Source organism: Cetorhinus maximus, chromosome 10 (genome assembly GCF_964194155.1).
Source record: "Cetorhinus maximus chromosome 10, sCetMax3.hap1.1, whole genome shotgun sequence".
NCBI lineage: Eukaryota > Metazoa > Chordata > Chondrichthyes > Lamniformes > Cetorhinidae > Cetorhinus > Cetorhinus maximus.
In genome coordinates, this window is record NC_135888.1 from 111609789 (window position 1) to 111753237 (window position 143449).

The 143449-nt window shown below is 45.3% G+C and overlaps 1 protein-coding gene across 1 annotated transcript; it reads right to left on the reverse strand.

Moving 5' to 3' along the window:
• Positions 1-26863: 26863 nt before the first annotated feature.
• On the reverse strand, positions 26864-121440 carry LOC144685285 (organic cation/carnitine transporter 2-like). Its single transcript, XM_078549705.1, has 10 exons — positions 120862-121440; positions 100026-100129; positions 78977-79131; positions 65231-65402; positions 58296-58422; positions 48925-49025; positions 39583-39797; positions 36145-36327; positions 32346-32481; positions 26864-27533 (listed from the first exon to the last, which is right to left on the reverse strand). Exons 1-10 carry the CDS (start codon positions 121249-121251, stop codon positions 27434-27436), a joined length of 1683 nt encoding a protein of 560 aa, XP_078405831.1. The 5' UTR covers positions 121252-121440; the 3' UTR covers positions 26864-27433.
• Between the last annotated feature and the right edge of the window lie 22009 nt (positions 121441-143449).

Below are 143449 nucleotides of genomic sequence, written 5' to 3' on the forward strand. Positions count from 1 at the left end.
TAAGACAGCCTGCTGACTCTGCTGTCCTGTTGGCCTCGATGACCTTGGCGGTGTCCTCTGGCCCGTGGAGCCTGTGCTGGCCCCGCCTGGGAGGGAACGGCCAGTTCCACTGCTGGCATCTCCCCAGTCGTCACAGCCTCACTGGATGCAACAGTCACTGGCAGAGGGGCGAAGGAGCTGCTGCCCTCATCATGAGTGCCCTGAGAGGGGCTTACAGAGACAATAGGCTTCGGGCCTCCCTGCTCACCGTGGATGGATGGGCACCGAGCTGGGAAACTTGATGCCCAGACCATCTCCCACACTGGCACTGACCATCTGAGATCAATGCCGATATGAGGGCTTGCTGGTCCGAGCACATCCTCAGGAAGCCCTGATGTGTCTCCTGGAGGAGCCCCTCCTATAGAGTCTCCACTCTCTCCAAGGAGGACGCATGGCGCTCGGACATGAGGCTCATTGCTTCGGCGATAGACTCCTCCACGTAGACTCCTCCACCACGGACATCAAGCCAAGTATAGCTTCATGTATTTCCCCCAGATGCTCCCGCACACCTGGATGCATTTCCTGCCCCTGCTGTGTCGTGGACGACTCCAAAGGCACATCAGCAGGCACTGACTGAGCATGTGCGTGGTCCCCTGCAGTCCTCCGACTGTTGGCGCTATTGGCACTCTCTGTCTCTGCCAGCTCCTCCAGCGACGTGAAGTTCCCTCACTGCTGTGCCCTGGGACACTAGCCAATGTTCTAATTCCCACCGAGATGCTAGTATCTACGTTGGTGCCTGCCTGGCAGAGATGGTGTGATGATGGTGAGACTTCAGGGCCCTCAAGCGTGAGAGGGGGCCTCTGCTGCTCCTCCTCCCAGCCCTGCTCCGCTGATGCTGAAAGGAAGAACAAGGACATTGGATCAGTTAATGTGGAGACAGTCAATGTGTATCCCTGTCCCCTGGATCATTATGTGCTCATCCTTCCATAAGCAATGGTCAAGCCATGTTGCAAACTTCAATCATAGAACATTTAGCACTGCCATGGCTGTTGGGAGAACAATGGTGACCTCACTGTTGGGCAAACATACCTGCCTGAGGCACCCCAGCCTCACCGACACCGGTGGACCTGGGTGCATAGCGCCTCTCCAAATCTAGGGCCTCCTGCTCAAAGCGGCTGAGAATCGCTAACTGTGCTGGCCCTCCGCCAGTCCTCAGCCGCTCGGTGGCATCATGGGCATTCCTCTCCTGAAAAGGAGAGAAGAGCATTGATTAGTGCTACTTGTACCTGGATTCTCTTCATGGCCAGAGTGCGACATTGCAGGGCTCCAGTGCCTCCTCACCCCGCTGCTGCCAAACACTCTCACAAAGACACTAGGCCTGTCCGCCCTCCCCCACCCCTTTGGCCAAATGCTGCCTACATCACATTAGGCACTACACGGTCTAACCTTCCATAGCAAGGGGGTGCAAGCACGTGGAGCACAGAGGGCAGCAGATGGATCGGTGCCACACCACCTTGAAGCTCCCTACCCAGTATGTCATCACCCTGACTGTGAGATGTCCTGGAGTTCCAGCACTGCGCCCAGGTGCAGCTCCTCCAGGTTGCCCCCAAAACAATAATGTGGGTCTCAGTGTACCATATACTGCGGGGGCAGAACCCATCTCTTCACCACCCTCTCAGGGTGACCTCAGCATGGGCAATATCTGCTGGCCAACCCAGCGAAGGACACATGCCGTCAATGATTCAATGCAGTCACTACACTCAGACTTGGGGAGTGGGGTGGGGGGCCACCAGGGGGGGAAAGCCTACCTGCTGGGTTAAATGACCAATGCCAACATGGTGCTCACCCTTCCTGAGCGCAACAGGTTGTTGAAGCGCTGGTGACACTGGACCCATGTGTGCCGCACCACGTCGCGGGAGCTCACCACCTCTGCCATCACCTCCCAGGCACGTTTCTGCATGTGGGGGGGGGCCTCCTCCTCCTGTCCTGGGGTATTAGTACCTCCTGCCGTGCTGCCACCTTCTTGAGGAGGGCAGCAAGGCAATCATTGGAAAAACGAGGGGCACAGTGCCCTACCCTCCTGCCTGGCCTGCTCACCAGCAGCGCTCTGGGAAGCCCATCCACTGGCCATGATTCACAGCCTTGGAAAGGCTGCAGCAACTTTTTAAAACAGGCAGCCGGGTCGCCATTGGACCCGGCAATCATTGCAGACCCACTGCCGCCCACCCACTCCCACTGTCCTCAGGAGCTGTGATTCACTCTGGGTGGGCATTAATTGGCCCACCCACGTAAAATGGTGGTGCAGACCCAATCGCAGGCGGTGATTGGATCTGCGCCCGCCCTCACCGACTCCCACTCCACCCCCCCTGCCAGCCAGAAAATTCAGCCCCATGTCTCTGCTGGAATATCTTCCTGAAAACTGGTAAAGTAAGCTAAGATGTTAAACTTCTGCTTCCTGTATACTTTGCTCAAGATTTTTTATCCTAAGTTAATGGCTTATTGTACTGTTAGGAACAATTACCAGAAACTACTAACCCTCTTAAATCTATGTAATTAAAATATGATTCAATAACAATATGTTCCTCTGTGAAGTGCAGCAAGTTTGGAGGTGGGCATTTAATTGAACGGGAAGGTACAGGTGGGGACCCCACCAACTTCTTGCCTCTGAACAATTAATTCCTGGGCAGGAAGGCTTATGGACGGCCTACCCATCTGAACACTAATTGAGGCCTTGAAATGGGCAATTAATGCCCACTTAAGAACCTCATCCTACTGCCGCTGATATTCAACCAACGGCAAGTAGGAGAGTTGCAACATGACCCATCCAGAGCACTGACCATAAGTCTTCAAGAAATTTAATACAATGGTCAAATTTTTTGGGTTAGGGTGAGGTTTAAGCCTGGGTAGGGGATTAATCCTCCAAAATTCTGGCTTGTCAAAAATCCAACATGACCTCATGTGGCTTTTATCAGGGTGTGTTCTGGTGCCTTTAACCCAGGTTGCCTCAGCTGCGTGTAAATCACCAGTCCAACATGTGAAAGCATGGCAGGGAACCACTGATCAATGAAACTGGCAGGCTGGAAAGCCTTTAAATACTAAAACTGTGTGGCTATCGCCCTGCCTATGTGAAAGACCTTTGCACACAGGACTTGTTCTGACAGCGCCTTTCACTGCTTTACTGGTAATTTCAAAAATTTTGGAAGTCATTTCACTTATCAGAGGCCTTGCCCAATTTGATCTGCGCTTCCCTGCTGTCAGCCTTCACTGCTTCATGGGAGCAGCTTATGCAGCTATACAATGGCCCTCTGATGAAGGACAGGAGGAGCAGCCAGACTCACACTAATTGCAACAGCAGAAGCAAGAGAAACAGCAATGCCAGCAGCACTAGTAGAATCAGGAGAAGCACCAACAGTAGTTGCCTTCTCTGTAACCATTTGCTAGTCCACAGGAAAGAGGGGATAGATACAAAAAGCTCCAGATCGAAGGAGATGACACACCCAGCTCAGGGTATACAGGTAGAGGATTATTTCCATGGACCTGATGAAGTGCCTCAGGAAGCTCAATGTATGTGATAGGCTGTTCTTGACATCTGCAGCCTCTGAGAACAAGGCAGCCTTTCAAGGGATCCATGAGGATACATGTTGCCAGTGGCCTTCACCAGCAGCCCTGAATTTCTCTGCCCCCCCCGCCTGTACCCATTACCCCCAACCCACCTTGTACCCACTGCTTCTGGGCATCTGCTGGTAACATGCGGAATTTTCCAATCAGCTGAGCACAAGTGAATTTCCCAGATGATTGATGCCATGTTTGTCAGCACTGCCACTTATCTGCACTTTGACTCTGCTAAGGCCAGTTAAACACAGAGAGTTTTCACATTTTCTGCAGTGGCTATGATCCCACCTCTATTTGTGCAGTCACAGTAACAGTATTCAATAAAGAGGGCAGCAAAGATACTTTTGCACTTATGGGTTCAACATAAATAATCTGGGCGATTGCCCAGAGTATGAGCAGCTAGGGGCTAAATTAAAAAGCAGAACAACAATGTTAATAATCTATGGGTTACTATCTGAGCCATGAGCAATTTGACATAGGGTAAATAAGACCAGAGACTTGACTGTGTGGCTCAAAGATTGTTGAGGGAGAAATGGGCTTCAATTCACAGGACATGGACCACCAGTACTGGGGAAAGAGAGAGCTATACATAAGAACATACAAACACACAAATTAGGAGCAGGAATAGGCCACTTGGCCCCTCGAGCCTGCTCTGCCATTCAATAAGATCATGGCTGATATGATTGTGACCTCAACCCCACATTCTTGCCTACCCTCGATAACCTTTCACACCCTTGTTAATCAAGAATCTATCTAGAAATTATTACCTTTGAGGTTCTGCTTCTTAATTTGGTGCCTAGCTCCTCATACTGACTTATGCAGAGCCTCCTTCCTCATCCTGCCTATGTCATTGTTACTGACATGGACCATGACCACTGGATCCTTTCCCTCCCACTGCAAGTTCCTCTCCAGACCTGGGCAGATGTCCCAATACCTGGCACCAGGCAGGTAACACAGCTGTCCGGACTCTCACTCTTTGTTGCAGAGAACAGTGTCAATCCCCCTCACTATACTGTCCCCTACTAACACTACATTCCTTTTTGCTCCCCCACCTTAATATCTTCCTGTACCATGGTACCATGGTCAGTTTGGTCATCCACCCCCCAGTCCCTACACGTCCGAACAAGCTGAGAGAACCTCAAACCTAGGATGTCTTCACCTGAACTGAGGTGGGACCAGTGTTCTGGTGAATCTTATAACTAGGGCAATAGAGAGTGCTTTAAAATAAACAGTGAAGGGAGATTTAGAAAGTAAACCAAGAAAGGAGAAGGCAGTAGTGCAGGGTCGTGATATGGGGAATGATAACCAGACTGTGACAGGACCGAACAGAGTGTATAAACGTAGGAATGCACCAGCAAACAGGATCAGAGACAGGAAAAATGGTTAAACAAAAGGCAATTTATTTATCTGAATGCGCCAATATTTGTAACAAAATAGATAAATTTATATTACAAATAGAAATACGTGGGTACAATATGATAACAATTACAGAAACAAGATTGTAAGGTGATCAAGGCTGGGAAGAAATATTCAAGAGGATTTGACATTTAGGAAAGATAGGAAGAAAGGAAGAGGAAATGGGGTAACTCTGTTAATAATGGATGAGGTTAGTACAGTCTTGAAAAATGATTGTTTTTCCAGAAGGTAAAGACGTAGAATCAGTTTGGGTGAAAGTAAGAAATAGCAAGGCAAAGAAGTCACAGGTGAGAATAGTTTATAGGCCCCCTGACAGTCACTACATTGTATAACAGAGTGTAAATCAAGAAATAATGGGGACTTGTAAGAAAGAAACTGCAATAGATGTGGGAAATTTTAATCTTCATTTTGATTGGATGAGTCACATTTGCAAGGGTATTCTTGAGGATGAGTTCATAGAGTGTATTCATGACAGTTTCCTCGAGCATTACATCCTGGAACCAACCAAGAAACAGTATATTTTAGACCTGGTAATGTGTAATGAGGCAGAATTAATTAATGATCTCATAGTACTTTCACCCACCTGCCACTGCCCACCGTATTATGGCAGTGGAGGCAGATTGAGGGCCTTAAGTGAGCAATAATTGGTCACTTAAGGCTCTGAATAACCCCAATTGTGATTAGGCTAGTGGGCATTTTAGCCATCCTCATTATTATGGAGACCAGGTCAGGGGTAGGTGGTGGGCTAGCCAACCAACATATCTTACCTGCCTCCCTGCCTTGTTGTTGTAATTGCTATCACATCATAATTATTTATTTCTATTTGCGCTACTAGTTCACCTGTATTGTTTCCAATGCCATGTGAATTTAGATACAGAGCCTTTAGTTTTGTCCTTTTATTATTTTTGTGGCATCTAGCCTTGCCTACTGATTTACTCTTAAATTTGTACTTTTTCTGCCTTCTTGTCCTGACCTGCTTATTATTTCCCATATTAGTAACTTTCTCTCTTGCCTTGTCTCCATTCTTTGGCTTGCTATATCTTCCCTGCGCTTGCCTGCACTATTCAGTTTAAAACACTCTCTACTTTAGTTATGTGGCTCGCAAGGGCACAAGCTCCAGCACGGTTCAGGTGTCGACCGTCCCAATGGTACTGATCCCAGTAGAGGACTGTAAATGCCAGTCACTAGATTCTTGAAAAGTCTCATTTGATTGGAAACTGCGAATGCAAGATATCTATTCAGAGCAAAAACAAAAATACCTGGAAAAACTCAGCAGGTCTGACAGCATCTGCGGAGAGGAACACAGTTAACATTTCGAGTCTGAATGACTCTTCATCAGAACTAAGGAAAAATAGAAAAGAGGTGAAATATAAGCTGGTTTAAGGGGGGGGGTGGGATAGGCAGAGCTGGATAGAGGGCCAGTGATAGGTGGAGATAGCCAAAAGATGTCATAGATAAAAGGACAAAGAGGTGTTGAAGGTGGTGATATTAGCTAAGAAATGTGCTAATGGTGACATTAAGGGTAGAAAGCAGGACGAACAAGGTACAGATAGCCCTAGTGGGGGTGGGGTGGGGGAAGGGATCGAAATAGGCTAAAAGGTAGAGATAAAACAATGGATGGAAATACATTTAAAAATAATGGAAATAGGTGGGAAAAGAAAAATATATATAAATTATTGGAAAAGGGGGGATCGGAAAGGAGGTGGGGATGGAGGAGAGAGTTCATGATCTAAAGTTGTTGAACTCAATATTCAGTCCGGAAGGCTGTAATGTGCCTAATCGGAAGATGAGATGCTGTTCCTCCAGTTTGCGTTGAGCTTCACTGGAATATTGCAGCCGGCCAAGGACTGACATGTGAGCATGAGATCAGGGTGGTGTGTTAAAATGACAAGAGACAGGTGTGTCTGGGTCATGCTTGCGGACAGACCGAAGGTGTTCCACAAAACGGTCACCCAGTCTGCGTTTGGTCTCTTCAATGTAGAGGAGACCGCAAAGGAGGAGAGGAGCAGTGAATGCAAAGGAGGACAGTAGAGGAGCAGCGAATGCAGTAGACTAAATTGAGGGAAGTGCAAGTGAAATGCTGCTTCACTTGAAAGGAGTGTTTGGGCCCTTGGACGGTGAGGAGGAGGAAAGTAAAGGGTGCTGCACCTTCTGTGATTGCATGGGAAGGTGCCGTGGGAGGGGGTTGAAGTGTAGGGGGTGATTGCTTAATGGTAGCCGTTATGTACAGTCTGTTTTTATCAGCTCTTTGTAGCTGCATCAGCCTTTGATCTAGTGCACTGCCGCTGCCAATGGCCCTTTCTGCCACATACCTTGCAGATTTGATGAAAAGCTGAGCATTTCCGTGGTGTGTGCAAAAGACCATACCTTCCACATGTCTTGCTACGTTTGGATATTCTAGTGAGTGCGTCACAATTGGGGTTGTACTTAAGACCTGCAGGGTGGCATTTTCTTTGCCTGCTGGCATCGGACATGTTTGGTGGCATGAGCAGACAATATGGCGAGAAGGCCAAAAGTCGGTTTTATGGAGTTGTGAAATCAGACTGCGATCATCCGATCGATGGCGGGCCACATTCCCCACCATCAGATGTTGGGAACCCGATTGTAATACACCAGCATATCATTATTAGGCCTGCCCACTGGAAACCTCCCCACATGCTGGATTGCCCACCCATTTCATTAGCAAAACTCGCCAGTGTAGAACACATCTTGACAACTATAATGTGCAGAAGTCAGGCCTTACTGCCAGGGCTTTGCTCATATTGTGGACATCCAAGCAGCAGAAGATGCTGGAGCCAGACACCAACGGCACACTGGGGGGGACCATCCATGGCATGCTGGGTGGATTCTCATGGGCATGGCTCTGCTGCGAAGCAACTCACGGAAGTTGGATAATCACCGTTGATGTTCAAAATGGATGATAGTCAAGGGGGTGGGAAAGGAAGGCCTAGGATCAATTGGGAAAGGAAAAGGTGTCGGTGGGGGGTACGGTTGGGAGGGGAAGATGAAGGTGTTGGGGGAGTGAGGTTGGGAGGGGAGGAATGAAGGTGTTGGGGGGGAGGCTGGCAGCGGGGGGAGGGAGTATGGGGGGCGGGTAACGGGGGAGAAGGTGGCAACTGGGGAGGTCGGTGTAAGAGGTGGGTGGAAGGTGTAAGAGGAGGGAGTGTGGAGAGGGGAGGGTGTCCAGCGGGAGGAAGGACTGCAGAGAGGGGACGGATTCCAGGGGGAGGAAGGATTGCTGAGAGGGGAGAGAGCCAGGGGAGGAAGGAGTGCGGAGGGTGGGGGGAGTAAGGGTGGAGGAAGAAGTAAGGGTGGTGGAAGGAGTGGGGAAGGGGGAAGGTATAAAGCTGGAGGAAGACGTAAGGGTGTCTGAGGGAGTCAGGAAGGGGGAAGGAGTAAGCCTGGAGGAAGGAGTCGGCAGGGGAAGGACTAAGGGTGGTGGATGAAGTAAGAGCGGAGGAAGAGGTCAGGAATGGGGAGAGACTAAGTGGGGATGGAGTCCAGGGGGTGGGAGGACTAAGGTATTGGAAGGGATTCCAGAGGGGGAAGGGATTCCGGAGGGAAACATGTCCGGAGTAGGGAAAGGGACCAGAAGGTGGAAGGGGTTTCTGGGGGGGAAGGGGGTCTGGAGGAGGGGGATGTCCAGGTGAACGTGCAAGGGAGGGGTCTGATGAGTCCATGGCTGCCTCCTGGGGAGCAAACTGAGGGTGGGCGTGGTATGACAGAATGGTGAGAATGACCGAGGGCAGAGTGAGGGTAGGGTGGGAGGGTAAGGGCTCAACGTTAGCGGGAGAAGGGGCGGCAAGGGTGGTTGGTGGGGACTCAGAGGCAGACATGGATGCTGGGGGTGTCTGGAGGATAGGAAATGGGTGACTAGGGGAGGGGAAAAGATGGGGGAGTGCACAAAAAGCTGAATGCCTTGAATATTATGATGTGCCAAGTGCTCTTCCAGGTACTTTTTAAAGGATGTGAGGCAACCCGCCTCCACCACCCTCCCAGGCAGTGCATTCCAGACCATCACCACCCTCTGGGTAAAAAAGTTTTTCCTCACATTCCCCTCTCCACACTCCTTCCCCTTACACCTTCCACCCACCTCTTACACCGACCTCCCCAGTTGCCGTCTTCTCCCCCGTTACCCCCTGCTCTCCCCATACTCCCTCCCACCGCTGCCAGCCTCCCCCCCGACACCTTCATTCCTCCCCTCCCAACCGTACCCCCCCCGCCCCCCGACACCTTTTCCTTTCCCAGTCGATCCTAGGCCTTCCTCTCCCATCCCCTTGACCATCATCCATTCTGAACATCAACGGTGATTATCCAACTTCCGTGAGTTGCTTAGCAGCAGAGCCATGCCCACGAGAATCCACCCAGCATGCCATGGATGGTCCAATATGGATGGGGGTGGGATTTCCGGGAAGGAATGGAATGTTCACCTGGATATCCCAGAAGGAAAAGGGTTGTGGCTGGTAGGTCACGGAGACGAGGTGAAAGGTGGTGCCAGGGTCATGGGGGAAAGGAAATGGGTGACTGGAGGAAAGGAAATGGGTGACTAGGGGAGGGGAAAGGATGGGGCAGTGCACAAAAAGCTGAATCAAGATCACGTTGCCTAAATCGAAAGTGAAATGAGAGTCGTGGTGGGCAAGATCAGGTGCTGCATGAAATGTGATCATTGGGTGGGCGGAGATGCAGCTCAGCTCAGATGGACAACTGAAAGTGAGCCCCAGCAGGCAGCATTGAAAATGCTCAGGACATTGAGATGAGTGTGATACGGGAAGGATCCACATGTGTGTGAGAATGCTTGCATGAAACTCTGAAAGGCCCTGCCACACACACATTTCTCCCTCCAGAATCACTCGTGGGCCTGCGGTGACTGAGGATGAGGTTGAGGAGCTCACAGGCAAAGGCAACTCAAAGGGAAAGGACAACCTCTGAGATTCCTGAGTGGTTGACTCAGGGCTGTCCAACTGCTGCTCCTCCTCCCTTCGGGTACCTTAAGGCCCCGGCCTGACTTGTTGAGGGGAAGGAGCACCTGGAGGGTGTCGAGGTCCCCCATTTCCCTCTCATGTTGGCAATGCAGGAACTCACCCATGGGTCCCGTGATGGAGTTCAGGTCTGCACACATCTCCATGTTCTGCTGGACTAGGGTCTCCATGGCATCTGCCATTCTCCCCATGGAGACGTCCACGCACATATGGGCTCATCAGAGAGCAGGTGGATGCACTACTCCGACTCGCGAGCCGCTCTGTTGAGGGCTCTGCAACAGATCTGTCTGATGTTCCCCCGCCTTCTGCTGTCTCTCCAGGATGAGCTGGAAGACCAAATCCAGAGGCTCGTCATTTGACTCGGACCTCACAGATGCCTCCTCCTTATCAGTCCTCTGAGTGCCGGGCAGCTTGGCTGAATCTGCCTCCTCCTGCTGCGGACATGTGTCCATTTGGTGACCACCAGATTGTGAACCTGAGCCTGCTCTAGATCTAGGTCCCACCGAGGTGTGTGTCTCTGCCCTGGTGGAGGGTGTGGGTAAGCGCTGTGACGGGTCTTCCAGGCTGCTTAATTCTAGCTCTTCAATGGAGGAGGTGTCCTCTTGGCTGGAGGTGAGGACCTGGATGGATTTGAGGGACTGGCTGGCTGAGGGTATTGATCCCTGGGCAGAGCTCCCTGTGAACCAAAGTAGAGATAACTAGTAGCTAAAAGCTACTGCGGATGCTGGAAATCCAAAACAAAACAAAAACAGAATTACCTGGAAAAACTCAGCAAGTCTGGCAGCATCGGCGGAGAAGAAATCAGTCAACGTTTCGAGCCTCCATGGCCCTTCGGCAGAACTGCTAGTTCTGCCGAAGGGCCATGGAGGCTCGAAACGTTGACTGATTTCTTCTCCGCCGATGCTGCCAGACTTGCTGAGTTTTTCCAGGTAATTCTGTTTTTGTTTTGTGTTAGAGATAACTAGTGCATGGCAGCAGAGTCAAAAGAGGAGAGAGAGCATTCACAGTTACGTTGAGAGAGGGATGATGTGGTGCAGGATCCTCAGGCGGGCGTTCGCCGCCGACCTCACTGTCACCATAGGCAGGGTCCACGTCCTCACCAGTCAGCACGATGGCACATTCCTCAAAGTGAGTGAGGAGCCTAATGTGTGCCACTCCACCCCCGGTCTAGGACCTCTCCCTGCTGATGTGAGCCAGCTTCTCCTGCATGAAAACAGATGGAGAGAGTGTGAGCAGGGCACATGGCGCTGCGTGGAATATTTGTGTGACGAGCGACACCATGGACAGGAATGAGAGTGTGAGCTTGAGAGGATATGAGCCTGTTGGAGATGTGAGGGTGTGTGTGAGAGTTAGTGGTGTTGTCCCTTGAGGTGTGAGATCCCTGTGGTTGTGTGATGGGTTTGTGAGTGTGTGAGTTGAGAATGATGAGAAGAGTGGTTACCCTTGCGGAATGGATGAGACCATTTATCCTGTTGTGGCACTGGGCGGTTGTCCTCTTTTGCAGGGCATTGGCACTGACCACCACTGTCACCGCCTGCCATGCTGGATTGGTGATGCCACTACCCGTCCTGCAGCCAGATCAGGGGTAGAAAACATCATGGCGGGCCTCCACAGCATCCAAAAGGCTCTTGAGTGACACATCACTGAACCTGGGGGCTGCAGTCTTTTTGCCTTTCAGGGCCATGTCTTCTTTGCAGTAGTCATGGGCTGGAAGCACTGAGAGGTGTGCATATGGCTGGACTTTAAATATGGCGCCCGGTGTGATGATGCTGTGGCGGATAAATGAGAAACCACCTGCCATGCAAATGGCGTGTTTCCCAGGAATGCATAACTAATGCGGCAGGTTTGGGACGATATGGTGTGAGAAGCTGCCATTGCGGCTGGTGGGTACTACTGCATTTGGTGCAAACCTGGGGTGATTCCGCCCATAATGTTTGCTGACCTGTGAGGATCACTTTGTATTTAGGTCCATCCTTGAGTATCTGTTTGATGCTATATGTTTTGGGCTTGTCTGGCAGAAATTTCTAGAATGCTTCCATGGGAGTGTGATCACCAACACAACAATTCTGTCTGTTAGCTCTGCGTTTGAAAAATCACAGTACCATACCCTTTTCTCTGCATCTCCTGATGAAGTGGTCTATAGATTCTGTTGGCTACTGTCAAAATGATATGAACTCCAATCGATGAATAACCTGATTTTGAACCGGTCTTCCAATGTAGTCCATATATTTTGGGGATGCTTTAACTTTTCTTCTGTTAATCCTAACATGTTCAGCCTGTGTAGGCTTTCATTCCCAATTGCTAGGTGAATTTTTATGCCTTGCTTGTCTGGTTCAGTCACACCTGAATGAGGAAACCATTGCTCTGTGCATTGTTTAAATATTCTGGGTTGAGATAGTAACTCAATCGCATCCCAATTCAAATAGGGGAATTTTGTGAACATTCTGACAATATCCATTTGACTTTCCTTCTTCTGTTGTACCTGGGATCAGTGCCACTTTAGCCACTCTTGCATCTTTTTCCAAAGCTCCACCATTTAAGACGAGTTATGGTGGGAATGCACCACAGAGTAATAACATTTTTGCTTTTTATTAAATTTATTGTTCAGCAACTCCTGAAGCCACCCGTTATAATCACTATCTTCACTGGCCTGATTTGTATGAAGGTTTTTTTTGTTTAACTCCCCCTAACTCGCTATTGATCCGGCCTACACCCTGATCACCTGCCTTTCCTGATTGAACTAACCCGGTGTTGGTCCTCTTGACCCGCTGTCCCACTCACTGAACTGACAGGCTGTAATCTCACTAGGAGGGATCCATCTGCTTAATAACTCTTTTTTGAGCACTAGCTGGGAGCTGTGCCTCCCAAGCATTTTTTCACGGTCACCGTGATGCGTTTTCAACACTGTCCAATGCTGCAACTCAGTTGCAGTCTGACCAAAATGTCAAGGGTCTTCTCATGCCATGTAACACGATCTAAGCTGTTCACCACGTCATACCTGTACTTAATCTTGCTGCCAAGATTAGTCTGATCACCACTGATCACAATGTCATGTTATTATAATGACATAATATCTTGGTCATATTTACTCTACAAGACACAGGGATCAATTGCATGAGAAATTGGGTAAACTCACTGTGGGTTCATTTGTTAAGACTAAGAATATGGATCACATAACTTCCCTTCTAGTGGTGTCATGCTGATGATCCTTAAGGCATATTACAACAGCGAGGTAGATGGATGCAATCATATCCATGTGAAAACTAATACCCTGCTTTTGTTGAAGGTGCAGAGGGGCAGCAGGTAAATGAGAAATAGGAGAGGCCAAGAATCGATCCTTGGGAACATAGAGTTAATTGTGCGGGAACAGGAAGAGAAGAAATTGCAATTGCACACAGTGAATTACTTTATTGATTAAATTTAATTAGCAATAACTATAAATAGTATCAAGAATTAAAGCCATTGTATACTCACCATGGGAATGATTAGCATTTATACTTTTTCCCATTCCTGGTGTCATTCAGAAGTTTATTTTGTTCCCCAAGAACTCAGATTAAATGCTTTTACATTTGTCTGAGAAACTGATGTAAATCTAGAGCTCTGCTTTTAGCCTGTTCACTGCTCCTCTCATTTCTCCAAATGTTGGTCATCATTGAGAAAGCCTGTTCTCATAGATTCATAGAGGTCTACAGCACAGAAAAAGGCCCTTCAGCTCATTGAGTCTGCGCCGGTCAAACAAGTACCGATCTATTCTACTCCCATTTTTCAGCGCTAGGCCTATGGCCTTGTATGCCATGGCATCACAAGTGCACATCCAAATACTTCTTAAATGTTATGAGGGTTTCTGCCTCTACCACCCTTTCAGGCAGTGAGTTCCAGATTCCCACCACCCTCTGGGTGAAAAAATCTTTCCTCATCCCCTCTAATCCTCCTGCCCCTTACGTTAAATCTAGGCCCTCTGGTTATTGACCCCTCCACCAAGGGGAAAAGTTATTTCCTGTCTACCCTATCTATGATCCTCATAATTTTATACACCTCAATCATGTCCCCCCTCAATCTCCACTGCTCCAGGGAAAATAACCCCAGTCTATCCAATCTCTCCTCATAACTAAAACTCTCCAGCCCAGGCAACATCCTGGTAAATCTCCTCTGCACTCTCTCTAGTGCAATCACATCCTTCCTATAATGCGGATTCCAGAACTGCATGCAATAATCTAGCTCTGGCCTAACCAGCGTATTATACAGTTCCAGCATAACCTCCCTGCTCTTATATTCTATGCCTCGGCTAATAAAAGCAAGTATCCCATATACCTTCTTAACCACCTTATCTGTCTGTCCCGCTACCTTAAGGGACCGGTGGACATGTACACCAAGGTCTCTCTGATCCTTGGTACTTGCCAGGGTCTTACCATTCATCGTGTATTCCCATGCCTTGTTTGTCCTGCCTAAGTGCATTACCTCATTAAATTCCAGATTAAATTCCATTTGCCACTGATCAGCCCATCTGACCAGCCCATCTACATCCTCCTGTAATCTAAGGCTATCCTCCTCACCCATCAATTTTCGTGTCAATCACGAACTTACTAATCAACCCTCCTACATTCAAGTCTAAGTCGTTTATATATACCACAAACAACAAGGGACCCAACGTCGATCCCTGTGGAGCCCCACTGGACACAGGCATCCAGTCACAAGAACACCCCTCGACCATCACCCTCTGCTTCCTGCCGCTCAGCCAATTCTGGATCCAATTTGCTAAATTGCCTTGGATCCCATGGGCTCTTACCTTCGTTATCAGTCTCCCATGCGGGACCTTATCAAAAACCTCGCTGAAGTCCAAGTAGACTACGTCAAATGCATTGCCCTCATCTACACACCTGGTTACTTCTTCGAAAAATTCAATTTGGTCAGATAAGGTCTGCTTAACAAAACCATGATGATTGTCCTTGATTCATCCCTGCCTCTCCAAGTGTAATTATTTCTGTCCCTCACAACTGCTTCTAATAGTTTCCCCACGACTGAGGTTAGACTGACTGGCCTGTAGTTCCCTGGTTTATCCCTTCCTCCCTTCTTGAATAATGGTGCCACATTGGCTGTCCACCAGTGCTCTGGCACCACTCCTGTGGCCAGAGAGGTATTGAAAATTTTTTGCCAGTGCCCTTGCTATCTCCTCCCTTGCCTCACTCAACGCCCAGGATACATTTCATCCGGGCCTGAAGATTTATCTACTTTTAAGCCTGCCAGGCCACTTAGAATATCCTCCCTTTCTATGCTAATTTCTTTAATTATATCACAGTCTTTCTGCCTGATTCCCTTACCCATGTCGTCCCTCTCACTTGTGATCACTGACACAAAGTAATCATTTAGAACCCTACCTACGTATTCCGGCTCCACACACAAATTACTACTATGGTCCTTAATGGACCTTACTCTTTCCCTAGTTACCCTCTTACTCTTAATGTACTTGTGAAATATCTTTGGATTTTCCTTTATTTTATTTGCCGATGTTTTATCATGCTCCCTTTTTGCTCTCCTAATTTCCTTTTTAAGTTTTCCCCTACACATTCTATGCTCCTCTGGGGCTTCCCCTGTTTTGAGCCCTCGATATCTGCCATAAGTCTCCCTTTTTCTCTTTATCCAATCCTGTATATCCCTCGAAATCCAGGGTTCCCTGGATTTGTTGGTCCCACCCTTTATCTTTACTGGAATATGTTGGCCCTGTACTCTCCTTATTTCCTTCTTGAATGAGTCCCACTGCTCTGACGCAGACTTACCTAAAAGTAGCTGCTCCCAGTCCACTCTGGCCAAATCATATCTGATCTTATTAAAATTGGCCTTCCCCCAATTTATAACTGTGATTCCTGACCCATCCTTGTCCTTTTACATAACAACCTTGAATCTAACGGAATTATGATCACTATCTGCAAAATGCTCCCCCACTGATACCTCCACCACTTGCCCGGCTTCATTCCCTGAAATTAAGTCTAGGACCGCCCCCTCTCTTGTAGGACCTTCTACGTACTGGCTTAAAAAGCTCTCCTGGATGCATTTTAAGAATTCCGCTCCCTCTAAACCTATCACACTATGACTCACCCAGTTAATGTCGGGGAAGTTGAAATCTCCCACTATTACTACCCTATTATTTTTACACTTCCCTGAAATTTGCCTACATACCTGCTCTGCTATTTCTGTCTGGCTGTTTGGGGGCCTATAGTATCCTCCCAGCAATGTGGCTGCTCCTTTTTTGTTTTTCAGTTCTACCCATATGGCTTCATTTGAGGAGCCTTCTAAGATGTCATCCCTCCTTACTGCTGTAATTGATTCCTTGATCAATATTGCGATACCCCTTTCTCTTTTACCTTCTTCCCTGTCTCACCTGAAGACCCTGTATCCTGGAATATTAAGCTGCCAATCCTGCCCCTCTCTCAACCATGTCTCTGTGACAGCAATGACATCATATCTCCGTGTGTTAATTTGTGCCCTCAACTCATCTGCCTTATTTATCAGACTCCTTGCATTAAAATAAATACCATCCAGCCTTGCCAAACTCCCTTGTGCCTTAACTGGTCTATAATTTCTATGCCTTCCAGACTCACTTGCTCTCTCTTCTAATTTTGGCTGTGCATCTCCCCCTGCTGAACCTCCTCTCATGATCCCATCCCCCTGCCAAGTTAGTTTAAACCTTCCCCAAAGCACTAGCAAGCCTCCCCGCAAGGATGTTGGTCCCGTTCCGGTTCAGGTGCAACCTGTCCACCTTATACAAGTCCCATCGCCCCAAGAAATAGCCCTAATGTCCCAGAAATCTAAAGCCCTCCCTCCTGCACCATCACTCCAGCCACACATTCCTCCGGACTAACCTCCTATTTCTATACTCACTAGCGCATGGCACCGGAAGTAATCCAGAGATTACTACCTTTTGAGGTCCTGTTTTTTAATCTGCTTACTAGCTCCCTAAATTCTGCTTGCAGGACCTCATCCCTCTTTCTACCTATGTCATTGGTGCCGATATGTACCACAATCTCTGCCTGTTTGCCCTCCCCCTTCAGAATGCCCTGTGGCCATTCAGTGACATCCTTGACCCTGGCGCCAGGGAGGCAACATACCATTCTGGACTCACATCTACAGCCGCAGAAATGCCTGTCTGTTCCCCTTACTATAGAGTCTCCTACCACTATTGCTCTTCCCCTCTTTTTCCTCCCCCGCTGCGCAGCTGAGCCACTCACAGTGCTATGAGCATGACTGCACGCCCCAGAGGAACTGTCATTCTCATCATTTTCCAACACAGAAAAATGGTTCTCGAGCAAGATGCACCCTGGGGATTTCCTGACTACCTGCCTGACACCTTTCTTCTGACTGATGGTCACCCATTCCCTCTCCGTCTGCACTTCCCTAAGTTGTGGGGTGATCACGTCTAAGAACTTGCTATCCACGAAACTCTCAGCCTCGCGGATTCACCTCAGTGCCTCCAGCTACCGCTCAAGCTCTGAAACTCGGAGCTCAAGTAGCTGCAGCTGGTGGCACTTCCTGCACACGTGGCCGGTCAGAGCGCAAGGAGCGTCTAGGACTTCCCACATGTTGCAGGTGTTATATAACATGGGACTGAGCTGCCCTGCCATGCCTCTAGTTGAAAAATAAAACCCTTACTTTAAGTTAAATACAGTAAAAAAAAGTTAAATTATTTATGCACTTTAAATAAAATCTAGAGCTCTTACCTTTCCTTAGCTTAATCTATTTTAAACTGGAGAAAATCTGGAGAAAAAACTGGAGAAAAACACTTACCCACTACTCACCAATCAGCTCTCACCTTTGTGCTGACATCACTTTTTGAAGCTGCCTCGCACTTGTGCTGGTTCTGATCTCTCCGCCGCTCTCTCGCACTGTCTTGTGATGTCACTCTTGTTATTTTCAACAAGAACTAACTGCAGGACACCCTTCCCAGCATCGCAGCATTGTGTGGAGTGCAAACCACAGTTGAGAGTAAGGACCCACACATGACCCGATAGGATCTTTGAACTCAAAGGCCAACGTGATTGTGATTTTAAATGACATTGATATTAACCTATGAAGATTAGGGGTTGAGTACTTACAAATTGAAAAGGGAATCCGGTACTGGAAAGGGAGCAGAGCCAGACTACCCGGTATAAAACCTAGTGTGAGCTAGAAGAACAGTGAATAACACATGACAGAGAGTGGACTTCAAAATTGTATGACGTTGTTCTGGGAAGTTCAGAAGAGGAGAGATGCCATCTATCCACAGAGAAGGCCAGGAGACCCTCAATAAAAACTCTCAGTAGGCAGTGGGAGCAGATGGTTGTGGTGGGTAATGTCAGCAATGTATTCCCAAGAATATGGATGCGGTGTTGTTAGATATTCAATGACATGACTGCATGTTCAGGGATTGTAACCACATCTTCAAATGCTATTTCCATCATCAGTCCCACTAGAATCACACAAAATATAGCATAATAACTCTGGACTCATAGCAATGTGCTTGTATTTTAACTGCCCCGTAAAATGGCTCAGCAAGCCACTCAAGTGTATTCAAGGCAGCAGCTCACCACCACCTTCTCAAGGGCAATTCAGGACGGTCAGTCAATGCTGGCCTTTTCACAAATGCCCACATCCCATGAAGGCATAACAAATAGCTCATCTTCCACGTGCTGCAAGCCTCACACTCACAGCACTGACAGCTAATCAACCATGGCTGCCACATCACCAAACACATTACGCCACACCCACTAGCACTTTTCCCTCTCTCTAAGGTGGTGCACTGAAAAGCTTGGTGAATTGGTAGGCCTATTAGAAAGTTTATGATCCCTATTAAACAGAATGGAGGAGTCCAGCAGCAACAATGCACAGGGATTTGTGCAGCTTGGAGCCAATCCTTTTCGATGAGAAGGTGGTGGTCTCTCCATTAGCAAACCTGTGGATCCAACCATGAAGCTGCATTTGATGGCTGATATTTCAGCTTCCATCGCTGGACAAGCAGAAGACATCTAACATCTAACTGCTGCAGTGGAAGTTCAGGCTTCTGTCAAGTGAGCTCAGCTTGTTAGCATGAAAGCTCAGACAGCTGCCATCATAGCTGCTGATACTAGTGTGCAAAGGGGTGTAGGGTGGGACAGCAGCAGTCCAGCAATCTGTCTTCACATGTTTCAATCTTGTTCTTCTTTCATGGGACGTGATGTTGTTGGCAAGGCCAGCTGGTCCCTAATAGCCCTTGAGAAGCTAATGGTGAGTCACCTTCTTGAATCACTGCAGCCTATCTAATATAGAGTATAATAGTGCTGTTAGGAAGGGAGTTCCAGGATTTTCACCTAACAGCAGTGAAGGCATAGCAATATAGTTTTAAGTCAGGTTGGTGTGTGGCTTTGGAGGCAAATTTGCAGTGGTGGTGGTCTCACGTTTCTGCTGCCATTGTCCATCTAGGTGGTAAAGCTCATGGATTTTGAAGATACTGTTGAGGGACCCATGGCAAGTTGCTGCAGTACATCTTGCATATGGTACACATTTCTGCCACTTTGCCTTGGTGGCGGAGGGCGTGAATGCTTAAGGTAGTGATGGTGTGCTGATCAAACAGGTTGCTTTGCCCTGGATGGTGTCGAGCTTCTTGCGTGCTTTTAGAGCCACATTCACCCAGGAAAATGAGTATTCCACCACACTACTGACTTGTGCCTTGTATATGGTGGACAGGTTCTTTGGAATCAGGAGGTGAGTTACTCACTACAGAATTCCCAGTCCCTGACTTGCTTTTGTAGCAACAGTATTTATATGGCTGGCTCAGTAAAATTTCTGGTCAAAGGTAGCCACCAGGAAGATGATGCTGGGAGATTCAGTGATGGTGATACCATTAAATATCAAGGGGAGGTGGTTATATTGTCTCTTGCTAAAGGTGGTTGTTGCCTGGCAGTTGTGAGGCATGAATGTTACTCGCCACTTGTTACCCCAAGCCTGAATGTTGTCCAGATCTTGCCGCAGATGGACATGGGCTTCTTCTGAGAGTTTGTGAGTGGTACTAAACACAGCAATTATCAGCAAACATAATCACTTCTGGCCTTATGATGGGAGAAAGGTCATTGATGAAACAACTGAAGAGTTTGGGTCTAGGGCACTACCCTGAGGAGCACCTGCAGCAATGTTCTGGGACTGATTATTTGACTTTTGCATGAAATTGAGATAGTTTGATTTATAAGGTTGGTTTGGAATGTTTGTTTTGTGGTGCTTTTTATTTTATTTCAACATTGTGGCCAAGAGGGCTCTGTGATGGTCAGTAACATGGGCACGTAAGATGTGTGACTGTTGGTAAATGGGATTGCGTTCACTTAATTATATTATCTCAAATGACATTTGCAGGTTAGTGAGAACAGTTTAATAAAAGAAGTTAGATATCTCATAAAATAAAGGGGTTCCAATTAACTCCAGAAAACACTCATATCTAAATCCAGCAAAGTATAATCCTCCATTACAGCCTTTAGCTCAATAATACTTATCAATCCAACTGTAGATTTAATAATCATACTTCCTCAGAAGAGTATGAGAGGAGGACCCTGGGACAGGCAGTAAGCAGCACATAAAGCAGAGTGTGATAGAAGGACCCTGGGACAGGCAGTCAGCAGCACCTAGAGGATCTAGTCTCTCTAGAGGATTTAGCATCTAGTTTATACTCAAGTAGGAGTAAGGGTAAAATAAAAGCAAGTGTCCATATTTTATTTAGTTAAGATACCTCTGAGGAGCTCAGTCCCATGATTTGCACATGCTGCGTTATGTGGGAAATCCTAGGTGTTCCTAGTGGTGTGGATGACCATGTGTGCAAGAGGTGCCTCCAACTGCAGCAACATGAGCTCCAGGTTTTGGAGCTTGCGTGGCACCTAGGGGCACTACGGTGCATTCACGAGGCTGAGAGGTTCATGGATAGCACGTTTAAGGACATGGTCATCCTACAGCATAAGAAAGTGCAAGCAGAGAAAGGGAATCGGTGACCGCCAGACAGAAGAAGGGAATCTGGCAGATAGTGAGGAAATCCCCCGAGTGCATCTCACTCATAAACTGTTTTTCAGCCTTGGAAAATGGTGAGAGTGATGGTTACTTTGTGGAGGCCAACCAGAGCCAAGGCCATGACACAGTGGGTGGTTCAGCTGCTCAGGGGAGGAGGAAGAAGGTGGAAGGGCAATAGTGGTAGGGGATTTGTTAGTAAGGAGGGTAGACAGGCGCTTCTGTGGCCAGAGACATTACTCCAGGATGGTATGTTGCCTCCCAGGTGCCAGGGTCAAGGATGTCATGGAACGGCTGCAGGGCATTCTGAAGATGGAGAGTGAACAGCCAGAGGTCGTGGTCCATGCTGGGACCAATGACATAGGAAGAAAGAGAATTGAGGTCCTGCAAGCAGACTTTAGGGAGTTAGGTAGGAAATTGAAAAGCAGGACTTCAAAGGTAGTAATCTCCAGATTACTCCCGGTGCCATGCAGTAGTGAGTATAGGAACAGAAGGATAGAGCAGATGAATGCATGACTGGAGAGCTGGTGCAGGAGGGAGGGCTTTAGATTCCTGTGGCATTGGGACCATTTCTGGGGGAGGTGGGACCTGTACAAGTTGGATGGGTTACATCTGAACAGGAACGGGACCAACATCCTCGCAGAGAGGTTTGCTAATGCTGTTGGGGCGCATTTAATCTAAATTCGCAGGGGGATGGGATCGTGAAAAGTAGTTCAGAGGGGGAGAATCTGAGGTGGAATTAGAAGTTAAAACGCTAGTAAGTGAGTCTGGAAGGCAGAGGAAACATAGGTTAGATAAGAAAGAAGTGAGTTTAGCAAGGCTAAATGGAATATTTTTTAATACAAGGGGATTGAGGAATAAAATAGATGAGCTGAGGGCACAGATAGGCATGTGGGAGCATGATATCATAGGGCAGGATTTTCCCCCCATCGGGGACGAAGTTGAATGGCGGGCGAGCACAGGCGCGCTTCCGATCGGCGCCCCTAATTGGGGGCGCGGCGCCATTTTACATGGGCGGGCCAATTAAGGCCCGCCCAGCGCGACGTCCGCACGGAAGCGCTATGCGCTCCCTGTGCGGGTGGGGGGTGGAATCCCAAAATCGAGAGTGCGCTCTTTCGCGCATGCGCATGAAAGAGTGCACTCATCTCCCTGAGGCTAAGTGCTGCCTCAGGGAGATCAGCTGTTCTGTGACAGAAATTAATAATAGAAAAAAAAATTCCTGACATGCCCCCTCATGTGACACTGTCACATGAATTGGTACACGTTCATAATTTTAACAAAAACTTTATTAAAATTTTTTAAAAGCGACATGAAACCTCATCCTGCCCGTGGATGAGGTTTCATGTCTTTTCTAATTCCTGCCGGGGCTCCTGGCCTGCCCGCCAACCATAAGGTTGGACGGGCAGGTCCATTAAGGAGCTAAATGACTCTGGTAATTGCCTCAATTGGCCATTGACAGGTCGGCGGGCGCACAGCTGATTTTGCTGCGCTCCCGCCTACCTGAAAATTTAAATGGGAGTTCCGCCCGACATCACCCCGCGTCATTTTACGTGTCGGCGAGGGGCCCCGCCCCCCACTCGCTGATGGGAAAATCCTGCCCATAGTTATGACAGAGACTTGGCTAAAAGGGCAGGATTGGCAGCTCAACATTCCTGATTATAGGGTATTCAGATGAGATAGAGAGGGGGATAGAAGAGGACAGGGGTCACAATATTGATCAAGGAATTAATTACAGCAGTGAGGTGGGATGATATCCTGGAAGGATCATCAAATGAAGCCACATGGGTAGAAGTAAGAAACACAAAAGGAGCAAACATGCTGTTGGATGTGTACTAGAGGCTCCCAAACGTTCAGAGAGAGATAGAGGATCAAATGTGTAATCAAATTTCAGAGAAGTATAAGAATAATAAGGCAGTAATAGTAGGGGGGATTTTAACTACCCAAATATTAACTGGGATAGTTTTAGTGTGTAAGGTACGGAGGGAAGAAAATTCTTAAGTTGCATCCAGGAGAACTTTTTTAGCCAGTATGTAGAAAGCCCAACAAGGGAGGGGGTAGTTCTGGACCTAATATTCAGAAATGAACCCAGGCAGGTGGAAGGCGTATCAGTAGGGGAGCATTTTGGAAATAGTGACCAAAACTCAGTTAGATTTATGATAGTTATGGAAAAGGATAAAGTTGGGTGGGGAATATAAGTTCTAAACTGGGGAAAGGCTAATTTTACTAAAATGAAATATGATTTGGTCCAAGTGGACTGGAAGCAACTACTTGTAGATAAAACTGTTTCAGGGCAGTGAGAGGCATTCAAGGAAGAAATAGCAAGAGTACAGGGGAAATATGTTCCCGTAAAGACAAAGAAGGGGACCAAGTCCGGAGAACCCTGGATGCCAAGGGACATAAAGGTTAGGATTAAGAAAAAAGAGAAGCTTATGGGAGATAAGCTCAATGCGGCAGAGTTCCGAAAGGAGTATAAAAAGCGCAGGGGGGATCTTAAAAAGGAAATTAGGAAAGCTAAGAGAGTGCATGAGAAAGCATTGATGGGTAGAATAAAGGAAAACCCAAAGGGGTTTTTTAAAATACATAAAGAGGAAGAGAATAACTAGGGAAAGAGTAGGGCCAATTAGTGGTCATAGAGGTAATCTGTGTGTGGGCCCGGAAGATGTGGGTGCGGTCCTCAATGAATACTTTGCGTCGGACTTCACAATGGAAAAGGGTGACGTAGGTATAAACATCACAGTGGAGGACTATGAAATATTAGAGGAAATTAACATAGAGAGAGAGGAGGTACTTGCAGGTTTAGCAGCCTTAAAAGTGGATAAATCCGCAGGTCTGGATGAGATATATCCCAGGCTGTTGAGGGAGGCAAGGGAAGAGATATCAGGGGTCCTGGCAGTAATTATCAAATTCTCTCTGGCTACAGGTGAGGTGCCAGATGACTGGAGAACTGCTAACATTGTCCTATTATTAAAAAATGAAAGGGTAGGCCAGGAAATTCCAGGCCAGTCAGTCTACATTGGTGGCGGGGAAGTTACTAGAAAGAATTCTGAGGGACAGAATATATCTACACTTGGTGAGGCACGGATGAATCAGGGATAGTCAGCATGGATTTGTTAAAAGGGAAGCTTAACAAATGACAAAATTTGATCAAACCTTTTGAGTAAGTAACCAGAAGTGTTGATGAGAGTAATGCATTTGATGTGATCTACATGGACTTTAGCAAGGCTTTTGATAAGGTCCCTCATGGCAGACTGGTCAAAAAAGTAAGAGCCCATGGGATCCAAGGCAAAGTGGCACATTGGATCCAAATTGGCTGAGAGACAGGAAGCAGAGGGTGATGGTAGAGGGATGTTTCTGTGACTGGGAGTCTGTTTCCAGTGGGGTTCCGCAGGGCTTGATGCTGGGGCCCTTGCTGTTTGTGGTGTACGTAAATGATTTGAACTTAAATGTAGTGGGTATGATCAAGAAGTTCGCGGATGACACGAAAATTGGTAGGGTGGCAAATAGTGAGGAGGATAGGCGTAAACTGCAGGAGGATATCAATGGACTGGTTAGGTGGGCAAAGCAGTGGCAAATGGAATTCAACCCAGAAATGTGTGAGGTTATGCTCTCCGGGAGGGCTAACAAGGCAAAAGATTATACTGTGAATGGTAGGACCCTGGAAAGTACTGAAAATCAGAGGGACCTTGGTGTGCATATCCACACATCCCTGAAGGTAACAAGGCTGATAGATAAGGTGGTTAAGCATGCATATGGGATACTTGCCTTTATTAGTCGAGGCATAGAATACAAGAGCAGGGACGTTATGCTGGAACTGTATAAAATGCTGGTTAGGCCACAGCTGGAGTACTGCGTGCAGTTCTGGTCACCACATTATAGGAAGGATGTGATTGCACTGGAGGTGGTGCAGAAGAGATTTACCAGGCTGCTGCCTGAGCTATGAGGGAAGATTGGATAGGCTAGGGTTGTTTTCCTTGGAGCAACGAAGGTTAAGACGGCGCCTAATAGAGATGAATAAGATTATGAGAGGCATAGATAGGATGGATAGGAAGGCACTTTTTCCTTTAGTAGAGGGGTCAATAACCAGGGGGCATAGATTTAAGGTAAGAGGTAGAAGGCGAAGAGGGGAGTTGAGGAGAAGTTTTTTTCACCCTGAGGGTAGTGGGAGTTTGGACCTCACTGCCTGAAAGGGTGGTTGAGTCAGAAACTCTCATAACATTTAAGATGTATTTAGATATTCACTTGCGTTGCCATAGCCTCCAGGGCTATGGGCCAAGCGCTGGAAAATTGGTTTAGTGTAGTCAGATCTTTGTTGACCAGCGTGGACACGATGGGCCGAATGGCCTCATTCTGTGCTGTAAACGTTTGTGAGTCTATGAGAATAATTGTAATCCTGTGATCAACCAGCAAAAGAATCATTTCAGCAAAACAATTAAATAAATAGCATATCTGAACATCATTGACTGCTATCACAATTCACAATCAAACTATAAGGACAGACTTTGGCCTAAATCTTGCTCTAGAGTATGATTTATGTTTAAAGAATATACGATTAGTACTAATTTATAATTGCACCATTTGTAAAATAACCCCTAAGCTTTCACCCAAAATAATAGACAGAATTACAACATTTCTTCCAAACCCCAAATTGTCACCTACATGTCATTAGCCACAAATACAATGGCCCAAATCTTCCGTTCAAGATTGGAACCCCTATTTCCAATCCTGATAAGACAAAAAAATACATACTTACCTTCATGGGTTACAGTGGGTGAGGGGGTAGGGTGGTTAAGGTAAGTGGTTAAGGAGGTAGGGTGGGTAAAGGGTTAGGATGAGTAAGATAAGTGGGTAAGGGGTAGGTTGGGTAAGGGGTAGGATGAGTAAGGTAAGTGAGTAAGGGATAGGGTGGGTAAGGGGCAAGGCGGGTAAGGGGGTAGGATGGGTAAGGTAAATGGGTAGGGTGCTAGGTGGGTAGAGTGATGAGGCCGGGTCAGGTCGGGTTAGGTTCGGGGCTTGAGGTGGAGTAGGATGGTGAGGTCAGGTCAGGTTGGGGTGGGGGAATCTAGGAATGGGGTTGTCAGATGATCGGGTTGCGGGGGAGGGGGTGGGGAGGGTGGGGGTTAGGGGGTGGGAGACCAAAAGATCTGGCCACTATTTCCTGTTATTTATCATTTCAGTCAGACTATCTTTTCATCAGCTCTTACTCCACTTCTCTGGTTTTGTTCTATTTAAAAGATAACTATCTCTCCCAATTTCAGTCCTGATCCCTGTTTAAAACTCTTCTCCCTGTATCTATTTCCCATTTAGTTCCAGCAGTGGGAGTTTGGATTCAAGTCAGTGAATGGGACAGGAGTAAGAATAGCTGACAGTAGCAGCTGAAAGGAAGGCACTGGTTTGTTGCTGCTGTTTGGTTCATGGTCACTGGCAGAATTGTTCCTCCTGGGAGAGAAACCAGAGGGAGATTATGATTCACATGGGGTTAATTTTCCCTTCTGTTGTAGGCACTGAAAACAATGGCAAACAACTGCAGTACTTTGCCAAGCATAATCATGGACCAATCCAATGGAAGTTCATGGTCGCCAATGCCCTCTTAAAGCATGGCACCGGAAGGAGGAGGAGGATCGCAGGCACTAAAAGGATAGAGATGGGCTCACAATGGGGCTGGTAGCCTACTGCTACATTAACAAGAGCGAATAGCCCTGTGATATTTTGAATGGAACTAGGTATTGAAAGCCCAAATCCTCCACCAATTTTTGGTGGCAGGCTCCTTTTAACATGTAAATTGAGACTCCAAGGATTGCAATTTTAGATTGGAACTGGTCAGTGCAGGCGTTGTGCACAGATCCAGCATTTCCATGGGAAATGGGGGCCAATAAGGTCCAGCCAAGGTAAGTCTGCTAATATTTTTGTTGGTTGCAGAGAAGCAGATATACCTCTTTCAGGTTCCTCAAAAGTAATCTTAGCTGGTCACATCCTATGACCTTGCTGGCAGCCAGGGCAGCTTGATATTGGGAAGCCTTAATCCTGGGAATTATATTTGGATGGCCCTTGGTGCCCCCGCATTTCAGTGGCTGGATTTTAATGAGGCTAGCACCTCCGAATTGAAACAGTTTTTCACTGCAGTTATGGATGACTGACCGGGTGGCCAGGGTGCCCCATTGGTCTGTTGTACAAATATCAAAATTGACTTCATAACACACTTTTAGCCCATCTGTGACATAAAGTTTTGTGTTACACAAGAATACACTATTGGTTCCAAATGAAAGTGAGAAAATGTAAGAAACATAAAATGGTGCAGCATCCTGTTGATCTGAATATTTGACAGTGGTCCCTGAGTATCTTGATTGCACTGCTAAGTATAGTTCAACTTTGTAATAATGTTAGTCCATGACATAAACTGGAAATAAACAATTGCTTGTCCATTTCTCCATTGTTGCTGATCTGTGGCCAGGGCTGGGCTAAATTTCTTCCTTTCTACTGACCACCATATTGGTTTCTCCAGTTGTTCCATTTTTATTAAACCGGTAATGATTTCTGTGAGTGCTCCTGTATTTGAACCTGCAATCAGATTTTAAAAATACCATCATAAATAATGTAAATTAGCTCAATTTTTCCTGTCACATTCTGCTCATTTCATCCCAGATTGATTTTATTTGGGTAACCCAAAAAGGTAAAGGGTCAGGTAATATGATAATGGGGGTTTGCTAATGTACCAATGCCTTACTGTGCCACAGATTGCTAAGAATAAATCATGCTGGGATGTCAGGTAAGAAGATAATGTGAACTTTGTAACTGAGATTGGCACCTTTCAATCAAGCTCAGATTGATCTGAAAAATCAATGTCAACTCAGTGGACAGGCTGCACAAGCAAAAACTGTCCACGTTCAACAATAAATGTGCTGGTGGAAATTGTATTAGAATTAAGAGAATAAGAGACATCGAGCTGATATATGAAATCTTCCTTCTTCCTTAACCGAGGTTTTCCACTCACGGTGGTTGACAGGGCCCTCAACTGTGTCGGGCCCATCTCCCGCGCATCCACCCTCACACCTTCCTCTCCTTCCCAGAACCATGATAAGGTCCCCCTTGTCCTCACTTATCACCCCACCAGCCTCCGCGTTCAAAGGATCATCCTCCGCCATTTCCACGAACTCCAGCATGATGCCACTACCAAACATATCTTCCCTTCACCCCCCCTGGTGTCTTTCCGCAGGGGTCGTTCCCTCTGGGACACCCTGGTCCACTCCTCCATCACCCCCTACACCTCAACCCCCTCGCTCGGCACCTTCCCATGCAACTGCAGAAGGTGCAACACCTGCCCCTTTACTTCCCCCCTCCTCACCGTCCAAGGGCCCAAACACTCTTTTCAAGTGAAGCAGCGCTTCACTTGCACTCCCCTCAATTTAGTCTACTGCATTCGCTGCTCCCAATGCGGTCTCCTTTACATTGGAGAGACCAAACGCAGACTGGGTGACTGCCTTGTGGAACACCTTCGGTCTGTCCGCAAACATGACCCAGACCTCCCTGTCACTTGCCATTCCAACACTCCACCCTGCCCTCATGCCCATATGTCCGTCCTTGGCCTGCTGCAGTGTTCCAGTGAAGCTCAACGCAAACTGGAGGAACACCATCTCATCTCCTGATTAGGCACTTTACAGCCTATTACAGACTTAATATTGAGTTCAACAATTTCAGATCATGAACTCTCTCCTCTATCCCCTTTCCGATCCCCCTTTTCCCAATAATTTATAATTTTTCTTTTCCTGCCTTTTTAAAAATTTATTTCGATCTATTGTTTCATCTCCATCTTTTAGCCCATTTCGATCCCTTCTCCCCACCCCACCCGCACTAGGGCCATCTGCCACTAGCTTGCTTCCCTTAATGTCCTCATTAGCACATCCTTTAGATAACATCACCACCATCAACACCCCTTTATCTTTTAGTCTATGACATCTTTGGCAGTCTCTACTTGGCCTCCACCTATCACTGGCCCCCTATCGAGCTCTCCTGTCCCACCCTCCTCTACCAGCTTATATTTCATCTCATTTCCAAATGTCTTAGTTCTGCTGAAGAGTCGTACGGACTTGAAATGTTAACTGTATTCCTCTCCACAGATGCTGTCAGACCTGCTGAGTTTTTCCAGGTATTTTTTTTTTGTTATGCATTAGGCTTACTTTCTTTGTTAGGAATGTTAACAAGTTTTGAAAGAAATATTGCAGGAATTCCAGACAGCACCTCATTCCTGCTATAAAGTACAATGTCCATTGTTTTCAACTAAATCTGCTACAACTTGTGATATTAAAACCTACAAATCAGGAGACCATAAGTTTACTGCCAAATCTGTGTGTTGTTAAGTAATCTGAAACACTGGTGGGAATGCTGCCATTAACCTCAGTGGCCCTAATGGGGTTGCCAACCCTCCAAGAATGTTCTGCAGTCTTCAAGAAATAAACATTAAACTCCTGATCACTGCTGCAAGCAACATGGAATAAAAATAATTGGGACATTACTTTTTCATATTCTTTGAACACTTTCCTCTATTAATTATAAAACAAAGACTTACATCTGTACAGTGCCTTTCAAGACCTCAAGAGACTTAAAACTGTTCTACAGTCAATGAAGTAGAGTCACTGTTTTTTAAATTGATGCAGGAAAGCAGCAGCCAATTTTCATGCAGCATGGTGACAATCACCAGATAATCATTCAAGTCTCCAGGATGTGATTTGAACTCACACCCTCCTGACGATCAGAAATGAGAGTGCTAGAACCTGAACCATAGCTGATACAATGGGCCTGAACTTCCACGGAGTGGCAATCAGACTTGGATTGCCACTCTGCTCCTACTTCCTTTATCATGGAATCTTTTCAAATCCGTCTCCTCCGACCTTCTGAATTAGGCCGAGCGAGAACTGTGCAGTCCAATGCACTCCTGAAGCCTAGAGGCAACACCGGTTGCTGTAAATCAGATCAGTTTTAAGCCAGGGAGAAGGTATGTTTGTCAGATAAGTGGCTAGAATTTGGGGTGGGGGTGGGGCGTCAGCCAGTCGGGGTGGGGTGTTTGGCCGGTCGGCGGGTTCGGAGGGTTCAGCCAGTTTTGGGGGGGGTGGGGGGAGCGGTTGTGGGTGTGTGGGTGGGTGTTTTGGCCAATTGAGCAGAGAGGGTGGGTGTCAGGGGGGTCGGCCAGTCAGCAGTGGTGGGACGGTCAGGCACTCTGGGGGTTGGCGGGGGGTGTAGGCCAGTTGAGGGGTGGGTGGGTTGTTGATCAGTCGGGAGATGGGGGAGCATCAGCCACTCAGGAGGGGAGAGGAGGGGCTGGTTGGGGGGGGGGGGTGGTGGCAGGAGATCTGCCAGTCTCTAGGGGGTGGGGGTGGTGTTGGGCACTGGACACTTGGGGGTGGGGGTACCAGTGGGTGGGCGGGTGTTGGGCACTCCGAGGACAGTGGGGGTGTTTGCACAATTGGTCAATCAAGGGTCGGGGGAGTATCAGCAAGTCGGGGGTGGGGGCTCATGCAGTCGGTGGGGGATCGGGCAGTTGGGGGTTTGGTCAGGTTGGACCGGGCCCTTGGTGGGGGGCGTGTAGTCGGGAGTTGGGGGAAGTCCTGTTGTGGGGGAGAGTCCCATGATAGGGGAGTAGTCGGGGGTAAGGGGAGTACACTGAGGGTTTAGAGGTGTGGAGGGAATCCCATAGGGGGGGTTGGTGTGCATCTATACAATAGTTACCCAGAAGCTAGAAGTGGTTTTAATTCTTCTAACTTTTTCTAGGTAACTATAGATGTAACACAGTTGGAGCCATCTGCAATTTTCAGATGGTCCCCAGTGCAAGGAAGTTTGCACTTTCCAGGCAATTGCTGTGCAACTCTTACCTGGGAACCACTGGGCAGGGTGGGGGTGGGGCTGGTGCTCCCCAGCGTATCTTTTGGAGTATTCCCCAGATGCAATTCGCTAGAGCTTGGAAGTTACGGTCCAATGATAAAAACATTGGAGGTGGGGATAACAGGATGCAGTGATTGGAAGCAGAAGGAGTCATGATGAAACTTCCGGGAATACATCCAACCACAATTGGCACCCCGGTGATCCCTGGAAGGTTGGGGTCCCTGGGTAGTGTGCGTGAAAAGCCAAGGTAACACAGTTGGAGCCATCAGAGATCTCTGCTGAAAAGTGCAGGTGTGGAATTCAAATGAGCCTCAATAGCCAAATATTCCATTACCATTCATTGTCTTGGCCAGTTAGCTCTAAAACTAGTGATGGCATGAAATACAATAGTACTCTAACAGGAGTTACATTGAAGTGGGTCTCATACAGGCTCAGCTCTTATATAGGACCCAACTTCTTATCTTTAGATCCTCTCTTCACCCTGCTCCGGACCACCACCATTCCTGGTGCCACTGCTCCTGAACATTGTAATAGCTAGCACAGCAGAGCTCTGTGAAATTCTCTCTCCAAATGCCTCCAGCTTTCTGTCTATCTCCCTCTATTTAAAATGGACATCTTCAACCAGGCTTTTGGTCAGGTCTTCCAACTCTCTCACAAAGGATATATATTTGCTTCTTTTCTCCCCTATGAAGCACCTTGGGACATTAAAAGCATTCTATAATTGTAAGTTGTTGTTTGCAGCAAAAAATGCGAAAAAAGACTGAATCAAGGGGATGGGTTTTTCCAGGATTGTCAGGACCCCAAATCCTGTTCAATTGTGGATCAGGAACCTGGAAGTGGCCGTGGAGGGATGTCACTCATGATCTCCCCAGAGGAATCCAATTAACAAGCTACCTCCAGAGGTCCCGTCCAATTAAGGACGGTGGGTGGTCCAGCGAGGTGTGAGGCCCAATCAGAGGGCTGCTGCAATGATTGGTCAGCAGCCCCACTGGGAGGGGTGGGCGCTGCTGAGACAGGTTGGGGACTGTGAGGGCAGCTCAAAATTAAGGTGTCCTCGCTGGGCAACAGAGAAGGGCTGCACTGAAGACCCCCGAAGCTGATAGGTACATGACAGAGTGGAAAGACTTTCACATGATCGGACGCGTCCTCAATTGTAACTTTTCACCTATGCGGCCCTGTCATTGGGGCATTGAGCCTCTGGAGAAATCATCACAGATTTCCAACCTGTCACCAGAGGCTGCCTCCAATGAACTGGTGACCTTGCGTGCGGAGGGGGGAGCGTGCTTTACCAGTGTGACTGGCTTGGCAATTCTGCAAAATCATCCCGAATTCTTTCACCAGCCTGAAACTGGAAAAGTTTCCTGGTGGCGGAAATGCATTGGGTGCTGTCCTGACATTGACCCCTCCCCAATTTTCCCAGCACCCCTTCCCCCCCTGCCTCCATTCCCATTTTCACGGGCTATAAAAATCCAGCCAATAAAGACTGTACAGACGCACCTCTTCATTTTCTGCATTTGGCCAATGGTTTCAGGGAGGGGAATATTGATTGTTTCAGGTAGAAACAAGACCAGAAATGCTGAAAATATCGTCAAGCTCCCCATCAGAATGTAAGGCAGAAACTCATGGTAAAAGCCTGTGAAAATATAGAGCATAAGTTATCTGTTAGGAGAAGACCACATCAACATAGAGTCAGAGACAGTATATATAACACAGGTCTTGTGTTCAACAGCTGCCCTTAATGGGTTATATACATTTTTATATATATATATATTTTAGGTTGTTATATATTAATGCATACTTAGTAATTGTGTTCAGTTTACTGCATACAGGAAGTACCAGGAATATCCTACTGGTTAAATTTAGAAGATACCCCTCTGTACTGCATCACCATGATATTTCTATGGAAAGAGTCAGTATAGGCAGTCAATGCTACATAACCACAGGAGATATAAACATACGATTTAGGAGCAGGAGTAGGCAACTCGGCCCCTTCAGCCTTCTCCGCTATTCAGAATATCATGGCTGACCTGATTGTAACTTCAACCCCACATTCGTGCCTACCCCTGATAACCTTCCACACCCTTGTTAATCAAGATTCTATCTAGGTCATCTTAAAAATATTTAAAGACTCTGCTTCCCCCTCTTTTTGAGAAAGAGAGTTCCAAAGACTCATTATCCTCAGAGAAAAAATTCTCTTCATCTCTGTCTCAATTGAGAAGCCCCTTATTTTTAAACAGTGACCCCTACTTCTAGATTCTCCCACAAGAGGAAACATCTCTCCACATCCCTCAGGGTCTTAAAGGTTTCAATCAAGTTATCTTGTAGTCTTCTAAATTCCAGCGTAACTTGTCCAACCTATCCTCATAAGTCAACCTGCCTATTCCTGGTATTAGTCTAGTAAACATTCTCTGAACTGCTTCTAACACATTTACATCTTTCCTTAGATAAGATGACCGACACTGTACACCATACTCCAGGTGTGATCTCACCAGTGCCCTGTACAACTGAAGCATAACCCCCCTACTTTTGTAATCAATTCCCCTCCCTCTGATTCTCAGAGGTATGCAATCTCTCACCATTTAGTTAATAAGCTTCCTTTTTATTCTTCCTGCCAAAATGAATGATTTCACATTTGCCCACATTATACTCCATTTGCCAGATCTTTGCCCATTCACTTAACCTGTCTATGTCACTTTGCAGCCTCCTTATGTCCCCTTCACTATTTACCTTCCTACCTATCTATGTGTCATCAGCAAATTTAGCAAACATACCTTTGGTCCCTTCATCCAAGTCATTTATATAAATTGTAAAAAGTTGAGGCCCCAGCACTGATCCCTGTGGCACATCACTCAGTACATCCTGCTAACCAGAAAAAGACCATTTATACCTTATCACATCACCCCACACAGCCACACATCCATTTCGCACCGTTCTACTGTTCTTAACCCAGCTTCTGCGATCAAAGGTTGTGACTTTTGAATGAAAAGTGAAGGAATTGCTGCTGTATTTCTGGCATCTGATGCAGTTTTCACAATGGAATTCTTTCAGACACCAGGGTGAAGTTAAATTCTGAATTAATAACTAACCTTTTTATATTTTTGCAAAGGGGTGGTTGAATGGAAATGAACAAACCCCTCAGTAGACCTGAGGAGGAAGATCTACAATTGCTGGGTGGACACACCAGGGAGGAGATGGAAAAGCTGAAAGAGAGCCATCAGGTTTAGGTGGGTAATGAGATGGCTGACCTCCAGCACAGATATTCTCCACTTAAAGTTCTAATAGCAGGTTTTCATTTTAGTACAATTTGTAAATAACAGAACTTACCTGAATAGTGCTGCCTCCATTTTCGTTTTAGTGCAGTTATTTCACATTTGCCAAGAAGTGTGCTGTAATTCCACATGCTCTATCTTTTAAACCCGCTGCTACTTCGTTCGCCATCTCTCTCAACCCTCCCTGCTCCGTTCCGCTAGCTGCTTCCCTCTCCTGACCTTCCCGCTTGTTGCTTTCCTCTCCTTCCAATTCACCGCTCCTCTCTTCTGACCCTCCCACTCACTATTTCTCTCTCTCTCAACAATCCCACTTGCTGCTTTCCTCTCTCAACCCTCATCTCACTGCTTCCCTTTCCCAATTCTCCTGCTTACCACTTCCCTCTCCCAATGCTGCCGAATGCTGCCTTGCTTGCTGCCCCTCGCTTGAACCCCCATTATGAAAGAGTGCTCAGGAGAGGGATGGCAAGAGTGAAGGAACAAGACTATGAGAGAGGGAAGTGGCAAACAGGCAGGAGAGGGAATTGCTGATGGGGAGGGAGTGAGCAAGTCGGGAGGGGACTTCAGGAGAGGAAAGTGGTGAGTGGGAGGGTCAGGAGAAGGAAGTGTAGAGTGGGAGGGTGGGGAGAGGGAAGCGGTGAATGTCAGGGATAGAAAAGTGGGAGTGGAGAGAAAGGGGAATGGCGAGTGAGAAGGTCATGAAAGAGAAGTGGAGAGCAGGAGGCTCGGGCGAGGGAAGCAGTGAGCAAGAGAGAGTCAGCAGGTTGAGAAAAAGGTCAAAAGTGAGAAATGGAGAGCAGGGGGCCAGGAGAGGGAAGCGGCAAGTGGGAGGGAGAGGGAAGCAGCAAGTGGAAGGCAGGAAATGGTGAGTGGGAGGTAAGTTACTTAGAGTAAATTGACAATTTTTGAACCTGTTAGGTTCAAGGTAACCTATAGGTTTTTAATGTGAAAATTACAGGTGAGGGACATAACTCACCTTTATTACATGGTTTCTTACAGGAAAGTGGTTTTCATTTAGCATGTTTAACAAACCATTTTTTGGAACACCTTAGGAGTGCTAAATGAGGGATAGATGTACTGTGAATGGCTCCAGTCTTCAAACATTCTGATTAATTGAAATGACTCTGTTTATTGCTTAGTCACTTCTTCAAAATCAAGAGGTGGAATGTTCTAGCCTCCCGCCTGCAGCGGGTTTAATGGCAGACGGGGTGGGGGGTGGTGCCAGTCACAATCGGCAGGAGTCAAAAAGTCAGTTTCCTGCCAGCATAAAATGATGGTGGGAACGTGTGCTCCTGCCCATCATGGTGGGTCCTCATTCCCACCAGAGGCCGGCATGAAACTGTTTTGCATCCCTTTAATAGGATGCAGGTGAAGGCCCGACCGGAATTGTACTCCCCTGCTCAATCATTCGCGCCATCCGTGGGCTTTCACACTGGCCCAGAACATGTCTACCAACGTGGTGTGCAAATGTCTGTAAGAAGGCATGTGGTAACTTGTGGAGATCGGAAGGGAAGATGGAGATCTCCGGGATCCAGACCCCGGAACACCATGTTCAGTAATGGGTAGGTGGAGCATCTATGACATGGGTCTTCTAACTTCAGGTCCTTCCAGGAGATGGATCTTCTCCTTCAACAGTGGGTAAGTTGATATCTGGGCGCCTTCTAAATATGGCACCTGGATATGGTGGTGGGGCACAAGCCATCCAGCCCACACCGCCACGCAAAACACCGAGAAACCCCTGACTGCATTATGAATTAGGCCAGTGTCGCACAATACAGCGCAAATTCCCACTGGCATCCTTAGACTCAGACAGCTGGATAAAGAACAATGGATGGTGAGTGAGAGATATGTGGCTCTGGGGAAGGGTGGGCTGGTCAGGTTTCGTGTGCATATTTATTGCTTCATTCATCTCTTTATTTAAACCATGTGCACATGAATAGTTTGGATTTGGGAATAGTCTATTAGCATCAGGGAAATGCAAGGAGCTTCATTTCTATTATACCTTCATACAGAAGTTAAACTCATCTTACCAAGACGAAAAACGTAAGGTGAGATGATGCTGCCCAGCCTGGAGGCCATCGAGCTCACTCCGACACCCATGTTTCTTACCACAGTTGGGTACAGCTCAGCGGTGTAGACATAAACTATGGCGAAGGCAGTTGTGGCCCCAAATTTTCCAATCATCACCAGCACAGTGGAAAGTGCTAAAAGATCTAGAAAATATATAGGTAGCAGCAAATTTAGTGGAAGATGCACCTGTTTACAAGAGCATGTCTGTATAATCCTGTCACACATTCAATACATGGGCTGACTTTCCAAATACACGCTTTGGGCACAAACCCATGACAGCTAGGAGTATAAATTGGGAATTTATGATGCTGCTTCCCATCCGTAAAAATGAACGGATGAAAATGTATGAATCCACAATACCCCAATAAATGTTCCTAATGTATGAGATTCTACACTGACATGCAAAGATTTAATAACATAAATTAAAGTTTTAATTTGAGGCATTAGGGACTGGCAACAAATATAGGTCATTGGAGACAGGAGTGATGGGCAAGAGAGCATTGGTGTGGGTTAGTATATGAGCAACAATGTTTTGAATTACTTAAATTTACCGAGGGTAGAGGACGAGAGGCTGGCTAGGATGACAGTGGAGTAATCACGCCTGGATGAGGGCTTCAATGACAACAAATTGGTTACCCCTTTTCCTACATTAAGAGTGACTGCATTTCGAAAGTATTTAATTGGCTTTGAAATTCCTGGTGGTCATGAAAGGTGTTATATAAATGCAAGGCTTCCTTTTAATCTGGATGGTGTGACTTGGAGTGTAACTTGCAGGCGATGATGTTCCCATGCTTTTTCTAGGAAGTCACGGGTTTGTAAAGCGCTGTTGAGGGAGCCTCGGCAAGTTGCTGCAGTGTAACTTGTAGATGGCACACAATTCTGCCACCGTGTGCTGGTGGTGGAGGAAGTACATGTTTAAGGTGGTGAATGGGTGCTAATCAAATGTGTTGCTTTATCTGGATGGTGTGGAGCTTCATGAGTTGGAACTACACTTATCCAGGCAACTGGGGAGTATTCCATCATCCTCCTGCCATGTGTCTTGCAGATGGTGGAAAGACTAATGGGAGTCAGAGTTGAGATACTCACCACAGAATTCCTAGTCTTTAATCTGTTCTAGCAGCCTCAGTATTTATGTATCTTTTCTAGTTAATTTTCTGCTCTGTGGAAATCTCCTTGCAAATGTTAAGGTGTGCAAATCGGATTTCTCCTAGAGTACTTTAGCTTCAGAAAGGGAAAGGACATGCTGTGTCAAAAGTATCTCTGGTTGCCAATGCTGATTGAAAGGAGATCAAAGCCAGCTGTTCAGAAAAATGTAATAAGACTTATAGGAAAGCTAGAAAATGAAAGGAAATTACAGCAGAACTTTGCTGACATTTGAAGCCGGTTATAAACAAAGGTGAGTTTTTTTCCAACAAAAACATACACATGTTTAGTTGTGCCTTAATGTGACAATACAAATCGTTTTGGCCAACATACCTCTGATTGAGCAAGGAAAGGCATTGGAGGAAGATAGCATTGTCAAAAGCTACGTGGAGATTGAGGAGGATGAGGAAGGATCACATACAACAGTTATATTCACAGTGAATGTTGGTCATAACTTTAGTGAAGATAGTTTTAGCACCATGCCAAGTTGAAAACCTGATTGGCAGAACTTAAACATAGAATTACAGGAGAGATCTGCATTGAATGGGGATGCCATAACAAATTGAAGGATTTGGGGAGGATAAGTTGAGAACTGAGTTGAAGTTTGATTGTGGGTAATTTGAGGAAGGGGCTAATGATGGTGGTTTTGAAGGGAAGAGAAACAGTGCTTAGTAAGCAGGACCCACTTACAGTGCAGCTATCATGGGGGCCTGGAAACAAAGTTGCGTTGTCAAGATTTTAGTGGCTGTGTGTGAATTCATGACAGGTCAGAGTTCCCATCAGCGGAATTTCACCTGTTGCATTGTACATTTTATGGCAGTGCCTGTACTTAAGCATTAGCACTCTGAAACTCAATGGAAACCACAGCACATTGTATATGGGGTTTAATTCTCTCAAGGTAACTGATGTTGCATCTATTTTCTTGTGTGAGTGAGCAGTAAGGGTGGGCGATGGCAAGATGGAGTTACAGGTGTAAATATAGACTGGACAAGTTTAACGCGCAGCTTAATGTATGTCATATGCTAAGATTGTGTTAGCTTCAGTTGTGATATTTAATGTAAAATTAGAGTAAATTTCAGCTGTACCACATTATGGTTCTTGGGCAAAATATAAGGTTTTGGGCCAAATCTTCCAAGGACTGGCAATTACCATTGGATTGCCATCCCATTCCCATTTACTTACCTTGCACCAGAGTTCCACATCTTTTACCCAGGCTTCTGACCCGGGCTTCCTCAGAAATGTGGAGCATAGAATCCTCCGTAGTACAGGATCATCAGGAGATTCCAAGCTACACCCCCATTTCCCAGCATGTGCTTCCATATTCCAGTAAATTTAAATGTCCCAAAGACATTTTAGAAACTATAGAGAGGAGGTAAGTGTTTAAGGAAGTGGGTGAGAGGGTAAGGTGGATTGAGTGGGGATAGTCAGGGGTGTGGGGGTGGTGGTGGGTAATCAGGGAGGTTGTGGGGGTAGTCAGGTGATTGGAGGGATGGTTGGGTCAGGGCGGGTGGTGGGGGGTAGTTGAGTAGGTGGGGTAGTAGGGGTGCCAGGGGGTAGTCATGTCAAGAGTTGGAGGGGGAAGTGGGGGTGAGACATAGTTGGAGGATTGGGAGAAGGTCAGGGAGTCCAGTAGGGAGTTGGGGGCTCAGTAGTAGAGTTAAACTTATAACTTTCTCTGGGTAACTATTCTGGTAAGTAAGTTGGAACTATCCAAAGTCTCCAACTTTAACACAGAGATTCAGAGGGTTCCAGATGCAGGGGAATTGCCCTTCAGAAGTCCAAACTTCTAAGGCAATTCTGTGTAGCCAGTGCATGGGGACTTCTGAGGGGTTCCCCCGGTGCATCTTGTGGTGGGGGCTGGGGTTACCTCTGGGATACAACCACTCAGAGATTGGAAGTTCTGGGCCTATGTGTAATTTTGTATAACAAGGGGTGAAAAGGTGTTTTGACAATTCAGGCTCTTCTGCCAATGCTGATGTTAAGTAAAATATGAGGTATACAAGACTGGCTTCGGCTCAGTGAACCACCAATTTTCCCTCCCTCACTGTTCTCCTCACAGCACCTCATCTTTACAACACAGCTAATATCAGTGAAGTTGTGATGGGTTTTCATAGTTTGTGGAATAGTGTGCCAAAATGCTAAAATTTCTTAAGGGCTACAATACATGTACGTTTCAATTGATCATGAAATGCTGCTTAAAAATGTTTAACAATAGACAGGTTATGATAACGTTTAGCTGCACCGTAAAAGATTACTTGAAGGTATGGGCTGAATGAAGAAAAGGACAACTCCACCAAGAAACAGTGAGCCTGAAAGGCTGAACTTTCGGGGAAACCTCTGGAGTAAAAGCCAAGCTACTATGTAGGCCGGAACTTCGATGGCAGCAGCGAAGAAACAGTTCAAATAGTCATCACCGTGGAGATTAGGAGTGTTCAAAGACAGGCCAAAGTATTGAGCTGTTAGAATCATCCTGCAACAAAAAGGGAAAAATCGTCTTGTAAATTAATTTTAAAAATATTTCTCCACAACCCTGCCTTTTATATTTTGGCTTTTGTTATGATTTTCTTTCCCACTGACTTGTGCTCCCTGTTCTACCTATCATTTCCCACTGGGCAGGCATCTCATCTGCTAGCCATACTCTGTCAATGTCAAACACTAGAAAGTGAACAGGAACATTCACTGCAGGTAACTAATCTTCTAAATTTGTACCCCCTTCTAACAGCAGCATCTTTATTGGAAAATGTTTGGAAAATCAAATGCTGTACACCCTACCATTCCAAATTTTATCCTTCCATTGGCCCAAGGAGTACCACAGCATATCAGCTCCCAATTATCCATCCAGCGAGTTCCCTTCTTTCCTATCCTTAGCTGATAGAATTTTTGTTCTTATTTTTAATTAAGTTTATTGAAGTATATCCATTAGTTCACACTCCTATACAATTGGATTTCGGCCTAATCCTTTTATTTGGATACCCAAGCCTGGATGTTGTCCAGGTCATGTTGCGTATGGACAATGGCTGCTTCGGTGGTGATTTTTTTTAACCACATTCCAGTTGGTACAGGGCCACCATTCCTGATACTAGCTTTTGATTCCAGAATTTTAAATAATTGCTTGCAAATTCCCAGCTAAAATAGTGGGCTCTGAATTCATATCTCTGGATCAAAATTCCAGGTCTCTGGATCAGTAAGTAATAAAGCAATGATGCAACCAGACCCTACATATGTATGATATAATGTCACTGTTGTTGGAAGTTCAGAAAGGAAGACTGCCTAAAGGTGGTTTAAATAGCCAGCACAGGTTAACTTCCTGTAAAGGAGAGATATTCAGATCTGCAGAGAAAGATCAAACCAGTTGTTCAGTAAAACCTCTAACGCAGTGCTTCAATTATTTTTCCCGCTCTGACCCCATTTTAATGCTTCACACTTGTTGCAACCGCAGAGTGAAAATTGAGAGGGAAGGAAAGATTTGTTGGGGCGGGTGTGGGGGTGGTGGGGAGGGTAAGAGTTGGAACGACAGGGGTACAAGCAAAAAAAAATCTCTGAAACCTATCATTTTGCAGGCTCTGTTGCAGCAACTGGCAGCAATCAGGTCTCAACACGCCTTTCATTCGGACACACCCACCAACAAAAAAATCGCGTGCGTGTAAAAGCACGCACCAATACCAGGGTGTCAAGTCTGTGTCTCTTCTCCACGGCTGCCATTGCTGTCTCAGAGTTCACCACCCGAATTGCTTATTCTGTGACTCCACTGGGGGTTACGACCCATAGTTTGGACTCTTTAGAATTCTAGGAAACTCAGATATATTTGATAAGCAAGTCTGAGGATGTTTTCTTAGCTCAGATGAAATTCAACACAGTAAAGCGTGAGGTAATATATCATGGTAGGAAGAGTCAGTGCAGTAATTTGTCTTTAGGGGATAGCAGCAAATCATCAATAGAAGGCAAGTGTGTCATGTGAACCAGACTCAGCTTCACTTTGGTCAGTGAGCAGAACACAGCAGACACAGCCCTGCTGCTAATGTCTTCAAGCTTTCTATCCATGTATATATGTTCTCATGTGGCTAGTTTAAATAAATGAACCCACAACATGTAAACCTTATCCCTTAAGAGTGATTGGTGCCATAATATCAATAAAAAAACATAGCATGGCGTTCAAATAGTATAGCAGCAAGATTGAGTAGAGGTACAACATGCTGAACAGCCTTAGATCGTGCTACATGGCACGAAATGACCCTCGATGTTTTGGTCAGACTACAATGAAGCTGAAATGTCAGAGTGTTGAAATCACAGTGTGGTGACGGCACAGAAAAGCTTTGAAGACACAGGCCAAGATGATGGTTGAATAAAGAGCTGGTATGCATATGGATCCCCATGGTGAGATTGCTGCACATAGCTCATCAGTTCCATGAGTGGGACAGTGCATCAAGAGGACCAGCACCAGGTTAGCTCAATTGGGAAAGGCGAATGACCAAGGTGTGAGCCAGATCAGCAGTGAGCGAGGGAGAGTCATACAAAAACAAGAAAACTGGCATAAAATCGGGCCAGAGAAGGTTGCAATTATAATGGGGGGGGCTTCGGGAATTGCTGAACAATAAACTGAAAATAACAAGGATGAACATCAAAGGATATTGTCAGAATGTCCACAACACTCCCCAGTTTGAATTGGGATGCAGCTGACCTACGGACCCAATTTAAAATGTTTAAACAACGTACAGAGCTATGGTTTCTTGATTCAGTTGTGCCTGAACCAGACAAGCAAGTCAGAAAAATGGCACACACTTCTTCAAAATAGGCAATTTGGAGGTATTTAACACAGTTAAAGAATCTAATAGACTGTGATTTTGTGGGCCTCTATGAATTTTGCGAGGAGTGCCTGGGGAGCACAGGGCATCAGCGACTTGGCAGGCTTTAAATGGTGGGAACAGGGTGGCAGCTAAGGTCACAGCTACAATCGACAGCCATGGAGTCAAGTATTTTGCCTTCATAGGAAGTTTGGTGCAGCACAGTCACAGTATTTAGCGTGGAGCAGAGATAGTTGGAAAGCCACTGACCTGGGATAAGTCCCCATCATGCCGTTGAGTCCCTGACAGATGGATCACTTGAGAGTGGTTGACAGTGGGGTCGGGTGGGGAGGGCCATGTTGCAGCAGCAACTTGCAGGGTGGCCTATTCAGACTGTCAGTGCCCAGTGCCATGGGCATCGTTCTTTCTGGAGGAGAACCTGAGAGGGATGAAGGCGTGGGCACACAGATCCAGACAGTTGCAACCTCATGGCCACCTACAGAAGTAGCTTCAGGGTGGGAAAGTGGCAGAAGGCTGCAGAGGGAGCCGTGAGTAGATGCCGGCACAGGGAAGGAGGTATCCTGTAGCATAGGTATACAGGCCAAAGATGAGCCACCTGCAAGTGTTGGAGAGGCAGTGTCACCATGCTGCACCTCTCCCTGAGGCCATGAACATCTTTCTCCCATGCTGGCTGCATTGGTGGCCACACGATGCTAGTGGCCACTAATTTCATCATAGCCCCATGTTTCTATACATCCAGCTCATTTCGGGATCCACCATTCCGATCCATTATACATCACTGCACCAAAATGGTGACTGATGGCCTTTTCAGGAGATTCCGCCAAAACATACATTACCAAACTGATGCAAACAGGCAAGCTGAAAGCTAGACAATTGGGGGCCGCTGGATTTTCCCCAGTTACAAAGTCTCATAGACTGCATACATGTCACCATCAAGGCTCCCTCGAACTTGCAAGGGGCCTTCATTAACAGGAAGGGGTTTCATTGCACCAGTGGATCTTGTAAGTGTGTGCACGGTGAGCAGCTACATTGCATGCAAACTTTGGTGTTCTCAGGTGCCTGAGCTTTTCACAGTCCCCACTTCTGCAAGCTTTCAAGAGTGGGTTCTTGTTGACAAGGGATTAAACAAATAGCTGTTGATGCCAATGAGAAACCCTAGGGCATAGGCAGAGGAGTGAAATAACATGAGCCATGTGGTGACACGAGCCACTATTGAGCAGACCATAGGTCTCCTAAAGATGAGGCTTCAGGTACCTGAATCATTCTGGTATGGTAATGCAATATGGCCCAGTAAGGGTCTCCCAGATAATGTTGTTCTATTGCACTTTACATAACCAGGCTCTGCAGAGGGGGAAGGCCCTGCTAATGAGAAATTAATGGAGCATGAGGCGTCTTCAAATGAGGATGATGACAAGGAAGCTGATAACCAGTCACATTATCCTGATCTATATGAGGGACTGAATGGAGGACACCAAGATATATGCACAAGGGGGGCATGTAATGCTCTTACACACATTCAATCAGGTGACCCTTTCCACTGCAGCCACCCAACCAAATAAAGGTCCACATTCCACCTACACTGTTTCCACTTACGCCTGCTCTAAACCCACATCCCCTCGCCCACTGCCACCTGGTGCATCTGCAATGTACAAAAGATGATCACATCTGCCAGGGTCACCATGCCAACCTCACCTCCACGACCAGCCCTTGAGAGCCCCATGCCAATCCTGCACTGCCAAGGGATCAGCGCCAATGAATGGGCTCTTGCAGAAACCAAATAAGATCACCATTATAAACATAAGCAAATACAAACAGAGAAGCTTAACTATCAAATCAATTGTGATGCCCAAGTGTATCCAGTGTGTTTTCTTAATTCTTTCACAAGAGCCCCTTACTGGTGCTCCCCTTCATTGCCAGCTGTAGTGGAGGCAGACTTTTAACTTTGCTACCACATGGCCTGGGGTCACAGTGGCAGCCATCCTCCAGCTTTCTGAGGCCCAGAGGGCCCTGGCATTCTGAGGGGCACCGCAGATACAAAAGCCCCATCCGTCGTTGTTTCAGCTTTGGGTACTGGCGTCATAGGGGCTGAGGAGCCACTGCATAAAGCAGGGTGACCTGAGAGCAGAGTGCAGATGTGGAAAGCAGCTCCTTCTCATTGTTGCTGACCCAAGAAGGATGAGGAACTGGGGAGACTCCAGATGCCTCGTCCCTCTCGCCTTGTCACTGCTCACCTGAGTTCAGGGGCAAGGCAATGGAATGCACTTCAGCACTCATCTCCAGCATCCACTGATGCTTTCATTGAAATCCATCTGCAACAACTTTGTCCATTTACTTAATCTATCAATGTCCCTTTGCAATATTATATAGCCAACAACACCATCTATCCTTATGTCATCAGCAAATTTGTACGTTCAACTTTCTAACTCATCATCTAAGTCATTAAAAGACATGGTAAGTAGTTCAGACGCCAACACAGATCTTTGCTGGGTGCCATTAATCACATCCTACCAATTAAAGTGCCTGCCCACTATCCCTATTGTCGGTCTCCTGCCTCTTAGTCAATTTCCTAACCAGATCTTACCTGGTCATGTGACAAAGGAGTTATGAGCCGTGTCTACAGTGGGTATCTGTGAGCAGCAAGACTCTGATTCTCCGTGGTGACTTGAAGTTGTGGTAACTGCTGACTTTTACAGTTGAAGGCATTGTGGCTGCTGCCAGGGAAGCAGTCAATAATTTGCCTTCAAATCCATGAGTTCTAACTTTAGCTAAGTGTCACTTTTGATGGACTTTATCAAACACTTTCTGGAAGTCCATATAAATAACATCCATTGCCGTTGCCTAGCCCACTACTTCAGTCACCTCTTTAAAAAATTCAATCTGGTTCATCGGATATGACCACTCTTTGCAAATCTATTCTAGCTGTTCCTAACCAGCTGAAAATTTTCAAGGTAAAAATGCCAGGAGAAGGTACTTCACTGTTTTCTCTCTAACAAGAGACAAGGAGGATGAGAGAGCACATGTCTTTGCCAGGGTAGCAGGATTTCCAATGGTACAGGGAACCATCAACTGCATGTACATGGCTCTGCACATCCCTTATGTAAACAAGGAGAGGAACTGTAAAAGATTCCCTTTCATTAATGTGCAGTCGGTGTGCAACCACACCCACACTATCACGTTAGTGAGTGACCACTCACCTGGCAGCAGTCACAATGCCTTCAACTGTAAAAGTCAGCTGTGGCCAACATGTTGAAGCCACCATGAAGAATTAGAGACTTGCTGCTCGGAGATAAGGGATGCCCCTGTGGACATGGCGCATGACAATCCTCCGTCACCTGACCATCCAAGGACAATGGGCCTACAATGAGAGCCATGCTGTAACCAGCAACATCATGGAGTAGACAATCAGCATTTTCAAACAACAGCCCTGCTGCCTGGACTACTCACAGGATGTCCTATAATACTTGTGTGTCCAAATTTGTCATGGCCTTCTGAATCTTCCACAACTTTGGGATTAAGCCTGTCCTTGCAACCAGGCATCTGGAGGCCATCTCCAAAGGTGGATGAGGAGGAAATGGAGGAGGCGCAGAAAGGGGAGGTGGGCGAAGAGGAGAATGAGAGGCAAGAAGGAGGGATATGGAGCCTCTTCACCCCAGACAGGCTGTCTGTAAGCTCTTGCTGAGACTCTGGTTCACTTAGAATCACCATTACTCCACAATTCCCCATCTTCACATTCATCTGCAATGTTCAATCACACCCTTGTAGATCACCCTAGTGCCTTCTTGTAGATGCCTTGCCTAGTGCTCCTAAGCAGTGCTACCCCAGTGGCTGCTGAGTTTCATTGGGGGAGAGGGCAGATGGCCTTGCAGAGCTCCCTTGAGCAGCTCTGGGTCCTGGCATGTTCTGAAGCAGAGTCATTCAGACACAAAACGTTAACTCTGTTTCTCTCTCCACAAATGCTGCCAGATCTGCTGGGTTTTTCCAGCATTTTCTGTTTTAATTTCAGATCCATGTTGATATATTGCCCATAGACCATGAGTTCTTGTGCAGTAACCTTTTTATGGCCTTTTGGAAATTCAAATGCAATGCATCAACTGGTTCCCCTTTATCCACCCTGCTTATTGAATCCAAAAGAACTCGAATGAATTTATCAAACCCAATTTCCCTTTCATAAATCCATGTTGACTCTGCTTGATTGTACTATGATTTTCTAAATATCCTACTACTCATTCTTCAGTAATGGATTCCAGCATTTTCCCAATGACAGAGGTTGGGTAACTGGTCTATCTCTAGTTTCCTGCTTTCCATCTCCCTTCTTTTTGAATAGCAAATCCTGACTGTACACTACCCTCTAAACTACATGTTGTGCCAGTATCAGAGCTACTGGTTGCAAGTGTCAGACCAAGTGACATTGCTTCTTTCTCAAATGTCAATAGCAACTCTTGCCTTTCCTCATAATGCTGCATTGGTTGTTCAGGGAGTAATTCTTGGGTATCAAAAACAGAAACTCAGAAAGAAAGGGCCAGGTTGAGTGAAGGCAGGTGATTTGGAAAGCAAAAGGTCCATGGTCACATGGTCTGTGGCTTGCAATTCATGCCAGCTAGCTGGATGAAGGTGAGGTGGGATTTGAGAAGGGACATAAGGCAGAAACATATCTTCCTGCTGAATTCTCTCAGTAGCATCAGATGAAAGGACCTCTGTAACATCCGGCCCCATGATGTCAAACACAGACTCCTCCAGTGAGCTTAGGTATTGAAGGCATGCCAATCCCCCTTTGGTTCTGCTGTCTGCTTTATGGGAAACCTTGACCGGCAAGAGAGAGGGAAGAGCGTCAGTGCGTGTCTTGTAATGTGTCTGAATGGCTCTAGGTAATTGGAAGCAGTGAGAAACAGGTGTGAGACTGGTGCTAATGGGAGGTGTACAAGGGTGAGGAAGAGCATTTGAATGTTTGGCTTGAGTCCTGATTTCTGGCAACTGCTGTTGGTTGAATGATGGGGTGTGGTGCATTGACTAGCTTCAGAGGTTAGTGGAGTGATGGATAGATTATGTCCTTTGAGACGTAATTCTCTGACCTTGATCACCACCTGAGGTCAATGAACTTCGTGTAGCACTGCTGCCAGGCCCTCGGTGTGAGACACTAGTAGTTGACCTCCCTGGTCATCTTCTCCCATTTCCTTCTGAGGGTGAACCTTGGGGGCCTCAAACATGGACTCTCTACTCCTGTCAACCTCCTGAAGTAAGGCCTCCAAAGCTACATCTGCAAAACTGGGCACCCTCTCTCTTGGATGCCTCGCCATCTGGTGTCCTTCTTCTTATAGCCACTCGCATTACAGGCAGTTAGCAGCAGCTTCATTACATTGAGTGCAGCTCCCTTTTATACAAGACAGATTGATTTTAAAAGGTGCAGGCTAGCTGGAAGATATGCTTGCATGCTGTTAGGTCCTCTGTTGAGCGTACAGTCAGACAGCCAGGCAGCTCTGGTGCACAAAGGGCACACCCCCCCCCACTAAGATAGTACCCCTCTTTCCACCCTCTTAAAAGGTATTTTTAAAGAAAATGTCTGCCCACTGCTGCCAGACTGCCCCTGCTAACTGTGTTATAGCATGGCCAGTATATTAAGAAGGCTAATTGGCTTGTTAACAAGCTCAGTTGATACTTGATTACTTATTTAAATATGGCGGCTGGTCTGCCCATCTTGGCACCTGTTAACGAGGTGAGCTTGGGGGTGGGCAGGAAAGTGATGGGATTGGCACCATCCCCACTTTACATGCCACCTTGCCGAAAACATGCCTAAAATCTGGCCCACAGATTGCACTTGTTGAAATGCTACAATCATTCAAATGAGAAGACAGCACAAAGTTTGCATGCTGCCTGCCTCCATGGACTCAGCATAGGCTGCTCGTGAATTGTGGCTCCCATTCCCTCAAACAAGAGCAAACCAATTTTTAAACCGTGGATTACGAAAGTCAGGTAGTTATGCTGAAAATACATTAAACCATTGTTCAGCCCCAAATAGAGTACTACACCCATGTCTGGGAGCCATACTTTAGGAAAGATGTGAAGGCATTGGAGAGGATACAGAAAAGATTTGCTAGAATGTTTCCAGGGATGAGGGATTACAATTAAGTGGATTAAGTAGAGAAGCTGTGGCTTCTCCCTTAGAGCAAGAAGGTTAAGAGGAGCAAAAATAGAAAATGCTGGAAAAACTCAGCAGGCCTAGCAGCATCTGCGGAGAGAGAAACAGAGTTAACGTTTCGAGTCTGTATGACCCTTGTTCAAAGCTCTGAAGAATGGTCATATGGACTCGAAATGTTAACTCTGTTTCTCTCTCCACAGATGATGCTAGACCTGCTGAGATTGTCCAGCATTTTCTGTTTTTGTTTCAGATTTCTAGCATTCACAGTATTTTGCTTTTATCTTAAGGCTAAGAGGTGGTTTAGCTGAGGTTTTTAAAATCATGAAGTCTATAGATTGAGCATGGAAAGAGAAACCATTTTCAGTGGATAGAGATTTGATTACCAGAAGACACAAATTTAAAGTGATTGGCGAAAGAACCAAAGACGAGAGGAGAAAAACAATTTTATGTAAGGAATGGTTTGAATTTGGAATGCCTGATGGTGGCGGATAGAGATTCAATTGTAGCCTTCAAAATAGAATTGAAGAATAACTTGAAGAAGAAAGTAATTGTAGGGTTATAGGGAAAGAGCAAGGGAGTGAGACTAACTGGATTGTTCTTCAATACAGCCAGTGCAGGCTCAATAGGCTGAATGGTCTCCATCTCTGACATCAAATACTCACCACACTACAAAGTTTATGATGGTGATGGCTCGGATATTGCGTGTTTTAAACAAGTGAATAATTGAATGGGATTGTTTGCTTTCAGCCTTCATCTCTTCGAGCTGAAAGGAAAACAGAGAGGATTCAGTGTTATCATGGATTATGAGAAAACATCCGTATTACTATTTCTATTAGTTCTTAATAGGTATGGATAATTCAGGAGGATAATTTGAAAACAGTGCAATAAAAACTTTCTTTCCCTTCCCCCACCACCTATAGATAAGAAAAGTGGGGCTCAATATAAACATTAAAAAAATAATTTTATTCATGCAATGCCATGTCACAGTACATGATACTAGTTCAATCCTTACAGAGGAATACTGCTCACATCACATATTCTCAGTCTCTGCTTGGGTAGGTAAAATGATTTTGTGGATTATAGGTGGGAAATAAAGTTATATATTTTCGTTCTTCCAGCAATATCCTTCAGGTCTAAGTACTGGCAAATAAGTGCACAGGACCTAATATGTTGTGTATCTTACTGAAAAAAATTATTCGGTCATGGGATGCGAGCTTCACTGGCTGGGCCAGCATTTGTAGCCCATCCCTAATTGCCATGGGGAAGGTGATGGTGAGCTGCCTTCTTTAACCACTGCAGCCCATGTGGTGTAGGTACACCCACAGTGCTGTTAGGTAAGGAGTTCCAGGATTTTGACCCAGCGACAGTGAAGGAATGGCGATATATTGCCAAGTCAGAATGGAGAAGAATTTGCAGGTGGTGGTGTTCCCATGCGACTGCTGCTCTTAGATAGAGGTTGTGGGGTTAGAAGGCGCTGTTGAAGGAGTCTTTGAGAGTTGCTGCAATGCAACTTGTAGATGGTTCACACCATTGCCACTGTGCATCAGTGGTGGACGGATTGAATATTTTAAGATGCTGGATGGGTTTCCAATCAAGCGGGCTGCTTTGTTCTGGATGGTGTCAAGCTTCCTGAGTGTTGTTGGAGCTGCAGTCATCCAGGCAAGTGGGGAGTATTCCATCACATTCCTGTTTTGTGCCTTGTTGATGGTGGACAGGTTTTGGGAGTCAGGAGGTGAACTACACTCCACAAAATTCCCAGCCTCTAACCTCCTCTTGTAGCCGTAAAACTTATATGGTTGGTCTGGTTCAGGTTCTGGTCAATGTTAATTTCTAGGATGTTGATAGAGGGGGATTCAGTGATGATAATGCAATTGAATGTCAAGAGGAAATGGTTAGGCCCTCTCTTGTTGGAGATGATCATTGCCTGGCGCTTGTGTAGCACAAATGTTACTTTCCATTTATCAGTCCAAGCCTGAATATTGTCCAGGTCTTGCTGCATATGGACTGCTTCAGTATTTGATGAGCTAATAATGGTGCTGAACATTGTGCGAACAACCCCACTTCAGAGCTTATGATGGAGGGAATGTCATGAAGTAACTGAAGGTAGTTGGGCCTAGGACACTTATCTGAGGAACTCCCGCACGGATGTCCTGAGACTGAGATGCTTGACCTCCAACAACCACAACCATCTTCCTTTTTGCTAGTTATAACTCCAACCAGTGGAGCGTTTTCTACCTAATTCCCATTGATTCTAGTTTTGTTAGGGCTTCTTGATGCCACATTAGGTCAAATGTTGCCTTGCCGTCAAGGGCAGTCACTCTCGCCTCACCCCTTGAGTACAGCTCTATTGTGCGTGTTTGCACCCAAGGCTATAATAAGGTCAGGAGCTGAGTAATCCTGGCAGAACCCAAACTGAGTGTCAGTGAAAGGGTTATTGTTAAATAAGTGCTATTTGATAGCACTGTCGGTGACCTCTTCCATCGCTTTGCTGATCATTGAGAGTAGGCTGATAAGGTAATAATTGGCTGGACATATGAGGGTAATTTTCCACATTGCCTGGTAGATGCCAGTTTTGTAGTTGTACTGGAACAGCTTGGCTATGGGCGCCACTAGTTCTGGAGTGGAAATGTTTAGCACTGTTGCCGGAATGTTGTAGGTCTCATAGCATTTGCAGTATCCAGTGCCTTCAGCCATTTCTAGATATCATGCGGAATGAATTGAATTGGCTGAAGGCTGGTATCTGTGATGCTGGTGATCTCTGGAGGAGCTCCTGAGCACCATAATTATGAGCATCATAATTTCTTCCATACTGGCATAAAAATAGGAACATTTTGGAGACTATTTAAATTTGTTGAAAATATTATGTAATGATAATCTTAGGTGCTTAGAACTGTTAAAGAGACAAGAGTAAAAAGATGTGATCAGCAACTCAATAGCATGTAAACATTATTTTTTATATTTTTTAATTAATTCGTGGGGATGTGGACATTTCTGGCAAGGCCAGCATTCCTAATTATCCTTTGAGATGGTGGCAGTGGGCCACCTCTTGAACTGCTGCTGTCCATGGGGTGTAGGTACACCCACACCCATCTTTTCAAGGGCAATTAGAGATGGGCAACAAATGTTGGACTTGCCAATGACACACTTATCTGATGAAAAATTTCTTTTAAAATGCTGTTAGGGAGGGAGTTCCAGGATTTTGACCCAGTGACATTGATGGACTGGTGACGTCATTCCAAATGAATGGCTTAGAGGGGAACTTGGAGATGGTTGTGTTCCCATGCATCTTCTGCGTTTGATCTTCTATGTCTTAGAAGTAACTGGTTTGTAAGGTGCTGTCCACGGAGTCTTGGCAAATTGATGCGGTACAGCTTGTAGATGGTACACACTGCTGCCGCTGTGTCGGAGGCTGAGGGAATGAATGCTTAATTGGCTGATGGGATGCCAATCAAGTAGTGCAGCATTGTCCTTTATCCCGTTGAGCTTCATGAGTTGTACTTATCCAGGAAATTCCATTTCTCCTCTCATTATGCCTTGTAGATGTTGGACACATTTTGGAATATTAGGAGGTGAGGAACTCACCATAGAATTTCCAGCCTCTGACCTGCTCTTGTAGCCACAGTATTTATATGGCTGGTCCAGTTAAGTTTTCAGAGCAGGAGTAAGCCATTTGGTCCCTTGAGCCTGCTCCACCATTCAATAAGATCATGGATCATCTGATTTGATGACTCCCTTCTACATCAACAATATGTCTAACACAGTGTTATACTTGATTTCCCAGACAGGTTTCTCTTAAGAAATAGTGAACTTTATTTACAGGGCTTCAGCAGCAGTTACATGCTTCCATCAGGATCCACAAATAGTCAAAACTCCACCCTAATGTTCCCCATGCTTAGTGCTGATTCGTTCACACTGGCACATGATACTACACAGCACAATAAGTCTTAAAGCTACAGTCACTACATTCCAAAAAGCTACAGTTACTACGTTCCTCCCGCTTCAATTGTTTTTTTACAATTTGCATTTAAAAGAATAACTACATTCATGACATTACAAATATATACATGGGTCATGTCAGTCTCTCAGGTGGTTTCCTGATCCAAGTGGAATGACGTAGCTCCATGACTTCAGAATTTCTTACTGAATCTTCATTTTCTGAAACTGCGGCAACATCAGGTACCTCCTTAGGCACAGGCAGTTCAGTATTATCCACTCCGACAGGCATAGTATGTCTATCCTTGGTTGATCAATCACAACGAGGACCACAGGTTCTACAATGGTTACAGGTGGAATATTGGTTTTTTGGGGTATCTCCCTTCTTCTCAACTGTTCCATGTGGTTTTGGGTGATCCGGCCCTCCACTTCTACATGGTACGACTAGGGTCCGGTCACAGAAACTATTGCACCAGGCAACCAACTCGATCCACCACCGAAGTTTCGTACAACACTGTTTCACCAGCAGTAAATTCTCGCCTTCAGCTATGCAAATCATGAGTCACTTTTTGATTCCCTTGACCATTCTCTACCTTCCCCTCCAAACTGGGAAGTACCAGGTTTAGTTTTCGATGAAGGTGACACTTTATAAGTAATTCTGAAGGTGTTGAACCTGTAGTAGTGTGGGAGGTCGTTCTATAGTGAAACAGGAAACATGAAAGTTTAGTCTCCAATGATCCTCCAGATAATATTTTCATCCCAACTTTAAAAGTTTGTACTGCTCTCTCGGCCAATCCGTTAGACAATGGATGATACGGTGCTGTCTTGACATTTTGATACCATTTAGGCTCATGAATCTTTGAAATTCAGTGCTTGTAAATGCTTGTAAATGTTGGGGACAATGACTTCTGGCAATCCATGTGTAAAAAGCTTTCGCGTAACCTTTCTACAGTCCCACCTGATGTTGGTGATCTAACTTCGTACGTGTCTAACCATTTGGAAAGTGCATCAATTATTAATAGAAACATGTGCCTAGAAATGGACCTACATAATCTATACGCAGTCTCACTCAGGGTCCATCAGGCCATTTCCCCGGGTGGAGTGGGGCTGCAACAGGCAACTTCTGTAGTTGCTGGCACTGGGGGCAGTGTTTAACCATTTTTTTCTATATCGCTGTCTATACCTGGCCACCAGATATAGCTCCTTGCAAGCATTTTCATTTTGGACATTCCAGGTGGGCGCTATGTAACTCAGTTAAGAGTGGTTCCCTTCCTTGTGAAGAAACGATGACTTATGCACCTCATAATAGGATACCACCCTGACTACTCAATTCATTCCTTCAAATGAAGAAAGGCTTCAATTTTTCAGGGACTGGTTCTGGGACTGTCCTTTCAGTATTTGGCCTCGTACTTTAGACAAGACTGGATCACGGTTCATTCAGTTCCTTATTTCTCTTGCACAGACTGGTGAAGAATCCAAGAAATTCAATGCCAATATGATCTCTTGGGAAGTTGCTCTCCTACAAAGGAAGGCGACTTAGGGCATCTGCATTTGCTATATGCATCCCTGGTCTGTGCATAGAAGTATATTAGTATGCTGATAAAATCAAAGCCCACCTTTGAATTCTTGTGGAAGCTATGGGAGGGATAGCTTTTTCTTCGCTAAACAGACCCAAGAGCAGTTTGTGATCAGAAACTATAATAAAGTGTCCGCCATGTACATACTGATGGAATTTTTAAACTCGAAACATAATCGATATCCTTCTTTCTCGATTTGTGAATATCCCTTCTCAGCCGTAGAGAGGGTTCTGGATACATTGCCTAATGGTCTTTCTGACCCAGCCCATTGGATTTGGAATGCATCATCTGAGACTGTGGTGGGGATTCAATCATGGCTTTCAAAAGGAAATTGAATAATTATCTAAAGAGAAAAAAAAACATCCAGGGCAATGGGGGACGGGCACAGGGTGAGACTAGCTGAGTTGCTTTTGCAGAGGAAACATGGACATGAAGCCTCCTTCTGCTCTATAATTATTCAATGAGTATGTGATGAATATGAACTCAGACATAAAAGAAAACACGTGGGATTACAGAAAAAGAGAAAATGAGAGAAATACTCAGTTTGTGCTCTGCCAGGCCCATTCAGCTCCAGACTTCATTACAATCTTGGTCTATGGATGAAAAAGCTGAATTCCAGGGGTGAGGGCAAACTGACTGCCCTTGATATCAAAGCAACATTTAACCAAATAAAGCACCAAGGAGCCCTAGCAAAATTGAAGTCCATGGAAATCAGGGGGAAAACTCACGCCGCTCGTTAGAGTCATACCTAACACATAGGAAGATGTTTGTGGTTATTCGAGGCAAATCGTTTCAGCCCCAGGACATTGCTGCAAGAGTTCCTCAGGGTAGTATCCTAAATCCAACCATCTTCAGTTGCTTAATCCATGGCCTTCCCTCCAGTGTAAGGCCAGAGTGGGGATGTTGATCAATACAGAGTGCTCAATACCTTTTGTAAATCCTCAGATGCTGAAGCAGTTAGTGCTTGCAATGCAATAAGACCTGGACAACATTCAGGCTTGGACTGATAAGTGTTAAGTTAACATTTACACATCACATGTGCAGGCAATGACCATCTCCAACAAGAGGGAGCCTGACCATCGCCCCTTGACATTCAATGGTATTATTGTCGCTGAATTCCCCGCCATCAACATCCTGTGGGCCACCATTGACCAGCAACTTAATTAGAACAATGACAGGAATACAGTGGCTATAACATCAGGTCAAAGGCTGGAAATTCTACAGTGAGTAGCTCATCTCCTGACTCCCCCAAAGTCTGTCCACTGTCTACAAGGCAGAAGTCAGGAGTGTGATGACATTCTCTCCACTTGCCTGGATGAGTGCAGCTCCAACAACATTCAAGAAACTCAGGACCATCGAGAACAAAGTTTATCAAGACCCTATGCACCATCTTAAACATTCACTCCCTCCAGGCAGCAGTATGTACCATCTGCAAGATGCAGTGCACCAAGCCTCTTTTGATAGCACCTTCCAAATCCGCAACCTCTACCACCTAAAGGAGGGCAGCAGACGCATGAGAACACCATTCTGATTTGGAACGGTATCAGCTTTCCTTCACTGCCACTGGGTCAAAATATTGAACTTCCTTCTTAACAGCACTGTGAATTAGCCGATACCACATGGACTGCAGCAGTTCAAGGAGGCATCTCACCATCACCTTCTCTAGGGCAATTATGGATGAGCAACAAATGCTGGCCTTGCTATCCATATCCCATGAATGAAAAGAAATTTAATATCTTTTTCATTCCCTTGTTCTCACTAGGAACTTGTATGTTTTTGTGTGCCTTTAACTTGACTATTCTCTTCCTACTATAAAAAAACATTTTATTGATAGAAACCTTTCTGCCTGATACCTGATTAGGAAATGTTCATTATTAAATGCAATCTGTGAACAGTTAGGATATGTGGAGCATCTCACAGAATCCAGCCAGACTTTTCCAAGCAAGTGATTTCCAGTGCACCTCTTCCAGATGTGACACTGGTGATTTAATCAAGTTCACCAGACTCACAACTGGATATATTTTTCTTTTCCCACCTATTTCTATTATTATTTAAAAAATTTATTTCCATTTATTGTTTTATCCCCACCTTCTAACCTATTTCGATCCCCTCCTCCCACCCCACCCCCACAAGGCCAACTGTCACTTGCTCAATCCTGCTTTCTACCCTTAATGTCACATTAGCACATCCTTTAGCTAATATCATCACCGTCAACACCCCTTTGACCTATTGTTTATGACACCTTATGCAATCTCTCCTTTGCCTTCACCTATCACTGACCCTCTATCCAGCTTCACCTGCCCAACCCCCCTTAAACAGCTTATGTTTCACCACATTTCTATTTCTCTTTAGTTCTGATGAAGAGTCATACGGACTCAAAATGTTAACTCTGTCTTTCTCTCCACAGATGCTGTCAGACCTGCTGAGTTTTTCCAACAATTTTTGTTTTTGTTTCAGATTTCCAGCATCTGCAGTATTTTGCTTTTATCACAACTGGATAGTCCTAATTCTTCACTGTCATAAACAACAAAGCTTGTTTCCATTCTTTTCATGGTTTAAATCCACTAATATAATGGATATTGAGTAAAACAACACACGAAAATGGCGAGAATTAACGTGGGAGGAAAGCATATGCAAACAAAGAATCTAACCACCATTTGGGGGTATTTTAATGCAATATATATCTTTATGAACAGATGGAAAGAGGCAAATGTGGCTTCATCCCTAAATCCTTACATTTTACAAGACTCTCCACTGGTTCAACAATTACATCCAGTGAGTAAATAAGATATACTCTTCAATCCTAGGGGCTTTGCTGAACAGTGATAGTTGGCCACCTGAGAAAAAAGAGTGATAAATGGTAATAAGCCATATAAATCAGATTGGTCTCTCATTTGTTTATTTGGTGGCATGACAGTTGAGCTAAGAAGCCCAGGATTCTCATGCCTAATTGTTATGTGATGACTCCTGCCGGAAAGTGCATGTCTATTTGTTTTGGGCGAAGACAGAATTAGGCTTGGTTGTGTGATCCTTGATAGTCAAATAACCTGATAGTACACTCTCTGTGCTATTATATGAAAAAGAATTATCACTTGAACAAGGGAAATGACTGACATCCGTGGAACCGTAACATAGCCAAAGAGTCAATGCCTTCAGAACAGAAGGAGTATGAGAAAAATTGACAATTAAAGGGCAGGCCCATATTAAATGGCTGTATTAACCTGCTCAGTGACACCCAGTTTGGGTTCTGCCAGGGCCACTCAGCTCCTGACCTCATTACAGCCTTGGTTTAAAATGGACAAAAGAGCTGAACACCCGAGGTGAGGTGAGAGTGGCTGTCGTTGACAGCAAGGCAGCTTTTGACCGAATGTGGCATCAAGGAGCCGTGGCAAAACTGGAGTCAATGGAAATCAGGAGGATAACTCTCCACTGGTTGGAGTCATACCTAGCACAAAGGAAGATAGTTGTGGTTGTTGGAGGTCAGTCATCTGAGCTCCAGGACATAACTGCAGGAGTTCCTCAGGGCAGTGTCCCTGGCCCAACCATCTTCAGCTGCTTCATCGTGCCTTCCTTCCATCATAAGGTCAGAGTGAGTGTTCACTGATGATTGCACAATGTTCTGCACCATTCGTGACTCCTCAGATACTAAAGCAGACCATGTCCAAATGCAGCAAGACCTGGACAATATCCAGGCTTGGGCTGACAAGTGGGGACTAACATTCGCACCACGCAAATGTCTGGCAATGGCCATCTCCAACAAGAGAGAATCTAACCAGCACTCCCTGACATTCAATGCCATTACCATCACTGAATCCCCCATGATCAACATCCTTGAGGTTCCCATTGACCAGAAACTGAATTGGACTAGCCATATAAATACTGTGGCTACAAGAGCAGGTCAGAGGCTAGGAATAGTGTCACAAGTAACTCACCTCCTAACTCCCCGAAGCCTGTCCACCATCTACAAGGTACAAGTCAGGAGTGTGTTGGAATACTCCCCACTTGCCTGGATGAATGCAGCTCCCACAACACTCAAGAAGCTTGACACCATCAGGACAAAGCAGCCTGTTTGATTGACACCCATCCACAAACATTCACTCCCTCCACCATTGACGCACGATAGCTGCAGTATGTACCATCTACAAGATGCACTGCAGCAATTTACCAAGGTTCCTTCGACAGCACCTTCCAAACCCACGACCACTACCATCTAGAAGGACAAGGGCTGCACCTGGAAGTTCCCCTCCAAGTCACCCACCAGCTGACTTGGAAATATAATGCCGTTCCTTCACTGTTGCTGGGTCAAAATCCTGGAACTCCTTCCCTAGCAGCACTGTGGGTATACCTACACCACATGGACTGCAGCGTTTCAAGAAGGCAGCTCACCACCACCTTCTCAAGGGCACCTATGGATGGGTAATAAATGCTGGCCCAGCCAGTGAAGCCTACATCCCGTGAATGAAGAAAAAAAAAAAATGGCTGAATTAACAAACAAGAAACAAATGCAATATTTATGTCAATACCTCAAGACCATTGAGGAGCACCTCTGGTGGAGTGATACCATTTTTCTTCGCAATGTGTCGAAGTATTACTTCAGCCTCCTGTGCCCTTCCCTTTATCAGCAGCCAGCGTGGAGATTCAGGAATAAACCTGGAATCAAAAGTATCTTGTTTTAAATAAAGAATACGAAAGTCTTACAAAGGATTTGATCAGTTACTATTAAAATTAAAACACTCCTTAAAAATGGATATTAACATATAACTTTATCCTAACCAAGGAGTTGATTCAGAAATGGCAATGGCAGAGGATCTTGTAAAAGATGATGTTTATAGAATTTGAAAGGGTGACAGAAATGCCTGGATCAAGAGCACATTAGCAAAGGTCCAGTAATCTCTTGGACAGTGTCTCGACCTAAAGAGAATGAAGACACTGGGGTAGATTTTTGTCTTTATTGCTTTTTTAATTAAGCATCATGTGGAAGTGAAAATCTGGCAGGGAGGATTGCACATCTCTTACTGAGTTTTAATTCCATTCATTTTAATGAAAGGAAAAAGCAGGAGGCTTCTATTACCAGCATGCAATCTTTCCTGTTAGATTTTCCTCTTTGCACTCTACTCAGGCGAGGTGTAACAACCTATGTGGCAATGATGAAAATCCATCCCATGGATTTTAAAACAAAGTCCTGGGGAAATGTACATCTGGCTGAACTTTACAGGGTCTTTGGGGATGGACTCAGAGACAGGAAGGCTGACAAGATGGAATGGCATTGGGCCAACCACCCACTCAGAGCTCAATTGAGCCACTTAAGTAGCCAATTAAGAGCCTCTTCCCACCTACGCTGGCATTTTATCAGTGTCTGGGGTACTCTTTGGCTCATGAAGAAGCACTCCGCTAGAAATAGCTGCCCTGTGGCATTGGCGCCAGCTGCCCTCAGTGACACCACCCCCCCACCACCCCCGCCAACCCCAACCCCACCCTGCAGGAATGTAGCTGAACTTTCCACTGCTAATCAACGTTCCCTTTAAGTCTTTCCTGGCGTACACGGCAGTTTGTTAACGTGTGTGGCCCCTTTTAATTTTCTTTTGCAGCTGCACACCCATGGTAATTTAAAAAGAACAACTTTGCACAGTCTGTGAGGGGATTTTTAGGCTGCTGCATACCTGTGCAGCTGAAAGGGAACATTGCATCCAATGCATATCTCGGAATGCTTTCCATTGATCAATGGGGAATGATGAATAGAAGATAATTAAATGTGCTGGTGGTTTGCCGGGTGCAGGAAGGAAGCAAGAAAGAACAAAGGCTCATTTGAGGAGAGAAGTTTTTAAAAATCTTTGAATGGGAGGAAAATCTGTAGCAAGGTGTAATGACTTGATGTACCAGACAGGTTTCTTCTTGAAATGGATAACTTTATTACAGACAGCTTTTCAGATACTGCATGCTTAAACCAGGTCCTTGACAAGAAACCCCACTCTCCTTGGATTACCCACGCTTAGGGCTCATTGGTCAGGGCCTCCAAGAACAATCACGTGACCCCTGATAGGCAGTAGGAGAGGCTGTACCTTCAGTTAGTACATTTCCTCCCCCTTTAGCTTATTTTTACAGTTTCTATTTACAGAGAACATTTGAATACCCCTCAGCATATACATATATGCAACTCAGGTGATTAAAGATTAAGTCTCTGAGGTGCTTTCCTTATTTGGTTAGAGCAGCACAGTTCTACCACTTGAGGTTCTTCCACTGGATCAACAGGATCAGGAAATGCAGTACCAGATAAATCATTAGAAAGTGGCAGTTCGGGTTCGACAAATCTACAGAGACATGGGACATGTCTATTCTAGGTTGATCTGTCACTCCAGGAGTTAATGGTCTGACGTTAATCACAGGCAGAATAGCTGGTTGTTGGAATGTTCTGTTGATGGTCCGCATGTTTTCGAATAATTTGGTCTTCCACTTCCACCTGGAAGGACAAGGGACCAGTTTCTGAGGCAATTGTATCAGGAACCCAACAGATCCACTACAGTGAATCATCGAGCTTTGCTATGAATATCATGATTCAATTTTTGATTGCTCTAATTCTTTTCTACCTTCCCCTCTAAGTTTAGAAACGCCAGACTTTCACCTTGTAAGTAAGCGGAGTTTCATCAATAATTCAGATGGTTTTGAACCCGTAGCTGAATGAAGCGTCATACGATAATTGGGAAGAAAGCGGGCAAGTTGAGTTTCTAGAGTACCTTCTGATAACCTTTTCATTCCAGATGTGAAAGTTTGCACAGTTCTTTCAGCTAAACCATTTGATTAATGATGATATGGTGCGGTTTTAATATGTCTGATTCCATTTACACTCATGAATCTCTGAAACTCTGTACTGGTAAAGACTGTACCATTACCAGGAATGATGACTTCTGGTAGGCCATGTATAGTAAAACTATGGTGCAGCTTTTCAACAGTTGCGCTCAATGTCAGTGATCTGGCTTCATACACATCCATCCATCTAGAATGTGCATCTACGATCAATAAAAACATGGTACCTAAGAATGAACCTACATAATCAGTATGTAGTCTAACCCAGGGTCAACCAGGCCACTCCCACGGATGCAGCGGAGCTGAAACAGGCAACTTCTGCTGTTGCTGACAATGGAGACAGTGCTTGGCCATGCTTTCAATGTCACTGTCTATGCTTGGCCACCAGACATAGCTTCGCGCAAGCATTTTCACCTTCAATATGCCTGGATGCGCACTGTGAAGCTCTATCAAGAATGGTTCTGTTCCTTGCAAAGAGACGATGACCCTTGATCCCCACAACAAGATTCCACCTTGACAACTTGAATCTGTTTTTCGGGCATGGAATGGTCTCATCTCTTCAGACACTGGTGAATTTGACCATTCTTGTAATGCACTGCTGTATTCCCTTAACAGTTCAGGAACTCCTGTTCTCAAGTGAAATATTTCAGACCAGTTAAGATTGATTTTTTGTAATCAGTCTCAGCCCAGAAGACTAGGCCCTTCACTTGTTGCTATGATCACTGGAAGCTGCACTGTCTGTTGCCTTTAGGACACAGGTGCTGTGGCGATGGTCTTTACCTGTATGGTTTCTCCAGTGTGTGTCTTCACCCGAGCCGTTGCCTGCTCCAGATCCAGTGGCTGGGTGCTTTCATTTAGGTATTTAAATGTGTGCTCTCCCATCACTGTGGTTGAGGCTCTCATATCTACCTCCATTATTAGTGGCTTCCCATTTGCTTGAATTGTGACAGTTATTGGTTCAGCTTTTACCACTGTGATTTGTACAGGGAATAGATGTCAGTATTGGCAGCTTCAGGTTTTGTTACATTATTCAATTCTGTCATGTTGGTTTGCTGCCTTATGGGTTGTTTTGACTTCATCCTGCACTGCTTTTTTACGTGACCTTCCTTGTGGCAGTAATGATATTCTGCCTCCTTGAATCTGCAGGTGTCCAGTCCATGGTCACCCCCACATCTATAACAGATTAACCTTGGAGTTGTTGCTGAAATGTTTCTATTAGGCATTTTTGTTTTTCCAACAGGGGCCATTGCCTCTCGCTTTGCTGCTGCTTCTCTGGTTTTCGCGCCATGCCCGGCAGTAGGTTTCTGCCCCACATGAAAGACAACGCCATGTTGTACGTGTTGTAAAGTCTGCAAGTCTCTCACAGCACTTCCCATGGCTAGTGCCAATTCCATGGCGCACTTCAAATCGATGTCGACTTCTACAAGTAAATGGCGTTGAATGGCGTCGTCGTGAACTCCGCAAACTAATCGGTCCCACAGAATGTGTCTCCGAAGTCGTTATGTTCTGTCAACTGCTTCAACTTCACTACATAGGCTGCGATGGACTGCTCCAGGGCCCTTACTCTGGAACTAAACTTAAACCTCTGCATTATTACGAATGGCTTCAGCTGGTAATGCTTTTTCACAAGGTCCGCTAATTCATTAAAAGACTTAGAATTGGGCGTGTCTGGAGCCATCAGGCTGGGGATGAGATTGTGTGTCTTGCTACCACATACACGCAAAAAGATTGCTTTCTGATTCTCCCCCGTAGTAATTTTGTTCGCTACAAAATGAAAACCAAGGTGCTGTACATATTCCAGTCTTCAGGGTCCGGTCTTCCATAGTCGCATCTTGGATCAATTCTGCCGAAAAGTGGCATGACTGGTGAGTAGTCTTTTTTTTCTTAAGTTTTGATGTTAACAAGGCGAGGTGCAGCATCGGAGCTACTTTACCCTCATCGCCAAATGTAATGACTTGAGGTACAGGGCAGGTTTCAACCAGAAACAGATAACTTTATTACAGAGAGCTTTTCAAATGCTACATGTTTGAACCCAGTCCTCGACAAGAAGCCCCACCACCCCGGGTTACCCGTGCTTAGGGCTCATTGGTCGGAGCCTCCAAGAGCAATCACATGACTCCTGATAGGCAGTAGGAGAGGCTATACCTTCAGTTATGACACAAGGCCAAGGGGTTTGGGGGAAAATTCCAAAACCTTCAGTGTAATGACTAAAATTTTGGGAGGAAAGCATTAATTTAGATTCAGTGATGTGGAAGCAAGAATGATATTTATAGCTGAAGAATATGCAGTAAATTGATATGACCTTAGAGTTGATGTGATGAGGAACAGAGGCTGTCTAGTGAAGCTTGGCAAGGGGAGGGTCTGTATGTGTGCAAGGACTCAGGCTGCAATGGATTAACTGAACTTTGTGATGGGTGAAGGAGGTGTGGCTTTGAGAAAAGTCTTCAGAAAAACTAAACCCTGAGATTCTGTAGGATAAATGCACTGGCTCTGTGATTTGCAAAGTCCAGTGGTGCAGTGTAAAGAGTCACATTTAGCACTGTTTCCACAAAGGCTCAATTATAGGTTTCAGCAAATGACGACACTCACCAAATACATTCACCATCATGATCCCAAGGAACTGTAAATCCACAATAAGTATTCCACTTCTTGTGGATAGAATTTCAATGGATAAGGAGATTGTACTTGTGAGTTACCGCATTGTAGTTAAAATACACTTTTAGCACTGTGCTAAACTTCTGCCATCTCTCCTTAATTTCCCTGGCAAGAATTTTGTATTCGGAGGTCGGGTGTGCACCCAAGCCGAGTGGGCGTAATATCGTGTGACATGCTGACAGGTGAATGTCCTGATGTCATTGCGCACTTGCACAAAAGTCAGAAGTGCGCCCACCGACAATTAAGTAGGCAATTAAACCCATTAACGGCCCAATTGAAAGCAATTTTCCATGGCCTGTCCAACCTTACAGTTGGCAGGCAGGCCAGTTGGCCAGGCAGGCTTTACATTTTTGATTAAACCACCTCCAAGGGTGGGATGAAATCTGCGTTAGAATTTAAAATAAAAAGAAATAGCTGGGGACTGCATTTTTAATGAAGTGTGCTTTCTGGTGCTTAATTGTGCTGCATGGAGATTTTGTTCAGCATTTTTGTGCTTAATTCTATTATTTGGAGGTCTGCAGCTCCCTGAGGCAGCTGTCTGCCTTCAATGAGCTCAATGGAAGTGCTCACCAGCAACCGCGGTGATGTCAGCGCCTGCCCTCTTCTTGCCCCCAAAGGCAGTGCTGAGCCTTTAACTGGCCAGCCAGTGTAAGATCGCATTCATAGCGCGTTCTCACCCGGGAAAGGGTTTTAAATCTGCTTCCAGCCACGCCAACCTTGGGCACACCATGAGGGTAAAATTTACGCTTGTTTCCCCTCAAAGTAGTGCCTCATTTTTGAGTATCGTTCCATAAGTGCATGTTAGATTGGATATGCTTAAAAGGGTCAAGAGGTATGGGCAGAGAGCAGGAATATGGCATTGAGATAGAGGATCAGCCATGATCATATTGAATGGTGCAGCAGGCTTGTAGGACCGAATGACCTACTCTTGCTTCTATTTTTGTAACAAGATATGGAACACTGAGCACAGTTTTGGTCTCCATGAAGAAGGAAGGATGCACTTGTCTGGGAGGGTGTGAAAAGAAGGCTCAACGATTTTGGGGATGAGGCAATTATCCTATATTCCCTAGAGTTTAGAAGAATGAAGAGTGATCCCATTGAAACTTGTATAATTTTAAGCGACTTAACAGGATAGATGCTGAGAGGATGCTTTCCTTGGCTGGGCAGTCTACAACTAAGGATCACTGTCTAAGAATAAGGATTATGGCTAAGTGAAGAAGTTTCTCATTAATCAAAGGGTTTTGAACCTTTCAATTTCTCTACCCCAGAGGGCTGCTGATACTCAGTCATTGAAAATAGTCACTAATTGGACACTAAAGAGATTAAGGGATATGAGGATAGTGTGGGAAGGTGGAATTGATTGTAGAAGATTGACCATGATTATTGAATGGCAGAATAGGCTCCAGGTGCCTGGGTATCATGTTTGGCTCAGTAAAACATGCTTGCTGCATCTCCTTTGTTTTAATTTCCGGTTTCCTAATAGATCGATTTTTATGATAGGCCACTTATACTTAATGTCTTATTGGATTTTCTGCCTGTTGAAGTTCTGAAGTGTGATTATCACAGCCAAAGTCTGTTTTGGCAGATCTTTGGCAAACTTCCATCTGCCTCAAAGTCATGCTGTTAGAATTTGTTTCAGCCTTGGTACAGAATATGATAAAGCAGATCACCTGCCCATTGTCGAATCCATTTGATTTCAAACCCATTGATTTCAATCTGGTAAAATTGGATGGGTATTATAATGGGCTGCTGATTGATTCCACTCAATTACACCCTAGGCAGTGAAGGTAAAAATTACCCACGCTGAACGTCAAGCCTTCCATCACAGTCAAGGAGACATCACTACATCTCTGCTACACTGTAAATGCTGATCCCCATCCTTCCCCTCATCCAAGAAGGACAGTCATTTTCTTTAACTTGATTGGAATCAGTGGCAAAAGTTAATGGCAATAAAAGTTCTTACCTATTGATGACATAGGTTAAAGTTCCAAATCCTACCTACCACCACAAAGGAATGTACAGGAGGCCAGAGAGAGACAGGATGAAAAGCAACAGTCTCCAGCTTCGTATGAAGTATGCAACCAAAGGCAGGAGCATATAGCCAATTGCATAAGGAATAAAAGCTCCCATTGTAGCGAATATAACTCGAACGGATTTCCCAAGAAGTTCTGACCCTGTAAGAAAAGAATAGGGAGGGACTAGTGAGATTGAGGATCTGAAAGAAATTAGTATCAGTAAAAAAGTGGTGCTGGAGAAACTAATGGGACTGAAAGTTGATTAAATGCCCTGGACCTTATGATCTACATTTTAGAGCATGGAAAGAAGTGGCGGTAAAGATAATGGATGGTCATCTTTCCAAATTCTATAGATTCTGGAACAGTGCCTGCAAATTGGAAGGTAGAAAATGTAACCCCAGTATTTAAGAAATGAGGAGAAAACTGGGAACTACAGACATATTAGCCTGACATCAGTAGTAGAGAAAATGCTAGATCTATTCTAAAAGCTGTGATAACTGGGCGCTTAGAAAATAATGGTGAGATTGGGCAGAGTCAACAAGGATTATGAAAGGGAAATCATGATTGACAAACTTTTTGGAGTTTTTTTAAGGAGGTTACGAGCTGAATAGATAAAGGGGAACCAGTGGATGTGGTGTATTTGGATTTTCAGAAGGCTTTTAATAAGGTCCCACACAAGATGTTAGTAAGCAAAATTAGAGCACGTGGGATTGGGGGAAATATACTGACCTGGATTGAGAATTGGTTAATGGACATAAAACAGAGAGTAGGGATAAATGGATCATTCTCAAGTTGGTAGGCTGTGATTAGTGGGGTCCCAAAAGGATCAGTGCTTGGGCCCAGATGTTCACAATCTATATCAATGATTTGGATGTGCGAAGCAAATGTAATATTTCCAAGTTTGCTAATGGCACAAAACTTGTGGGAATGTGAGTTGTGAGGAGGATGCAAAGTGGCTTCAAGGGGATTTAGACAGACTAAGTGAGTGGGCAAGAACATGGCAGATGGAACATGATGTAGAAAAATGTGAAATTATCCACTTTAATAACAAAAACAGAAAGGCATTTCTGTATTTCTTAAATTGTGAGAGATTGGGAAGTCTTGATATCCAAAGGGATCTGCGTGTTTTTGTTCATAAGTCACTGAAAGTTAACATGCAGGGCTGCAACAAGCAATTAGGAAGGCAAATGGTATGTCCACCTTTTTTACAATGGGATTTCAGTACCGGAGTACATAAGTCTTCCTGCAGTTGTCTAAAGCCTTGGTGAGACCACACCTGGAGTATTGTGTGCAGTTTTGGTCTCCTCGGGAAGAATATACTGGCCAGACTAATCCCTGGGATGATGGGATTGTTCTATGAGGAAAAATTGAGGAGACTGGGCCTATATTCTCTTGAGTTTAGAAGAAAGAGAGGTGATCTTACTGAAGTGTACAAAATTCTTACAGGACTTGACAGAGCAGATGCAGGAAGGACATTTCCCCAGTTGTGGGTCTAGAACCAGGGGACACAGTCTCAGAATAAGAGGTAGGCCATTTCGGACCAAGATGAGGAGGAATTTCTTCAGTCAGAGGGTGGTGAATCCAAGCCACTCACCGCCCTGACTTGGAAGTATATCATCATTCCTTCACTGTCGCTGGGTCAAAATCCTGGAACTCCCTCCTTAACAGCACCATGGGTGCACCTATTCCCTCTCAAAGGCAATTAGGGATGGGCAATAAATGCTGGCTTAGTCAGTGACGCCCACATCCCATGAACGATTTTTTAAAAAAGCAGCCTGACTGTAGATATTTCATCTCAACTCTTATGTACGGAAGATGATAGGCAGGAGAGAAAAATGTGATGTACATCTGAAAAACAAGTAAAAACAGAAATGCCTAACAGATATTGGGACTGGAGATATTCTCTGAATTCAAGAAAGTAAGAATGGTCAGCGATGACAATAAACCAGTCAGTCCATGGAAGCCTATCCCTCTGGTACTCTGACTAACATATGTAATCATTTCCTATATTAACTACTGCAGTAGATCTCTTCATAGTGATGCTTTTACCAGGTTCCAGTTCTTTCAATCCATATATAATTGCATTTCAAAATCCAAACAGTTTTACCTTTGGCTGTTTGATTTGAGATTTCTACTCAACCTTCAACTCCAACTTTGAAGCCCTAATCTTCAGTAAAACCATTACTCTCTCTCACCTGGCTGGTCTGCCTCTCACGGCCCTCTTCTCCACTTCCTTAATTCTAAGGCACATGGAATTTTACTGATATGGTGGATAACTGGCTTAGCCATTATTGTCAGATCTGGCTGGATCACATAAAGCACTATTTTGTCCTGCTTTCTTCTGTTAAATCTGCTCACTGTTCCAGGATCATCCTGGAATGCAAAGATAACCTATTACTACTTGTCTCCACTGAAACCATTTACTTAAACACTTTCCCCTATGTCTTCCAACTCACCTCCAATAATAGAACAAAAGGATAAGTGAAAGAGATCATGGACTTCTTTGTCACTAAGACCAAGACCAGCTGATCTGTTACTTCTGCTATTTCCCTGCCTTCCACCTGTCTACTGGACCATTCGTCCTTTCAAGATCTTCACTGCCCTAGCCCTGAACTCACATCTTTGTCTAATTTCTCTCCTATCTCAACTCATATCCTCTCCTGATCTTATCCATGAGACCCAATTCCAGCTCTCTTGACCCTATTCCTATTAAACTTTTCACTGCAAAACTTTCCTCCCTAGTGCCCATGTTAGCTGATATCGTTAATGGTTTTCAATCTTCCGATACTGTCCCTCTCTCCTTTAAATCTGTCATCATCACCCCTTCCTCAAAATATGAACCCCTGACCCCACTATTCTTGCAAACCACCATCCCATGTCCAACCTCCATTTCCTCACCAAAGTCCTTGAATGTGGTGTTATCTCCCAAAATTAAGGCCTACCTTTTCTCTAAGCCAATGTTCAAATCCCTCCAATCAGGTAAATATGCCATAGACTACTCTTAACAAATTCACAAATGGTAACCTATGTGTCTGTGACAGGGGTAAAATTTCTCTCCTTGTCCTTCTCGACCTGTCTGCAACCTTTGACATGGTTGACCACGTGATTCTCCTCCAATGCCTCTCCACTGTCATCCAGCTGAGTGAAGCAGCACTTGCCCATTTCAATTCTTCTCTATGCATTCAAGGGATATGAGTTCACTGGCTAGGCCAGCTTTTATTGCCCATCCCTAGATGCCCTTGAGAAGATGGTGGTGAGCTACTTTCTTGAACCGCCGCAGTCTATATGGTGTAGGTAAACCCACAGTGTTGTTAGGGCTGGCCCAGCGACTGAAGAAACAGCGATATATTTTCAAGTCAGGGTGTTGCTTGTAGGTGAACTTCCAGTTGGTGGTATCGCCATGCATCCAATGCCCTTGCCCTTCTAGATGGTAGGTGGTTGTGGGTTTGGAAGGTGCTGTCTAAGGTGGCTTGGTGAGTCTCTGAAGTGCATCTTGTTGATGGTACACATCGCTGCTACTGTGTGTCGGTGGTGGAGAGGGGGTGAATGTTTGTGGATGGGGTGCCAATCAAGTGGGCTGCTTTGTCCTAGGTGGTGTCAAGCTTCATGAGTGTTGTTGGAGTTGCAATTATGCAGGCAAATGGAGAGTATTCCATCACACTTCTGACTTGCGCGTTGTAGATGGTGGACGGCCTTTGTGGAGCCAGGAAGTGAGTTACTCGCTGCAGGATTCCTAGCCTCTGACCTGCTCCTGTAACCATAGTATTTCTACGGTGAGTCCAGTTCAGTTTCTGGTCAATGGTAACCCCCAGGAAGGATTAGTGGGGAATCAGCAATGGTAATGCCATTGAATGTCAAGGGGTGATGGTTGGGTTCTCTCTTGTTGGAGATGGTCATTGCCTAACACTTGTGTGGCGTGAATGTTACTTGCCACTTGTCAGCCCAAGCCTGGATATTGTTCAGGTCTTGCTGCATTTTGACATGGACTGCTTCAGTACCTGAGGAGTCGCGAATGATGCTGAACATTGTGCAATCATCAGCAAACATCCCCACTTCTGGCCTTATGATGGAAGATCATTGAAGAAGAAACCTGAAGATGGTTGGGCCTTGGACACTACCCTGAGGAACTCCTACAGTGATGTCCAGGAGCTCAGATAATTGACATCCAACAACCACAGCCTTTCTGCGAGGTAAGACACCAGGCAGTGGGGGGGTTTTCCCCCTGATTCCCACCGACTCCAGTTTTGCTAAAGCTCCTTGATGCCACACTCTCAAATTCTGCCATGATGTCAAGGGCAGTCATTCTCACTCACCTCTGGAGTTGAGCTCTTTTGTCCATGTTTGAACCAAGGCTGTAATGAGGTCAGAAGCTGAGTGATCCTGGCAGAACCCAAACTGAGCATCAGTGAATAGCTTATTGCTAAGCAAGTGCCTCTTGATAGCACTGTTGATGACACTTTCTGTCACTTTGCTAATGATCAAGAGTGAACCGATGGGGAGCTAATTGGCCAGGTTGGATTTGTTGTGTACAGGGCATACCTGGGCCATTTTCCACATTTCTGGGAAGATATCAGTGTTATAGCTGTACTACAGCAGTTGGGCTCGGGGTACTACAAGCTCTGAAGCACAAGTTCTTAGTACTATTGCTGGAACATTATCAGGGCCCATAGCCTTTGCAGTATCCAGTGCCTTCAGCCGTTTCTTGATACCATGTAGAGTGAATCAAATTGGCTGAAAACTGGCATCTGTGATGCTGGGGACCTCTGGGTGAGGCTGAGATGGATTATCTACTCAGCACTTCTGGCTGAAGATTGTTGCAAATGCTTCAGACTTATCCTTTGCTGGACTCTTCCATCATTGAGGTTGGAGATATTTGTGGAGCCTCTTCGTCCAGTGAGCTGTTTAACTATCCACCACCATTCACGATTGCCTGTGGCAGGACTGCAGAGCTTAGATTTGATCCACTGGTTGTGAAATCGCTTAGTTCTGTCTATCACTTGCTGCTTATGCTGTTTGGCACACAAGTAGTCCTGTGCTGTAGCTTCACCAGGTAGACACCTCATTTTTAGGTATTCCTGGTGCTGCTCCTGGCATGCCCTCCTGCACTCTTCATTGAACCAGATTTGATCCCCTAGCTTGGTGGGAATAGTAGATTGAGGGATATGCCAGGCCATGAGGTTACAGATTGTGGTTGAGAGCAATGCTGCTGCTGATGGCCCACAATGCCTCATGGATGCCCAATCTTGAGTTGCTAGATCTGTTCGAAATTTATCCCATTTAGCACGGTTGTAGTGCCACACATGATGGAAGGTATCCCCAATGTGAAGGCGGGACTTCATCTCCACAACTGTGAGGTGGTCACTCTACTGTTACTGTCATGGACAGATGCATCTGCGACAGGGAGACTGATGACGATGAAGTCAAGTATGTTTTTCCCTCATGTTGGTTCCCTCACCACCTGCCACAGACCCAGTCTAGCAGCTATGTCCTTTAGGACTCAGCCAGCTCAGTCTGTGATGGTATTACTGAGCCACTCTTGGTGGGGGACTTCAATGTTCATCACCCAGAGTACGTTCTGTATCCTTGCCACCATCAGTGCTTTCAAGTGGTGTTCAAAATGGAGTACTGATTCATCAGCTGAGGGGGATGGGCAGTACATGGTAATCAGCCGGAGGTTTCCCCGCCCATGTTTGACCTGATGCCATGAGATTTCATGGGAGCCAGAGTTGATGTTGAGGACTCCCAGGGCAACTCCTTCCTGACTGTATACCACTGTGCCACCACCTCTGCTGGATCTGTCCTGCTGGTGGTCAGAACATGCACAGGGATGGTGATGGTGGTGCCTGGGGCATGAACTATAAGGTATGATTGCGTGAGTATGACTATGTCAGGTTTTTGCGTGACTAGTCTGTGAAACAGCTCTCCCAAGTTTGGCACAAGTCTCCAGGTGTTAGTAAGGAGGACTTTGCAGGGTTGACAGGGCTGGGTTTGACGTTGTTGTTTCCAGTGCCTTGGTCGATGCTGGGTGGTCCGTCCGGGTTCATTCCTTTTTATTGACTTTTTAGCAGTTTGATACAACCGAGTGGTTGATAGGCCATTTCAGAGGGCATTTCAGATTCAACAGCATTACTGTGCATCTGGAGTCACATGTAGGCCAGACCAGGTGAGGACGGAAGATTTCCTTCCCTAAAGGACATTGGTGAATTAGATGGGTTTTTACGACAATCGACAATGGTTTCATGGTCATTATTAGACTTGACCATCTGCTATGGTGGGATTCAATCCCAGGTTCCCAGAGCATTACCCTGGGTCTCCGGATTACCAGTCCAGTGACAATACCACTATGTCGCCGTCTCCCCACAGGTGCACCTGGCCCTTGGGAAGGGGCACACAGTGGGTGGGACATTCCTGTTGGTGGACTTTAGAGGCCACCGTGCAGAGGGTCATCCTGTCAAATGTCCTGCCCTATGTCCTGAGTGAGCTCCTCCCCCAACTTCATCAACCGAAGGAGGTGAGTTCTGGGGTAGTGCCAATCCTGCTCAGCCTTGGGGAGGCAGGCCTCCGTCACCTGTACTCTTTGCAGCACCAGGTATTTGTCGAGCTGGCCTGGGAGGAGTGCACTGAGGGAGATTTTAATTTTGATCACAATGGGGCAGCCTAATATATCTTCTGGATAACGTGCGGTGCCATGCCCATAAAGAGGTGGGGCATGTCAGGAAAAACAACCTTGCCTCCAAGGCTGCTAAAACCACCAGGCAGCTGCAGCTGGGTCTGCCATGCCTTTACCCCACAACCAATCAGTTCATCCCACATTCCGCAAGGGGATTCAATGTCAGTGGTCAATTCCACTTCGGCTGCTGGCACCCGAGAGGGTGTCCACGAGGAAGGAAGGTGCGGGCTAAGGCTAAGAACATTGAAGCGTGCCCCCAGAGCAGTTCTGCAAGTGACCCTGAGCCTGCATGTTGTCGAGCCCGATTTGGTGTGGAGGATGCCGCACGTAGCGGTCCCATGCAACAAATGACTAAGGTGGTTCACAGATTCCCAGGCTGCTTGTCTTTTCTGTAGCCTTGAGGAATCTGTAATCCATGCTTATGCTGTGCGAGGTTGCAGACCCTTTTCCACTTTGAGAGGGCTGCTCCTCAAGTTCTGTTTGCCCTTCAGCCCCACGCTCCTGATCTTTGGTCACCCAGTGCAGAGGAAGTCAGGGTGGGGAGCCTCCTTGTAAGCCTGCTCCTGGCCAAGGTGTCCATTAATAGCTCCAGGCAGCAGGCAGTTAAGGAGTTCATGTGGCCTAACTGCCCCTCTTCTGGAGCCATGTTCATGTCCAAGTGACCTTGGAGAGGGAGCATGCAGTGTCTGCCAGTGTCTGAGGTCTCCTGGTGGGAATCGCAGGGGTTGGAATGCATCATCAGCTGAACTGATGTTTTAATTTAAGTTTCTGTTGAGGATTTCGTTTTTTTCTTTTTTGTTTCATCTTGTACATTTATTTTGTGATGTACAAATTTCCATTTACAGGTACTTGATTTACTTATCACACATTAACTCCATTGTGTCTCTCCTCAGATTTCTGCTTGACCTGCTGAATGTTTCCAGTGCCCCTTGAAACTCTTTCGAGTTACCAACAGTCACGGATTGCAACTCTTTTCGAGTACAATCACAGTTCTTGGTTTCCGGGAGTGGGACATGAACCCACGACCCTCTGATTCAAAGGCGAGGGTGCTATGAACTGAGCCACAGCTGACACCTCGAGTGCCCCTTGAAGGGGCTGATAATTAGTTAATTAGTTTATTTGTTTTAACTGGTGCTCAAGAATTGAATCAGCTGGGACACTGATAGTAGTTAGAAGGCAGGGATCTATAATCCTGCAGGTATGAATAAACCTATTATCGGGGAAAAGATCGGTGTTTTGTTTCATAATTGACAACCTGGCTTGGGTCTACTGAACAGCTTGGGTTCACTGACCTACATTGGTCCTCAGTCAAGCAACAACTTGATTTTAAAATTCTCATCCTTGTTTTCAAATCCCTCCATGATCTTATCCCTCCCTATCTCTGTGATCTCTTCTAGCTTCACAATCTTCAGCTATCTAAACTCATCTGATTCTGACTACTTGAGCTTCAGTTTTTCACTCCACCAGCAGTGCCTGTGACTTTAGCTGCCTAGGCTCTAAGCTCTGGAATTTGCTTCCTAAACCCCTCTGCCTGCTACCTCGCTTTCCTCCTCCTTTTAAGATGGTCCTTTAAAACCTAGTTCTTTGATCAAGCTTTTGGTCATCTGCTCTAATATCTTATGTCATTTTGTTTTATAACATTCCTGTAAAGTGTTTTGTGAAACAAAAATAAAAATACCTGGAAAAACTCAGCAGGTCTGGCAGCATCTGCGGAGAGGAGCACAGTTAACGTTTCGAGTCCATATGACTCTTCAACAGAATTAAGCAAAAATAGAAGAGAGGTGGAATATAAGCTAGTTTAAGGGGTGGAGGGAGGCGGGGGGGTGGGACAGGTAGAGCTGGATAGAGGGCCAGTGATAGGTGGATAGGTGGAGATAACCAAAAGATGTCACAGACAAAAGGACGAAGAGGTGTTGAAGGTGGTGATATTATCTAAGGAATGTGCTAATTAAGGGTAGAAAGCAGGACAAGCAAGGTACAGATAGCCCTAGTGGGGGTGGGGTGGGGTGGGGTGAAGGAATCAAAATAGGCTAAAAGGCAGAGATAAAACAATGGTGGAAATACATTTAAAAATAATGGAAATAGGTGGGAAAAGAAAAATCTATATAAATTATTGGGAAAAAAAAAGTGGGGGGGATCGGAAAGGGGGTGGGGATGGAGGAGAGAGTTCATGATCTAAAATTGTTGAAGTCAATATTCAGTCCGGAAGGCTGTAAAGTGCCTAGTCGGAAGATGCAGTGCTGTTCCTCCAGTTTGCGTTGAGCTTCACTGGAACAATGCAGCAGGCCAAGGACAGACATGTGGGCATAAGAGCAGGGTGGAGTGTTGAAATGGCAAGCGACAGGGAGGTCTGGCTCATGCTTGCGGACAGACTGAAGATGTTCCGCAAAGCGGTCACCCAGTCTGCGTTTGGTCTCTCCAATGTAGAGGAAACTGCATTGGGAGCAACGAATGCAGTAGACTAAATTGAGGGAAGTGCAAGTGAAATGCTGCTTCACTTGAAAGGAGTGTTTGGGCCCTTGGACAGCGAGGAGAAGGGAAGTAAAGGGGCAGGTGTTGCACCTTCTGCGGTTGCATGGGAAGGTGCCGTGGGAGGGGGTTGAGGTGTAGGGGGTGATGGAGGAGTGGACCAGGGTGTCCCGGAGGGAATGATCCATGCGGAATGCTGCCGGGGGCTGGTGAAGGGAAGATGTGTTTGGTGGTGGCATCATGCTGGAGTTGGCGGAAATGGCAGAGGATGATCCTTTGAATGCGGAGGCTGGTGGGGTGATAAGTGAGGACAAGGGGGACCCTATCATGTTTCTGGGAGGGAGAGGAAAGTGTGAGGGCGGATGCGCGGGAGATGGGCCGGACACGGTTGAGGGCCCTGTCAACGACCGTGGGTGGAAAACCTCGGTTAAGGAAGAAGGAAGACATGACAGAGGAACTGTTTTTGAAGGTAGTATCATCAGAACAGATGCGACGGAGGCAAAGGAACTGAGAGAATGGGATGGAGTCCTTATAGGAAGCGGGGTGTGAGGAGCTGTAGTCGAGGTAGCTGTGGGAGTTGGTAGGCTTGTAACGGATATTGGTGGACGGTCTATCACCAGAAATTGAGACAGAGAGGTCAAGGAAGGGAAGGGAAGTGTCAGAGATGGACCATGTGAAAATGATGGAGGGGTGGAAATTGGAAGCAAAATTAATAAATATTTCCATGTCTAGACGAGAGCATGAAGCAGCACCGAAGTAATCATCGGTGTACTGGAGAAAGAGTTGTGGGAGGGGGCCGGAGTAGGACCGGAACAAGGAATGTTCCACATACCCCATAAAGAGATAGGCATAACTGGGACCCATGCGGGTACCCATAGCCACACCTTATATTTGGAGGAAGTGAGAAGAGTTTAAGGAGAAATTGTTTAGTGTGAGAACAAGTTCAGCCAGACAGAGGAGAGTAGTGGTGGATGGGGATTGTTCGGGCCTCTGTTCGAGGAAGAAGCGGAGAGCCCTCAGACCATCCCGGTGGGGGATGGAGGTGTAGAGGGATTGGATGTCCATGGTGAAGAGGAGGTGGTTGGAGCCAGGGAACTGGAAATTGTTGATATGATGTAGGGTGTCAGAGGAATTACGGATGTAGGTGGGAAGGGACTGGACAAGGGGAGAGAGAATGGAGTCAAGATAGCAAGAAATGAGTTCCGTGGGGCAGGAACAGGCTGACACGATCGATCTGCCGGGACAGTCCCGTTTGTGGATTTTGTGTGGGAGGTAGAAGCGGGCTGTGTTTTGTGATGTTTTATTACATTTACAGCACTACATTAATTGTTGGTCATATCTTATTTATGACTCCTATTATAATTACTTCAGTATTTGCTTCAGCTGGAGTATTTGACTTGTTTGTGACTAGAACTCCCTTTCTCTAAAAATCTTAATGTCTCTGAGCTGTTTTCCCTCAATTATTAGTAATTGAAGTCCTTTATATCACAATTTAGCTTTTCCCAGCCTGATTCAGGTGCAACCTGTCACAATGGTGCTAATGTCCCATGAAATGGATTTCCTGCTCACTCTTGCTCACCATTCTCTTAGCCATGCATTCACCTCCCTGATCTGTTTGTTCTGATGTCAATTAGCATGTGACTTGGCTAATAATCCAGCAAAAACCACTCTTGGAGTTTTGTTTTCTGATTTGGCTTCTAATTCCTGATAATCCCTCAGCAGAATCACTTCTCTCTTCCTCCCTATGTCATTGATTCTAACATGGATCTTTCCCCACCCTTTCCAGCCATATCAAGGTACCTTTTACCCTGGCATCAGGTAGGCAACACACTCTTTGGGACTTTTGATCGTAACTGGAATGTCTCAAGGCAGAGAAATTACCTGCAGATGTGGTAATTTGGGACATTCAAACTTTTATATTTAACAGTCCTGACGCCCAGGCTGCATTTGTATTTTTTAATTTGCTATCAGTAATTTAATTCTACACAATTACATGAGTTTGAATTAATTCGTTGTTTTTTGTTTAAACATTTTAGTTTAGTCTTCTCTCTATTCATTTATTCTCTACATATTCGAGATTTGTTTAATGAAATTTGGATACTTTTATTGGTGGCATCCTCTATTTTATTAATGTGCTGATTATTTATTGGTATATTTACATTTACAGAAAATACTTGTGAAACTGAGATTAATAGGGTGCAGCAGATATGTGACAATGCAGGCCAGCCAAGACAATCCTGAAATTAAATAAAGGGAAGTTTAAAGTAAAACAGTTAAGGGAGAGGGCATGTGAGGAAATAGAGAAACTAGAGAAAGATGCGGGGGGCGTCTCTGGAGGAAGTCGGGCCCATTAGACTGGTGAAGGCAGGCAGCTGTAGAGACAGCTGATCAGATGGATCTTGCAGAACTGATGTCACCGGACTTCAAGGCCAGGATTTTTAGATGACGGTTTCACTTCCTGTCATCCGAGGGTGTGGTGGGTAGGGGGGGTGGTGTGGGGATGGGGTGAGCTGGTGGGGAGGGAGGCAGAGGGAGAGTTGATTAGGGTGGGGGGTTCAAACAGCAGGGATACAGATACAACTAAAACACCTACCATGTTGCAGGCTCTGTTGATGTCAGCGATTGGGCCTCAGCTTGTTGGATTAGGCTACATTCACAGGCAAGGATGGTGGCGGGCTCTCGAAGCTGCAGGACCAATAGCAGGACCTCCAGCTTCAAAGCAGAAGCAGGTTGCCATGGTGTAAGTGAGATGGTGTTCTGAAATGGAGCCTTCCCTCCTCCAGGTTTTTCAATTTTAAAGTAGAAAATGGCCTCTGCAGCCAGGTCACCACTGTGGGGTAGGAAGGGGAGGAGGTGGTACTGCTCCACAGGGCTGCTGTTGGATCCAGGCTGGCAGGGGGTGGGGGTTCTCTAAGCTTGCCTGGAGTACTGGTCCTCAGTTTCTGAATGGGAGGCCACCATCAGGCAGCTGTATTGTCCTCCACAGCCTATGGGGACCTGGTAGCTGACTGGAAAATGCATATCAATCTTGGATACAGGCCTCAATGAGCTTTTAATTTTGTCCAATTAAAAATGGTCCAAAAGGGGCACTGAAGCCAAAGAACAAGCACACAGGCTGGTGGCACTTTTTTGTGCCCAGCTACTTTTGTCCCAGCAGGGGCTAAAAGTCCTTACCTTAGAGGTATACTATTGATCACCTGGTCAGAATTAAAAAAAGGACAGTTTTTCAGTGAGGAGACAATAAAGGTATAGAATCATTGACTCTTATGGCATAGAATGGGACCAGTCAACCCACTATATGCTTGTGGTGATTCTTTAAAAGAACTGGCTAATTTATTCCCACATTGTAGCCTTCATCCCATATCCCTGCGAATGAACTTTCTTCAAATACAGACCCAATGCCTTTTGAATATTCAGATGGAATCTGACTCCTCTGCCATTGCAGGTTTGTGAGAACAGGCATGTGATTTTATTGGAAATTTTAATCAACAGGATATTACCTTGGAAAATCCAAACGGCTTAGAATCAGAGTTGGCAAATGTAGTGAATGACTGCTTATTGCCCCAGTGTGTGACTGACGCTACAAGCAACAGGGCTTATCTTAATCTAATATTTGTTAGGGGCTCAGAAAGTGTACAAGATATGGTTGTAGTCACTAAAGAATGATAAACTTTAGCATAATCTTAGTGTAGGAAACACTGATGTTCAGGAGCTTTACACAAAGTATATGAAATGATGGAACAAATAAAGCAAATAAAATGAGAAGAGGTAGTTCAACAACACTTCACTAGAAATGAAGCAGAACTTTAAAAATATAATCCTGAACACTGCAGGATAAATACATTCCCACAAGCAATAAGCTCAGACTAAGTAAACAGCATGAAATGGATTAACAGTTGAATTTAACATTTGAATAAAGAGGGAAAACTGGCTTGTACAAATCCTGCCATAGAGAAGTGCTGGAATGAATACTCAAAAATGCAAAGATATGTAAAAAGGGTGAATCAGAGACCTGGAAAAAAAGGTTTGGATCTGGGCCTAGGGATAACAAGAAAACATTGTTTCAGTGTCACAATTGCAAGAGGTCAGTCAGGAAAAAAGGTGAAACAATAAAATGAGTGGGTTTGAAATTGAGGATGGGCATATATTCTGAATGACTGTTTCCTCCAAATAGTTAAATGACATGAGCAAAAAGCTTAGAAACTCCTGTTCTAGGACAAGACCCGGTGCTGCTAATCAACTTAGTGTGGGCCCTTCCATTGCACATATGTCAGAAGGGCCAAGGCTTGTCAGGTGTCTGATTTTATATTATTCAGATTCTTCTTGCAGCTTTTTTTGTCAAACTGAATTTTCTTTTTTTCTTTTTCTGTTATTCAGTAATCCTCTAGTTCCTACTCCCAGCAGGAACATTCTTGCTGCCTGTCACGTTTCAGAATGTTTTCCAAAGAAAAAAATTAGAAGAAAATTCAGCCTCAATTCCACAGGTGTTCTGCTAGTCTTCTGGGCCGATATGAACTTGGTATCATATTGAGAATGACAGAATCATCAGAGGTATTGAGGCTAAATAAAAGGACTGAATGATGTAGCTACTTACCAAGAACAAAAGCAGCCACCACGTTTGAAATCTGTCCAAGGCCCACAAGGAAATTGAGAATGCAGAATATCTCCCAGTTTGGAGAGAGTGCCTGAAGCAAGCTAAATACAGTCTGTATAGCCATAGTTCCAAATATAACTAGTTTCCTCCCAAACCTGCAAAGCAGAAGCAAACCAAGTTTGAAATAACATTACTGTATACTTACAGACATACACACTTTCACTTATTCACATTCTAAATCATGCACATATCTGTACGTACAGATGTACACTGGTATACATGCAATATCCATATTCTCCCAATTATACCTACATGAACACAGACTTCCCCACTAACACTTAGATTTAAGTATAGACAGATGAGGATATTGGTGGCACACAATTGCCATAACTTTGGCAATGGTTGGAAATTAAGTGAGGCCTTGTCTCTGGGATTGTGGGGTGGCTTGTTGTGGGTGTAACCTCTACTTACTCCCAAAAAAGTGCTATTGGTATTAGAGGGAGCAAGCTGGGAGGTGGGGTCAGGTGTTATTGTCATGTTTCTGTCCCTCAGAGACCCACTGTAGAATCTGCATTGATATGTTTGTGACAATACCAACTGCAGCCCAGTGGAGTTGGCATCCACTTGGGTGGCAGAGGAGTGGTAGCCTGAAGAAAGGGGTTTCCAGTTTTGTTTCAATGCTCAGTGCCTCCCTACAAAGGGGACCACAGCAACAACTGAAAGGTGTTTATTTGGACAGAACCCAGGGTTTCCACTCTAGATAAGCATATTTTTGATGGAACTTCCAGCCACTTTGGCAGACATCTGTCCTAGTTGTGTCTCAATGTCTTGTTAAATAAACATATTCTCATAATATTGTCATCACTGACGAGGCTGACATTTATTACCTATCCCTAATTATCCCGAGTAACAGCTTGATATAACAGATTGGCTTGTTAGACCACTTCAGAACAAAGTTAAGTGCCAACCAAGTTGGCATGGGACTGGAGTCACATAAAAATCAGATCTGGTAATGGTGGCAGGTTTTCGAGCTGAAAGGACATTAGTAAACTAGTTAGGTTTTAATGATAATCCAACAGCTTTTAACGATACCAGCTTTTTATTTCTGTAGGTCTAAGAACTGATTTTAAATTCAAATGGTGGGATTTGAGTTCATGTTTGAATGCATTAATAATCCAGGCCTCTGAATTATGTGTTCATTCATACAACCAATACAGCATCATTTCCCAGTTATTGATAGGTATTCACCAAGCCTAGATAATGAACATTTGCCAGGTGAACTTGGGAAGAGTTATTGACAGAGACCCTGGGACAGGTGCAATTCAACACACAATGCAATCCACCTTTTAGAGGATTTTAAACCTTAAATAATTGTCTTCAACAAAAATTGCCTGTTGGTTGATCTTTTCAGCTTCCTTCTGAGGTCCTCTCCAGCATAGATGCTATTGTCCAGTCAATTCGTTTCACCACATATTGTGAATTATCTGACTGCAGGTGACACAGCTAAGGTTATGGACAACATCCTGGCTGTAATACAAAAGGCCTGTGCACCTGTACTAGCTGATCCCTGAGCTACATTGTTCCAGTATAGTTGTGACACTGGAATCTAATATGAAAGATTGCCCAAGTATGTCCTATATATAAAAGACAAGATAAATCTTCCCCAGACTAATTACTGTCCTATCAGCCTCCCATTCTTCATCAATAAAGCCATGGGCTGAGTGGGCTTCGCTGGCTGGACCAGCATTTATTGCCCACCCCTAATTGCCCTTGAGAAGGTGGTGGTGAGCTGCCAGTGCTATCCAGTAACACGCAACCTTCTCACTAATGTTCTGTTCATGCTTCATCAGAACGCTTCATACCTTATCACAGCCTTTATCTAGATATGGATGCAAGATTCGTACATCAGGGCAGTGGTGAGATCAAATGTCCTCAGCATCAGAGTAGCATTTGACTATGGTACCTAAGCAGCCTTCATATAGCAGGGGTCGGCGAGGGTCAAAAGCTGGGACATAGCATAATGACAATGTTATTGGATGCAGTAGCTTGGCATAATGCTCCAGTGACGTGAGTTCAAATCCCACCATAGGAGCTGTGAAATTAAAATTCAATTAATTAATAAATCTGGGGCCAAAAAAAAATGCTAAGAGGCTGTTACAAATATCTTCAGGGAGGAAATCTGCTGTTCATACCTGGTCTGGCCTACATGTAACCCAAGCCCACCATGAAGTGACTGACTCTTTAAAGTCCTCTGAAATCCTCTGTAGTATCATACCACTACAGAAAAATCAAATAAGAACAAAACAGGATGATTCACCTAGCATTGACCCAAGCACTGGAAATGACAAATACACACCCTGCCCCATTAACCCTGCAACAACCTCTTCACCAATACCTGGGAGCTTATGCTGAAACTGGGCGAGCTGTCCCACACACTAAGCACAGACTGATATAGTTGTACTCATCAAACCATGCCCTACAGCCAATGTCCCACAGCTCCTCTGTAAACTGTCCTGGCTATGTCCTGTCCCGTCAGCAGGCCAGACCCACCAGACAGGGGGGATTGGCCTTAGAAGTCCTAACATTGACATCAGAGTCCATGAAGTTGTCAGACTAAACCTGGGAAAGGAAATACCCTGCTGACTCCCACCTACCATCCTACCTCAGCTAATGAATCAGTACTCCTCCATGCTGAACATCACTTGAAGAAGCACTGAGAGTAGCAAGGGCACAGAATGTACTCTGGGTGAGAGACTTCAATGCTTATCACCAAGTGTGGCTTGGTAACACCATACTGACCAACCTGGCAGAGACCAGAAGGGCAAAACTGCTAGACTAGGCCTGCAGCAGTGGTGAGACCCAACAAAAAGGAAAATCTTGCTTGACCTTGTCCTCATAAATCTACCTATCTACCTTTTTGCAGATGCATCTGTCCATAATAGTATTGTTAGGAGCGACAACTGCACAGTCCCTATGGAGAAGAGGTCCCAGTGTCACATTGAGGACAACCTCCAACGTGTTGTGTGGCACTGCTACCATGCTAAATGGGATGGACTAAGAACAGATGTAGCTGCTCAAAACTAGGCATCCATGAGGCACTTTTGGTCACCATCAGTAGCAGAACTGTATTCTACCTCAATCTGTAACCACGTGGTGCAATAGTATATCTTCTGATTCCAAATAAGTTTGAGATAATAACACTTAAGATTAAAAATGCTGGAGTTTCTTTGAGTGTACTTCTTGCATCTCCCCATGTAGCTGGTAAACCAATACATTGTTACTCGGCACGTGGCTGCAGTGCAGCAGTAAAATGTGGCACTCCGAATGTGCATCATCATAACAATTAGTTCCCATTTCTTTACAAATAATCCAACAATATAACACTAAGATAAAAGCAAAATACAGCGGATACTGGAAACCTGAAATAAAAGCAGAAAATGCTGGAAAAACTCACCAGGTCTGACAGCATCTGTGGAGAGAGAAACAGGGTTAACTAAACTTTAACTCTGGGCAACATTATCCCCCCCGTTGGGGGGGATGTTCAGGTGCAGGTGGGCGGCTTCCTGATCAGTGCCCCCCCCTTGGGGGCACGCCACCATTTTACGTGGGCAGGCCTTAAACAGCGCGCCCAGCGTAACGTCCACCAGGGAGCGCTATGTGCTTCCCTGTGCGGGTGGGGTGGGGAGGGGGATTCCCTGAGCCAGGAGTGTGCTCTTTCACGCGTGCGCACAAAAGAGTGCACAGATCTCCCTGCAGCAAAGTGCTGCCACAGGGAGATCAGCTTAGGTTTGAAACATTAAATAAAGATGAGGAAAAAATTTTGCTGCCATGTCCCCTCATGTGACACTGTCACATGAGTTGGGACATGCCCATAACTTTTATTTTAAAATATTCCGAAATATCTCCTGCCAGGGCTCCCAGCCTGCCTGCCAACCTGAAGGTTGGACGGGCAGGTCCATTAATGATTTCAATTACTTTTTTAGTGGCCTTAATAGGCTGTTGACAGGTTGGTGGGCACGCAGCCAAATGTAAATGACACGGGGTGACGTCAGGATGCCCGGCCGACATCACCCTGCGTCATTTTACGCATCGGAGGGTGGGCCGCACCCCGTGCTCACCGACCAGAAGATGCAGTTGCCTGTTTCTCTCCCCACAGATGCTGTCAGATCTGCTGAGTTTTTCCGGCATTTTCTGTTTTTATAACAGTAGAACTCCTCTACCATCACCATCAAGCAAGGGGACCACTAGTTCAATGAGGAGTGCAGGAGAGCATGCCAGGAACAGCACCAGGCATACCTAAAAGTGATGTCACAACCTGATGAAGCTACAACATAGGACTACTTGCGTGCTAATCAGCTAAAGCATCATGTGATAGATAAAGTTAAGCAATCCTGCAACCAATGGATCAGATCAAAGCTCTGCAGTCCTGCCAGATCCAGGTATGAATGGTGGTGGACAATTAAATGACTAACCATAGGAGAAGGCTTTAGAAACATCCCTAGCAATGATACAGGAGCCCAGAACATCAGTGCAAAAGACAAAGCTGAAGCATTTGCAACTATATTCAGCCAGAAGTGTCGAGTGGCTGATCCACCTCAGCTTCCTCCTGAGATTCCCCACCACCGTAAATGCCAGTCTTCAAATAATTTGATCCACTCCAAGAAACATCTAAAGGCACTGAATACAGCAAGGAAATGGCCCCTGAAAGCATCCCAAATGTAGTACTGAAGACTTGTGCTCCAGAAGCTAGCTGCACCCTAGCCAGGCTATTCCAATTCAGCTACAATATAGGCATCTTTCCGACAACGTGAAAAATTTGCCAGTTATGTCCTGCCCACAAAAGGGAGAACAAATCTAATCTGGCCAGTTACTGCCCCAGCAGTTTACTTTCAATCATCAGCAAAGTGATAGAAGATGTCACTGACAGTGCTATCAAGCGGCACTTACTCAACATTAGCAGCTCAATTTGGGTTCTGCCAGGACCACTCAGCTCTAGACATCCTTCCAGCCTTGGTCCAAACATGATCAAAAGTTTTGAATTCCAGAGGTGAGGTGTGAATAACCGCCATTAACATCAAGATAACATTTGGCCGAGTGTCACATCAATGAGCCCTTACAAAATTGAAGTCAAAATGGGAATCGGGGAAAACTCTTCACTCTTTGAAGTCATTTGCTGATGATTGAACAGCGTTCAATATCACTATAGAAAAAGCAACTCCTTAGATAATGAAGCAGTCTGTGCCCATATGCAGCAAGACCTGGACAACATTCAGGCTTGAGCTGATAAGTGACAGTCCACCACACAAGTGCCAGGCAATGACCATCTCCAACAAGAGAAGATCAAAGCTATGTCCCATTGACATTCAATGGCTTTACCATCACTGTAAATCCCACAATCCATAATCAACATCCTTGGTTGGGGTTGGGGCTGGGGCTGGGGCTGGGGGTGGGGAGTGATGTGGGTCTTACAAGGCACAAGTCAGGAGTGTGATGGAATACTTTCCACTTGCCTGGATAACTGCAGCTCAAACAACATGCAGGAAGCTTGTTGGCATTCAGGACAGAGCAGCGTGCAAGATCACCACTCCAAACACCACTTTAGATGTTCACTCCCTCCTTCACTGACACAGTGGCAGCAGTGAGTTCAAGATGCACTTGCAGCAGCTCACAAAGGCTCCTTCTGCAGCAGCTTCCAAACCCGCAGCATCTAGCACCTAGAAGGTCAATGGCAGCATATGCTTGGGAACACCACCTTAACAATTCATTTCTGCCACCATCAGCACACAGAGACGGATGCACTGCAGCAACCTGTCAAGGCTCCTTCAACAGCACTTCTAAATCTATGACCTCTACATAGAAAAAACACAGGAGAGCAGGTGCATGGGAACACCACCATTAAGTTTCCCTCCAAGCCATCCTGACTTGGTAATATATATGTCAGCATCTCTCCACTATCACTGACTCAAAAGCTTGGAACTCCTTCACTAACTGGGTTGTGAGACCCAAATTTTCACTCTCGGGTCATGCATATAGAGACGGGGCAATTCCCGGCTCTGCAAACCAACCTTTAAAAATGGCGGCCCGCAATTCCAATTTTTTCAGGGTGGATGGGGGAGGGAGACGTGGGCTGAATGACAAGTCGAGCTAGCCACCCCTGAAGCGAATGCGGAGGCTGCCAGATGCGAGGGCAGAAGGCCTGTCTCTGTGCTCCGGCACTTTGTTGAATTAAATTTTTAAAAATTAAAGTCAAAAAAACAGCCCTCCAGCCTTCACCCCTCAACCCCCTCACTCCCCCACACAATCCCCATGCCAACATATGCCACCTCATGCTACCCACCCACCCGCATGGCCCTTCATACCTCCTATGCCACCCATTCCCCTCTACAAAACCCCAATAGCCGCTCATACCCCCTTTAAGCCCCACATCACTAGGGAAGTGGTACTAAACAAACTGCTAGAACTGCAGGCTGACAAGTCTTTGGGTCCTGATGGACCTCATCCAAGGTTATTAAATCAGGTGTCTAATAAAGTAGTAGATGCATTGGTGTTAATTTTCCAAATTCGCTGGATTCTGGAAAGGTTCTGTCAGACTGGAAAGTAGCAAATATAACCCCTCCATTCAATAAGGGAGGGAGGCACAAAACAGGAAACTATAGGCCAGTTAGCTTGACATGTGTCATGAGAAAGGTTTTTTTTAATTCATTCGCGGGATGTGGGCTTCACTGGCTGGGCCAGCATTTATTGCCCATCCCTAGTTGCCCCTTGAGAAGGTGGTGGTGAGCTGCCTTCATGAACCTCTGCAGTTCATGTACCGTAGGTACACCCACAGTGCTGTTAGGAAGAGAGTTCCAGGATTTTGATCCAGCGACAGTGAAGGAACAGCGATATATTTCCAGGTCAGGATGGTGAGTGACTTGCAGGGGAACTTCTAGGTGGTGGTGTTCCCATCTGCTGCCCTTGTTCTTCCAGATGGTAGTGATCATGGGTTTGGAAGATGCTGTCGAAGGAACCTTGGTGAATTCCTGCAGTGCATCTTGTAGATGGTACACACTGATGCCACTGTGTGTCGGTGGTGGAGGGAGTGAATGTTTGTGGATGTGGTGCAAATCAAGTGGGCTGATTTGTCCTGGACAGTGTCAAGCTTCTTGAGTGTTGTGGGAGCTGCACTCATCCAGACAAGTGGAGAGTATTCCATCACACTCCTGACTTGTGCCTTGGAGGTAGTGGACAGGCTTTGGGGAGTCAGGAGGTGAGTTACTCGTTGCACGATTCCTAAACCCTGACCTGCTCTTGTAGCCACAGTATTTACGTGGCTAGTCCAGTTTAGTTCCTGGTCAATGGTAAACCCCAGGATGTTGATGATGGAGGATTCAGTGATGGTAATGCCATTGAATATCAAGAGGCGATGGTTAGATTCTCTCCTGTTGGAGATGGCTGACACTTGTGTGGTGTGAATGTTACTTCCCACTTGTCAGCTTAAGCCTGGATATTGTACAGGTCTTGCTGCATTTGGACATGGACTGCTTCAGTACCTGGGGAATCGCCAATGGAGCTGAACATTGCGCAATCATCAGCGAACATCCCCACTTCTGACCTTATGATGAAAGGTAGGTCATTGATGAAACAACTGAAGATGGTTGCGTTGAGGACACTACCCTGAGGAACTCCTGCAGTGACGCCCTGGAGCTAAGATAACTGACCTCCAACAACCACAACTATCTTCCTTTGTGCTAGGCATGACTCCATCCAGAGAAGAGTCTTCCCCCTGATTCCCACTGACTCCAATTTTGCTAGGGCTCCTTGATGCCACTATCTGTCAAATGCAGCCTTGATGTCAAAATCAGTCACTCTTGCCTTAACTCAGGTGTTGAGCTCTTTTGTCCATTTTGAACCAAGGCTGTAATGAGGTCAGGAGCTGAGTGGCCCTGGCGGAACCCAAACTGGGCATCAGTGAGCAGGTTATTGCTAAGCAAGTGCTGTTTGATAGCACTGTTCCACTACTTTACTGATGATCGAGAGTAGACTGATGGGGCAGTAATTGGCTGGGTTGTCCTGCTTTTTGTGCTCAGGATATACCTGGGAAATTTTCCACATAGCCCGGTAGACACCAGTGTTGTAGCTGTACTGGAACAGCTTGGCTAGGGGCGCGGCAATTTCTGGAGCACAAGTCTTCGATACTATTGCCAGAATATTGTCTGGGCCGATAGCTTTTGAAGTGGATTCAACTGTTTCTTGATATCACGTGCAGTGAATCGAATTAGCTGAAGACTGGCATCTATGATGCTGGGGACCTCTGGAGGAGGCCAAGATGGATCATCCACTCGGTACTTTTGGCTGAAGATTGTAGCAAATGTTTCAGCCTTATCTTTTACACTGATGTGCTGGGCTCCTCCATCATTGAGGATGGGGGTGTTTGTGGAGCCACCTCCTCCCAGTGAGTTGTTTAATTGTCCACCACCATTCACGACTGGATGTGGCAGGACTGCAGAGCTTAGATCTGATCCATTGGTTGTGGGATCGCTTAGCCCTGCCTATCACTTGCTGATTATGATGTTTGGCACGCAAGTATTCCTGTGTTATAGCTTCAACAGGTTGACATCTCATTTTTAGGTATGCTTGGTGCTGCTCCTGTTATGCCCCCTTGCACTCTTCGTTGAACCAGGGTTGATCCCCTGGCTTGATGGTAATGGTAGAGTGGGAGATATGCTGGGCTATGAGGTTACAGATTGTGTTCAAATATATTTCTGCTGCTGCTGCTGGCCCACAGCTCCTCATAGATGCCCAGTCTTGCTAGATCTGTTCGAAATCTATCCCAGTTAGCACAGTGGTAGTGCCACACAACACAATAGAGGGTATCCTCAATGTGAAGATGGGACTTCATTTCCACAATGACTGTGCGGTGGTCACTCCTATCGATACTGTCATGGATAGTATCTGCGGCATGTAGGTTGGTGAGGATGAGGTCAAGTATATTTTTCCCTCTTGTTGGTTCCTTCACCACCTGCCGCAGACCCACTCTAGCAGCTATGCCCTTCAGGACTCGGCCAGCTCAGTTAGTAGTGGAGCTACTGAGCCACTCTTGGTGATGGACATTGAAGTCCCCCACCCAGAGTACATTCTGCACCCTTGCCACCCTCAGTGCTTCCTCCAAGTGGTGATCAACATGGAGGAGCACTGATTCATCAGCTGAGGGAGGGCGGTATGTGGTATTCAGCAGGAGGTTTCCTTGCCCATGTTTGACCTGATGCCATGAGACTTCATGGGGTCTGAAGTTGATGTTGAGGGCTTGCAGGGCAACTCCCTCCTAACTGTATACCACTATGCCACCACCTCTGCTGGGTCTGTCCTGCTGGTAGGACAGGACAAACCTAGGGACGGTAATGGTGGTGTCTGGGACATTATCTGTAAGGTATGATTCCATGAGGGAGACTATGTCAGGACGTTGCTTGACTAGTCTGTGAGACAGCTCTCCCAATTCTGGCACTAGCCCCCAGATGTTAATAAGGAGGACTTTGCAGGGTCGACAGGGCTGAAATTGTCATTGTCGTTTCCGGTGCTGAGGTCAATGCCCAATGGTCTATCTGGTTTCATTCCTTCTTTGTGAATTGATTAATTTTATGTTAGAATTGATCATTAAGGAGGTTATAGCTGGGAACTTAGAGAAACCGAAAGCAATCGGGAAGAGACAGCATGGTTTTGTGAAAGGGAAATCATGTTTAACCAATTTTTTGGAGTTCTTTGAAGAAGTAAAATACCCTGTGGATGAAGGGGAGCCTGTAGATGTGTTGTACTTGGATTTCCTGAAGGCATTTGATAAGGTGCCACATCAAATGTTATTGCGGAAAATAAAAGCTCATGGTGTAGGTGGTAATTTATTAGCGTCAATAGAGAATTGACTGGCTGGCAGAAATCAGAGAGTATGCATAAATGGGTATTTTTCTGATTGGCAGGATGTGACAAGTGGAGTCCCACAGGGGTTTGTGCTGGGGCCTCAACTTTTTACAATTTATATCAGTGACTTTAGTGAGGGGAGTGAAGGCATGATAGCTAAATTTCCAGATGACACAAATATAGGTAGGGAAAGTTTAAGTTGTGAAGAGGACATAAGGAGGTTGCAGACTGATATAGATAGATTGAGCGAGTGGGCAAATATCTAGTAGATAGAATATAATGTGAGAAAATGTGAAGTTGCTCACTTTGGCAAGATGAATAAAAAAGCAGAGCATTACTTAAACGGAGAACAGCTGCAGAATTTCGGGCTGCAGAGGCATCCAGGTAGTCTAATGCATGAGTCACAGAAAGTTAGTGTTCAGGTACAGCAAGTAATTCAGAAGGGTAATGGAATGCTATCCTTTATTACAAGGGGAATTGAACATCAAAGTAAGGATGCTATGCTTCAGTTATACAGGGCATTGGTGAGACTACATCTTGAATACTGTGTGCAGTTTTGGTCTCATTATTTAAGGAAGGATGTAAATGCCTTGGAGATGGTTCAGAGGAGGTTTACTAGATTGATACCTGGAATGAGTGGGTTATTTTATGAGGAAAGGTTAGATAGACTGGGCTTGTTTCCACTGGAGTTTGGAAGAGTGAGGGGTGACTTTCTTGAAGGATATAAGATCCTGAATAGCATTGACAATTTGGATGTGGAAAGGATGTTTCCTCTTCTGGGTGAGTCCAGAACTACAGGGTACTGTTTCAAAATTAGGGATGGCCCTTTTAGGGCAGAAATTAGGAGAATTTTTTTCTCTCAGAGGGTTGTGTGACTTGGAATTCTCTGCCTTAGAAGGTGGTGGAGGAGGGGGCCGTTGAACATTTTTGAGGCGGAGGTAGATAGATTCTTGTTAAGCAAGGGAATCAAAGGTTATCGGGGGTAGATGGGAATGTGGAATTCAAAATACAAGCAGATCAGCCATGATCCTAATGAACAGCAGAGCAGGCTTGAGAAGCCAAACTCCTTTCAAGTGAAGCAGCATTTCACTTGCATTTCCCCTAACTTAGTCTACTGCATTTGTTGCTCCCAATGCGGTCTCCTCTACATTGGAGAGACCAAACGCAAACTGGGCGACCGCTTTGCAGAACACCTGCGGTCTGTCTGCAAGAAAGACCCAAACCTCCCTGTCGCTTGCCATTTTAACACTCCACCCTGCTCTCTTGCCCACATGTCTGTCCTTGGCTTGCTGCATTGTTCTAGTGAAGCCCAACGCAAACTGGAGGAACAGCACCTCATCTTCCGACTAGGCACTTTACAGCCTTCCGGGCTGAATATTGAATTCAACAACTTTAGATCTTAAACTCCCTCCCCCATCCCCACCCCCATTTCCGTTTCTTCCCCCTCCCTTTTGTTTTTCCAATAATTTATATAGATTTTTCTTTTCCCACCTATTTCCATTATTTTTAAATCTATAACTATAATACCCTGTCAGTCTTTTCACCCCACCCCCACTAGAGCTGTACTTTGAGTGTCCTGCCATCCATTCTTAATTAGCACATTCTCTTAGATAATATCACCACCTTTAACACCTCTCTGTTCCTTTGTCTGTAACATCTTTTGATTATCTGCTCCTATCACTGTTTGCTTGTCCTTACAACCATCCCCCCCAACTTCTCTTCCCCCTACCCCCACCCCGCCCCCCCCGACCTTAAACCAGCTTATATTTCACCCCTCTCCTAACTTCACTCAGTTCTGCTGAAGGGTCATGAGGACTCGAAACGTCAACTCTTTTCTTCTCCGCCGATGCTGTCAGACTTGCTGACTTTTTCCAGGTAATTCTGTTTTTGTTTTGGATTTCCAGCATCCGCAGTAGTTTTTTGTTTTTATCAGACCACTTCTTACCTTGTCTAATCTGCACATGCCGGGTTTCACACACCTGTGGCAGAATTTTTTGCTGAGTGGGCGGGGTGCGCTCGAGTGTCAAATAGTGAGTGATGATTTTGGCACTTGTGCAATATCTCAGTCAGTGGGCGCGTGTGGGATTTGGAGCCACATCCGCAATCAATTATGAGGCCAGTTAAGGCCATTAAAAAGGCAATTAAGGAATATTTAGAAACATAGAAAATAGGAGCAGGAGTCGGCCATTCAGCCCTTCGAGCCTGCTCCGCCATTCATTATGATCATGGCTGACCATCCAACTCAATATCCTGCTTCCGCTTTCTCCCCATATCCTTTGATCCCTTTCGCCCCAAGAGCCATATCTAACACCTTCTTGAAAACATACAATGTTTTGGCCTCAACTACTTTCTGTGGTAGTGAATTCCACAGGCTCACCACTCTCTGGGTGAAGAAATTTCTCCTCATCTCATCCTAAATGGTTTACCCCACATCCTCAGACTGTGACCCCTGGTTCTGGACTACCCCACCATCGGGAACATCCTTCCTGCATCTTCCCTGTCTAGTCCTGTTAGAATTTTATAGGTTTCTATGAGATCCCCCCTCATTCTTCTGAACTCCAGCGAATATAATCCTAACCGACTCAATCTCTCCTCATATGTCAGTCCCACCATCCCAGGAATCAGTCGGGTAAACCTTTGCTGCACTCCCGCTGTAGCAAGAACACCCTTCCTCAGATAAGGAGACCAAAACTGCACATAATATTCCAGGTGTGGTCTCACCAAGGCCCTGTATAGTTGCAGCAAGACATCCCTGTTCCTGTACTCGAATCCTCTCGCTATGAAGGCCAACATACCATTTTCCTTCTTTACTGCCTGCTGCACCTGCATGCTTACCTTCAGCAACTGGTGTACGAGGACACCCAGGTCTCGTTGCACATTCCCCTCTCCCAATTTATAGCCATTCAGATAATAATCTGCCTTCCTGTTATTGCAACCAAAGTGGATAACCTCACATTTATCCACATTATACTGCATCTGCCATGCATTTGCCCACTCACTCAGCTTGTCCAAATCACACTGAAGCATCTCTGCATCCTCCTCACAGCTCAATTTCCCACACAACTTTGTGTCATCTACAAGTTTGGAGATATTACATTTAGTTCCCTCATCTAAACCATTAATATATATTGTGAATAGCTGGGGTCCCAGCACCGATCTCTGCGGTACCACATTAGTCACTGCCTGCCATTCAAAAAAAGACCCGTTTATTCCTACTCTTTGTTTCCTGTCTGCCAACCAGTTTTCTATCCATCTCAATACACTACCCCAAATTCCATGCGCTTTAATTGTACAGGCTAATCTCTTATGTGGGATGTTGTCGAAAGCCTTCTGAAAGTCCAAATAAACCAAATCCACTGGCTCCCCCTCATCAACCCTATTACTTACATCCTCGAAAAATTCCAGTAGATTTGTCAAGCATGATTTCCCTTTCGTAAATCCAGGCTGACTCTGTCCGATTCTGCCACTGTTTTCCAAGTGCTCAGCTATTAAATCTTTTATAATGGACTCTAGAATTTTCCCCACTACCAACATCAGGCTGATTGGTCTATAATGCCCTGTTTTCTCCCTGCCTCCCTTTTTAAATAGTGGGGTTACATCAGCTACCCTCCAATCTGTAGGAGCTGTTCCAGAGCCTATAGAATGTCAGAAGATGACCACCAATGCATCCACTATTTCTAGGGCCACTTCCTTAAATACCCTGGGATGTAGACTATAAGGCCCCGGGGATTTATCGGCCTTCAATCCCATCAATTTCTCCAACACCATTCCCCTACTAATACTGATTTCTTTCAGTTCCTCCCTCTCACTAAACCCTGTGTTCCCCAACATTTCTGGTATGTTATTTGTGTCCTCTTTTGTGAAGACAGAACCAAAGTATTTATTTAGTTGGTAAGCCATTTCTTTGTTCCCCATTATAAATTCCCCTGTTTCTGACTGTAAGGGACCTACATTTGTCTTCCCCAATCTTTTTCTCTTCACATACCTTTGGAAACTTTTACAGTCAGTTTTTATGTTCCCTGCAAGCTTACTCTCGTACTCTATTTTCCCCTTCTTAATCAATCCCTTGGTCCTTCTTTGCTGAATTCTAAACTGCTCCCAATCCTCAGGTCTGTTGTTTTTTCTGTCCAATTTGTATGCCTCTTCCTTGGACCTAATACCTCTAATTTCCCTTGTAAGCCATGGTTTGGCCACCTTTCCTGTTTCACTTTTGTGTCAGACAGGAATAAACAATTGTCGCAGTTCACTTATGCGCTCTTTGAATGTTTGCCATTGCCTATCCACCGTCATCCCTTTAAGTAACGTTTCCCAATCCATCATAGCCAACTCGCGCCTCATACCATTGTAGCTTCCTTTATTAAGATTCAAGACCCTAGTCTCAGAGTCAACTACGTCACTCTTCATCTTGATGAAGAATTCTATCATATTATGGTCGCTCATCCCCAAAGGGCCTCGCACAACTAGATTGCCAATTATTTCTTTCTCATTACACAATACCCAGTCTAGGATGGCCTGTTCTCTAATTGGTTCCTCAATGTATTGGTCCAGAAAAACATCCTGTATACACTCCAGGAATTTCTCCTCTACGGAATTGTTACTAATTTGATTTGCTCAATCGATATGCATATTGAAGTTACCCATAATTACAGATGTTCCTTTATTGCATGCGTCTCTAATTTCCTGTTTAATGCCATTCCCAACATCACCGCTACAATTTGGGGGTCTATATACAACCTCCACTAAAGTTTTTTGCCCCTTAGTGTTTCTCAACTCTACCCATAGCTCCACATCGTCGGAGCTAATATCTTTCCTCACTATTGCGCTAATTTCCTCTTTAACCAGCAATGCAACTCCACCGCCTTTTCCTTTTTTTCTGTCCTTCCCAAATACTGAATACCCCTGGATGTTCAGTTCCCATCCCTGGATGTTCAGTTCCCATCCCTGGTCAACCCTGCAGCCATGTCTCCGTAAGCCCGACTATATCATACCTGTTTACATCTATTTGCGCGGTTAATTCATTCACTTTATTTTATGTTGCTCATGCGATTTCGCGATCATCACATGGGCAAAATGGGCAGGTGGACAGCCGAAAATTTGCTAAACCTCATCCGAAGGCAGGATAAAAAGGGTCAGCAGCATTTCCGGTGTGAATAGTGAGGAGGTTTGGAAATAGTTTGCTGCTGTTTATTGTTTATTGGCACTTGGCAGCTTCATCTCTACTCGGGGCTTCATTGGTAGCATTTCCAGGCTTAATTTCATGACTTATTGGTTTCTCCAAGGTACCCGGAGGATTTAGACTGTGTGGACCCTTGCAGGTATCAGACAGCCTTCTGTTACCCTGGTAATGCGGGTTGTGGTCTCTGCTGGTGGCACCTCCTCTGAGGAGGAAGAGAGGGACAGAAGGGAGAGGAGGCCATGTGGCACAATGCAGCTGCCAGAAGAATTACCTGTGGGAGGAGAGGCAAAGGGGGCAGGGCCAGCAGGAAGTCCAAGGTGGAATGGGCTACAGAAGACGCCATTATCCTGCTACCATGGTTTACAGGCAGCAATGTAGCTACCTCAAAATGAGATGCAATACCAAAGGAGGCTCCGCCTCTCAAGGGAGACCATGGCCCCCATTTGTCAGATGATTGGGCCTAAGATCAGCTCTGACTTCGTGGGCGGATACCCCATGTCAGTGGCTCTGAAGGTCACAGCGGCCCTCAACTCTATGTCCCCAGTTCTTTCCGGGGGTCAGTGGAGGATCTGTGTGGAGTGTCACAATCAGCTGCCCACAGTTGCGTAAAGCTGGTGATAGGAGCTCTGTTCAGGCGGGTACTGACCTTTAATCTTTAGCGCACAGACGAGGCCAGCCAGGCTGAGCGAGCTAGACACTTTGCAGCGATTGCTGGGTTCTCCTGCATCCAGGGTGCCGTCAACTGCACACATGTGGTCATCAAGGTACAAACGGGTCAGCCGGGTGCCTTCATCAACAGGAAGTGATTCTACTCCATGAACATGGAGATAGTGTGTGACCACAGGATGCAGATTCCTCAAGTCTGTGCAAGGTACCCTGGCAGCTCCCATGACGCGTACAGCCTGAGACACTCCCAGGTACGGGGGCTCTTCAGTGCTCCGGCTTGACTGGATGGATGGCTGCTGGGTGACAAGGGCTATCCATTGAAAAGGTGGCTCATGATGCCTCCACACGACTCAAGAACAGAGGCAGAACAGTGCTACAATAGGAGTCATGCCTCCACAAGGATGGTGATAGAGAGGACCATAGGTCTTCTCAAGCTGTGCTTCTGGTGCCTGGATCATTCAAGGGGTGCACTACAATACCTCCCAGAGCAGATGTCACTGATAGTGGTTGCATCCTGCGCTCTCCATAATCTGGCACTGGCAAGTGGGGGACCCACTGGAGGAAAAGGATATTGAGGCAGCTGCACAGGCCACAGATGATGAATCCAGTAGTGAGTCAGAAGAGGAGCACACTGAGGGCATGGAGGCAGACCTCAGTAACCTCCAGGGAGGCCAGGGACGCCTTGATCCAATGCTCCTTCAGCTAGGCTGCCAAAGATCTGCTTCCACCTCATCCCAGGGCTGCGGCCTCCAATCTGGATGTCAGAAATGACCCTTTCATTTGCACCCAAAGCCCACTCAATGCCTGTGCAATAAAGTATTGAGCCACTCGCGTCCAGCATTACATACCAGCGTACCCTGCACCAGAAAGAAAAAAGGTGAAGCACACTCAGGCTGTCAGAACCAAAGCAAATTCAATGTAATTGTCACATCGAAAGCATAATAAAATTACCATTACTGGTGTTGATGTCCACACCAGCAGACGACTAAACCAAACATAAATGAACAGAAAATCACCCGTAAGCTGTCCCTCTTGCGCTCATGTTGCCTTTACCTTACGTATCCGAGTGCTACATCTTGGTGCCTACCTGTCGCTGGCACTGGCATTGGAGACAGCTGCTGACTCTGCTGTCTTGTTAGCCTTGATGACCTTGGTGGTCATTCTCTGGCCAGTGGAGCCTGTGCTAGCCCCGCCTGGGAGGGAGCAGCCAGTGCTACGGCTAGCATCTCTCCAGTCATCGCATGATTCCCCAGTCAGATGCAACGGTCACTAGCAGAGGGGCAGAGGAGCTGCTGCTGTCATCTGGAGCGCCCTGAGAGGAGTCTGCAGAGACGACAAGCAGCTCATGCACCAACGTGAGATCGCTCTGAATCTCCCTGCTCACCATTGATGAACGGGCACCAAGCTGGGATACTGGGTGCCTCATCCTTCTCCCATACTGGCACTGACCACCTGAGGTCAGTGCCTGTGTGAGGGCTTGCAGGTTTGGGCGCAACACCAGGAACCCCTGATCCTGCCCCTGAAGCTGCCTCTCCATAAGAGTCGCCACTCTCTCAATGGAGGAGGCACTGCACTCGGCCATGAGGGTTAACGCCGTTCTCATGCTCTGCATGGACTCCTCCACAACAGAGACCAAGGCACGCATACCCTCATGGATCTTCGCCAGATCCTCCCATGCATCCCACTGGGCATCCAGCATCTGCCGCCTAATGGACGACTCCAGAGGCTCATCATCTGCCTTCAACTGAGCATCATCCTGGTCCCCAGCTGTCCTCCGACTCCCAGTGCCCTGGGCACACTCTGCCTCTGCCTGCACCTCAAGCGAGTGTGACGTGCCCTCACCAATGTGCACATACATTCTAACCACCGATCTAATGCCCACTGAGGTGCTGGTATCTGCGCCGGTGCCTGGTTCAGAGAGTGGGTGTGATGCAGGTGCAAATGAAGCCTGGTCTGGCATCAGGGGTGGCGCTTCGGGGTCCACAGAGAAATTGCGTGCTGCTGAACCTAAAAAGGAGAACAAGGACATGTCATTAGTTAAAGTCATCACACTGTCACTGTGCATGCCAGGCACCCTGGTGAGACAATGGAGATCTGCATCATGGTGCCATCATTTTTCAATGATCAATGTGGACTCCAGGTTTGAGGCTCCCATCAATGAAGCGACTACACTAAAATAGTTGCACAATCCGAAACTCTCACCTCTGTGCACTGTGCTCTTAACTTCATCTGGCACCTCCATCTCTCCACGCCCGGTTACACGTGAAGCGTGCCAGTTCTCTAGCTCAAGGGCATCCTGCTCGAACCTGATCAGCAGCAGCAGGTTGGGCGGGCCTCCGTCTGTACGTGACCTCACTGCTTGGTTATGGCTTGTCTTCTCCTGAAAGGACAGAGGAGCATTGGTTATTCCACTCTCTACATGCAGCGCCATTACAGCCTGGCCAACCGCAGCTGAGGAACACCTCGCAGGGCACATCCGAGTCATGGCCCTCGAACTGCAAGGCACTCAGTCCAAGCAGCAAGGGGTAATCCCCTTGGCCAGCTCCAGGGTCATTGGCAGTTGGCACTCAGATGCTAGCACCCCTGGGGTCCACGGGGAGATGGCCACACCTCAACACATTTGCACACTGACCCATGCCAACATGGTACTCACCCTTCCTGAGCACAGCAGGTCATTCTTCCGACACTGCACCCATGTGTGCTGTACCATGTCATGGCTGTTAACCAGCGCTGCCACCTCCTCCCATACACCCTTTGTGAGGGTGCAGTGGCCTCCTCCTCCCATCTCTGGAGACAAGGTTGTTCCTCTTGTCAGCCATCTCCTCTAGGAGGGCCGCATGTACTCATCCGAAAAGCAGGGGTCGAGTGCTTACCCGACCTGCCCTCCCACCTGACATCTCCAGCCGCACTCGACTCCATCAATTGAGTTTCTTAACATAGAACAGGCATTCTTCCATGGCAGCCTTCCAGGGGCTGTTTTTAACTCAGTCGGTGGGTCGCCATTGGACCCTCCCAACTGGACTCCCAATTGGACTCGGCCTTTCCTAACCAGTGGGGAGCCGTGTTTCATGATGAGTGAGCCTTAATTGGCTGGCCAGTGTGAAATTGCGGTCGGGGGGCCAATCACGGGTGGCGGCCCATTTCCCAGCCGATTCTGGGTCCACCAACCACCTGCCGAGCTCAAAATTCTGCCCCTGGCCTACCAAAATCCCCCTTCAGTGGAGGCAGCTGGTGATTTAAATGTACAGCTGCCTTTGTAAACTAATTGCGAACCCCAGCCCGACTGCAATCTCACCTTCGTGAAAATAGTAAGTGCCACGCTCGGAGGTGGGATTTATGACTTCTGGGCTTATCCACCATTTTGGGCCTGAGTGTACCTACACTAGAAGAACTGCAACTGTTCAAGAGCATGGCTCACCATTACCTTCTCAAAGGAAGACAATAAATGCTGGCCTTGCCATCAATTCACATATTCAATGATTAAATAAGAAAGCCTCAATCTTCTCCAACCTCTACCATCAAAAATAACAAAAGTAATATTGTTGGAATCACCTTCAAGCTCACCTGATTTGGCTATCTATCAGCAATCCTTGTTCGTCATTGGTCGATATACTGAAATTTCTTACACAATATCACTGTGGGAAAACCATTACCATAAGGACTGTAATAGATCAAGTAGAAATCATACAACCATCCTCTTGGAGCAATAAATGCAGTCTGATCATTGTTGTCCACATCCTGAGAATTTTTAATATAAATAAACACCCACACATGCAATTGCATGAACCCATTTATTCATTCAGCTTTGAACATACATTAATTCACAAGCTGACTCACAAATCCATGTCCAGAATACCTGTTTGTCAAAGATAATACGTCATTTACAAATATTCACTGACCTTTCACTCTGATACACAAATTATTTTGTAATGTGGCAAAGTGAAACAGGAAGGAATTAGGAATGCAAAATTGCACATTACCATAGTAACAAAAGGATAAACATATTTGGTAAAACACAGGACAGAAACACATGATTGCTTTCCTGCAATCAAAGCACAATCAACACACTACAGAATGTTATATCTGTAACCCATGAACTTGGTCATCAGGCTTTGTAAGCTTGTACCTGTCACCCATTTTGGTAGATTTTAAGTAGAATGTAGTTAGCTTTTCACCTTTTTCTCACAAGTCATTTTATCTGCCCTTTTTATGTCCCCAGCACAGGGGTACAAAATCAATAGGCAATTTTGATAATAAAGAACGGCCTCAAATTAAATTGGGGCATTTTTGTGATATTAAGGTGGGAGGAGAGGAAGGCAAAGTTGATACAACTAACAAGCTTGCGTGACCACAGCATGAGTCATGGGCCATTTATTGTCACCATATTCCAGGACTAACTCCCACCTGCACCCAGGGGAAGGACAAGAAGCCCTGCTGATGTGAGGGACCAAAATTTCCTTGTGACTAAAAAAGAGAAAGACATATTTATGTAGCACCTTTCACAACCACCAAATGTCTCAAAACACTCTACAACCAATTAAGAATTTCTGAAGTTTAGTCACTGTGTAATATAGGAAACGAGGCAGCCAATTTGCACACAGTAAGCCCCTACAAACAGCAGTATGATAATAACCAAATAATCTATATTTGTAATGTTGATTGGGAAATAGATATTGTGCAGCACACTGGGGATAACTTCCACTGTTCTTCAAAATAACGCCATGGGATCTTTAATATCCATCTGAAAGGGTGGGTGGGGTCTCAGTTTAACATCTCCTCAAAAACGCAGCAACTCTGATCGTGCAGAACTCTCTCAGTACTGCACTAAAGTGTCAGCCAAGATTGTTGTGCTCAAGTGCTAGGGTGGTACTTGAACCCACAACTTTCTGACTCTGAAGCAGGAATGCTATCAAACAGGCCACTCCTGCTCCTCTGCGCATCCAGAGAATCCATTAACATTGTAAATAAAAGTATCTTGTTGTGTCTCTTTCGGCCTGGGTCCAGTTAAAAATACGATCAGTATTGTGCACAATTCACATAATCCAAGGTGAAAATCTTTTTAGGGTTTGATGTTATCAAATTTGGACTTTTGAATATTTATGAGGACTCCACCTGCCTGCAGCAAACGCCCACACACTTCATGAAATCCAGGAGTTAAAATAGCAGTTGGAGTACAATCTAACCAGTGAGCTAAATACTCAGTGTCTATTTTCTCAATGCTCCCTCCCTCACACATCCTGCTTGTGTCAGGTATGAGAGACTAATAATTGGGTTGAAGATTCTTTCTGACAGAATTCAGTAAAGGAAATAACTCACCTATCTGACAGCTGTCCAGAAATAAAGGAACCAGACAGCACTCCCATGAAGAATACTGACATAACAAACGGCCCTTTCCAGTCACTGTTACACACCAAGTCCCACTGAAATGCAAAGAGAAATGAAAAGTTCCTCATTTGTGGTTTAGGGAAAATTACAGACAAGCCATTTTACTGTATTGGATCTAAACATGCACAGAAACAGGATACAAGGAAAGCTTATTTGGCTCACCGAAGCAAGATCAGCCTGGTCTATGGCATCGCTTACATCTCTAAGCCAGAAGGCAGCGACTGCAACAACAACCACAGCAACTTGTATTTATATAGTGCTTTTGACATCATAACATATTCCAAGATGCTTCACAGGGATGCTACAAAACAAAATATGACACTGAGCAATATTTTTTTTATTCTTTCATTGGATGTGGGTGTTGCTGGCAAAGCCAGCATTTGTTGCCCATCTCTAATTGCCTTTGAGAATTTGGGTGTGAGTCACCTTCTTGAACCATTACAGGGCATCTGCTGCAGGTACACCCACAGTGTTATTAGGAAAAGGGGTTCCAGGGCTTCAATCCAGCAACAGTGAAGGAACAGCAATAAAGTTCCAAGGATAATGTGTGGCTTGGAGGAGAACCTGAAGGTGATGGTTTTCTCATGCAGTTACTGCCTTTTTCCTTCTAGGTAGTAGAGGTTCTGTGTTTGGAAGGTGCTTTTGAAATAGCCTCAGTAAGTTACTGCAGTGCAGTAGGTGGTAGATGTAGATGGCGCACACTGCTGGCACTGTGCATTGGTAGTGGAGGGAGTGAATGTTTAAAGTGGTGGATGGGGTGTTGATCAAGCAGTTATTTGTCCTGAATGGTGTTGAGCTTCTTGAGTGTCGTTGGAGCTGCACTCATCCAGGTAAGTGGAGAGTATTCAATCACATTCTTGACTGAGGCTTGTAAATGGAGGACAGACTGTGGGGAGATAAGAGGTGAGTTACTCACTGCAGAATTCCCAGGTTCTGACTTGCTCCTGTAGCCACACTATTTATATGGCTGGTCCAGTTCAGTTTCAGGTCAATGAAAATCCCCTGGATAGTGGGGACTTCAGTAATGGTAATGTCATTGAATGTGAAGGGGAGATGTTTAGATTCTCTCTTGTTGAAGATGGTCATTGTCTTGCACTTGTATAGTGTGACTATCAACGTGTCACTTATCAGCTCAAATTTAAATGTTCTGCAGGTCTCGCTGCATAGGGGCATGGCTGCTTCAGTATTTGAAGAGTTGTGAAATGTGCTGAACATTGTGCAGTGATCAACACTTCTGACCTTATGATGAAGGGAAGGTCATTGATGATGCAGGTGAAAATGGCTGAGTCTAGGAAACTACCCTGGGGAACTCCCGCAGCGATGTCCTGGAATTGAGATTGGTCTCTACCGACCACAACCATCTTTGTGCTAGGTATGACTCCAACCAGCAGAGAGTTTTCCACCAATTCCTACTGATTTCAATTTTGCTCGGGCTCCTTAATGCAACACTCGTTCGAATGCTGCCTTGATGTCAAGGGTAGTCACTCTTCCGACCTCTTGTCTTCAGCTCTTTTGTCCATGTTTGGACCAAGGCTGTAATGAGATCAGGGGCCAATTTGCCCTGGTGGAACCCAAAATGAGCGTCAGTGAACAGGTTATTGCTGTGTAGGTGCTACTTGATAGTACCATTGACGACTCCTTTTGTTACTTTGCTGATGATCGAGAGTAGACTGATGGGGTGATAACTGAGTAGAGTGGATTTGTCCTGTTTTTTGTGGATAGGACATCCTGGGCAACCACAGTGTTGGGTGGACGCCAGTGTTGTAAATATGTAGCATAAGTAGCTATTAGGGCAAATGACCAAAAGCTTGATCATAGAGGTAGGTTTTAAGGAGCCTCTTAAAGGAAATGAGCAAGATAGAGAGTTGAAGAGGTTTAGGGAACGGATTCCAGAGTTTAGGACCTAGACACCTGAAGGCACAGTCACAAGTCATGGAGCGATTAATATCATGGTGCTCAAGAGGTCAGAGTTAGATGAGCCTAGATATCTCGGAGGACTTGGGGCTAAAGGAGGTAAAACAGAGAGGGAGATGTGAGGCCATGGAGGGATTTGACAAAAGCATAAGAATTTTAAAATTGAGATGTTGCTTAACCAGGTGGGTCAGTGGGTCAGTGAGCATATGGATGAATGGGTCTTGGTGCAATTTAGGACATGGACAATAGAATTTTCAATGACATTGCGTTTATGGGGGGTGGAACATGGGAGGTTAGCCATGGGTGCATTAGGATACTCAAGTCTAGAGGTTACAAAGTCATGGCTGAGAGTTTCAGAAGCAGATGATTTGAGGCAGGGGTGGAGTTGACCGACATTACAGAGGCAGGAATAGGCAGTCTTAGTGATGAGACATCCCACTTCAGAAGCTTGAGCACATAAACTAGACAGGCACTTCAGTGCAGTACTGATGGGTAGTACGTTTTGTAGGTAACCTGATCTCTTCTTCCCTTTTAGTTTGATGAAAAAACATTTCCATGACACCATTTGAGGAGAAGGGTAGTTTTCTCACCAACGTTACTTAAGTAGATTATCTGGTTGTTCATCTCATTGTTATTTGTAGAATTTTGCTGTCACATTTGTCCATGTTACAAAAGTGATTATATTTCAAAGTACTTTATTAGATGTGAGTTGCTTTGGGTCATACTAAGGACACGGATGGATGTGTAAAATGAAATTCTGTCTAATTGTAACAGACAATATACAATTTGCATTTTCATGGAATCTCCAAAATATATTTTCTGTTGAGAAAAATGAATAAAACTTCCAAACAAATTTCCAAGGAAGAGTGGTAAAACATATTCACACATCCTGAAAATAAAAATAAACTCTAGAATGCCAATATTGATCAACTGGCTTTCACAATAGAAATTTAATAGATCAGTGAGATTGAGACAATCTTAATCCATGGGTCATTTATATTTATTTTATACCTACTTCAGTTATGACAAAACCAGTCTTTTATTAAGGTTCATTATAGCGTTCTTGCTTTTGTATTCTATGCTTCTGTTTATGAAGCCCAGGATCCTGTTTGCTGCTTTCTCAACCTGACCTGCTACCTTCAACAATTTCTGTAAATACCAATGAAGCATTGAAAAGTTACAGTGCAGAAAGAGGCCCTTCAGCCCATTGTGCCTGCTTTGGCCATAAAAAGAGAAAAAAGAAATGAGCCACTCATTTTTAATCCCACTTTACAGCAGCTGGTCCATAGCCTTGCAGTACAGCACTTCAGGTGCAGATCCAGGTACCTTTTAAATGAGTTAAGCGTTTCAGCCTTGTTATGATGCAACAGATGAAGTGTGTCAGGTGGATCAAATCCACGAGGGAAATTTGATCACGTGGTCACAATGATTTTGCAATTTATATTTATTTCAAGATGTGTGCCCTGAATTCAGCAGTAATAAGTCCACCCAGACTTCAAGGAAACTAAATTAAACATTTATTAACAAAATAAATGATTTCAAGCACCTACATAGGTCTACAAATTACTACTATAATAACTCCTAAAATCCTTAATTAGTCTGGCATCTAGTTAAGGCAATGGTTAAAAAAATTGATTTAAACAAATCCAGGCAAGTCAACACAATACCCTGGACAATAGAATTCAAAATGGCTTTTCCCAGCCTCAGTTTCTGTAGACAGCAGCTTAATGTACAAATATCGGAGGCTTTTCACACTTCTGGTAGATCTTACAATGCTTTCCTAACACATAACCTCATTTCCCGTATACATGTTTCTCCCTTTTAATGCAAGTTCCATTGTTCCCATATGCCTTTGGAACTTGACCTTTCTCATAATATAAATCATTGCATGGTGCTAATATTATCTATAGCCTTTGGGAAAAATAAACACACTGCTTGGCCTAGCTTTTCTGGCTAGATGTAACGGCTTACCATCTCTTTGAAATGCAAACTACTCTGATTTATCTAAAAATGCAAATTCTCCTCCCCTCACATTCTAAAACTTCAGCTATGTTTACCTATTTAACATTTCAAACCTAGCTTCTTTTGATGAAGCTAGCTGTCTCCAATTCAATTAAATTCCAAACACACACACAAACTATCCAACCCTGCTATTAACCTACTTTTACAAAAAAAAATTACTAATATTATGAGAATTATTATACTTTTGTGACAGCCTCAACCACCAATTCAGGCAGTGAATTCTAGATGCCCACCACCCTCCGGGTGAAAAAGTTTTTCCTCATGTCCCCTCTAATCCTTCTACCGATCACCTTAAATCTATGTCCCTGACAGTAGACCCCTTCAGCTAGGGGAAACAGGTCTTTCCTGTCTACCCTATCTAGGCCCCTTATAATTTTGTACACCTCAGTTAGGTCATCCATTAGCCTCCTCTGTTCTCAGGAAAACAGCCCTAGGCTACCCAAGTTTTCTTCATAGCTGCAATTTTCAAGATTTGCCAACACTCTACTCTCTCCAGGGCAATTATATCCTTCCTAAAATGTGGTGACCAGAACTGTACACAAAATTCCAGCTGTGGCCTAACCAACATTTTACACAGTTCCAGCATTACATCCCTGCTTTTGTATTCAATACTTTGTCCAATAAAGGAAAACATTCCATATGTTTTCTTTACCACCTTATCCACCTGTCCTGCCACCTTCAGGGATTTGCAGACATGCACTTTAAAGTCTCTCACTTCTTCAACCCCTTTCATGTTCTCCCTGTTCATGCCCCCCAATCCTTAAAATTGCACCACTTATTTTATTTTATTCATTCATGGGATGTGAGCGTTGCTGGCAAGGCCAGCGTTTATTGCCCATCCCTAATTGTCCTTGAGAAAGTGGTGGTGAACTGCTGCAGTCTATGTGCATTATTACACTCACGGTGTTGTTAGAGATGGATCTCCAGGATTCTGACCTCGTACCAGTGAAAGAAAAGCAATGTAGTTCCGGGTTGGCTCGCTATAGGCCATTTCGTTGGAAGGGTGGGGGGGGGATGCAGTTAAGAGTCAACCGCATTAAATTTTAACATTTCTGTGAGCCTGGAGTCACATATAGGCTAGGCCAGTTAAGGATGGAAGATTTCCCTTCTTAACGGACTTCTATGAACCAGATGGGTTTTTCCAAAAATCCGGTAGTTTCATGATCATCATGACTGAGATAAGCTTTAAAATTCCAGATTGTATTAATTAATTGAATTTAAATTCCACAAGTTGTTGTGGTCAGATTTGCACTCATTTCTCTGAAACATTAGTCTGGGCCTCTGGATTTCTACTTCAGTGAATACCACTATGCCTCATGAAAGAAAGATACAGACCAGCCCTCTAATGAAAAACAAATCAAAATGGAAGAGTTCATGGTCTGAAGTTTTGAATTCAACATTGAGTCCAGAAGTCTGTAAAATGCCTAATTGGAAGTTGAGATACTGTTCCTTCAGTCTGTATGTTTTTACTTTCTGACAGAATTATTCATTATTCTGCCATTAACATCTAATCTGTACCAATGCTTTGTTTTTTTACTACAACCGTTACCACTCCCCTTTCCTTTTATTCCATGACATCTTTGTTATTTAACTTCGCCCACTCTTTAACCTATTTCAGACCTTTCTTTTTTTGTTCTACCTATCCTGCCCCTCTCCTTTCAAAAGTATAAAACCCATCACATTTTTACTTCCCTTCTGTTCTGAAGAGACATATTTGACTCAAAACATTAACTCTGTTTCTCTCTCCACAGATGCTGCCAGACTTGCTGAGTTTTTTTCCAGAAGATTCTGTTTTTATTTCAGACTTCCAGCATCCACAGTGTTTTGCTTTTATTTGAGTGAATCCACAATGATATGGCTGGAGGTAGCAGAGGCGGCCAGGGCCAAGAGTATGGTAGCATCCTCCTGGATTTAATGCCAAAAAAAGGTTTAATAAACTAAGAAAAAAAGGTTTAATAAACAAAGAGGGCAGGAAAAATGAGTACAGTGGCACATTCAAATACATCCTGATTTGTGTGTATCATGCACGACCATTAGTTTCTGAAGCCACCTTCACCACATCTCTCCTCAGACACCAATGTAGTTTGGAGGTGCACCCATCCCTCTGTTTATGCACATCATCATACCCCCATCTGTCCATCCACCACTGACAGTCACTCTTATCTTTATGCAATGCCATGCCTCTCCTGCAAATTCACCCTCACCAAATGCTCCCTGTCCAATCATTCAACACATGGCATTACTCTGACTCATAAGTCTCTTTTCTCCCTTGCAGGAGAAGAGAGCACAGAGCATAAGGGAGAGGCAGGGAACCAGAGATGGCCCTCCAGCCATTTCATAACTTACAGTTGGAGGGGAGGAGGTGCTGAATGTCAATGGAGTTGAGGCATGCCTGGGCATCAGAGATGGGTGCCTCCCAGCTACCTGGTAACAGACTTAAATATCATTCTGTCACATGATATACCACAGTCATTCAGGCTGTCTTGATCTTAGCAGCCAGCCAAATATGATCATGTGCATTATGATCACTTAAAACATTTTTCCCTTGACAGTTCTAATTCATGTCTTTAATTTTCCATAGGGTCTTCAAGTATCCCACAGGAGGTGGTCCAGGAGGATATCAATGACCCCTCAGAGGAAGTCACTCCCTCTTAGTGAGCACTCTTACAGCACTCAGGCAGACCTGCTGATATTCAGATATATGTGGGAGCTGCATAAATATCTTTTGTGTTTACACCAGCTACACAGTGATAGAATGGAAGCCCTTTGCAGTTGATGAATTCTCCTCGGTGATCTGGGAGATGCCTTAATTGCCATGTATGCAATCAATAACGGTCTACACCTGTGGGTTAGCCTGGTAGAGTCACAAATTCAAGCACTTGATCGGTTTGACTGGCGTCATCAGTGGCAACTTTGACATAATTGCCTGGCCTGGCAAACAACTCATCAGTTAGCTGCGTTATGCATTAATGCGTTGCCGACTGGGAGATCCTGCAAATGTTTCCAGGAAAAGCCTGTAAGGAGAGAGAGGCAAAGAAGTTGAGGTGGTAACTTTGACAGCCCCTGGTAAGGTGTGGGCACCAAGTCCACTTGGCAGCAGATCTTCACAGAATTGTTACAGTACGGAAGGAGCCATTCAGCCCATTGTGTCTACACCAACTGTCAAATGAGCAATTCGCCTAATGCCATTTTCCTGCCTTCTCCCTGTAATTATTTACATTCTTCCTTTTCAGATAACAATCTAATTCCCTTATGAATGCCTTGATTGAACCTGCCTCCACCACATTCTTAAGCCGTGCATTCCAGACCTTAATTGCGCACTGCGTGAAAAAGTCACTTTTGCTTCTTTTGCCAATTACCTTAAATCTGTGCCCTATCATTCTCAATGCTTTCACGAGTGACAAGAGTTTCTCCCCACCTGCTCTGTCCAGACCCCTCATGATTTTGAATACCTCTTTCAAATCTCCTCTCAGCCTTCTATTCTCCAAGGAGAGCAGTCCTAACTTCTCCAATCTATCTTTATAACTGAAGTTCCTCATCCCTGGAACCATTCTCGTGAATCTTTTCTGCACTGTGTCTAATGGCTTCACATCTTTCTTAAAGTGCAGCACCCAGAACTGGACTCAAAACTCCATCTGAGGCTGAACTATATCTTATACAAGTTCAACATAACCTCCTTGCTCTTGTACTCTATGCTCCTATTAATAAAGCCCAGATACTGTATGCTTTATTAACTGCTCTCTCAACCTATCCTGCCACCTTCAGTAACTTACACACATGTTCACCCAGGGCCCTCTGCTCCTGCACCCCTTTTAGAATTGTACCCATTATTTTATATTGCCTCTCCATTTTCTTCCTACCAAAATGCATTACTTCACATTTCCCTGCATTGAACTTCATCTGCCACTTTTCTGCCCATGGTGCCCTGTACACTAAGGTCTGGGTCATTAATATATACATCAGGAAGAGCAAATATCCCAACACTGACCCCTGGGGAACTCCACTACAAACTCCAGCCAGAAAAACACCCATTAACCATTACACTCTGTTTCCTGTCACTCAGCCAATTTCATATCCAAATTCGCTTTTATTCCATGAGCTATAACTTATCTCACAAGTCTGTTGTGCAGCACTATATCAAATGCCTTTTGGAAGTCCATGTACACCACATCAACAGCATCACCCTCTTCAACCCTCTCTGTTAGCTCTTGAAAATACTCCAGCAAGTCAGTTAAACATGATTTTCCCTTAACAAATTTGTTCTGGCTTTCCTTAATTAGGCACACATTTGTCCATGTGGCTATTAGTTTTGTCCTGAGTTATTGTTTCTAGAAGTTCCCCCACCACTGATGTTAAACTGACTAGACTGTAGGTGCTGGGCTTATTTTTATTCCTTTTTGAACAAAGGTGTAACATTTGCTATTCTCCAATCTTCTGGAACCACCCTTGTGTCTAAGGAAGACTGGAAAATAATGGCCTCAATTTATAGTTTCACTTTCCTCAGTGTCCTCGAATGCATCTCAGCCGGTCCTCATGCTTTATCAACGTTAAGTATAGACAGCCAATCTAATACCCCCTCCTTGTCAATTTTAAATCCTTCTAGTGTATTAATTACCCAATCTTTCACCGTGGCCTGGGTAGCATCTTCTTCCTTGATAAGCACAGATGCAAAGTATTCATTTAATACCTCAGCCATGTCCTCTGCCTTCATGCGTAAATCACATTTTTGGTCCCTAACCTGCCCTACTCCTCCTTTAACCATCCTTTTGCTTTATATATAATATATATATATATATACTTTTTTTTTATTCATTCACAGGCTTCGCTGGTGGATCAGCATTTATTGCCCATCCCTAGTTGCCCTTGAGAAGGTGATGGTGAGCTGCCTTCTTGAACCACTGCAGTCCATGTGGAGTAAGTACACCCACAGTGCTGTTAGGAAGGGAGTTCCAGGAATTTGACCCAGTGACAGTGAAGGAATGGAGGTATATTCTCAAGTCAGGATGGTGAGTGTCTTAGAGGGAAAATTCTAGGTGGTGGTGTTCCCATCTATATGCTGCCCTTGTCCTTCTAGATGGTAGTGCTTGTGGGTTTGGAAGGTGCTGTCGAAGGAGCCTTGGTGAATTCCTGCAGTGCACCCTGTAGCTGGTACACACTGCTGCTACTGTGCATTGGTGGTGGAGGGATGTTTGTGGATGTGGTGCCAATCAAGCGGGTTGCTTTGTCCTGGATGGTGTCAAGCTTCTTGAGTGTTGTGGGAGCTGCACTCATCCAGACAAGAGTGGAGTATTCCATCACACTCCTGACTTGTGCCTTGGATAGTAGACAGGCTTTGGGGCATTGGCAGCTGAGTTACCTGTCGCAGAATTCCTAGCCTCTGACCTGCTTTTGTAGCCATAGTATTTATATGGCTAGTCTAGTTCAATTTCTGGTCAATGGTAACCCCCAGGATGTTGATAGTGGGGGTTTCAGTGATGGTAATTCCATTGAACATCAAGGGGCAATGGTTGGATTCTCTTTTGTTGGAGATGGTATTGCCTGACATTTGTGTGGTGTGATTGTTACTTGCCACTTGTCAGCCCAAGCCTGGATATTGTGCAGGTCCTGCTGCATTTGGACACGGACTGCTTCAATATCTGAGGAGTCGTAAATAGTGTTGAACATTGTGTAATCATCAGCAAACATTCCCACTTCTGACCTTATGATGGAAGGAAGGTCATTGAAGAAGCCGCTGAAGGTGGTAGGGCCAAGGACACTACCCTGAGGAACTCCTGCAGTGATGCCCTGGAGCTGAGATGACTGACCTCCAACAACCACAATCATCTTCCTTTGTACTAGGTATGACTCCAACCAGTGGAAAGTTTTCCCCCTGATTCCCATTGACTCCAGTTTTGCCAGGGCTCCTTGATGCCACACTCAGTCAAATGTGGCCTTGATGTCAAGGGGAGTCACTCTCGCCTTACCTCGGGAGTTCAGCCCTTTTGTCCATGTTTGAACCAAGGCTGTAATGAGGTCATGAGCTGAGTGGCCCTGGCGGAACCCAAACTTGGCATCAGTGAGCAGGCTATTGCTAAGCAAGTGACACTTGATAACACTGTTGATGACCCTTTCCATTACTTTACTGATAATCGAGGGCAGACTGATGGGCGGTAATTGGATGGGTTGAATATGTCCTGCTTTTTGTTTACGTGACATACCCTAGCATTTTTCTACATAGCCAGGTAGATGCCAGTGTTGTAGCCATACTGGAGCAGCTAGAATGGGGTTTGGCAAGTTCTGGAGCATAAGTCTTCAGTACTATTGCCAGAATATTGTCAGGGCCCATAGCCTTTGCAGAATCCAGTGCCTTCAGCCATTTCTTGATATCATGTGGAGTGAATTGAATTGGCTGAAGACTGACATCTTTGATGCTGGGGACCTCCAGAGACATTGGGATTCCCTTTTACATTAGCTGTCAGTCTCTTTCATACTTCTTTTTTGCTTTTTCACTCCCCCTCTGAACCTTTTATATTCACCTTGGTTCTCCGTTGTATTTTCCATGATAATACATGAGAGCAGGGTGGTGTGTTGAAATGGCAAGCGACAGACCGAAGGTGTTCGGCAAAGCGGTCACCCAGTCTGCGTTTGGTCTCTCCAATGTAGAGGAGATCTCATGCCCACATTGGCCTGCTGCAATGTTCCAGTGAAGCTCAATGCAAACTGGACGAACAGCATCTCATCTTCCGACTAGGCACTTTACAGCCTTCCAGACTTAATATTGAGTTCAACAATTTCAGACCATGAACTTTCTCCTCCATCCCCACCCCCTTTCCGATTCCCTTTTTTCCAATAATTTATATATTTTTTTCAAATATATTTTTCTTTTCCCACATATTTTAAAATTTATTTTGATCTATTGTTTTATCTCCACCTTTTAGCCCATTTCGATCCCTTCCCCCCCCCACCCCACCCCCACTAGGGCCATCTGCCACTAGCTTGCTGCCCTTAATGTCCCCATTAGCACATTCCTTAGATAATATCACCACCGTCAACACCCCTTTGTCCTTTTGTCTATGACATCTTTGGCAATCTCTTCTTTGCCTTCACCTATCACTGGCCCCCTATCGAGCTCTACCTGTCCCACCCCCCTCTACCAGCTTATATTTCACCTCATTTCTCTATTTTCTTAGTTCTGATGAAGGGTCACATGGACTTGAAACGTCAACTGTATTCCTCTCCGCAGATGCTGTCAGACCAGCTGAGTTTTTCCAGGTATTTTTGTTTCTGTTCTTGTATGTGTATCCTGTTACCTCAGCCTTAACACATTGGTTGTCTTTATGCACCAATTTTTATGCATACTTTCATGTTGTAGTAACTTTGTAATTCCTGTATTAGTTTAAGGCTATGCACCACTCACACTCTTTTTTTGCTATTTTTAATTAACTTACACCAAGCACTCACAGGTATTACTGAAACATAAAATAACAAAAACGTTCCCATAACCAAAACATATTGATAGGCGCCTGCGGTAATGAGTGTTCTACAAGACATTTGTTATGACTGGTCCCTGGGCGAAGTCCCCCAATTCGTTAACTTCCCGAATGGGACTGCAATTCTGTTATGCTCCTGGGTGAGGAGGAATGAGCTGGCTCCCTTTCTTCATTCAACCCCCTTGGTTGGTCACAACAAGCTTAAGTTAAAAAGGATCCCTTCTCCCATGGATACCTTTTCCCAGTCCAAATTATTTTTTAGAAGGAGCCAATTTAAACAGGCTTTCTTGAGTCAAAGAATAAGTTTATTTGTTACTAATACCTGAGAAAAATAATAAAAATGCAACACAGATACACAAAGATCAGAAATGCAAAGTTAAGAGTACAAATAAAAGTATAAAAAATGAGTCCATCTTTGGCTTGTCTGTGAGGTGTATTTAGTGAAACGTTGTGGCCATTACGTTGGGTATTTCCAGTAGACCTGACTTTGGCAGTTTTGCAGTTGGTTTGGAGGTGCTTGATTCTGCAGGATAGCTGAAGAAGGTGTCCTATTTCTTTTTTTATTGTGGCTTCTGTTGAGCCTTGCCTCTAGCAACAGCGAAAGAAAGAGAGAGACTTCACCTGCAACTGCCAGGGTGCCTAGTTGGTCTTGCTGTCTCACACACACACACACAGCTCATCAGCACACACTGCACTGCTCTACAGCTAGATTTTTAACCCAATTTGCCCTGTGTATTCCTGTAAGGGGAAAAAAAACATGCCTTGCACCCAGAATCTGTTTTCTTTCATCTCAAGGGCCATTAGGGATGGGCAATAAATGCTGGCCTAGCCAGCGATGCCCACATCCAGTAAATGAATTTTTTAAAAAATCTCCAACCATTTTTCATGCTCTGACATATAAATCAACAGGAGATGGACTTTAGATGACTGTTGAGATGTGGTAATCAGTCTTTGTCTCCACAATCACAGGAAATTAAATTTCAGTCTTTTGCATTTTGCATATCTCCCTTTCAAGTGTTTCTGCTTGAACAAGGCCATGACACCTTTTCATGTTCTCTCAGGACAGGTCTGTCAGTATAATCCACATAGGAATTTTCCAGAAAGTGGTCACATTATTGCATCTTTTGCTCAGTATCCTTACTTGTATTTCTTTAAAAACACACAAGTCTTCCTTAAAAAGTTCAATATGCTCATAAGTAATTTGTGGCTGTAACTGGCTTTTCATGACACATATAATATTGATATCTACATGTCAATTAGGCACTTGGGACAAAGAGCCCAATCATACCCTCTTTAATCTCAAACAAGCGGACAATAAAACTACTTTAAGGCACCCATTATCTCAGTAGAAAGTCATAAAATTTAATGAAATAACAGAAAAAGCTCTAATGAGGAAGTCTGTCCCATAAGTAACTGACACATTGGAGAGCCAGTCAGAAGACAACAGGAAACGGCATCAATAGATAACCAGCACACTTAAGAAACCAATCTGGGATTGATCATGTGCTGCCTAAGCCAATCAGAATTCAGGAACATGACCAATCATGTACATGGGTTGTGGTTTGGAAAGAGTTAAAAAGCTTTGAGCTGCCAAACGCACTAAATTTGAAACTGAAGGTAAGAGACAGCTATCCAGTTGGGAGCAGCAGACCATAGAACTGACCACCAAGAGAGAGAGGCTGAGAAGACCATGTGTTGCCTTGTGTCCTAGGCTGAATTGGGAAGCAAGAACCACGTTAAGCCAGCAAAGGTGCTGCCTAGCTTGTTAAGTATTACTTTTGTTGCTTGATGAACGGTTCTTAAATTACATCACTAGATTATCTCTTATTGCCTGGATGACCGAAGTCTCAAAAGAACAAATTAATATTGAGAGAGTGCAGACTCATAAATTTGTAAGATAAAAACACCTCAAAAAAACTTACAAACATTTGATTTGAGTCTATTCAGCTCAAATTAATTCTTACACCACTGAAGTTTGTTGTCCCCCAGTTAATTATTCTCATTCTAGATTGTTCTTTGTCCTTTTCCACAGCCAACCTAAAACTTATGATGTAATGATTACCGTCCCCTAAAAGTTCTCCTGCTGATATTTGATCCACCTTGGCCCACCTCATTCCCAAGAACCTATACAGCAGTGTCTCCCCTCTTGTTGGACTGGGAACATACTGCTGTAGAAAATTTTCCTGAACACACTTGAGGAGTTCTTGCCCCTTTCTGCCCTTTCACTACCACTAGCCAGTCTATATTCAGGTAATTAAAGTTCCCCGTTATAACTGTTCTATAATTCTTGCAGCTCTCTGTAATTTCCTTGCAAATTTGGTCCTCTACATCCTTTCCACTAGTTAGTGACCTACAGACTATACCAAAAAATGCAATTTCTGTTCCTTGGCTCTAGCCAAATAGATTCTGTCCCCTGGGATATCCTCTCTCCAGCACAGCAATGTTCTTCTTAATCAATACAGCCACTCCTCCCCCTTTTCTTCCTTTTGAACTTTCCTGAACACCTTGTATACAGCAATATTTAACTGCCCTTTTTCAAGCCACATCTCTGTTCTAGCCACAGCACTCACCAATCTTATTAACCACACTCAGTGCATTTACATACATGCCCATTAACCTTGATTTAGAATGACCCCAGCTAATAACCTACTATTTCTACTCTAGTGCTATCTATCTCCCAGTATTCTGTGCACCTCGGTATTCCTTTCTTGATAATTCTTCTTGGTTCTCACACATCTGCCAAGTTAGTTTAAACCCTTCCGAATAGCAGTAGCAAATTACCTCACAAGAACACTGTCCTAGCTCTATTTTGGTGCAACCTGTACAAGCTGTACAGATCTCATCTCCCCCAGACCCAGCCCCCTGAATCTGAACCATCTCTCCAGCCACACATTCATCTGCTTTATCTTCCTATATCTGTACTCACTTGCACATGCACTAACACCAGAAATGGGAAGGTTGTCTTTGAGGAAAGGTTGGACAGGTTAGGCTTGTATCCACTGGAATTTAGAAGGGTAAGAGGTGACTTGATTGAAACCTTTCAGATCCTGAGGAGTCTTGACAGGGTGGAAGTGGAGAAGATATTTCCTCTTGTGGGAGAATCTATAACTAGGGGTCACTGTTTAAAAATAAGGGGTCGGCCATTTAAGACCGAGATCAGGAGAAATGTTTTCTCTCCGAGGATGGTGAGAAATTTGGAATTCCCTTCCTCAAAAGGCAGTGTCTTTGAAGCAGAGTCTTTGAATATTTTAAGGCAGAAGTAGATAGATTCTTAATAAACAATGGGCTATAACCTCCGACCAGCGTCGGAAACTGCTGGCCTGCAGAAATTAGAAGAAATAAATATCTACTTACCTGGTCTTGAAAGTTACATTGACACTCCCATGCACCAGAGCTGCTTGGGGGCCCCAGCTAAGTCCAGCTCGAGTTTTCAAGAAGGCCATGCCCCTTTTTTTACTGCACTTGCTGCCATAAATCAGGTATGTTTAAAGGGCCAGGAAAATTGACAGACCAGGGGAAGGTCAGTGTCTAAGGTAAGTAGATGGGGGTTGGGGGTGTTCGGGAGATGGGGGTGCTGTGGGAGTCTGGAGGTTGGGGGGGAGCACCATTGGGGATGGTGGTCGGGGGTGTGGGGTAGTTCCGTAGGGTCGGTCTGGGTCTTTACAATAGTTACCCAGGATTTAGAAGAGGTTTTAATTCTTCTAACCTCTTCTGGGTAACTATTGGTATAACCCTGGCGAACCATTCGAAGTCTGCGATTTAAACCACATTTTCAGATGGTTCCCAGTGCAACATAATTGCCCAAATCCGACGCTGGGCAGTGCGGAAGTTACAGGCCAATGCGGCGAAAGGTTATTGGGGGTAGGTGGGAGGTTACAGTCAGATCAGCCATGATCTTATTGAATGGCAGTGCAGGTTTGAGGGTCTGAGTGGCCTACTCCTGCTCCTAATTTGTATGTTAAGTAATCTGGAGATGACTACTTTTGATGTCCTGCTTGCTAATTTCCTACCTAGCTCCCCAAATTCTGACAACAGGACCACATGCCACTTTCTGCTGATGTTGTTCATACCAATGTGTACTACAACTACTGTTCACCACCACCCCCCCCCACCCCCTCCCTACCTCCCCCATCAGGGTGCTCTGCAGCCGTTCAGTGACATCCTTGACCCTAGCACCAGGGAAGCAGAACACCATCCTGAATTCATGTCTGGGGCCGCAGGAAAACCTGTCTATCCCCCTAACTATCGAATCACCTATCGCTATTTCTCTTCCAGTCTTCCTTTTACCTTCCTGTACAGCTGAGCCACTTGCAGTGCCATGGACTTGGCCCTGGGCTGCATTCTTGAGATAAACCATCGCTTTCATCAGTATTCAGAACCGAAAATTGGTTGGAGAGTGGGATGCACTCAGGGGACTCCTGCGCAACCTGCCTGTTTCTACTTGACTGTTTGGTTGTTACCCATGCCCCCACTCACTGGGTACTCTTAAGCTCCGGGATGACTACAACTATAAATATGCTATCCACAAAAATCTCAACCTCATCGATGCATCACGGTAATGCCAGCTTCTGCTCAAGTTCTGAAACTCGGAGCTCAGGCTGCTGCAACTGATGAGGCTTCCTGCACAAATGGTTTAGCTTGGACATGGGAACATCCTGGAGTTCCCACATAGCACAGGATGCACAGTCTAGAGATCGGAGTAGCTCTGCCAATCCTCTATTTGTTAGTTAATAACTTTGCTACTGTTAATAAACCTTTACCAATACTAAGAAACCTTACTGCTATTAATAAACCTTAGCAATATTAATAAACCTTACTAATACTGATAAAGCCTAATGATACTTTATACACCTTACAACCAGTAGTAAACCTTAATTTTGAAAAAAAAGGTAAGACTCACCAGTTAACTTCTTTGTTTAAAAAGATAAATAGGAAATACACACCAGCCAGTCATTTAACTGGTTCCCAGTGATGCCACACCTCAATTTTTCTTTCCAAATGCAGGCTGTGAACACACAGACTGGCTCCTGGTAGCAGTAGATAGCCCCATTCCAATCTCGATGCTTCCAGCTACTCAACAGATGAAGTCTGGCCCTCTCCACACTGCTGTAAGCCCTGTACTGTTCTCACTGATTTCTGCCATTCACCAATTCTAACTTTGGAGAATGGAAAAGCAGCAGCAATACTCACCAGCCAATCAACTCATGGATTTTCAGTGATTTGACAGATCAATATTTTTTTTCTCTCTCACTTCAGTGATGCTGACCTACTTCACACTCCTTCCAGTCTCTTCACAGTGACACTGACCTGCTTCACATTCCTCACAGTCTCTTCACAGTGATGCTGACCTGCTTCCCACTCCTTCCTGTCTTCCCATGCTCATCATGGTCCCATCACAGTGCTCCTGACCTGCCTCATACTGCTCCTGATCTCTTCACAGTGATGCTGACCTGCTTCACACTCCTCCCAGCCCCTTCACAGTGATGCTGACCTGCCTCCCACTCTTCCCAATCTCCTCATACTCATCATGGTCCCATCACAGTTCCCCCGCCCTGTTTCACACCACTCCCAGTCTCCTCAGTGATGCTGACCTGCTTCACACTGCTCCTGGTCTCTTCATACTCCTTTTGGTCTCTTCATAGTGATGCTGACCTGCTTAATACTCCTCCCGGTCTCTACATACTCCTCCTAGCCTTCTCCGTGATGCTGACCTGCTTCACACTGCTCCGGGTCTCCTCAGTGATCTTAGTGAGCTTTGCATGCCTCCCGTTCCAGCAAGCTGCAAATGTCTGGAATCACCTGTTGTGAGACTCTGATACTTCTGAGGCGCTCATACCCCAACATTTTTAGGAGACTTATCTACTGCCTGAACATCCTGTGTTGCTGGTATGATCTCTCTGCTCCTCCCCACTTTCTGGTAGTGTGGCAGATCTGAGGTGCACAATGGTGCTCTCGATGCTGGTAATCTTGGTCAATCTGAGGCCAAAATAAAACAACAAATGTGGCATCCATGCTGATCACAGCTCCAAAGTCTAGATCAATTGCACAAACTTCCAAAGCTGTAAATGTAAACTCTAAAGGTATTAAAGTAACATATCACAAGTACTGTGCACAAGGTTTTTTGACCAAGAAAAAGTAGCTGTAAACTGTCAGTACTTGTATGTATATTTCAATTTTGTGTCTTCAGTACCCTCAATCGCATTGTATTCTCATCTCACTTTCACTGGCAAGTTCCAAGATATGGCAGGCAGTGCAGGAGCCCCCTGAATTTATTTCTTATGAATACTGGTGAGAGTGATGTTTTATCCAAGGAGTACAGCCAAAGCCAAGTCCACTGCAATAGTGTTAGGGGATTTGATAGTTAAGGGAACAGACAGGTCTTTGTGTGGCCAGACATGAATCCAGGATGGTATGTTGCCTCCCTTGTGCCAGGGTCAAAGGTGTCACTGAGCACTGCAGAGTACTCTTGTCAGCAAAGCTAGAGGCCAAGGAATAACAGGGATAGTAGCAGCATAGATACGAAATTGGCTGAGTGATAGGAAACAGAATAGCAGTGAATGGTTGTTTTTCGGGTAGGAAGAAGGGAAATAGTGGGGTTCCCTAGAGATCAGCTTTAGAACCCCTGCTTTCATTGATATATATATTAATGACTTAGACTTGGGTGTACAGGGCATAATATCAAAATTTATGGACAACATAAAACTTGTATTGTGAATTGTGATAAACTTCAAGAGGACATGGACAGGCTGGTGGAATAGGCGGACAAGTGGCAGATGAATTTTAATGCAGAAGAGTGTGAAGTGGTTCATTTTGGTTTAAAAAAAAAAAATGAATGGGATGGTTAGCTCAGATGGTTAGAACATGGTGCCTAATAATGCCAACAGTGCGGATTCATTCCCAATACTGGTTGTGGTAGTTCTTGTGACTTGTCTCATTGTGATATCATAGCATAGAGATGTGTGGAGAGGCTTAATTAACAAACAGGATGCTACATGAAGACAGAGAAGATAAATGAGGAGAGGCAATATAAAATAAAGGTTACAATTCTAAATGGGCTGTCGGAGCAGAGGGACCTTGGGGTATAAATGCATGAGTCATTGATGGTGGTACAGCAGGTAGAGAAAGCAGTTAATAAAACATGTTGTATCCTGGGATTTTTAAATATTGGCAGGGAATGCAAAAGCAAACAACTTATGTTAAGTCCGTATAAAACTTTGGTTTGGCCTCAACTAAACTATCGTGTCCAATTCTGCACACCACATTTTAGGAAGGATGTGGAGGCATTAGAGACGGCATAGAAAAAATTCATGAAAATGGTCCAGGAATGAAGAACTTCAGCTACATGGATAAATTGGAGAAGCTGGGGCTATTCTCTGTAGAGAAAAGAAGATTAAAAGATTTCATAGAGATGCTCAAAATCTTGAGAGGCCTGCACAGAGCAGACAGGGAGAAGCTGTTCCTGGCGGTGGAAGGATTGAAACCAGAGGACATTGACTTAAGGTGATTAGCAAAAGAAGTGTCAGTGACATGAGGGAATACTTTCTTATGCAGTGAGTGATTGGGATCTGGAATGCACTGCCCGAGAGTGTAATGGAGGCAGATTTAATTGGACCATTAAAGAGAATTGAATAATTATCTGAAGAGAAGACATTTGCAGCACTATGAGGAAAAGCTGGGGGAGTAGGACTAAGTGAGTTTGCAGAGAGCTGGCACAGGTATGATGGGCTAAATGGCCTCCTTTAGTGTTGTAACCATTCTATGATTCAGCAAGGTATAACCTTTTCAAGAGTTTTGACAGTGAGAGTAACAATAGAGAAGGAAAAGTTTTCATCTGTTCTATGGCATCAATTGTTTACGTTTTGGGGAATACAACAGCACAACCCTATGGGGAAGCACAATTCCCCTCCAAGCCACTCATCGTCCTGACTTGGAAATATATCACTGTTTGCTCGTCATCGCTGGGTCAAAATTCTAGAACTCCCTCCCTAACAGCACTGGCTGTATCTACACCACATGGACTGACTGCAGCGGTTCAAGAAGGCAGCTCACCACCACCTTCTCAAGGATAATTAGGGATGGGCAATAAATGCTGGCCCAACCAGCAAAGCCCACATCCCATGAAACAATAAAAGAAATGACTGGCAGCAACTTCTGGATTTTCCTATTTAATTATGCACATGCAGACTTCTGAATTTGCTGTCCATTTCAGAAGAGTAAAGATGTTCAACACTGACAGTTTTTTGACATTTTTTTATCAGTACTACTGTAAAATCCAAGCTAATATCATCATCTTTGGTTTATTGTCCATTTTTTTTTTCTATCACTACTCTGAAACATCTTGACATGTTTTTTTCTGAATTAAAGGTGCTATATAAATGCATGGTGCTGCTGAAAAAAGGCAGGAGTGCACAAAAATTCACAAAAGGGTTCTGATCATTCATGCAAAGGAGATTCATAAAAATATCAGAAGGTACAGAATGGGAAAAGATATCCCAACCAATATAATTGTTTTCAATATCTATAAAATATCTTATCACGCATTTCTTCTTATAACATTCGATCAAATTTCTGTCCAGGTATTATACAACTCTCCCGTAAACCTGCTGGTAAGAGCCCCCAGTACTTCCCAGGGCATATCCTACATTCACTGTTATCTGCTTCCAGTCGCTAAGCCCATTTTTACTCATGCCCTTTGCTACTTGAGATTGAAAAATATTTTTATTATCATTTGTTCACAGGTTTGTGTCACAAGCTAGCTAGCATTTATTGCCCAACCCTAATTGCCCTTGTCAGAAGGCATTTTTCAAGAGTCAACCACATTGCGATGTGGCCTAGAGTCATATGGAAGCCAGTCAGTAGATTTCTTTCTCTAAATGGTATTAGTGAACCAGATAGGCTTTTACAGCAATCATTTTATGGTCATCATCAGACTTTTAATTTCAGATATTTATTGAATTAAAATTCCATCATCTCCTATGGTGGGATTTGAACCCAAGTCCCAGAGTATTACCTGGGGTCTGTGGGACACTAGTCCAGTGGCTATATCACTAGCCACCATCTCTTTTTAAGTGCTGTTTTAAAGCTGGAGAATGAGCAAGCTTGATTTCTGACGGGAACAAAGTTAGAAGCATGATTTAAAATTCAAATCAAATGCTTAGAAACCCAAGGACACTAAAGTTAATTAATAACATACATCTTGCCCGAGTAATGTAAAATAAAGAATTGCGCCTGCCTGGTCATGTTTGGATCCAACTCCGCCTGCTCCTCCTATTTTAGAAACTATGAATATCTTCGTTACCTGCACAATCTATTTTCAGACTCACTAATGCCAGTGAAATCACTCTATTCCTTCAGCCACTTACCTCACTGACGATGGTGGAGATGTACTGATCCTTACTGTACTCCCAACCATCCAAACAGGGCTCCTGTTCTACCTCAGACATGTTGCAGGAATCTGGGTTGGGAAAGGTCTCCGAAAGATTCACTATCGCATCCAGCCGGTACCGTCTACATTTGCTGTACAGGAGTTTGCCTCTCTCTTGCTCCAGAGGGATAGTCCGATTCATCCACGCTTCACTCAGATTGAGATTCCCGGGAATTGAGCAGCGATGCTCTGGAACATCCCCGACAAAAACAATAGACATTCCGCAGAAACCGTTGGGAAAGATGCTGAGGCTCAAGAGGAAGAAGATAACTTTCTGGTAGGGTCCCCATTCTCCAAGAAAAGCGGTGATTTCATCGTAATCCCGCATGGTTAGTGACAGCGAGAGGTCTGGCAGCGAATTTCTTCCTTAAAACTGCAGCAATTTTTCCTTGGAGGGCGGACCGGAACTACAGCCTTGAGTTATTTCAAATTCTGTTTAAATCTCAATCGCTTCCACCTATAAATACGAATCCAATCTTAACCCGGCCCAGAGAGAGCTCCTCCCAATCCCACTGTACTCGTAAAGAGGGTTCTTTCAGTAAATAAGTTGTTTGCCGACACTGAAGTGTTTTTATTTTTCTGGCACGAGAAACACGTTCTCTTTTGGAACTTCAAACAAATATTATTAAAAAGATTACAATTTCTGTTTACTGGCTACTGACAAGGGATGAAAGATTTTTTTCTTCAAAAATGTGTTAGAGGTAGGCTACATGGAGTCAATTGCAACGAGCTATATATGTTTATGGAATTTAGGCTGGGGCAGCATTTTGATGGTATAGTGCACGATGAGTCCCAGGTGCCTATTGTGATTGACATCGTAAATTTCTGATTGTTTGTCAGTTGTGATACCTACATTGTTGTCAGTTTTCCCTTTAGCAGCTTTTTAAAAAAAAATTATCAAACATCCTCCTAATGGTGATTCCCCTCCTACAGGATAACTTAGATTTTCCAATTGGATGTAAACCCACAACAGTTTATACACAGACATCCGAGTGACACACCGGTCATGAGAGGGCAGGAGCAGTAGCTGGTGGTAGCAGCTGGTGGGCACTGCTGTGATCAGCCCAGGAGAAGAATCATTGGGGCACAAAAAAAATCGTTCTATTCATTTTTCATTCTCATTTGACACTTGTCTACATTAGTTATAAAAATATCGGTGGTGGGGAGAAAAATTGGTTGCGTTACCGGGCGGAAATTTTGGAGGTGGGATGTGATGCAATCTCCAGGCCAGGGATACATCCAACTAGTGTTGGCAGTGCTGTGGTCAGTGTAGATATATGAATTACCCACACCTCTGTAGAGTTCTTGGAAAGTTTGGCGACGTTGTTAATAAATTACATTGAAAAATACACCAGAAAGGAAAAGTGTCACATTTCACTCAGAACAACTGCCACAGCATAATCTATTCCTCACCATGCAGCGTGTGGCAGCTCCAGACACACCTGCAGCACGGCCCTCCATGTCAGAGACTTAAAAGTTAAAAAAGACTGGTACTTCTGTTTTTTTATAAGCTCGGGAGTTGGCCAGAGAGAATGAGGTAGGAATTTATTGTACTCAACTGGTGTGATTAGCATTGCTTTCAGAATTAATTTGCAATCAGGGTGGGGCAGTTCTCAACCACAGAAACATTGCAGCAATGGCCACGAAGAACACTATTTTTACTGGATGTCAACATGTTCAGATCCTCCTGTCAGCATCCTTAGGGCAGAATTTTCCCATTGGTGTGCGGGGACAGGACCAGCACGCCAACACGTCATATGATGCGTGGTGACGTCGGGCGAGCGTCCCGACGCCACCGAGTGATATTTCGTTGGCCGGGTGCACAATGATCTTCGATGCGTGTCCACCATTAATTAAGGGGCCACTTAAGGCCCTTGAGGCACCAATTGACGGCGATTTTTCAGGGCCCGTGCGATCTTCGGGTCATCACATGGGCGCAACGGGCAGGCGGGTAGGAGACATTTGTATAAACCTCATCCATGGGCAGGATAAGAGGGCTCAGTGGGGTCTCAAATGTGCTCTGTCAAATATTGATGTTTCAAAGTTAGTGATATTTGCCTGTGTGATCTGAAATACTTCAAAACTCATATCAGCTGCTTGGACTGGACTCACAACCTTCAGGTCAGCACTCTGCAGTGAAGAATCATTTTGGGGCCTGCAGGTTTCAGGAAGCCTTCCCTTAGTCTGGGAATGGGAGTTGAAATCTCCACTGGAGGCACCTCCTCTGAGGAGGAAAGGAGGGCGTGAAGGGGAAAGAGGCCAGGAGTGCACAGTCAGCCTCCAGGGCAGCCACCTTTGAGAGGAGAGGCGCAAGCATAAGGGGAGCAGGGCCAAGAGGTAGCCCAAGGCGGAAGGGGCCGCAGAAGAAGCCACTATCCTGCTGCCAGGGTATACAGGTGACGAAGCAGCTACCTCAATATGTCTGAGGTGCAGAAAGAGGCTCCGTCTCTTAAGGGAGACAGTCAACTATATCTGTCAGATGATTGGGCCTGAGATCTCCACTAACCTTGTGGGTGGACAATCCATGCCAGTGGCTCTAAAGGTCACAGCTTCCCTCAACTTCTATGCCTCTGGCTCCTTCCAGGGCTCGGTGGGTGATCTTTGCAATGTCTCCCAATCAGCTGCCCACACTTGTCTCAAGCAGGTTATAGACGCTCTGTTCATGCTTGCATTGACCTCCATCCACTACTGTTGGGACCAGGCAAGTCAGGCACAGTGAGCCAGAGGCCTCTCAGCGATTGCTGGCTTCCCCCGCGTCCAGGGTGCAATAGACTGTACACATGTGGCCATCAAGGTACCAGCAGGTGAGCCCGGTGCCTTTGTCAACAGGAAGGGCTTCCACTCCATGAACGTGCAGATAGTGTGTGATCACAGGATGCTGATTCTGCAAGTCTGTGCAAGGTACCCAGGCAGCTCCCACGATGGCTACATCTTCAGATACCCCCAGGTGCTGGGGCTCTTCAGTGCTCCAGCCTGGCTAGATGGATGGCTGCTGGGTGACAAGGGCTATCCCCTCAGAAGGTGGCTCATGACACCTCTCCTCCATCCAAAGACAGAAGCTGAGCAGCGGTACAATAGGAGACATGCCTCCTCAAGGGCTGTAGTGGAGAGAACCATTGGTCTTCTCAAAATGCACTTGGACCGCTCAGGGGGCGCACTCCAATACCCCACAGATCGTGTCTCGGTGATAGTGGTTGCATGCTGCACTCTCCACAATCTTGCACTGGAAAGGGGCAACGCTGTGGGTGAAGAAGATGTAGATGCAATGGCTGCGGCTGCACACGACGAGTCCAGCAGTGAGTCCGAGGATGAGCATGCGCAGGGAAATGCTGAGGGGTTAGACGCTGACACAGGCATACTCCAAGGAGGCAGGGACACCTGGGAGGCAGATGGGTGGTTACCAATAATGTTATGAGTGATTTGTGTGACATTCAGCTTTATTGACAAGGCCCTTAGTTAATGTTTCTATCCAGGTTGATTTAGCACTCAGGAATCGAGCACTCATCCAATGAACCTCCAGCCTGGAAAGGAACAGTAACTAAGGGCCTTGTCAATAAAGCTGAATGTCACACAAATCACTCATAACATTACTGGTAACCATCCACCTGCAGAAGAAAAGAGGCACCCTCAGCCACAGTGACACATCTGAATTTAATGGTATAACAACAGGAACTTAAGAAAACAAAATGACAAAGATGTTAAACATCACACCAACTCATAAAGACCCCATTGCAGGCCAACACAAAAGCACCAATGATAAACCTGTGGCATGCCTAAGGTACCTTATGTTTACGCGTTCAGGTGCTATGTCTTGGTGCTGCCCTCTTGCTGGGATTGGCATCCGAGACAGCCCGCTCACTCTGCTGTCTTGTTGACCTCGATGACCTTGGCGACAGTCGTCTGGCCCGTGGAGCCTGTGCTGGCCCCGCCTGGGAGGGAGCTGCCATTCAGGTCAATGCTGATGTGAGTGCTTGCTGGTCCGAGCGTATCTCCAGGAAGCCCTGATTGGTCCCCTGGAGGACCCTCTCCACGAGAGACACCGCTCTCCCCATGGAGGATGCATGGTGCTCGGCCATGAGGCTCATTGCATCGACGATGGTCCACATAGACTCCTCCACCACGGACATCAAGCCAAGCATAGCCTCATGTATCTCCACTAGATGCTCCTGCACATCCTGCCGCATTTCCTGCATTTGCTGCATCGTGGACGACTCCAGGGGCACATCATCAACCACCGACTGTGCATGTGCCTGGTCCCCTGCAGTCCTCCGACTGCTGGCGCCATGGGCACGCTCTATCTCTGCCAGCTCCTCCAGTGACTGTGAAGTGCCCTCACCGCTGTGCCCCGGGACACTAGCCGATGATCTAATTCCCACCAAAGTGCTAGTATCTGCGCTGGTGCCTGCCTGGCAGAGATGGTGTGACGCTGGTGAGTCCGAGATTCAGGCCCCTCAGGTGTGAGAGGGGGCCCCTTGTGCTCCTCCTCCCGGCCCTGCTCCACTGATGCTGAAAGGAAGAACAAGGACATTGGATTAGTTAACGTGGAGACAATGTCAATGTGCATCCCTGTCCCCCGGATCATTATGCGCTCATCCTTTCATAAGCAATGGTCAAGTCATGTTGCAAACTTCAATCACTGAATGTTCAACACTGCCATGGCTGTTGGGAGAACAATGGTGATCTCAGTGCTGGGCAAACATATCTGCCCATGGCACCCCAGCCCCACCGACACTGGTGGACCTGGGTGCATGGCACCTCTCCAGATCTAGTGCCCCTGCTTGAACCAGCTAAGCATTGCTGCCTGGACCAGCCCTCTGCCAGTCCTCACCCACTCGGCGGCATTATGTGCATTCTTCTCCTGAAAAGGAGAAAAGAGCATTGATTAATGCTACTTGTACTTGGACTCTCTTCACGGCCAGAGTGGGACATTGTAGGGCTCCAGTGCCTGCTCTGCTGCCGAAAACTCACACAAAGATGCCAGGCCTGTCCGCCCCCCCCAACCTTGGCCAAATGCTGCCTACATCACATGTGACACCACATGGTCTAACCTTCCATAGCAAGGAGGCGCAAGCACGTGGAACACAGAGGGCAGCAGATGGATCGGTGCCACGCCACCTCGAAGCTCCCCTCCCAGTATGTCATCACCCTGACTTTGATATGTCCTGGAGTTCCAGCACTGCACCTAGGTGCAGCTCCTCCAGGTTGTCCCCAAAACAGTAATGTGGGTCTCAGTGTGCCACATGCTGCGGGTACACAACCCATCTCATCACTACCCTCTCAGGGTGACCTAGGCATAGCCAATATCTGCTGGTCCACCCAGTGAAGGACACATGCCGTCAATGATTCAATACAGTCACTACACTCAGAGTTGGGGGGTGGAGGCCGCCAGGGGGGAAAGCCTAGCTGCTGGGTTAAGTGACCAATGCCAACATGGTGCTCACCCTTCCTGAGCGCAAGAGGTCATTGAAGCGCTTGCGACACTGGATCCAGGTGCGCTGCGCCACGCCGGCAGAGCTCGCCACCTCCGCCACCTCCTCCCAGGTTCGTTTGATCATGTTGGGGGGGCCTCCTCCTCCTGTCCTGGGGTACGAGGACCTCCTGCCGTGATGCCACCTCCTTGAGCAGGGCAGCAAGGCAATCATCTGAGAAACGAGGGGCACAGTGTCCCCGCTGCCCTACCCTCCTGCCTGACCTGCTCACCAGCAGCAGTCTGGGGACCCCTTCCCGTAGCCATGTTTGACAGCCTTTGAAAGGCTGCAGCAGCTTTTCTAAACAGGCCGCAGGGTCATCATTGGACCCGGTGGTCATTGCAGCCCCGCCGCCGGCCGTCCACTCCCATTGTCCTCAGGAGCCGCAATTTATGATGGGTGGGCCTTAATTGGCCAGCCTGCGTAAAATGGCAGCGCGGACCCAATCGACGGCGGTGAGCAGGTTGGCATTCGCTCGCGCCCGTGCCCGCTCCACCTGCCCGGTAGGCAGAAAATCCTGCCCTTAGATTCAGTACCTGTGGTATACAGCATACCACTCTGAACTCTCAACTTTCAAATGGCCAGCCTTCCTCGGAGACAAAGAAAATACTACAAAGACACTGCAGCTCTCCCTGAAGCATGGCAGCATTGACATTAACACTGGGAGGAGCTTGCTATGAATTGTTCAAAATGCTGACAACTTGCTCATCAAGCTGCAGCATGCTTTGAGTCCAAAAGTTTTCATGATGAGGCAGAGTGGCAGCAGAGAAGGAAAGAAAAGGAAGCAAATCCTGAACTATGGATTCCAACACCTGATGGGACTTTCTGTCCCATGTGCCCAAAGATCTGCAGGTTGAGAATTGGCCTGTTCAGTCACATGAAGACTCATGGCAGAAACTCATGACCCTGAGTAGATGTCATCCTTGAATAAAAGGACCGATGCAGTGACAGCACATAAAGTCAGACTGACATGCAGTAGTGAAAGTGACACAGCCTACAGCAGGTCCAGCTCAGAACTCAACCTCCAGCAAACAAGGACCATCACATTTCCAAGAAACACTTCAACACACAAAACAGCCATGAAAATAATATGTAGACAAAATAGATCATTTAAATTAAATGCATTTCTACTACACATTGTCATAAACTAGAAAAAAATAACGTATGGGTAGCTAGGTTTTATAAATAAGGGCATCAGAATAAAACCTCCTCACTAAATTTACATACAACGCGAGAATTCTTCAAATCAAAATTAAGGGGAGTCCTCTCTGAGTCAGCCTCATTTCTCCTCATCAGCTCAAGTTTGTGTCATGGGAACTCATGCTCCATTTCAAGGATTTTCATCTCCGTTTCTCTCTCTCTCTCAATTTATTTCTTTATTCTCCCCCTCTATATCTTCCCTTATCCCTTTCCTCTCTTTCTAATTTCTCTCTTTCTCAGTCAATCTTTCTTTGTTTTATTGTTTTTCAATCTTGGCCAGTTGTACCCAATCGTGAACAGAACAAGTCCTTTATTCACAGAGATAAAAACAAAAAGCTAAAAGTTACTGCGGATGCTGGAAATCCAAAACAAAAACAGAATTACCTGGAAAAACTCAGCAGGTCTGGCAGCATCAGTGGAGAAGAAATCAGTTAACGTTTCGAGCCTTCATGGCCCTTCGGCAGAACTGAAGCATAGTTAGGAGAAGGGAGAAATATAAACTGGTTTAAGGTGGGCGGGTGGGGGTGGGGGGGGGGGTTGGGGGGGGGGAAGAGAGACGTTGAGGGTGTGGTGATTGTGGAGATAAGCAGTGATAGGAGCAGATAATCAAAAGATGTCACAGACAAAAGGGTCAAAGAAGTGTTGAAGGTGGTGATATTTGTCTAAGAAAAGTGCTAATTAAGAATGGAAGACAGGAGATTCAAAGTACAGCTCTAGTGGGGGTGGGGTGGACAGACTAACAAGGTTTTAGTTTTAGATTTAAAAATAATGGAAATAGGTGGGGAAAGAAGAATCTATATAAATTATTGAAAATAAAAGGGGGGGGGGAGAAACGGGGTGGGGATGGGGGGAGGGGGAGTTTAAGATCTAAAGTTGTTGAATTCAATATTCAGCCCGGAAGGCTGTAAAGTGCCTAGTCGGAAGATGAGGTGCTGTTCCTCCAGTTTGCGTTGGGCTTCACTGGAACAATGCAGCAAGCCAAGGACAGACATGTGGGCAAGAGAACAGGGTGGAGTGTTAAAATGGCAAGCGACAGGGAGGTTTGGGTCTTTCTTGCGGACAGACCTCAGGTGTTCCGCAAAACGGTCGCCCAGTTTGCGTTTGGTCTCTCCAATGTAGAGGAGACCGCATTGGGAGCAACGAATGCAGTAGACTAAGTTAGGGGAAATGCAAGTGAAATGCTGCTTCACTTGAAAGGAGTGTTTGGGCCCTTGGACGGTGAGGAGAGAGGAAGTGAAGGGGCAGGTGTTGCATCTTCTGCGTGGGCAAGGGGAGGTGCCATAAGTGGGGGTTGAGGAGTAGGGGGTGATGGAGGAGTGGACCAGGGTGTCCCGGAGGGAACGATCCCTACGGAATGCCGCCAGGGGGGGTGAAGGGAAGATGTGTTTGGTGGGGGCATCATGCTGGAGTTGGCGGAAATGGCGGAGGATGATCCTTTGAATGCGGAGGCTGGTGGGGTGATAAGTGATGACAAGGGGGACCCTAACATGTTTCTGGGAAGGAGGAGAAGGCGTGAGGGAGGATGCGCGGGATATGGGCCGGACACGGTTGAGGGCCCTGTCAACGACCGTGGATGGAAAACCTCGGTTAAGGAAGAAGGAGGACATGTCAGAGGAGCTCTTTTTGAAGGTAGCATCATCACAACAGATGCGACGGATGCGAAGGAACTGAGAGAATGGGATGGAGTCTTTACAAGAAGCGGGGTGTGAGGAGCTGTAGTCGAGGTAGCTGTGGGAGTCGGTAGGCTTGTAATGGATATTGGTGGACAGTCTATCATCAGAAATTGAGACAGAGAGGTCAAGGAAGGGAAGAGAAGTGTCAGAGATGGACCATGTGAAAATGATGGAGGGGTGGAGACTGGAAGCAAAATTAATAAATTTTTCCAGATCTCTCCCGACGAGAGCATGAAGCAGCACCGAAGTAATCATCGATGTACCGGAGAAAGAGTTGTGGGAGGGGATCGGAGTAGGACTGGAACAAGGAATGTTCCACATACCCCATAAAGAGACAGGCATAGCTGGGGCCCATGCGGGTACCCATAGCCACACCTTTTATTTGGAGGAAGTGAGAGGAGTTAAAGGAGAAATTGTTCAGTGTGAGAACAAGTTCAGCCAGGCGGAGGAGAGTAGTGGTGGATGGGGATTGCTGGGGCCTCTGTTCAAGGAAGAAGCTAAGGGCCCTCAGACCATCCTGGTGGGGGATGGAGGTGTAGAGGGATTGGACATCCATGGTGAAGAGGAAGCGGTTGGGGCCAGGGAACTAGAAATTGTTGATGTGACGTAAGGTGTCAGAGGAATCACGGATGTAGGTGGGAAGGGACTGGACAAGGGGAGAAAGAAGGGAGTCAAGATAAGGAGAAATGAGTTCCGTGGGGCAGGAACAGGCTGACACGATCGGTCTGCCAGGACAGTTCTGTTTGTGGATTTTGGGTAGGAGGTAGAAGCGGGCCGTCCGAGGTTGGGCGACTATCAAGTTGGAAGCTGTGGGAGGAAGATCTCCAGAGGAGATGAGGTCAGTGACAGTCCTGGAAACAATGGCTTGATGTTCTGTGGTGGGGTCATGGTCCAGGGAGAGGTAGGAGGAAATGTCTGCGAGTTGACGCTCAGCCTCCGCGAGGTAGAGTCCTTTATTCCTTGAGCCCCAGGTGTCTAGCCATTTCTTCGAGGATCCCATCCCTCCTAGCTCCCAATCTTACATTAATCCCCAGGTGCTCTGCTCCAGCCTGCAAATCTTTTCTCAACTGCTTCAAGCATTGGAGAGTCAGATTTAAGGTTTTAAGGTAGTTTATTAAGGTAATTAAGAAGCAACAGTTTACATATGATGCATATGACACAACACTAGGTAGAAGTGTGAGTTGTATGGAGGATGCAAAGACCCCTCGAGGGGATTTAGAGAGGGTAAGTGAGTGGCCAAAAGCAGGGGTTTTCCATTCAGACCTTCGAACCCACTCCACCATTCAATGAGATCATGGCTGATCTTTTATTTCAACACCATTTTCCAGCATTATCCAAAAGCTTGGCAGATGAAATACAACATTGAGAAATGTGAGGTTATCCACTTGGTAGGAAAAACAGAAATACTGAGTATTTCTTAAATGGTGAGAGGCTGGGAAGTGTTGAACTTCAAAGGGAATTTGGGGTCCTTGTTCATGAGTCACTGAAAGCTAACATGCAGGTACAGCAAGCAATTAAGAAGGCAAATGGTATGTTGGCCTTTATTACAAAAGCATTTAAGTATAAGAGTAAAGGAGTGGATGCAGGAAGGAAGATTCCCTGCCTGGAGGACCTAGAACCAGGGACACAGTCTCAGAATATGGGGTAGGCCATTTAGGACTAAGATGAGGAGGATTTTCTCCATACGGAGGGTGATGAATCTTTAGAATTCTCTGCCCAGAGGGCTGTGAGGGCTCAGCCTTTGAGTATGTTGAAGACTGAGATCGATAGATTTCTACATATTAAAAACATCACGGAGATAATGCAGGAAAATGGTGATGAAGTAGAAGATCAGCCATGATCTCATTGAATGGTGGAGAGGGCTTGAAGGGCTGAATGCGAAACCCCTGCCCCCATTTCTTACGTTCTTATGCTCTTACAAGCTAAATTCTTAGGAAAGGAATATGACCCGTGCCATTTGAGAGAGGTTTGCTGATTCCAAAGGACAAATAAATGGATGGCGCAGATTGTATTGATCTTTGTAGCTTGTGGTAGAGGCATCCTGCTGAGTATCCAGAGCGTTTGGAAGCTCTTCCCATCCTCTCCATTTTCCTTAATCTTGCACCATCTAGAGAAGATAGCTGCCTGATGAGGGCTGACCCCTGCTTTCAAGCACCTGTTAAGTATTTTGTATTTCCAGGGGTTGGTCTGAAGCTATCAGCTTTCAGCTTTTTCATTTTTTTCACAACTCCATCACTGCTCTTCATTTCTTTTTGGCTTCAGTAGCCATCAGCAATAAGGCCTGGTTTCTAACAGCTGCAGCCCTAATATTAGGTAAAGATCTTACTGTATATTTGGAATGTCTTCAGATGCCATATTTAAATGTGACATAAAAGAATCCATTTTATGAAAAAAAAAGTACAGTTTTCGAATAGTCAGATTCGAACTACTGTACCTGTACAAAAAACCTTACCCTTATGGTATGCCTCTGCTTTATGCTCCACCTCAAATTGCCCATCACCTTCATCCTGCAATGTGTTATGGTACACAAGCTGCAGATTGGAGTAACCGTGCACCCCTAATTCCCTCCCTTTGTGAATTTATGCTTCCAGGAAGCCCAGAACTGCTATCTGGCCAGCCAGTGGTGCCTGAGGCTGAATGCCTCATGGGACTTGATCTCTGAGGAAGAAACATCATCATTTGATCTGACACTGGCAACTTTCAGTTCAGATACTGGCATTGCCTGCTACCTAGATGGTAGCAAACATGTGGAACCTGCATATAGTCATCGAACATGAGTGGCTACAACAAGGTCAGGTGGAGAGAACAGTGTGTGAACCTGTTCACCAGGTAACAAGGTCACACAAGAATTCTGCTGCAGAAGACTTTCATGTGAACTGTGATGGGACCATGTACAGGAAAAACCTGATGGGAGTGACACAAAAATGTTTACTGCATATATAGGTCTGCCAGAAAGCTAGTTGCCATTGTCAAGGAGCATGGAGGAGTCTGTCTTCAACTTGACACAGTGCTTTGCACAGAATTTGGAGCCCATCCTTTCCAGTGTGTAAGTGGTGGCCAGCTCCATGAGGACACTCGTGGATTGAACCATGATGTAGCATTTGATGTCTCAGTTTTCAATATAGCACAAGTTTGTAGTTTAGTAACATGTATATTAATCAATTAACCCAATATGATATTCTGCTTAATTGTAGTCAATGTAGGACACTAGTACATCATGTGACTAGCTTTTTGTTAGTAGTCACATCCTCTTGTCAAGTAAGAAACACCACATGGTCCCAAGCCATATAAAGTTATACTTCTATGGTCTAATTACAAAGCAAATGCTGCAAAACCATCAAGGTTGAGCAGTCTGAGTCTGGGACCATCATACTCCCTGGCAATTTGACTAGGAGGATAGTTAGAAAGGCCTTATTGTGTAAAGAAAATAGCCAAGAAGTGTTAAACATTTACTTCTATTTCCTGAAAATCAGTTTAGTCCTTTCAACTTGTATATTGTAAAATGAGAAGAAGCAGTAATTTTCCTTCGCGAAACAGATCTTTTTCATTCTGTAAGCTTAGAATTAAGCTCTGCAATCAGATTTTGTAACTATGTAGTTATTTTGACTTTTATTACTTAGTTGAATGTGTCACACTTTTTTTTAGTGTATCTTGCTATCTCAACTTTAACACACCAATTACCTCGATGCACTGATTTTATGGGCAGGATATTTGGGTTGTTGGGCGGGCCCTGGAGCGGCCTGGAAATGGTCTGCCGCCTGCGATCGGCCCCCGACCGCGATTTCTCACTGGCTGGCCAATTAGCGGCCAGCCAGCGTGAAATGTGCGCTGAAAGGCACAGCGCTGCCGGGGTGGGGTGGGAGGAGAGTGAGCGCCGAAGTCTGCGCATGCGTGGGGGAGCATGCAATGAAAGCCCCCTGAAGGCAGAGAGCTGCCTCAGGGGGTAGAAGAATATAAAACCCTTAAATAAAGATATGGAAAATGTGAAATAGAACTCACTCACATGAGCATAGACATAATATAAATTGTGTCAAAATATTTTTTTAAAGATTAATGTCGGAAACCTCATCCCGCCCTTGGATGAGGTTTCCTCAAAAATGCAATGGCAGCCTGACCGATTTTCCCAGCCACCAACCATAAGGTTGGATGGGCAGTGAGAAATAGCAGTTAATTAATTGATTAATGGCCTTAATAGGCCTCTTAATTGTTGGTGGGCGTGCTGCTAACTCTTGCGAGTGTGCGTGCCTGCCGACCGAAATATCATGCAAGTGTGCGATGACGTTGGAATGCTTGCCCAATGTCATTGCGCGCCATTTTACACCCAATGGGGTCGGGAGCGCGCTCACCCGCGCGAGTAAAATTCTGCCCGATAAGTATTATTATATACTTTATGGTCAGACTCCTGTTCACTCCTGCGGCAACAAGAGTCAACCTCAGAAATGCCCCTCTCGCCTTTGCCCTTCCCCCTGACAGCTATCCACAGTCTTCCCTCCCTGTTGCCCTCTTTGTGTTCGTCAACCCAAGCTCACCTCATAGCCCAGCTCCAGTTGAAGTGTTTCTGAAAGTGGAGGCCTTCATGAGTACCATGTGAAGTGGTGTACTTCGGGACAATGCAGGCAAAGAGCAGGAGTGGACCAACCCTTCAGCCCCAGCTGTGTGGCGTTCATTGCTATAAAACTGGCGCAGCGCTATGGCAGGTAGTCTATAGATGTTCCACTCACCTCAAAGTCATTAGTGAACTGAGGCCCGCCTTGTGCAGGCCACCCCTTTTCAAACATGTTTGAGGCTGATGTAATTTCCCGCTGACGCAAGATTGGAAGGCCTGACAAGATTCCGGCGAGCATTCATGACATGTTAATGAATGCAAATGGCGTTCACGCCACCAGTCGACGGGATAACCGACCCGCCATAAACACACCATCGGGAGAATTGCAAGCTGTTTTTACGCCGGTGGATTTCTGACTTTTTGCCTGCCGCTGGATTCTCCACTCCCACCCATCACGAAACCCGCTGCCGGCAGGATGTGAAAATTCCACCCATAGAGTCAATCCTGCACTGTGGAGGGTAGTGGATTAGCTACATGGATAACAATTAATCAAAAAATCCAAATTGAAATCACAATCCTTTCCTGCACAAATAGGCATGAGGTTTTTAGGGTGTGTTTGCAGAAGGGCTGAGTTGTGCATAAACATTGCAGAACAAGTTTTAGTCAGATTTTAATTAAAAAGCCACAGGCTATAGACAGTGAAGTTATATATTAAAGGCAGTTTTTGGGAAGTTCCAGCTACAGTATTAATGTACTTCAAGCTGATACAATGTGGGTACACATTCTAGGGCCATTAGTCAGATAGTTTCCATTCAGTTTGATAAAAAGAGGGTTTGCTTTGCTTAATAGGAAAAGGCATAAAAGAGTGGGTGTAGACTGTGGGTGCAGTCTGTAGAGGAACCTCAGCTGCCACAGTTCCCTTGACAATGATGGTATCATTGTCATTGTGATGTCTTATTTTCAGTAATCTTGCCTACTAGCGGAAAGCAATGAGGTGTCCTCTTCCTATTAGTTATTGCTTTTACTGATTTTGAAGTCTAACACAAATAAAGCTTCAAGTGATTTGCTCCTGAAAGAAAGTTAAGGGGTGATCTGATCAAAGTTTTCAAGATATTAAAGGGAAGAGATAATTACATAGAAAGAAAATATTTTCAATGGCTGAGGGGTCTAGGAACAGGGAACATAGCGGCAGAGTTTTCCGCAGCCGCTTGCACTGGGATCTTCCGGTCCCGCTGCAAGTCAATGGACTCCTGGCTGGGGCGCAGCCTCGCCCGGCGTGTCCCGCCCGGAAAATCCCGGCCATAGACTAAAAATTTGAGCCAAACCATTCAAGGGTGAAATTAGGAAACACTTCGACCCGTAAAGAGTGGTAGAAGTTTGGAATTGTCTTCCACAAATGGCAATTGACAAGAGATCAATTCTTAATTTTAAAACTGAGCTTCACAGATTTTTGTGAACCAAAAGCTTGTCTTTTTATCTTTTTTCATTCATTCATGGGATGTGGGCTTCACTGGCTGGGCCAGCACATATTGCCCATCCCTAGTTGCCCTTGAGGAGATGATTGGTGAGCTGCCTTCTTGAACTGCTGATGTCCATGTGGTGTGGGTACACCCACAGTGCTGTTAGGGAGGGAGTTCCAGGATTTTGACCCAGCAACAGTGAAGGAATAGTGATATATTTCCAAGTCAAGATGGTGAGTAACTTGGAGGGAAACATCCAGATGGCGGTGTTCCCATCCATCTGCTGCCCTTGTCCTTCTTGATGGCAGTGGTCATGGGTATGGAAGGTGCTGCCTAAGGAGCCTTGTTGAATTTCTGCAGTGCATTTTGCAGATGGTACACACTGCTGCTACTGTGGTGGAGGGAGTGAATGTTTGTGGATGTGGTGTCAGTCACGCGGGCTGCTTTGTCCTGGATGATGTCAAGCTTCTTGAGTGTTGTTGAAGCTGCATTCATCCAGGCAAGTGGGAAGTATTCCATCACACTCCTGACTTGAGCCTTGTAGATGGTGGACAGGGTTTGGGGAGTCAGGAGGTGAGTTACTTGTAGCAGGATTCCGAGCCTCTAACCTGCTCTTGTAGCCACAGTATTTATATGGCAAGTCCACTTCAGTTTCTGGTCAATGGTAACCCCCAGGATGTTGATACTGGGGATTCAGTGATGGTAATGCCATTGAACATCAAGGGGCGATGGTTAGATTCTCTCTTCTTGGAGATAGTCATTGCCTGGCACTTGTGTGGCACAAATATTACTTGCAGCTTTTTAGCCCAAGCCTGGGTGTCAAGGGCAGTCACTCTCACCTCACCTCTAGAGTTTAGCTTTTTTGTCCATGTTTGAACCAAGGCTGTAATGAAGTCAAGAGCTGAGTGGCCCTGGCGGAACCCAAACTGGGCGTCAGTGAGCAGGTTATTGCTAAGCGAGTGCCGCTTGATAGCACTTTTGATGACAGTTTGATGACCCTTTCAATTACTTTACTGATGATTAAGAGTAGACTGTCAGCGCTCAACCGCACCCGTGTTGACATCATCGCCTGCCCTCCTCCCGTCCCCACCCGGCAGTGCTGAGCTTTTCAGCACGGGTTTTACGCTGGCTGGCTGTTCATTGAAAATAGCGGTCGGGGTGGATTGTGGTCACCGGACCATTTCCCGACTGCTCCCCAGCCCGCCGTTCGCGCCCGCCTGCCAAGCTGAAAATTCAGGCCATGGGATTTGGCGTCGCTGGCTAGGGCATCATTCCTATTGCCCATCTCTAATTGCCCTTGAGAAGTTGCTGGTGAGCCACCTTCTTTCAGTCCATGTGGTGTAGGTACGCCCAAGGTGCAGTTTGGGAAGGAGCTCAAGAATTTTGACCCAGTGACGATGAAGGAATGGCAATATAGTTCCAAGTCAGGCTGGTTTTTGGCTTGGAAGGGAACTTACAGGTGGTGGTTTGCCCATGCATCTGCTGCCCTTGAACTTCTAGGTGATAGAGGTCACGGGCTTGGAAGCTGCTGTTGAAGGAGTCTTGCTGAGTTGCTGCAAAGCTCCTTGTAGATGGTACACACTGCTCTACTGTGTGTCATTGATGAATATTGGAGGTGGTGGACAACATGCCAATTAAGCAATTTGTTTTGCCCTGGATGGAGCTGAGCTTCCAGAGCGTTGGTGGAGCTGCATTCATCCAAGCAAGTGGACAGTATCCTGTGCCTTGTAGATGATGGACAGGGTATCAGGAGGTGAGTTACTCCCTGCAGAATTTGTAGCCTCTGATCTGCTTTTATAGACACAGTATTTATATGGCTGATCCAGTTCAGTTTCTGGTCAATGGTAGTCCCCAGGGTGTTGATAGTGGGGGATTCAGCGATGTTAATGCTACTGAATGTCAAGGGGAGATGATTGGATTGCCCCTTGTTGGAGATGGTCATTGCCTGGCACTTGTGTGGCATGAATGCTACTTGCCACTTATCAACCCAAGCCTGAATGTTGTCCAAGTCTTGTTGCTTATGTGCACGGACTGCTTCAGTATCTGAGAGTCATGAATGGTGCTGAAAATTGCGCAATCATGCAATATACCTCCAACCAGTGGAGAGTTTTCCTCTCTAATTCCCATTGACACCAGTTTTGCTAGGGAGTCTACTTATCTTGCCTATTAACCTTTTGAATGGCACCTTATCAAAATACTTTTGGAAATCCAGGTATGCTACATCTGCCGGTTCCCCTTTATTTGCTTTACTAGTTACATCCTCACAAAACTCCATTAAATTTGTTAAACATGAATTCCCTTTAGTAAAACCACGTTGACTTGTTCTAATTATACTATGCTTTTCAAAGTGCATTGCTAACATTTCTTTAATAATAAATTCCAGCATTTTCCCAACAACTGATATTAGGTAACTGGCCTGTAGTTCCCTGTTTTCTCTCTCCCTCTTTTCTTGAAAAGCAGATAACTTCCAATCTGATGGGACCATTCCCAAATCCAATGAATTATGATAAATCACAGCCAGTGCATCCACTATCTCTGCAGCTATCTCCTTTTGAAGAGTGTTGATCATCAGGCCCCCGGGATTTGTCACATTTTAGTGTTTTAATTTTCTCCAATTTTTTTCTGTGCTGATGTTAATTTACTTAATTTCCTCACTCTTTTTGCCCCTAGTTTACTGTCTATTTCTGAATGAAACTTATATCTTCTACTGTGAAGATAGACACAAAATAGTTCAATGCCTCTGCCATTTCCTTGTTTCCCATGATAATTCCTCTTGTCTCTGATCCTAATGGATAAATATTGACTTTGGCTGCTCTCTTCTTTTTTGTATGCATGTAAGAGCCCTAACAATCTGTTTTTATATTACTGGATAGTTTACTCTCATTCTATTTTCTTCCTTTTTATCACTGTTTTGGTTGCCCTTTGCTAATTTCTAAAACACTCCCAAACCTCAAGCTTGTTACTGTTTTTGCAATATTGTAAGCTTCTTCTTTTAATCTAACACTATCCCTACCTTCCTAAGTGAGGCCATTAAGGGATTGATGTCTATAATGTTATTAGAAATTATTTTTTAAAATAGAGTTGAGTGGTGTCTGTGTCTATGTGTGCGCCTATGTGTGTCTTAATTGGATTAAAGCCAGCTAGCTTGGGTGTTTTGATATTCAGAAAGAAGTAGGTTTGAAATGTTAATTAGATAAACATGGGGAAGTTTATAAACATAGGTGTCAAGGGGGTACATTTGCATTTGTTGAATAAAGCATTCAGGAGTGGAAATAAAATCTTGCACCAAGCTGGGAGACGTCAAGCAACATGTTTATATTAATAATAAAATTAGTGGGATGAAAATGGAAGATGTGACGCTAAAAACCTAGTAATACAATGGGAAATTTACTTTCAAAGGAAAAGCTGGGTATAAACAGAAAGGCGTTTGTGTGTGTAAGGCAGAGGCATTTAAGATCTAACCAGCTTGTATGCCTGCAACTGTGTCTGCAAGGAACCTCATTTTGAACTTGTAAGGTCAAATGTGCTTTGCCTGGGGTCTTTTTAAATCTATGAGTTTTACTGTTGCCTTAACAGGGGTGTAAATGAGAGTCAGATTAATTAGGGGGTTATTGTAGTTACTATAGTAGTAATTTTGTAGACATATGTATATGCTTACAATTTTTCTAGTATTAATAAATGTCTAATTTAGTTTTATAAAAAAACCTCTTGAGACTCGTTCTTATTACTACTAAATTCAAAGCCTACATCTCGAAACATACAAATTGCAAAAATGGGATTTGACAGTTGTTTCAAGTTTCCCTATGGGGTTTGAGCAATTCAGCCTTTATCATCAGCTGTGTCATAATAGTGAGCCATGGCTGGGTCTTTCTTGCTGAGTTTTTGTTACTCCACGGAATGTATATTTGTTGCATATTTTGAATTGTTTCTTTAACTGCGTCCCACTGTTCATTTACTGCCATACATTTTAGTCTATTTACCCAATTTACCTTAGTCAGTACTCCACTGATACCTATGTAATTAGCTCTGTTTAAATTTGAGATTCTTGTTTGTGATTGGAATATGCCACTTTCAAGTTTAACCTGGCATTTAGTGTTATTATGATCACTATTACTCAGTGTATCTTTTACTAGGACATTGCTAATTAGCCATGCTTCATTAACCAATACTATATCTAAGATAGCTTCATCCTTAGTTGGTTCCAAAATGTATTGGTCCAAGAAACCATTATGAAAATATTCCACAAACTCATCTTCTAGACCGCTCTTGCCAATTTCATTGTTCCAGTCTATATGAAGATTACAGTCCCCCACAATTATTACATGGCCTTTATTGCAAGCTCCAATGATTTCTTGTTTAATTCTCTATCAATTGCACCTACCTTGAATCCCTGAAGCACTTGGGAGCTAATGAGCATGCCTGTGGCTAAAACCCATGAAAGTGGCATCATTCCATCAATCTGGAGAGAGGCAAAAGTCATTGCCATCCTCAAACTCGGTAAACCTACTGCTGACCAAGGTAGATATTGGTCCTACCTCTGCTGTGTGCCTCTTACAAACTGTTTGAGCATCTCCCCCTGGCCTGGCTCTTTATTGGTGAGCCCAACCTCCCTAAGGAGCTAGAAGGTTTCAGACTTTATAGGAGCTGTCTTGCCCAAGTACTCACACTTACTACCCACATTGAGATTGGCTTCTAATACATGCTCAAGACAGATGTTGCACCCATCAACTTTTTGTGGCATAAGACACTGTGTGGTGCCATGGTCTTTTGTTAAAAGCTGCCAGATTTTTCCAGTGCCAGGCTACAACATATGTCCTTTCTTCAATGCTTAGCAATTGAAGATGCAGGGTTCCATTTGAAGAACAAACAAGCTCCAAAAAGACCCTGAATGAAGGACTTCCCCCAAGGTTCTGTTTTAGCACCAGTCCTCCCATCATCTCTAGGAAGTTTGCCCATGCAGGTGATCTGCCCCATTTTTCTAGGCAATGAATATTGAGGACCTCAGCAGTACCTTGTCCCAGGATTTAGTACTAATGGAATAATATTTCAACCACTGATGTCTCCATCCAAACCCAACTATGATCACAGGAACTGCTTTCCACCTCAACAACCAACTAGCTAATAGCAGACACCAGGGGCTGGATTTTCTTGTTGGAGGCAGGAATCAGGAGGTGGGGCTGATCCCGCTGTTGTGATCCTACCTCCATCTCTAGGTTGATGGAAGGTGGGATCTTCCAGGGGCCAGGCCCAAAGTGACCTAGACAACAGACCTGAAGCAGGGGAGAGGTGGGCCAAGTCCAGAGTGGGCAGGTTAAAAGGCCCACGTCCATTCCCAAATAAACCTTTGTCAAGTGCTTCTGAGGCAATCAGCAGTTTACCTATTTATATTTGAACCATCTGACCACCTTAAACCCACTCTCACCCTACAAGCTCACCACACTCACCCTCATCCCCATCTTTTCTTCCCCATGCAATCCCCCTCATCACCTTCACCCCCATCAACCTCATCCTTCACCCCTCATCCATTATGTACTTTATAAGCAAAACTCACAAACTTTATTGTAACAGTTAAACGCCATTGAATAGTCTGTTAAATTTACCAATTAAACAATCAGATAATTCAAAGCAACTGTACAAACAATGTGAAGCAATTGTAAAACGATTAGGCAGTTAGCTTGCAGCCAAGAGCCCTTAAAACTTAAAGATAAAAACAAAAAACTGCGGATGCTGGAAATCCAAAACAAAAACAGAAACAGAAATACCTGGAAAAACTCAGCAGGTCTGGCAGCATCGGCAGAGAAGAGTACAGTTGACGTTTCGAGTCCTCATGACCCTTCAACAGAACTAAGTAAAATTAAAAAAGGGGTGAAATATAAGCTGGTTTAAGGGATGGGTGGGGGGGGGAGGTTTGTTGGGACAAACAGCCAGTGATAGGTGGAGATAACCAAAAGCTGTCACAGACAAAAGAACAAAGAGGTGTTGAAGGTGGTGATATTATCTAAAAGAATGTGCTAATTAAGAGTAGAAGACAAGACAGATAAGGTACAGATAGCTCTAGTGGGGGTGAGGGAATACTAAAAGGTAGAAATAAACAATGGTGGAAATACTTTTAAAAATAATGGAAATAGGTGGGAAAAGAAAAAAAATCTATATAAATTATTGGAAAAAACAAAAAGGAGGGGGAAGAAACGGGAAGGGGGTGGGGATGGAGGAGAGAAGTCAAGATCTAAAATTGTTGAACTCAATATTCAGTCCGGAAGGCTGTTAAGTGCCTAGTCGAAAGATGAGGTGCTGTTCCTCCAGCCCTTAAAACTTGCTGAGTAAACAGGCTTAACAGCTCTCTCAACAAGCATCTAGACTACATAATACATAAAATACATATAAGCAATGGGGAAAGACAAAATATTTACACTTGGTTATTATCCTGGGCTATCCATTTAATAGTGTGAAATGTACTCAGCCTTTTTATCCACTGGATTAACTTTATATTAATTTATTTTTTCATGGGATGTGGGTGTTGCTGGCAAGGCCAGCATTTGTTTCCCATCCCTAAATGCCCTGCTAGGCCATTTTAGAGGGCAGTTAAGAGTCAGCCACATTGCTGTGGATCTGGAGTAACATGTAAGCCAGACTGGGTAAGGATGGTAGATTTCCTTCCCTAAAGGACATTAGCAAACCAGAGGGGTTTTTACAACAATCAATGGTAGTTGTCATGGTCACCAGTACTGAGATTAGTGTTTTAATCACAGATTTATTAATTGAATTGAAATTCCACCAGCTGCCATGGTGGGATTTGGACCTCTGTCTCTAGGGCATTAGCCTGAACCTCTGGGTCACTAAGCTAGTGACATTACCACTATACCATCATCTCCCCATCTGAAGAGTTTTCCACATTTACAATGTTGGTCTTTTACTTGGCAGATTCCTGGTTGGCAGAAGGAATAGCATGGCACACACTTTGTTTAAGGGGGTAGTTACATCTTCTAATCACAGTACTATCAGAACTCACCTTACTGAAAGCAGATACAACTTATGCTACAGCAGCTAATAATGAATGCAAAGGAGACAAAACCATTTTACTTACCTTTTAAACGTTGTACAAACAGTTCCATTAACCCTTAATAAAATCAATGACATTCTTAATAGTCCTGTGACTTTTGCAGTTTCTCTTGGCATGTATCGGAAATGCTCCAGACAGTCAATGATATTATTAAACAATGGCTAGTCAGATATTAACAAATATCTCTTAGTAATTGACAGCATTTAAAGGTTCACTTGACTAAATTTATTGGAGTTCCTACACCATAGATAACAAGTTCTGTTTTCACAGATATGATACTTCTATGTACAGCAGACAGTGTAGGCTAGGGACAGAAGCAGCAGACATCTGCACATATTAAGAATGAGCAGGCGCAGAGCGTAATTTGTAATGTAACTAGTGGAGACCTGCTGATTCTTGTTTTGGTTATATCTGATTAACATTAACAAACATATCTGGATGTGGTATTCTTCAAGAAAGGTTGTGAAAAGAGAGCAAAACAAAAATGCTGAAATACTCACCATGTCAGGGAGAATATACAGAGAGAGAAACAGAGTTAATATTTCACATCAGTGATCTTTCATGCTCTGATGTTCAGATGTTCTGATAAAAGGTCATTCACCTGAAAAGTTAAACCTGTTTCTCGCTACACAGATGCTGCCACACCTGCCTAATATTTCTGGTATTTCCTGTCTTCACTTCACTTTCAGAATTTGTTGTATTTTGATTTTGTTTTTGTATTGTTGCAGCTGTGAAAAGTAATTGTATTGTTGACATCTTTGCCAGTTGGATGTTAAACAGCAGACTGAAGATGGAATCTGAAAGTTGTATAATTAAAGCAATTCAAACAGCTCAAGTCTCGGTCACGTGACAAGGAGGTTTCAGGTCGAGCTATTGAGCTAATGATGCACCCTTGTTAAAACCAATTGTGTTTTGAGCAGGTAACTAAAGAACCATTAGTAGAACATTGGAGATGAGGGGTCCTGCCTTTGTCTCTGCCTTTATCCAGCACTGGCTGGTGCAGATGCCTTATCTACTAGCCCTTTGTGTTGGCTTAGCTGGATGTTTATACGATGCAAGGAGTGTTACATTCCAGGAATTTGATGAGTTAGCCTTTGTCCATTTTTGAACTGTTCATAA

Excerpts from the sequence above, each read along its gene's own strand:
- LOC144685285 (XM_078549705.1), bottom strand. The coding sequence starts at position 121,251 with ATGCGGGATTACGATGAAATCACCGCTTTTCTTGGAGAATGGGGACCC. Across the intron at positions 36,328-39,582 it reads CATTCAGCCCATACCTTCAA|ATCTTTTAGCACTTTCCACT; the intron begins GTAATCTTTTAC and ends TATATTTTCTAG. Across the intron at positions 27,534-32,345 it reads CAAATGCAGAAAATGAAGAG|GTTCAAATACAGGAGCACTC; the intron begins GTGCGTCTGTAC and ends ATCTGATTGCAG.